The sequence below is a fragment of the Rhinatrema bivittatum genome, chromosome 11 (assembly GCF_901001135.1).
Source record: "Rhinatrema bivittatum chromosome 11, aRhiBiv1.1, whole genome shotgun sequence".
Taxonomy (NCBI): Eukaryota; Metazoa; Chordata; class Amphibia; order Gymnophiona; family Rhinatrematidae; genus Rhinatrema; species Rhinatrema bivittatum.
Window position 1 is genome coordinate 75386240 of NC_042625.1, and position 110022 is coordinate 75496261.

Consider the following 110022-nt stretch of genomic DNA (forward strand, 5'->3'; position numbering starts at 1 on the left):
CTATGGGTGTGTAGAGGATATGGGGTGAGGGATAATAGGAGGGGTAGGGTGATGGTTATTACTGTGGGTGTAGAGGGCATGGGGTGAGGGATAATAGGAGGGGTAGGGTGATGGTTATTACTGTGGGTGTAGAGGGCATGGGGTGAGGGATAATAGGAGGGGTAGGGTGATGGTTATTACTGTGGGTGTAGAGGATATGGGGTGAGGGATAATAGGAGGGGTAGGGTGATGGTTATTACTGTGGGTGTAGAGGGCATGGGGTGAGGGATAATAGGAGGGGCAGGGTGATGGTTATTACTGTGGGTGTAGAGGGCATGGGGTGAGGGATAATAGGAGGGGGCAGGGTGATGGTTATTACTGTGGGTGTAGAGGGCATGGGGTGAGGGATAATAGGAGGGGCAGGGTGATGGTTATTACTGTGGGTGTAGAGGGCATGGGGTGAGGGATGATAGGAGGGGCAGGGTGATGGTTACTACTGTGGGTATGCACAAAAAAGATTTAAAGAACCTCACAAAATTTTAAATCAAAACACAATAGTATAATATGGAGGAAAAAGACCTCAGTGCAGAATGTTTAATCTCGGAGCAGATACTCAATCCGAAGAGTACTGCATTATTGATCATCAGCCTAAAAAGCCTCCACCTTACCTATTATATCTTATTTTTGTATTTAATTCCATATTGTGATTGCAAAGTCTTTATACAATTTCTTCAAAACATTTTGATCTGAACGTTCCCAAAATGTATTCACAAAATACTCAAGCTTATTCATTGCTGTTGGAATCCCACCAAATCCCATCCCCAGATCCTGTACTTCATCTTCCTCCTTCAAATTCCCCCCTACCATGATACTATACTCTCATTCACTCTCACTCACTCACTCAATGCAACCCCCTCCCCACATGTTCCTCTCCCCCTAACCTTTCACTCAGCAGCAGACAACCTCAACTCTTTGTGGGCATCAATTACTTGAGTTTTCAGGATTATTTTTCTATGTCTGATTTGATTTATATTCTCCTTTTTCAGGCACTAATTAGATTGCATTCGGGGGGGGGGGGGGGGGTTCATCAATGATTGGGTAAGATGTAGGAAGACAGGAACCCTCAAGTGATCTTCTATAAGGAATTGGGCCTCTCGAGTCATCAAAAAATGTCTGTCCGGGCCATATTGAACTAACTCTGTGAACGTTTTTCGTAACTTAGGAGTAAGGTTGGCAGTAAGGGACCAGTAAAAATTTGAATAAAGCAATTGGCGTTCTATCTCGGCAACATATGTACCACGGTTCTGTACCACAATCCCCACACACACACACACACACCTTTGTCAAAGGGTTTGATAACGATCTCTGGATCCCTTGATGGCGCGTTAGCGGCTATTCTCTCCGCCTTAGTTAGATTATAAAAAGATAAGTGCCTTCTTGAACTAACCTGTGAAAGATCGTAGAGCACCAGAGGATAATTACCACGACCGCTCACCAATCAGAGCTCCCAACGCTCACATCGACTACTAATGCAGCTGCTTCCAGGAGCCATCTTCCCCCTCACACTTCAGCTCACTTCCTGTCTGCAGCTGCAGCTGCCACCGTGGACAGCACTCGTCACTCTGTCTCCACAGCTCCCTCTCTCATCACCAGTCGGCCTGGAGCATGCTTGCCATATTCCCCCCCCCCCCCCCCCCCCCCCCCCCCCCCCCCCCCCCCCCCAACTCAGCAAGAAATAGCTGCTGCCATTCCCACCAACTCCCAGCACTGACCACTTCAGCCTGGCACACATGGCTCTCGCCACCGCTGACCCGGCATTCCCCAAGCTACCCTGCTCTATTTAAGCCAGTACGGGGGGAGGGGCGGGGATCGCCTCCAGCAGCCAGCATTCCCACCGCTTTTGGGACTTCTGTGCTCGTCTGCTGCCGTCACTGCTTATGGCTCATTCTTGCCTCTCTTGCAACCAGCTGCAGCCACCATTCTCCCAGGCCACTTCCTGCCCATGGTAACCCCATAATAGCTGAGGCCTTCACTTAAAAGGTAGCACCCACAACAAAAGTCAGTTAATCCTACACCCTCAATTCCATATAAAACCCTTTTTTTTTTCTCCAGAATCACCTTCCAGCCCTAGGGCAGCTTTCCCAAGGTGGGAACACACAGTCTCTTGGGCCGTGAGCTGGGGGCATGTTATCCTGCAGGGCCAAATTGGGCCAGACATGTACTGGCTCACAAGAGGATCATGTAGTGGGGGGTGAGGAAACCGAGGAGAGTATCACACAGGCATGGGGGAGAGGAGCCAATGAATGAATATTACTGTGGGTGTAGAGGACATGGAGTGAAGAATGATAGGAGAGAGCAGATATATGATTCTTACATTCACAGACAAACCACTTGGTTGACGTCAGCTTTTTCTGAGGCCTTTATAACAGTACTGACAAGCAAAACTACAAGTCCCAGAATACATCACAGTGAGAATTTAAAGCAAAGCTGGGCAGACGCAGCTGTATTTTCTTTTTTTTAACTGGGCCCGGCTGATCTCCCTCCAGGGTGCCTGTTGAATGGGTTTGTTTTGTTTTGTTTTTTTTGTGAATGGATTTGGTTTTTTTTTTTGTAACCTTTCCCAGAAAAACTCCTTAAGGGAAAATGCTGCTGTGAGCACATCCGTTCCCAGCAGATGTGTAGGTGGATTTTGAGATTGTTCCCACTCTTGTTGGGACGCTCCATGCCTGGGCATCTTATGAAGAGTAATTCACTGGAATAAGAAGCCTTGATGGGAGGGATTTGTGGTCATCCTGCCTCATTTTCCATGTCCTTCTCGGTTAACTCCATGATGTGATCCTGCTCTCGCGGGGGTACCTACAACCACTGGGCCTCAGAGTCGGAGGAGTCTGGAGCCTGTCTGCTTTGTGCTTTGTAATCACCTGGAACATGAAGACATCCTACACCCCTGGATTATTTTTAAGCCTCATCTACAGTGGTTTCAGTAGGCTCGTGGCTTGGAAAAGGCAGAGCACTTTTGATTATGTCTGTGGAGCTGGTCCAGATTGACAGCTCTGACCTCATACCCATGTCCTGTTCCAGTTTCCACCTTCTCTCCAGTTATGATTATTATTATTAATAAAAAATATATAGCGCAAAACTTCCATACAATTTTGTTACATAAAACATACATGGGTACAAATAAAACATATAAAACTATTATCGCATATAACACAATATAAAATAAACTAAAATTCTGTTTTCACCCAAATGCCTCTTGGAAAAGCAGCACCTTTACACATTTCTTAAACACTTTTATGTCTGTCTCCTTTCTCAAATGCAGCGGTATATGAAGAGGCTCTACCCCGTATTCTTTGAGATTTATCATCTCTATTTGCAGGTACCTGCAATAAATGCATATTAGAGGAACGAAGAGCACGAGCTGGACTATACTTATCAGTTTGCTTTGAGGAATGTTAAGGCGTATCTTCATGTAACAACTTGCATGTTGTGACCAATAATCAAAGTTTTGCCCTGTACGTTACAGGCAACCAACGTAAAGTCTGCAATGCTGGGCTGATACGTTCATAATTTTCAAACCCAAGAAAAGGCGTGCAGCAGCGTGTTGAATTAACTGCAACACATTGATTAAGTTTGCAGGTGCTGCAATAGCCGATATGACCCAAGACAAGAGACTGAAGTACCGCAGGAAACATATCTATTGGTATTATGTATTTCAAAAGTCTAAGCATCTCCAGTTTGTAAAATGTTGTTTTCGCTATTGCTTTATAAGGGGTTTTATTCTAAGTTGTGAGTCCAAGTACACCCCTAAACTTTTTATTTCTGATGGTATTGCTAATTTGACTCTCTCAGGATTTATAATTGCTGTATCAGTAATCAAAGAGCTTTTTCCCACCCACAAAAGTTTTGTTTCTGAAACATCTAGGACCAACCCATTGCTCCACAGCCAAATCTTTACTTCACGCATACAAGTTTGGAACATATTTTCGGGAATATCGCCAGGGGCCTCACTTGGAATGTCGTCCGCATCCCCACAAATAATACTCCCAGTGTTTGGAGCAATGAACAGATTGGAGTTAAATTCAGATTTAAAAGAACCAAAGATAAAGCAGAACCTTAAGGACCACCCATTAGCAATTCACGCCAGGAAGACATTTTATTGCCAATTTGAATACACTGTTTTCTATCCTTAAGGAAAGACGCAAACCATTTCAACACAGTGCCTGTAATCCCAATAGCTTGTAAACAGGACAATAAAATATTATGATTCACTGTGTCAAAAGTGCTTGAGATATCTAGTTGTACCAAATAATATATCATAGAAACATAGAAATGACGGCAGAAAAGGACCAAAAGGTCCATCCAGTCTGCCCAGCAAGCTTATGGTAGCATCTGCCATGCCATACAGGTCACCCCATACTTAGTCTTTCAAACCATCAAAGTCAGGGTCCTTGTTGGTTGCTGTCTGAGTCCAATTCCCCATTACCTCTTGCCATTGAAGCAGAGAGCAATGTTGGAGTTGCATCAAAAGTATCAAGCTTATTGGTCAAGGGTAGTAACAGCCACGTCAGCAAGTTACCCCCATGCTTATTTGTTTTCCCAGACCGTAAAACCCAATGTCCTTGTTGGTTGCTCTCTGAATCTAATTCCCCTTTTCCTTTTCCTCTTTTATCATTCTCAGTGTTATGACTTTGTCTGAACCCAAACTGGTTCTCATCAAGAATATTGTCCATTAAAAATGAATTAACTGTAGTAACACACTGCATTCTAAAATTTTGAAATTGTCGGCAAATTTGAGCTGGGCCTATAGTTAGATATCAGACTGGCTGGCTGACTGGCTGACACTGTGTGATCTGCTTGACCGTTGCCTGCTTTAACACCCTAGGAACAGCACCCTCAGCCAAAGAACAAGTTACTATTTTTTGTATCATCTCAACAGAGGTATCCTGCAAATTCTTTATCAGATAAAATGGACCCGGATCCAAAGGTGACGTGGTACCCTTAAGGGAAGCTATTACAGAGGGAACAGTTCTCGCAATCAAGTCTCACTTGATGACAAATATTTGCCCTTACCAAAACAAGACGACTTGAATGCAAGAAGGGGATACTACACAATGGGGATGAAGGGGGGGTTGGAGTTGGGGGTTGGCTCAACCTGAGCCTCCTCTACTTTACCTATCTCAGGGCCTGAGCTGAAGTTCATCTCAACCTTTCTAACCTTTGGTGTTACCAAGCCTAGGCAGAAGAAGGCTAAGTGAAGGACTCATCCCAGCCTAATCCTTCAGAGGCAGTAGAAGAAATGTTAGGACAAGGTTAGGCAACTCAGGACCCCCAGTGTCACAGGCAGGTCAGATTTTCAAGATATCCACCCTGAGTAGTCATGAGATGCATTTGCATGCACATTCAATCATTACGGATATCCTAATAACCTGAAAAGTCTGCGGCACTGGAGGACTGAGTTGTCTACCCCTGTATTGCAGTTCCACCACCTCAGTTCTGTTTCATCCTATCAGACTGCTCGAACATTCACTTGCACATTCCAAGATTCTTGGTTGTTTTTTTGGGGGGAGGGGGGCTTAATGGGGGGGGGTTTCACTTTTTTTTTTTTAAATCAAAGGTGTGCACTTGTACGCCATGCCCCTTGACATTTTTAGGAAGTTAAATCCTAGTGACCCAAACTGTCACCTGTTTTACTGACAATTCACCGACCTGTGTCAGCCTGATGTCACCTTATCACCCTGTCTGACACAGTCAGGAAAGGGATTACTGCACCTTACACCACCCTTATCCAATCCTCTCCACCCCCACTGCAAACTCCTGTACCCACTCAGCCCCCTGCCTTTTCTCAGTCAGTAGACCCCAGCCCCTAGAGACTGAGCCTTTATCCAGAGACACACACACCCCCCCTCCTCCTTCCCCCAGCAGGGAATGGCTGTTATCTTAATCCCCCAGCAAGGTGGGGATCCCTTGGGTGTGAATGACAGTAAAACAATCTGGCAGCTGGAGCCAAGGCCCTCCAGGCAGCTGAGGGCCTGTCACTACACCCAGAGTAAAATCTGATCCACTGTTCACAGGCAACAGATTTTTTTTAATTAGTTTCTCCTGGTTAAAAGCAGGTTTCTTCAAAATAACCCATTTGTTTCTTGGTACTGTGGTCTTATTCCCGGGTCTCCTTTCTTTCCTATTCTAATGTGATTCATAAAGTCTTAGCACCTCTCTGGAATAAAAGATGTGGACCTTTTATTCGGTTTTCTGACTCCATTCCTGAGGCCCTCTGGCCCCCGACAACCCAGACTCCCACTTTCCTGTAGAACTGGGGTCACGGCAAGAGGCGGGAGGTCTCAGAGGTGGCCAGAAATGCGCTTGGCAAGTATTCTGGCCTCTTGATCTTAGTGAGATGCAGGATCCGAGGATGGAGTTGAGGTATAGAAGTATGGGTCCCTTTCCAAGGAGCTGGCTTCTGTGGCCATGCTGGGAGGTGCCAGCTTCCTGCCCGCGGTCGCTTTGCCTTGGTTACGGGAGCCTTACCGCACCCGGTCACCTGAGGCAGGAAAGGGAGTCTTTAGCGAGTCTCTGGCACTTTAAGAGCGCCCTTTGCTCTCCCCCCACCCCCCCATTCACTTAACCCTCTGGCAAGAATGAAGGAATTCGGACGAGGAGCCAGGAGGAAATTCCTACCCCAGGGTGAGTGTGTGAATGAATCAGAGAGAAGGGAGGAGAGGAGGAGCAGGCAAGGAGGCGGCCAGAGAGAGAGAGACAAGCGAAAAGGACTCAGCTCAGGTCTTGCACTGGCTGCTCCCCGCAGCCCAGGAAAGGAAAAGTTTCGCTTTTGCTGGGGACGGAAATTTAAAAAAAAAAAAAAAAAGTTCTTTTCTTTTTCTGGAAAGGGAGCGGGAACAAAAAAAAAAAAACCCAGCGAGAAGGAAAGGAAACCTCTACCCGGAGCAAAGGGAAGCCAAGAGAACAAAAGGGGAAGGGGACTTTGAGGAAGTTTTTGCAAATCTCGGCTAAAGTTTGCGGGATGCTTTCGGCCGGGGCAGAGGGGAGCGGAGACAGCTGAGTGTGGCGGAGGCGGAGGCTCAGTGTCGGAGAGAGCCGGGTGCGGGAAGAAACCTGGAAATTGCACTCCGGGCTCCAGGTTCAAGGTCGCAGCCCCTCGGTGCACCCTGGAACCAGAAAGGCGGCAGCGAGCCCTTTAACCCTCAAACACCCTTTCTTTTCAGGAGCTTTGACCTTTTTTTTTGTTTTGTTTCATTGTACATGCGGATTTAGCTCGGTGGAAGCGCTTCTTTTCTGGGGCGATACTTTTGCGCCCTGCAGGTTGTCTCCAGCTATGGGAAGGATCGCGGGAATGTTTCTCTTGCTGACTGCCCTCGATGTGCACCTCCTTGCCGCCCAGAATGGTAAGTGGATTTGGGAATGTTGTTGTTGTTGTTGGGTTTGGGGGGGAGTTTTTTTCCCTTTGATTTTTTTTTGTGTGTGTGTGTGTGTTTTCTTTCATTTGTAGATATACCTTGATACAGTGGGAACAGGTTAGTGTGCTCTCAGCAAGAGAAGGCAATGCCATCCCAGAGCCTGGCTGATGCCAGCTTTAAGTGGCGAGAGCTGCGTGCCAGGCCAGCTGCGGTGCTAGACACATCTCCGTTTGGCCCCCTAAGTCTCAGGGTGCGGAATGCTGAAGCTAAACAGACCTGTGGCTGGCTGCTGCCATTATGTAACCTGTTTTACTAGCCCGGTCTCACCGTGGGCGAGGTTCTCCTAGCCGGAGTGAATGGGGACTGAGGTGCGCCCCTGCCAGCTTTCACTGCCATCAGCGGTCCAGGACCACGGCGGGGCTAAGTGAGGACGCCCCTCCCGCAGAGGAAAAGAAGTCTATTTCCAAAACGTAGGCACCTGGCAAAACATTTTAAAAACCAAAGGAAAACGCGCCCTTAACGTTTTCCTTCTTTTGCTGTCGTTGCTATTTTGCGTTGTTGTTTCGTGTTTTTATTTTACTCTTTTTAAGTTTCGGGATGTTTGTGGGGGTTTTTTGTTTCGTTTTGGGGTTTTTTTTTAGTTCTTTTCTTTTTTTATTGTTTTGCTCGTCTGAATTTTAGGCACCCGGTGCTATATTTCAGGCCCCCGGGTGACCTGGCTCCTAGGATTTCATTTCCAGCCCTGCCCACTCTAATCTGTATCAGGAGAGCCCCTGCTGCTCTGGGACTGAACTTGCTGGAAAAGTCCAAAAGGTACATAGTGTATTGTGCACTTCTGGCTTTGAATCCCCCTGTCCCACAGAGACCTAAAGAACACGTCCTGGAACAGATGTGCATAGCCTTACCCCGCTGCTCCACTAAGGCGTGAGATCTCTGTAATGTTAGAATGGATCGCACGTGATGCTTTTGCAGTCCATGGACTGAGGGAAAGGAAGAGCAGAGATATTTAAGGATGTGATGCCATGGAAGTCTATGGATGTAAACAACTTGCTTAGGAGGATGACCTTCCTGCCAGGGAATTGGTAGATTATCAGAGATAGCTGAGGGGTGTACTCTGATATTCTGGGGAGGGGAGGTGGCTTCGGATTATCTTTTGTTTTGTTTGGGGTGGGGGCCTATAGGAAAAATGCCTTGGTCACTGGGAAGAGGGAGTGGGCAGTTTTTTTGTATGTTGGCTCCAAGTCTGTACAGAATTGCAGAGACTCCCTTTGAATGCCAGCCAAGGGTTTCATCATGGGGATGGGCTCTGGCTGAGCTGCTGGGTCCCTGGACTCTGAGGGATAGGTGTGTTGGTCAATGACACAGAAGCTGGTGGTACCTTACAGACTAACAGATGTTCTGGGACAGAAGCTTTTGAGGACAGACATTTTGTCAGAAGCATCTGATGACGAGGACTTTTGTTCTGGAAAGCTTCTGTCTCAATAAATTTATCAGCCAATAAGTTGCCACCGGCTTCTGTGTGGACTCTGAAGTCTGAACTGCTTTCCAAGGCACAGTGGGTATTACAAAGAACTGCTGAGGAGCAGCAGCCAATACTTCCCAAATTGTCACTCAGATAAATAACTGAATCACGATCCCCATCCCCCTTGACGCCATCTCTTGGTTTTCCCCCCTCCCACCTGCAATTCCTCCTCTCCTCTTCCTTTTTTCTTCTTTTAGATTTCCAGGAGCAACAGCCCTGGATAAACCCAGTGAAAACTCAGATGTGGAAGTGGATAGGGCAGCAGTTCTGCTTTAAAGGAGGAAGTGCCTGCAAGGTTCATCAGAATGCCAACATGCCCCCCCCCCCCCCACCCCTATCACTTCCTCTATTGCAGGACTTCCCAAGCTGTGGGATGGAACTCCAAATGGGGGTCACAGAATCTTCATTTGGGATCGCAAGTGACTCAAATGGGCTGCACTCTTTAGGTGCCATCAACAGCTGCGTTAGTAATGGAAGTCAGCATGAGGACCATGAGCCGGAACCCACGCACAGGCCCTGCAGCGGCACTGCCCTCTCGTGCGTGAGGAGAGACCGGGGCCACTGTGAGCTTGCAGTACCTCACAGGTCCTGTTCTGACTTTCATTACTAATGTTGTTGCCACTTGCAGATCACCGGCGGGCCTGGGACCAGCCATGAGGGAAGAGGAGGTCTAAGGGTGCACGAGCTGGTGGAGACTGCCGCTATTCGTCTCTCTCCACCCATCAATGAATCTACCCAAGAGAAAAATATTGCCACTGTCAGTAACCTGCCCTCATCCCACCAGCTGTCATCCACCTTTGGCCCAGGCTCCAAAGGATAATGTTGATGCTGACACCCCCCCCCCCCCCCCCCCCCCCCGTCCATGAGGTTGTTCGGAGGAAGGTCTGTTTGAAAGGAGGGATCAGATGCAGGAGGGACTTGAGAGTTGGAAAAAGTGGTTAAGGGTCTGGAGGGTGAGAGAGGGAGAATGACAGAAGGTTGACTGGAGGATGTAAGAAAGGATCTGGGGTGAGAAAGGATCAGCAGGGGGTGTGTGAGAGAAGGGCTTGGGGAGAAGATGAGACAGAGGGGATGGAGATGTGAGTGAAGAGGGAATGGGGGATGGGGTGAGAGGTGTGGAAGGACAAAGGATCAGTTGGGGGTTATAAGGAGAGCTTGGGATGAGGGAGGATCAGCTAGGAGGATTCAGCAAGGGGTTGCAGGGGGTGAGAGAGAGGAAATGGGCTGGGTATCAGCTGGAGTGCATGGAGGGCAAGAATGGTGTGATTGTTAGAGGAAGACCTCACCCCTGCTAATCTGTTTTGGTCTTCCTCTGGAGTCATGGAAATTTTTAAGTGCTAAAAGTTTGGGAAGCCCTGCTCCATTGGTTTTATGCCTGATTCTCCTTGCTTCTTTGTCCTGACCATGTTTATGTTTTTTAATATCTCTGTTTTTGTAGAGGGTAGAATGGGATGGGAAAATAAAGGGCATGGACCTGCCCCCAGACATTGGAAAGACCATGAAGATTCCTATGAGGCTGCTGCAATAAAAGTGCACCCAGCCTAGCACACGTGTTAACGAGTGGTTGGACACGTGTTTTGGATGTGCACTCATAATGCCTGATGCAATAAGGGGATCAGTGCCTGCAAAGCAAGCGTCCAAACAAAGGCGTAGCTAATAGTGCTCATCTCATGTAAATGCCATGCAGATGAGGCTATTAGCTATTACCCCACGATGCAGAAATTTGCCTTGCACCCAAGATGCACTTTTTAACCAGTCAAATTTTATGCCTGCCCTGGAGCAGGCGTAAAGTCTTGCCACACGTCAAGGGGTCTACTTAAAAACAAAAAATACTGCTTTTTCATCGGCCCTCCTACCTAGGTTCGTCATGATACAAGTAGAAGGATCCACAGAAAGCAGCATGAGGGAAAAAGACATTTCTTGGTACACAATACACATGAACAGTATACACGCTCCAGACGATGTATACAGTGCGCGTATATCGTGCCGGTAAATTCTCTTCTGCGGGTAAAACGGAAGCTCATAAATTGAGCATTCGTTTTGGTAACCTGCACACAGCCATGTCTCCTGGGCGCTCGATGCCAAGGATGTGCTAGGGTTGCACAATTTATCCCTAGCAAGTCCGTTTTAGCGTGGCAGCTCATTTACATATTGCATTGGGCGCCCAGGACAGGTGGATGTGCACACGTTCAAAAATAGGCACCCAGTTTGGACACACATTTTTTATTTGCAGTTTATTGCATCAGCCTGCCTATAAGCAGTGCTACAATTAATTTCCCCAGTCCACAGTCCTGCTTATCCTTGGTTTCCTTTAATCCAGAACAAGGAAAGGAGCTTAGGAGAAGTGCGAGGTGAAGGTGAAGGTGAAGGAAAAAGTGCAGTTTCTTGTAATAAGGAAACTGCCCTCTCATTATTAAATTCCCACCTCGATTTGCCCTGCCTGGGACATCCTGACCTCTGTTATGCTTTTGCATTTGATTGTTGCCTCTGCATGGATTTACCCAAGGGAAGTCTTGCCTCACAAATCTGTTTCATTTTTTTGAAGGGGTTAATAAACATGTGGATAAAGGTGAACCGGTAGATGTAGTGTATTTGGATTTTCAGAAAGTCCCTCATGAGATGCTACTAAGAAAACTAAAAAGTTATAGAATAGGAGACAATGTCCTTTCGTGGATTACAAACTGGTTAAAAGACAGGAAACAGAGAGAAGGATTAAATGGTCAATTTTCTCAATGGAAAAGGGTAAACAGTGGAGTGCCTCAGGGATCTGTACTTGGACCGGTGCTTTTCAATATATTTATAAATGATCTGGAAAGGAATATGACGAGTGAGGTAATCAAATTTGCAGATGATACAAAATTATTCAGAGTGGTTAAATCACAAGTGGATTGTGATAAATTGCAGGAGGACCTTGCGAGACTGGAAGTTTGGGCATCCAAATGGCAGATGAAATTTAATGTGGACAAGTGCAAGGTGAAGCATTTAGGGGAAAATAACCCTTGCTGTAGTTACACGATGTTAGGTTCTATATTAGGAGCTACCACCCAGGAAAAGATCTGGGTATCATAGTGGATAACACATTGAAATTGTTGGCTCAGTGTGCTGTGGCAGGGGATGGTGAATAAAATGGAAAATGTCATAATGCCTCTGTATCGCTCCATGGTGAGACTGCACCTTGAGTACTGTGTACACTTCTGGTTGCCGCATCTCAAAAAAGATAACAGTTGCGGAGAGAGCACTGGAGTCCATCTGTGAGGTGCCTTTTCATCCGGAGCCTTCACTGCTGCAATTACCAGAGTGGTCGGGAGAGGGAGATCCCTTTTGTGACGTCATCTCCCTGGGACTTAAAGCGCGGCGTGCAGCGGCGCCAAAGCTGCACACCAAGGGGGGGGGCGTCCTTTAACAAGCTTTTGCAGTTTGATCTCTAACGTATGTTTTTTATTGACTTCTTTCATTAAATGGGTAAAAAGAGGAAAGGCTCTGTTAGGACCCTCCCCTCTGGAACTTCCTTGCCTCCCTCAAGAACTCAGCCCACACTGGAAGTATTTCAGTTTACGAGCCAAGCCGTTTCGGGCAATGAACTTGGACCAGATGGTTCCGTTCCTTTGGCGGCGATGACCTCCCTCAGTCCCTATGGACCTGCCCCACCTCGGGTTAGGAGCCCTAACCAGATGGGTTTGCTGGACAATGCCTCAGCACATGAAGATACTGTCTCTATTGTCTAGAGCAGGGCTTCCCTTCCGGGGTCGCTGGGCTCCTCTCCACCTTCTAGTTCATCCAGTCAAGCCGCTCTTATAACGCTGGGGTGCCGCCACCGAGTTAGTAGCCACCCTGTCATCTAGGATTGCCTCTGAGCTGATGTCTGTTGGAAACATGTCAGTGGCTATGAGTGACCGCGCTCAGAAGATTCAAGGTCATGCTGAGAAAATGAATGCTTCAGAAAATAAGATTCTTTCTCTTTCTGAACGGAATACCAGTGTAACGAGCGATAATCTTATTTTACGCGGAAGATTAGAAAATCTTGGAAATTATGTTAGCAGATGTAATCTGAGATTTTTGAACTTTCCTAGGTGTTCTGCTGCACCCCTAATGGAGATGTTACCCCCCCCCCCCAATGGAGATGTTACCCCTAATGGAGATGTTACCCCCCCCCCCAATGGAGATGTTAGGGAGAATCTTCCAGGAACCCTTTGGTCCTTCCAAAGAATCGTTTCCCTCTGCTATTAGAGCTTTCTATTCTGTTTTCTTCCTCTAAGCTTATGGAGAGAGTTCAGAATGAGGAATCTCTTGGTTCGACAGGTTTCTTAGAAAACTCTGATTTCGTTATTAACGACAGAGCCACTCTTTTAGTGGAGATTTTGAAAGAATCTGATAAACAACTAATGTTGAAACTTTTTTTTTCAATTTAAAAGAATGTCCCTTCTTTGTGATGTTACAAGAGATACTAAACAGCGTAGTACATTATTTCTCACTAGGAAGCAGAGGGTTCTGCAATAGGTGGATCTTTTCCATTGAAATTCCCTTGTAAAGTTATTCTTAAACATCAAGGCAACAGATATGTTTTCTGTGAAGTAGCTCAGTTGGACAATTTCTTGATAACTAAGGTGGCTCTGTTAGTAGTGGTAGCTGTTAACGTAATAATTTAGGCCCTTAAGAAAGTAAAGGCTTTTTGTGTTGATATACATTTGAATTTTTTTTCTTTTTTCTCTCCCCATTTGTGGTCTGAAATAGTTCTTTAGTGGTATTATTTACGTGTAAAGTTATTTTTCCTTGTTAATGATGTAATTGTGACTAAAATGCTTTTTTTCTGTAACCAAGGATATTTACTTGGATAATTTGATTTAAAACTCAATAAAGAAAGGAAAAAGATATAGTTGCACTGGAGAAGGTACAGAGAAGGGCAAGCAAAATGGTAAAGGGGATGGAACAGCTCCCCTAGGAGGAAAGGCTGAAGAGGTTAGGGCTGTTCAGCTTGGAGAAGAGATGGCTGAGGGGGGATATGATAGAGGTCTTTAAAACAATAAGAGGTCTAGAACGGGTAAATGTGAATCCATTATTTACTCTTTCGGATAATAGAAGGACAAGGGGGCACTCCATGAAGTTAGCATGTAGCACATTTAAAAATAATTGGAGAAAATTCTTTTTCTTTCAACGCACAATTAAGCTCTGGAATTTGTTGCCAGAGGATGTGGTTAGTGCAGTTAGTGTAGCTGTGTTTTAAAAAGGTTTGGATAAGTTCTTGGAGGAGAAGTCCATTCACTGCTATTAATCAAGTTGACTTACAGGCACTGTTAACCCGCGTTTGGACACGCGTTTTTGACGCGCTAGCTTTACCCCTTATACAGTAAGGGGTAATAGCATGTCAAAAACGCGCATCCAACCCCCCCAAAACTAATAGCGCCCGCAACATGCAAATGCATGTTGATGGCCCTATTAGTTATTCCCGCGCGATTCACTTTCAGAAATTAGCGCCTACCCAAAGGTAGGCGTTAATTTCTGCCAGCACCAGAAAAGTGCACAGAAAAGTGCTTTTCTGTACACACTCCGGCTTAATATCATGGCGATATTAAGTCGGAGGTCCCAAAGTAAAATATAATTAAAAATTTAAAAAAAAAATTTAAATCGGCCCGCGGGTTGAAAACCGGACACTCAAACTCACTGACAGCCACTGCTCCTGTCAAAAAAGAGGCTCTAGGGACACGCTAGTGTCCCTAACACCTCTTTTTACCGCGGGCCCTCATTTAAATACTGAATCACGGGACTTTTACTGAATCGGCCTGTTAGAGAATAGCCACTGCTATTACTGGCATTAGTAGCATGGGATCTTCTTAGTGAGAACTTGCCAGGCTCTTGTGGCCTGGTTTGGCCACTGTTGGAAACAGGATGCTGGGCTTGATGGATCCTTGGTCTGACCCAGCATGGCAATTTCTTATGTTCTTATGTTCAGCAGTAACTAATGTCCCTGTTTTTCCCTTTACCTGCCCCCCCCCCCCCCAGTGGTTCCTGTAGCTCAGTTGAGTGCCTCTGCTTTTACCATACCTGCATCTCTCTATAGCCTCTGCTTCCTCTCCCCTCTCATTCCTCTGCTTATTACCCCTCCTTCCCCCCACCCCCTCCAGCAGCTCTTGTATCTCCCCTTGCTTTTCCCCCTCTCCCTCCTCAGCAGTTCCTGCCTGGCTCTCTCTCTCTTCTTTCCATCAGTTCCTCTATCTTTTTATTGCTTCAGCTTTTCTCTCCCTGCCTCTCCCCCCCCTCCTTTTGCCGTGCTGACTCGGGACAAGGACTAGGACAGCAGTTGCTCTGGGAGGTCTCTCTCTCTGTTATTTTACTGAGCTCGCTCTGAATCTTCACCTGAAGGAAAAGGTCAGGCAGGTTAACGGCAGGCCCAAGGAAAAAAACAAAGATTTTGCTTTAGCTGAGCTGTCCAGAGTACGTTAGAAGCCAGGATATCCCTACAAGGCCACGAACAGGAGGACAAGTATGAGTCGGAAATACCCACCGGTCATTCAGTGTAGCTATTTTGTTTGTTAAGAATTAGAAAGAAAAAAGATGTGTGTGTGTGGGAGGAGGGTGGTATTTGGGAAGGAGCCCTCGGAACAAGATGATCTGAGACAAGAAAGCTAGGATGATGAAGGACAGGCGAGGGGTGGTGAGCTTCCAGCCTATGAAACCATCCCTGGACAGGAGCCAGCTAGTGGGAAGTGCACTCCGGGCGCTCATTTCAGATGGAGGGGGGAGGGAACAAACCCCAAGGTCACCCAAACCATCCAGAATACTTCATGGTGCCACAGTTATGCTTATTTCTCACTCATTTCCATTGGCTGGATCTGGTGGGGGGGGGGGGGGGGGGAGAGGGGGGCACCCTGAAAATCCCATCCAATTAAACTCGCTTGAATTCAGCCTTTTTGGATTTTGACCTCGGGGATGGATTTAGGATTTTTTGCCGCCAGTATTGGTTCTCTTGCCGCTCTCCTCCTGCCCCGCGCGTGCACCCATGGGACAGTAAGGGAGGGAAGGTGCCGGATTAGGGAACGGGGAAGCTTTTCCTTTGCACCGCTGCGGCCTCAGCGCCTTTCCCCACCTGTTCCCTGCTGTTGCCAGGCCCGGGCTGAAAGCAGAGGGTGAGATTCAGAGCCCCTGAGAGAGGTGGCACCTCTTCAGCCCACCTGCCGTCCCAGGAATTTCACCACCCTGGGTGGGCACGGGCCTATTGGCAAATCCAGGCCTGCATGCAGGTATCTTCAGGCTGACTCTGACGGCCTCTGCCCAGTGGCCCCCGTTCCTCAGCTTGTCAGCTTACCTTAAAGAGAGCAGTCCTTATTCTTAAGTGTTTTTTATTTCCTCTCTGCCTCAGCTGGCGCTCCCAGGGTAGGGCCCTGATTATATCTCCCCTTCTGTTTCCTCCTCGGGAGACAGACAGATCTGTTGGGCAATGGGAAGATGGGTCTCCAGGCAACCCAGGGACCATCTCCACTACTTTCCCCCTGATGCTTTCCATATGGAGGGACCCGGGGGGGGGGGGGGGGGGGGGACGGGACGGATGGGGAGGACTGAAACAATTTTGGCAAAGTATCGGGACAGGAAAGTTTGCGTCTTGTGGTCGTCTTGTCTGGCTGTGCCTTTCACCTCCTGGTTTTCCTTAGCTTTGTTTCTCAGTTGTGGGATGGAGGTGGGGTTGGAAACATTTATAAATTCTTTCTCCGGCCGTGTTGTCCCGGGTCTCTGGGATTCTCAGCCGGGCCTGGCGTTTCTCTTCAGGGGCACGGAAAGGACATCTCTGCAGAGGGGCTGCACAATGCAAAAGTTGCACAGTTCCCAATCTGCCACATTCAGGGTCAGACCAAGGGTCCATCGAGCCCAGCATCCTGTTTCCACAGTGGCCAAGCCAGGTCACAAGTCCCTGGCAGGATCCCAAGGGGGAGAGAGATTCCAGGCTGCTTATCCCAGGGATAAGCGGTGGAGTTACCCAGACAGGAAAAAGGCCTGCATGCTGGACCTCATGTTTAAAAGAGGTTGGAGGGGGTGGTAGTTAAGGATGATTTTACAGTATCCTGCAGGGCAGAATTTGTTGAGCGGGTAGAGGAATGTCATCAGAGAAACCTTGGTAGGTTAAGAACATAAGAACATAACATAAGAACATGCCATACTGGGTCAGATCAAGGGTCCATCAAGCCCAGCATCCTGTTTCCAACAGTGGCCAATCCAGGCCATCATCCTTGCATGTTCCCCCCCCCATCCTCCTGCTAATGCAGTCCTGCTTTTGCACCAATGCATGCTGGGACCTGTTTCCCCTGGGGAAAAAAAAAAAGGCAAATCTTTCAAGTTGCTTTTAGTACTGTGGGGCTGAAACGAGGATCAGAAACAGTAAACACGGACACACTGGCAAAGGAAGGCCAAAGGCAGACTTTCCAGGCGCAAATTAAGTTTGATTCATTTCCCTGCCCGCCCCTCCCCACCCTTAATCCCCCTCCCACCCATCTCAACACAAGAAATATATGGTCAGTTGGTGACTTCCTTTCATACAATGACCATTAGTCTCTAACATCCTTAGAGTTTAGGAGAGAGCTAATTTCTGATCTCCATTCTTTTTTCTTTATTCAACCTCTACCCACAGGTTTAGATGACATTAGCTTGCTTTAACTCCCCGCACCTCTCATGAATTGAGGGTGGGTTTTCTTCTTGTCAGGGCTTTTCGATCACTCTCCTCCCAGCCATCAGCAATTTCTTAATGGCGCTCCATTCCTTCCCATCTCCTGCCTGTGCAGGCAGACGGTGAAATTGATACGCGCTAGAGTCCTCCTGTAAGCCTACACCAGTCAGAAGCTGAATGCGGGTTTTCATCCTACCCCCAGTAATCTTTGAGAGCTGGGCACGTTGAAAACATATATGTGCAAGACCTCCTTTCCTTGTAAGGCGTGTCTGGTTTAGACTTCTCCCCGGGCCGGGGCTCAGAGGCTATTTCCCCCCCCCTGATAAGGAGCACGTTCCACGTCGCAGCCATAATTTGGTCCCCATTCATCGGACTCGCTGCCCCTCCCCGGCTCTTTATCCCGCACCTTCCAAACCCTAAAGCACCTCCAGCTCTTCTCTCCATTGCATTGCTTTGCTTATCTCACTTCCCCGACCTTTTAAAGGTGAGTTTCCCCCGACCCGTTCCCGCCCAAGGCACTCCCGCAGTGAGAAAAATGCGTGGCACCCCGGCCTCCACTGCAGACACGGACAGGCCTCAAAACGGCCAAAGGAGGGGCTCGGGATGCACCGAAATCCCCACTGGTCTCCTGCAAAGTGCAGGCGAAAGCACGTGCTGGAGCCCATCCCGGCGGACTCTGTAGTAAAGGGCAGTGGAAGCTGGGGTTAGTTACCTCGGCTGCCGCGGTGCTGCTGCTCCCCACACTCAGAGTAAGTCGCGTGCATTGCTGCTCGGTGCCCGCTTCCCCTCATTTCATGCAACCTGGGGATAAGCCCGAGGCCCGGAAAGACCCAGAGACGGGGGCAGATGAGGGAGCGCGCTGCCCAAGCGGGCCCCAGCTATATTTGTGCCTCCCCCCACGTGATTCCCGCGCTCCGCTGCTCACGCCCTAGCTAAGGAGAAGAGGCTCGCAGGATTGCCCAGGCTCTCAGAAAGGAGGGCCCACCAGCTGAGCAGCCACCGCTGGTATCGTCTTGTTGCTGGGAGCAGACGCCAGGCGCCGGCCTGGATCCGAGCATCGGCAGCGGTGCCCTCACCGTGGCACGCCTGGTCAGGGCTGAAGGCGCACCGGTTGGGAAACACTGCTATGGAGGATGCCTACACAAATGTTTACTTTTCCAGCGGTGACGGAGGTTTCGATGCAAACCTGCCGAACCTTTGTGTTGTTAGCAATATCCCTTAATTGAAAAAAAAAAAAACCAAACAAACAAGGGAAACTCCCTTTAAATTAAATTTAATCTTGGAAATCAGTCCGTCTGCAAAGAAAAAACACCATTGTTCTCAGAAATGTTTGCCCTGTTTTCATACCCCCTCCCAACTCCCCTGGTCCAGTCACAGCGGTGACTGTCTTTAGCCCCAGGGGGGCCATGTACCAGGGCTCCTGGGACCCTGCAAGGGAGAGCCCTGAATCCAGCCGCTAGGTTTCACCATTGCGTGATGTCGAGGACTCTTTCCCCCCCCCCCCCCCCCCCGAGGCTGTGAGTGCCACCTCTGCAGCATCCCCAGACGTGGCCATCCTGGGGAGCAGAAGACCTGAGCCGGAAAGTGAATCACGGGGGTTAGCCTTTTATGCAGTACATTTAGTAGGTGCAGTAATGGAAAACAAACTCTGAGTGCAGAATGAGTTCACTCCCTTTCATCTGTAACACCTGGCCCAGCGTTCAGCCTTGCTGCCTCGGTGATGGAGGGAGACGCTACCGTTCGCTTTATTGATGGAGGGAGAGTATCTCCATGAGCCGGAGCAGTCAGCAGTTTCGTCTGAGAGCTTAGGCCGCAGTCAGCGGTTTGGCTGCTGGGACTGGAAAATCCCTGTTAGGGTTTCTCTGGGAACATGAGCTGGACAGGGAGTGTAGGACAAGGCTGCGGGAGGCCACCAAAGCCCATGGATTCCCTGGGTTCTCTGAGAGAGCAATTACTGCAAGGTAGTGATTAAGCAATAAAACAGGGAACCCCCTAACTCCCCTGAGAGCTTTTAACCCTCCTGTCTGACAGAATAATTAATTGCCAAGGTGCTGGGGGGCCGGTCTGAGGTGGAGGTTTGATAACACTGTCCTGTCCACAAGGAAACTAGTAGCCAGCAGCCATAAATTATCAGATTGTATGAGTCCTACCTCCGTTACTTCCTCTGTTGAGCGTAGTCCTTTGTTATCTTTTTTTTTTTTTTTTTACTTTTCTTGCACTTATTTTGCATGGTGATGCACCATTTTGAAATAAATGTGCATGTTTTCTTATGACCACACCACTTTTTCTTTTTATTAAATAGCCTGCTTTCTTGAGTTTAAGAACATAAGAACATAAGAAAATGCCATACTGGGTCAGACCAAGGGTCCATCAAGCCCAGCATCCTGTTTCCAACAGTGGCCAATCCAGGCCATAAGAACCTGGCAAGTACCCAAAAACTAAGTCTATTCCATGTAACCATTGCTAATGGCAGTGGCTATTCTCTAAGTGAACCTAATAGCAGGTAATGGACTTCTCCTCCAAGAACTTATCCAATCCTTTTTTAAACACAGCTATACTACCTGCACGAACCACATTCTCTGGCAACAAATTCCAGAGTTTAATTGTGCGTTGAGTAAAAAAGAACTTTCTCCGATTAGTTTTAAATGTGCCCCATGCTAACTTCATGGAGTGTCCCCTAGTCCTTCTACTATCTGAAAGAGTAAATAACCGATTCACATCTAAGAGTAAATAACCGCTCTTCAGCTCTTCAGCAGTCTGTGCTGTATTCATGCTTTACCTGTATTAGTGTGATGCCATCTTGGGGCTCTGGTGAAGATTCGCTCTTCAGCTTTCTGTGCTGTATTCACACTTTACATGCATCAGTGTGTGATGCCATCATGAGACTGGTGAAGATCCGCTGTTCAGCTGTCTGTGCTGTATTCACACTTTACCTGCATCAGTGTGTGATCCCTGCATGGGGCTCTGGCGAAAATCTGCTCTTTGGTTGTCCGTGCCATATATGTGCTTTCTGGGTCTCAGTGTGACATCTGCATGGTGTTCTGAAGATGATCCACTCGGTGAGGTGGACTTCTGAAGTGGATTAGAGATGACCAAAGAATTTTCAGAATATTGGACCCTGTATGTTGCTTATGTTTTGCATGGATTCGTGCTGACCTTACAGCCAGTCAAGTTATCAGGATATCCACAACGAATATACATGAAAAAAAATTTGCATATACTGGGTCTCCAATGGATGCAGCTCTCTCTTCCGCATATTCATTGTGGATATCCTGAAAACCCGGCTGGCTGTGGGGTCACCAGGATAGGTTTGGAAAACCATGGATTAATGGGTCTTACAGTTTCTCTAATCCTGCCGCCTCTCCCTCCTAATTCAGCTCACTCTCTTCCTGTGCCCAGATATTTTCTTCATCGAGGACCCTGCCAACATGACCTCCTCGTTGGGGAAGGACGTGAGGTTGCGCTGTGCTGTGCGCGTCAATGGCGAGCTCCCGGAGATCAACTGGCTGCACGACAGGGAACCCTTGGAGGTGGCGGATGTCAACCAGGTCCTGATGCCCCTAAGCGATGACGACTGGCTGGCCATCAGTGAACTCAGGTACGGAGGAATACCTGCATGGGTGTAGTGCCCTCCAAGCTTTCAGCGGGGGCTGCAAAACTCAGAGCGGCAACAGCACGCCGATGGAGATTTATGATTGGCTAAAGGCGCTTGTCCATCATGTCCCGCCTTCTTCCAGTTATCCTGGGTATCCATTCTGGACTCAGCTCTATCAGCCTTCCTCCACCATCCTAACACCACTCAGTGCCAGTAACTTTTAGGAATGGGCTGTTACCCTTACCCTGTGTTGGGGGGGAAAAAATCCCTACTTTGGTTGGGTATAATGAAAGTATGTTCCCGGGGTGCTGACCCATTGGGGGCCTTAAACGAGAAGAATATTTTATGGACTACCCTTCCTCCTCCTCCCACACAGAACACACATTAATTTCGAAAACATGATCAACAATGCATGTTAATTGCAATGAAGAATCCCCCTTTCCCATCGCTCCTCCCCTAGCCCTCACTCCCCATCCTCCTCACCTCAGTCCTCTTCCCCTCAACACTGTGTGATCCCAGGTCTCCCCCCAGGGCGGGATTTAAGATTTTGGCGCCCAGAGGCAGGACTGTAGGGTTCCCCCCTGGGAACTCAGACAGCAGGGGAGGATGGTCTGGCCAGAGTGCCACGGGGGGAGGGGGGGTTGCCTCTTTGAAGTGGCAGTGGTGCAGGGCTCTAGAGTAAGTGGGCCAGGTTTTTTCAGTCAAGGGACGGGGCTTCTCCCAATGCAATTAAAGTTTTGTTTTTTTGTAAATTTTGCAACTGGGGTCTGCCGTGCAAAAGCAGCTGTGGGGGTAGAGCAGAGGTCTAAGCAGACCCGCAGGGGTTTTACTACTTGGGAGGGACGTTCTTGGGGCAGAATGGTGGGAGCATCGTAATGTGCCTTCACATCCCCCCCCCTTGTCCAATTATGTGTTTTTACAGGATTGTTCTGGCAGGGGTGGTGGTGGGATCATCATGATTGCAAAATTTAATTATCCGATTCTTGGGGTGGGGGTGGCTTATGGGCCCAAAAGCTAATTTCTTTGAGAGGGTGGAGTGTGTAATGCCTGGGGTGCGCCTAATCCCTTTGCACCAGCCCTGCAGGGCCCCCAGCAACTACTAAGCCTGCTTAAGATCAATATTCAGAGGCATTTAGCTGGACAATTCACGTTATCCAGCTAAATGCTGATTGCTTTTTTCATATATATATATATATATATATATATATATTTATTTATTTATTTTGGGCACTTGTCTGGCTTAATTATAGATGGATAGCTCATTATCCATCTAAAATTTAGCCGGATAACATGCGGAGTGGAGATAAGTTAGCCAGATGACTCTGGTCCTGCCGTAGAGTAGTCCTAAAGTAAGCCAGATAAAGTTACCTGCTTAACTTTAAGACAGCTGGCTGTAATCAGAGGGGCGGCTGCACCACTGAATATCCCTCCAAAGTTAGCCTCGCACCAGCCCTGATTCTGGAGTCCTGTCACTCAAACAGCGAGCATTGTTCCTGATTTATAAAGACAATTAACCCTTGGTATAAAAGTATGTGGGCGTGCATGTGCAGCCCGGCAGACCTGAGCACCGTGGCCCTGTCTTGCCTGTGCTGCGCCCCAGCCTAACCGCCTAAGAGAAGGCAGGCAGCCAGCAAGGGGGGTCCGCCTCGCCTGCAGGGTTTATTCTGCCCACCAGTGACGTTATTCACCTGCGCTCTGGGGCCCTTGTTCTAACTAAAAAGGAGCTGGAAAAAGAAGGGGGGGGGAATGAGGGGCTCTGATCACGTGTTAGATTGTAAAAATCTGCCTGCAGCGGTGGATGGCGGGGAAGTGTCCGTTTCCGAGGCAGCGTGCTTACAAGGAGGCAGAGAGCAGAAAGGAGAGAGAGAGAAGGAAATGTTGGACATGCATGGGTCCATGGAAAGATTGTTCCCTACCACCCATCTAGCGGTCCCGGATGGCTGCAGGGTCACATAGGACAGGCCGAGCCGGTTCTGCTTGTACCCGCGCCTCCCCTCCCCCCCCCCCCCCCCCCCCACCTTGCACAGTTCTTAAGAGAAATCAGAACTACATTTCCCATGCATGCAGCGCGGCAAAACCACGGCTAACTCAGCCTGTCCTGGCTGATAGGAGTCCTTCGTTAACCCCAGGTTAGGGTCACACTGTGCGGGACATCCAGGCCAAATTAAATCTTCATTCCGGGCCCTTGCATCGCTCCTTCATGCATGCTTGTGCCCTGCTTGTTGCCCTCAGCCAGGGCGCTTCTCTCTCTCCAAGCCTCCAATGTGATGCCCGAGCAGAGCGGAGAGGGGGCATCTCAGAGACCTGATGCTCTAGTATTCCTTCCTTTTGTGTTTCCTCTCCCAGTATCGCGTCCGTGCAGCTCTCGGATTCAGGGGCTTACCAGTGCGCCATCTTCGTGGAGGGAGAGGAGATTGTGTCTGAGGAAGCCCACCTGGAGTTGGAAGGTAAGCGTTTAGCGATTTCAGGACGTGCCCAGCGTTGAGTCGTGGAGCCTGTATTGGAGGCACAGGCAATATAGAACCACACCTTGACTGGTTGATGCAGGTGATTATATTTTTGCTAAGTAAGTGAAGGGCATCTACAGATATTTTCCACTCTGACCAGTTTTTTTGGGGCAGGGGCTCCAGGAAAAGCAACCTCAGTTTAGGAAGGCGGGTCAGGAATAAGGGACACCCCCCCCCCAACCCCCAACTGATTCCAATGTCAAGTGAAAGAGGAAGAGCTAACCCTGGTTTCACCGCCACTACGTCTATGGGACTTGTAATTCCGTTTTTTTTTTTCTTGGAGAAACTGAAAAATCTCTCTCTCCGTGCCTCTAGGCCTCCCGATCTTTTTGGAAGAGCCCCAGGATCTGCATGTTTTGGCTGACCTGCCCTTTAATCTCAGCTGTAGCGCCTTGGGGCCCCCAGAGCCTGTGCAGCTGATCTGGCTCCAGGATGGGATGCCCCTCAACTCGCTGATGGATCCCTTGGCACAGACGCCTTCAGCACTCACAGTCAACGGTAAGTCACAAGGGAAGCATGGCGGGGCCAGGGAAGGAATAACGGAAGGGGGGGGAACGCCCCAGCAGGTTGGGGGGAAGTACGCAGCCCTCTCAGAACTAGCACACGCAAGCGTAACAAAAAATATTCCAGGAAACGCAACCGGACAAAGAAAAATAATAATAAAGCACTGCATATGATCTCTTGTCCTATCCGAATTTTGTTAAAGGAAAAAGTGCTCCCAAGAATGATTTTATTCCCCTACATGATTTTATTCAATGGATAAGAGTGGAAGAACAGCAGCCGGTGTTGTCAGGTCCACTAGTCCTTGGCTGATAACCCATTCCCTCTCTGCCCCAGACCCTTTCCCACTGCGAGTCCCAAAAGCCGTGTAAGCCGCCCGATGCTTTCCCTTCTCTGAATGGGGGCAGCCGGAGAGGGAAGCTGGTCTCCGTGTGGCCACCTTTGTTGGGGGGTTTTTTTTTCCCTATTAACAAGGCATTACTCATGCCTGGCAGCAAGGCATCCATTAGGGGAGGGTAAGGGGACGGCAGAAAGTGGCGCCTCCCAAACTCCTGCATTTAGAGGCCTGCCTTGCTCTGCGAGAGCGTGGGAAACTCCATAATAACAACAACAACAAGGAGCAGGGAACCCTTTCACTGCCAGCTGGAATGCTCCCTCGCTGGCTTCTCTTAGCAATAGCGTCTAAAGAAAAGCCAGTGAGCACCCAAATCTTAGGCTATCTGTAGGTTTCCAGCGTAGGACTGGTACATTTTCCTTCCTTTATATTTTTATGTCTCCTTTGTTTTATTGTATTTTATTTGTCTATGTGTTTTTGTTAGCCGCCTGGGGTCTTATGTGTTGGCGACATATAAATAAATAAACCATAACCATAACTGCTCTCTGTGCACTCACTAGAGCACAGAAATTGGCGTTCCAGATCCCAGTACTGCCACCAGTGCATCGCAACCCAGTCTGGCATTGCTCTCAAAGTTGTGAGGAGCATCACAATATATGAGCACTGTTAAAATGCGGCATTCGCAGTGGAAACATGTTCTAGAGGGAGGGGGTTAACTGCTTAACCGTCAAGGGCGCTCTCAGTCAAGACGCTTGGGTGGCAGAGGAGCCAGCTGGAGCACGGCAGGCAGGGAGGGCAGCCAACTAACTGCAAACCACAGGGAAGTACCTGGAGCTGGTCCTGGTGCTCTAATGCCCGTCCCTGAGCTTTTTAGGGCATGCGTGCGTGTCTTCTAGTGATGATCCCTTTGCGTGTCAGTGTATCATTGCCAGACTGGACGCTGCACTGGATTTGCATCTGAGACCTTGAGCTGCATGGAGGTGGGCCACAGGGTCATCAACGTGCCTCCTTCTCCTAGGGCGGCTTGGGGGATGGTGTGCCTGCAAACCACGTAATGAATCAATGGTGGCTCCATATCCAGAATCATGCTACAATACTCGATTGAAGACATAATAATAATCTTTTCTTTTCTTTTTTTTATTTGCTATCTGGCTTTTCTCTATCAGTGTCTTCCTTTTTTTTTTTTTTTGACAAAGAAAGCTTTCAAGCTTTTATTTATTTTTTTTTTTTTAACTGGGTGGAGTTTTCTTCTTTTCTTTTTTTGCTTGTTGAATCCTGCCCCTTGGCCCAGCGCGAGCTGACTGGGAACCACAGAACCTATAGCGAGGGGAGAAGGAAGAGACGGGAGGCGGGGGTGTTTCGAAGTTTCTTTGTTCTCTGGCGTTTTGTGCAAGTTATGAAAGGGCTTTTGTGAGCAAAGCAGAACGTGCGAGATAGAGGGAAGGGAGGGGGGGGGAAGAGAGGGGCAAGGTCATATCGCTTGTTGAAATGCAGGCACAGATGCGGGATTCGATCTGAAATGTGCTGTGGTTACAGGTACAGCCTGCGCCCATCCATTTGGGAGGGTATTTTCCAGATTAAATCCCCCCCCCCCCCCCGGCAGGGATTGAGCGTCAACGTTGGGAGAGATTCTCGGGCAAAAGTTTGTTGATGTGATGTGGATGGTTATTTTTGGGGATTAAAGCGCTTCACGAGGCCATGACGATAAGGTCCCAGTGTTATGTCTCTGCTGGATTAGCAATGAGCCCTGGCCTGGTTACCTTCCCTCCTTGGATTCCCCCCCCCCCCCCCGTCTTCCCACTCTGGATCCCTGGTTCACAGAGCTGGGGAGAGATCCTGGTTCCGATGTTCGTTGGGACGGACAATCCCACTGTTGACCTTGCAAACTTGGAATGACACTGAGGTTCTTAAAAGATTGAGCTGGGAGAACGGGGTTACCGGGTGACTCCACGGCAGGGCTTACCCTGGGCAAGTGCAGAGCCTGAAGTGAACCAGCTGGAGTAAAAGCCCCCTGTCTCCAAGAATGAAGGGGGGGAGGGGGGACCATCCTGAGATTGAGCAGCAATCATCTCTACCTGTTGGCGTGTAGCGTGGATTTCCTGGAACAGGAAGCAGTGTCGGGCTGCGCAACAGGCTCCGCTTGGCCCCCAGTTGAAGACTGCCCTGCTCTATGATCACCGTCGGGCAGGACCATCCAGTCCGATTACCCTCAGTATATGCATGGGACTCGTAGTCAGGGTCATCGCAAGGAGCGAGCTAGAAGAGGGACCGCCGTGCATGCCAAGCCGGTGGGGGAGTGCCATGCTATTTTTTTTCAGATAGTTTGCAAGTCTGTGAGCCTGAAAGAGAAGGGGAGGTGACACAAAAAAACAGCCCTTTCCCAGGGTATGTTTTTGTCCAGTAACTACCCTGTTTTGTAGATCCTGCTTTTCTTAGGGAAATGAGCACCACATTCCTACACAGGCACTGGCGGTAAAGTGGGACTGGTTTTGGCCTTTTCAACGTGATCATGGCGTCACCTGGTAATCCGAGGGAAGCTGTAGATGCGCAGTCCCTTTCCAAACACATGGAGGTCCAAATTCAGACACACTCCGGATAGCAAGGTATATTCAGTAGTGCAGCTGCTATTGAATATAGCCGGCTCAATTTAGGACAGCTCTATAGCCAGACCAGATTTACTTGGCTAACTCCACTCCTCCCCAGTTATGCCTTGGAACGCATCTAACTTATCCAGATAAATTCTAGCTGCCTAATTCATTAACCAACTAGAATTTATCTGGATATGTGCCTAAATATTAATTTAGCTGGCTAACTTTGGAGTTAGCCGGCTAAATGCTTTTCAATATGAACCTCATGCTGCTTAGTTCTGAAGCAATACTACGTGACAGACTAACACATGGGGGCTTCTGTGCTCCATGAATCGAGGCACTAGAATTTCCCATTGGGTTGAGATGGGAGTCACAAGACAGGAAAGATTCACAGCTTGAGTGCACTGCCTGTAATGTACCTACTTTCTGGTCATTTCATAGTTCACGGATAGATGCCAGTGAGGTCAAGGAAGGGGAAACGACAGATACTAAACAGGGTGAGGTGATTATAGAACTAATGAGAGGGGGAAACTACATTTGATCTAGCTCCCAGTGGAGCATAGGACCTGATGCAAGAGATAAAGGTGGTGGAACTACTTGGTACCAGTCATCATAATGTATTTAAATTTAGCATAATAACTGGAAGGTAAATACTAAAGGAAACTAGTGCAGAAGTATTTAACTATAAAAAGGGAGACTATGCCAAAATAAGGACATTTGTTAGGTGAAAAACAACTAAAAGGATCAATTCACAAGGTTAAAAGCTTGCAGGAGGTATGGGCATTGTTTAAAATTATCATCCTTGAAGCCCATAGAAAATGTATTCCCTGCTTTAAAAAAGGTCAAAAGAAAACTAAATGACTGCCAGCATGGTTTAATAGTGAGGTAAAAGAGGCAATTAAAGCCAAAAGGGCATCCTTCAAAAAATGGAAAGCCAACGCAAATGAGGAAAATAGGGAAAAGCTGAAGTTTAGCACTGGCAAGTTAGATATAAAAAAAATATTAAGCAGGCTAAGAGAGAATTTGAAAAGAAACATGGAATACAGGTAAAAATAAGTAATGAAACCTTTTTCAAGTACATTTGAAGCAAAATGCCTGTGATGGGGTCAGCTGGATTGCTAGATGACTGTGGGCTGAAAGGGTACTCGCAAAGGACAAGGAAATAGCAGAAAAACTAAATGAATTCTTTGCCTCTGTCTTTTTTTCTGAGGAGGATGTTGGTGCCATACCCACACCAAAAACATTTTTTGATGGTGAGGACTCTGAGTGACTGAACACAATCACTGTGAAACTGGAGGATGTAATAAATTAGATTGCCAGAACAAAGAATAACAAATCACTGGGACCAGATGGTATTCGCCTCAAAGATGAAAGTGCAGACTTGTTTCTGATGATCTGCAACCTATCATTTACAACAATCCCAGTACCTAAAGACAAGAAAATGGGCAGTGTGATGCCAATTTTTAAAAAGGGCTTCATGGACGATCCAGTAAACTATAGACTGGCAAGCCTGATATTGGCACTGGTCAAAATGGTAGAAGTTATCCTTAAAAAAAAATTATTGATCACAAAGACATGGTTTGATGGGGGAGAGTCAACATGGCTTTTGCAAAGCGAAGTCTTGCCTTCCCAATTCACTAGACCTTTTTCTGAAGGTGTTAATAAACATGCGGATAAAGGTGAGCCGGGTGATGGAGTGTATTTGGATTTCCAGAAGGCATTTGACAAGGTCCCTCATGAGAGACTCCTCAGGAAATCGGAAAGTCATGGGACTGGAGGCAGCGTCCTCTTGTGGATTGGGAACTGGATAAAAGGCAGGAAGCAGAGGCTAGGACTAAATGGTCAGTTTTCCAAATGGAAAAAGGTTATTAGTGGAGTGTCTCGGGGGTCTGCACGGAGACCTGATCTGGGAAAGGAATCAGCAAGTGAAATGATCAGATTTGCAGATGACACAAAATGTTTATGTCATTAAAAGAGCAACAGATTGTGAGGAACTGCAGAAGGAGGTTGAGAGGCTAGGAGACTGGGCTCCTAAATGGCAGATGCAATTTAATGTTAACAAGTGCAAAGTAATGCAAGTAGGGAAAAATAATCCCAGCTACGGCTGCACAATGCTGGGCCCTGTGTTAGGAGTCACCACCCAGAAGGTCCTCTTTGGCTCAGTTTGCAGCGGCAGTCAAAAAAGGGAAATAGTTTAGGAGTTACTTGGAAAGGAATTAGAGAACAAAACTGAGAACACCATAATGTGTTTGTATAGATCCGTGGTGCAACTGCACCTTGAGAATTGTATGCGGCTCTAGTTGCCTCATCTCAAAAAATACATAGTGGTCATAGAAAAGGTACAGAAAAGGACAACGAGAATGAGAAAGGGGATGGAAAAGCTCCCTTATGGAGAGAGGCTGAACAGATTAGGGCTCTTTAGCTTGGAGAAGAGAGGGGATATGATTGAGATTTATAAAACCATGAGTGGGGTGGAACGGGAAAATAGGGAAATGGGTTATTTACTCTTTCAAACATCACGAGGATTAGGGGGACACTCCTTGAAACTAGCAATCGGCAGATCTAATACAAATCGTAGGAAATATTTTTTTCACTCGGCGCACAATCAAGCTATAGAATCTGTTGCCAGAGGGCGTGGTTATTATTATTATAATGTATTATTTATTTAATCGCCATGTTTTACAAAGGTAAATCAAAGCGAAGTGGTCAAGGCAACCAACATAGTGGGGTTCAAAAGAAGGTTGGACACATTCCTGAAGGAAAAATCCATTAGCCAGGTAGACTTGGGAAAGCCGGCGCTTATCCCTGGAAGTGAAATAGATCGACTATTTGGGATCAGTAAAGGTACTTGTGACCCAGACTGGCCACTGTCGACGGAATGCTGGGCTCAGTGGACCTTGGTCTGACCCATCATGGCACTTGTTATGTTCTTATGGGTCTACTGTGGGGTAGAACTGAGATGCACTGATAGAGTTGTGTGTATGAGGACCTCAGTACTAGAATAGCAAGGGGTGCTATGGAGCAGGGTTGAGTTGCATTGGTACAGCTGTATGTGAAGGTCTCAGTTCTGGAATAGGGAGTGCTTCGGAGCCCGACTGAGGAGCATGGAGAGGAGGAGTAGCCTAGTGGTTAAGAGCAGCAGGCTGAGACCTAGGGAACCTAAAATAAATAAATAAATAAATCCAATCGGCAAAGCTGTGTGTGGGGGGAGGGGATCCTCAGTAGTGGAACAGTCCATATGAAAACATGTTTATGGCAATGGTCAGTCCTTACCTCCTGTATCCCCCACCTAAAGGAATCGCATACCAGACATTCCGGAGCTAACACTCAAGGGTCTGAAAATTAACTTATCTAGGGGTGGAGGTCATTAGCATCTTTGATGCCCTCTCCCTCCCCCCCCCCCCCATCTCAGCCCTAGAGGGTGGCAGCAGCATTTTCCGACACAATCAGAGCCCTGGGGAGGAGCATGAGGAACTTCTAGCACTGATCCAGGCCTGGGCAGTTGTAGCAGGGGTGAGGGAGAGAGAGGGGAGAGGTGGGGGCAAGGGAACAGAGAAAGAGTGAGAGGGAAGGGGGATGGGGGATGGGAAGAGATGAAGGTTGGCTGGGGGGGGGGGGAGGGGAATGGGAGAGAGGACTGGAGGAGAGAGAGAGAACTGCCCCAGGGCGGGGTAGAGTGAGGGAGCTGGGAATGGGGAATGGGGTAGGCGAGTACAAGAGCCCTCACCAGGGCAGGGTCTCGGTGTGTGCCACCCAGGGGAAAAAAAATGCACTCATCATGTACTCCCCTTTCCCTCCAAAATCACATTCATGAGGGAAAGTAAATGGCAAGTACATTTTGTCCATGGCGGGTAAGTCCAGGAGGAATCATCGTGCACACAGACCCTTCCCTGGAGCAGAACCAGAGGACTGGGTTTAATCTGGCTCTATGATTTCGAAGAGAGTGACTCAAAAAGAGAAGGTGGAGGGAGAGGGAGGCATGACCACAGAACAAATGCAAGGAGTGACTGGGCCCTGAGTCAGGCCGACGAGCACATCTGTGTGCAGCTGTTTATATCCCAGGACGTTGGCAGCAGCAACTGGCGTCTCCTTTCTGAGCACACGCACTGGCTAATGGCCGGGGGGAACGGGAAGGCCTCGTTTTTATATTACGCGCTCGCCGTGGTGACTGCCTGCGATACAGGGGCAGCTCTGGGGGTTGCTGCCCGGAGGGTTTAAGCCCCGCAGCCTTGCAGGGATTGCTGGGCTCTGAGCTCCCCGTCGATTTCCCCGAGGAGACTGGAACTGCTAATGCGCGCCTGCGGATTGCAGGGGCAAAAGGTAACGTTAAGCACATGGGGGTGCCCGGGGAGCAGGGTCCTGGATTTCTCGCTGGCATCGGTGAGAGCGCAGCAGGTCTCGGATGCACAAGCCCAAGGTGGCGCGTGAAGCTAACTCCTCTCCCCCCCTCCCTTCTCTCAGATCAGGAAACCTTTATTGGCACGGCGGCTTCTGCAGGTTTTGCTAGAGAAACACAGAACAGAAGAAGGGATGCCGTAATGATGGCAGTTCTGATCTTTCTGCACTTAATTTGCTGCATTTGAGTGTTGGCCACGCTGTGAGTCAGGCTCCAAAAACCAGATTTGGGCAGACTTTTCGGGACATTTTAAGGATCGGTTTTGTTTCCTTAGGGTCTACTTTCAGTATCACGTCAAAAACCTGTGAGGGATTCTGCCAGCATGTAGGTTGTGTGTAGGAATCAAAAACAGTCTAACGTCTTCTGTTCTCCCAATTGGAGGTGTATTAGCAGGTTCCATGGTTTCCCAAAATGTCAGGATGGGGGCTGCAGAACCAGAGCCAGTGCTTCCTCAATGCTCCCTTTGGCAGCATTCGCTCTGGCACAGAACCCCCTCTGGGCCTTGCGCTAGCAGGATTTGGCCGCCCTTAAAATTGTGGCGCTCCAGGCAACTGCCTGGTTTGCCTGATGGAAGCGCTGGCCCTTGCTGTGGAATTGCCCACTCCTGCGGAATTACAAGAAAGCAGTGGCAAGCAGCCACGCATTAGAGCATGGGGAGGCCTCCTTAGACATTTTCTCCATCTCTGGTACCAGTCTGGCCCAATCTACTTGTTCAGGGTCAGAACCGGATGTGTGCCGCGGCGACCTCCACGCCTGCAGGAGAAATGCTAACTGTTAAAGCAGAAATGGCTCAGAATTCCTCTGTGGTGGCATGCAAGGATTCTTTACGTGAGAAACAGGGATAAACATATTCCAGAAACATTATTTACATGGTCACATGGCTTTGTACACAGGGGCTAGGCTGGTGTGACCAGGCACAAAAGGCAGGGAAGCAGATAGAGACCGGCTAACTAGAGCAGGTTACATCCTATCTGGGTAACCTTTACAGTCCCAACCCCGCCCATTCAGGGTCAGGTGACACAGCCGGGTACTGTTAACCCCTTGCTGCCTGGGCTGGAGGATGACCTTCTGCTATCGGTCTTCCAACATCTCTGGCTGATCGCTGCCAGCCAGCCAGCTGGAGAAAGGAGGTAAGTGGTGGCTCCTCAGGCCTGTGTCCTACTCCTGCCGCCTGGAGTCAGTGGCAGTTTGAACTGCGTGGCACCGTGCCACTCCTTGTGGTTCAGTGTGTGTGTGTGAGTCACTCCTGGGCAGCACGGGAAAAGGATGCGGTCCGAGGTGCTGCTGCTGCTCCTCCTCCTGCCAGCCAGCTCAGGGCCAGGGAGAGTTTGGCTGGGGAGGAGAGAAGGGGGATCAACTAAGGAAAGGGGAGATCAGCACCAGGGGCAGAAGATTGACACTGAAGGGTGGTTGAGAGAAAGGTTGGGGGTGGGCGTGTAGGGGAAAGGAGAGGAGTTGTGAGTGTATGGAAGAGAAAGGAGAGGAAGGGTGGGCAGGCTGTGTGGTGGGTGATGGGGAGGAGGGGAGTGGTATCTGTGTGTATGAGAGAGAGAAGGTTGGAGCTGGGTGGGAAAGGGAGTCTTCCTCCCCCAGTCCTAGATCCCTCCTCTCCCAGATCCTCTCTCTCTCTCTCTCTCTTCCCAGTCTTGGGGTCCTTCCTCTTCTCTGGATCCTTCCTTCCCCATCTCTTTCTTCTCTATATCAGTAGCTAAGATCTCTTTTTCCTCATCTAGACAAATGCAAAAAAAAAGAACAAAAATTATCCAGAAAAACTCCATTTTTATAAAGTAAAATAAAATTTGGATTATTCAGTGTGTCACGGGATTACATCTAACCCTTCCCACAGAGTCTGGCCCGGAGCCATCGCAGGAAACTGGGGGCTGGGTGTATTGGTGTTGTAGGGCTCGTTATAATATTTGCAGTATTGCCTTTCCATAGTTAGAATTGTTGCTGTGCTGTTCCCGGAAGTTAGTGCCGTTTTGGTTTTGCAGGTTTGAGCGTGTTTTGTGTTACGTCAGAGCGCCTGCTAACGGAGGCAGTTTGTGCAGCGGCTGCCGAGGTGACCTCAGAATTTGAATATTCCTTTTTTTTTTTAATGTATTGCGGGTCATAAGGGGAAACATAAGAAATGCCATGTAGGGTCAGACCAATGGTTCATCGAACCCAGCATCCCGTCTCCGACTGTGGCCAGTCCTGGTCACTTGGAAGTACCTGGCAGATCCCAATAGGAAAACTCCTTTTCCCATATCCCTCACTCCCACAAGGCTGATAATTATTTCTGGACCTGTCCAAACCTTGCTTGCACTTAGGCTTAAGCAAAATCTGGACACATTCTCTCGCCACAAATTCCATCGTGCACTGACTGAAAAAAAAAGTTGTTAAATGAGTTGTGAATCTGCTACCAGTTAGTTTCATGGAGTGTCCCCCAGGGTAAATAAGCCATCCCCATTTACCTGGTCCGCTCCACTCATGATTGTATAAACCTCAGTCACATCCACTCTGCGCCAAGCTGAAGAGCTCTAACCTCTTTAGCCTTTCCTCTTAAAGGAGCCGTTCCATCCCCTTTATCATTTTCCTTGCCCTAGATCTGCTCTGCACCCTCTCTCCTTCTCCTCGCTCCCTTTTCCATCTTTCTCCCTCTGCTTCAGATCCAGGAAGCTTTATTGACCTGCCAGCTTGTAGGCGTTGTCACACTTACCCGCTCTGCCTCTCTCTCTCTCTCTCTCTGTCTTCCATTCTCTACCTCTGTCCAGGGCTCCTTATTCCATCCCATCGTTACTCTGGAAGGATTTTGCCGGGTGGGTTATTTTTCATTTTCTTCTCATGCCGGTGTTTCAGATTAGGAGGGGAAGCTTGGTATTTCCACAAACATCTGACACAGCTGTTCCCATCTCTCAAATCTTTCGCCAGGGGAGATGAGAGCGAGGGAGCCTTGGCCAGGATTTCACACAGGGCTGCTTGGAGGTTTCATATCTCTTCCTGTCTGCATTTTATTTTAAGATTTCACTGCCGCCAAGCTCCGTTCCGTTCTTCAGATCTGAAAGCTCACGTGCCTGAAACATCAGCCCGGCCTGATCTCTACACAACTGCTTTCCAGGCTTTCTTTAATAAATGTTCCCTTTCAATCAGGGAGCCCCTCTTTTCTTCCCCATCCACCACAATCGCCCCTAACCACTTATACAGCTGAAGAACAAAACCAGAGACCAGGTCAGCAAATGCAACCCCCCCCCACTACTGGTGTCTTTTCAAACCAGAGGTGACCAAGGATCTCGTGCCGGAATGGGCCCTCTCCTCTGTGTATTGGAAGGCAACAGCTTGTACAGAAATATTTCTACAATTATTTTCTTTTTTTTCCGTTTCCTGTCAGGCCGGGCTTGAATGAGCAGCTTCATGGACTCTGCACCGTGCCTTTTCTGTGTTTGTGTGTGGTTTGGTTTTTTTTTTCTTTTTCAATTCCTGAATAATGGGGCAGGAGATGAGTCAGGGAGTTGGGAATCATTCCGTGGTCAGGTGATACTGCATTTCAAGGTTACTTGTGCCCACATCAGAGGAGGTGCTGGGCCCCACTGCCAGAAATGTGAGTTAAGGCAGGGCTGCGCTATTCAGGTCTTGGAGATTATTAACTCTCTGTGGCTGGCCAGCCCGGAGAAGGGAGTTTTCCTCAAACAGCTGCAAGGATGATTGGCCCAGTGTCTTTCTTCTCCTGCCAGCTTCCATACCAGTTCTCTAAGCTACGCTGTCCCTTTCGATTTTCCTATGGCATCATTTGATGCTGTCATGAGTACCAGGTCCCTTCTCAAAAAGGCATATGCAGAAATTGCGGGAAGTCAACCCAGTTCACTAGTGTAGCTTGGTGGCAGTAGTGGGATTGCAAGGTTCCAGCTTTCGTGGTTCTGTTAAGCATTTCTGGGGAGAAAGAAGCAAATGGGAAAACCTCCCTTTACTCTTCCTTTGCCTGCCACATTGAAAGAATCCCAAGAGTCCTGGGAGTTGGTTTAGTAAATAAGTGAAAGGGGCCTGGCCCAGTAGTTGATCCAAATTTAGACTGGATCGCAGGATGGTAAAAAGAGAGGGGCCGTGGATAGTAAAAGTTCTGGACCAGACAGGATCCCGGCCTGAGAGGAGGTGCAATGGCTGGTAAGAGATGTTCTGGAAGTATTACTGAGGTGCTTTTTTGCACAGCTGCTCAGCTGATTTAAGAAGTTTTGCAGACAGTTTTAGATTTCACAGGTCTCAGCCTGCCAAACCCACAGATATATTAAAAAAAAAAAAAACCCCAACCATAAACAGATTTTTGCTTTGCTCTCGCCTTGACATCCGTTTGCAGTTTTGGAAGAAGGACCTTTTCCAAGGCATTGCTTACACAGCAAAACCTATTTCCCGCCTCTTCCCATTTTTCGACTTGGCCCTGATCTGGTAGATACTAGTACAGACCTTGGCATTTACATGGAAATGTCAGGAAGCCTAACCCATCACCCCTAATGAATTTAGCAGTAGCCTGCTGGTCGGGGCCCCAGAACCAGGAGCTGCACCTCCCTTTGGGACGGGGAATGTGATTGGAAATGGTGGGAGACATGGCGGTGGTGAATGGGGGAACTAGATGGACAAATGCTTGGGTTAAATGGCTCCCTTCCATCATGGGCATTTAGTAACAGGAAAATAACATTTGATAGCCTTAATCTGAATGTACTTGTGTTGTGGGGAAGGGGCAGCGGTGGGATAATTTATGTTATAAGATCACCTAAAAAACAAATTGGTAAAGATGTTAGACAGCGACTCTCTGTATTTATATAAGATAGCGGTGAATGTGGAACCTGTGAGGCTGTAGTGCTTGGGAGGGATAGGATAAGGGACAGTGAGACTCTGGAGGCAGTAATACTTGGCTGGGTCCAGCATGGTGCGAGTAAGTACAAGACTCATGGAGTACTTGGGAGGGCTCAGCTCGGTGGTACTAAGTGTGGAACCCATGGGACCTAGGGTTGCCAACTGTCCGGATTTTTTCCAGATTGCCAGGATTTATGCTTTTGTGTCCGGAAGCCAGAGACCCCACTGAAAAACCAGAACTGTCTGGATTTTCGTCCTCAAAGGTCCTGCTCTTTCTACAGACTGTAGCGTGCAAGTTACCCAATCCATGAGCAGTGGCGGGCCAATCTGTCAGTCGCCCAGGGCGCTAGCCAATAGGGTGCTGGTTGCCTCCCTCCAGATCCTATGGCAAAAGAGGGAGCAGCTGCAGGGCCGCTCAACAGAATCCAGCCCGCTAGCAGCTGAAGAAGATAGGAGGCTGCAGGCCACTGGCGGAGCCCAAATTGCTGGCGGCTGAAGATTTCAGGAGCTCGCAGGGCCTCCGGCAGAGCCCAAACCACCGGTGGTTGAAGATGGGAGGAGGCCGCAGGGCCACCACGCATGGCGCGGCTGAAGTGAATTAAATCAAGGATCATCTGGAGAAGCCAAGAAATGTGTGTGGGAGCGCATGTGAGAGCTTGTATGTTTGTGTGGAAGAGCATGTGAGAGCTTGTGTGTGTAGGAAAGCATATGAGAGCGAGAACTTGCATGTGTGTGTGTTTGCGTGTATGGGAGAGCATGTGAGTGAGCTTGTGTGTGTATGGGAGAACTTATGATAGTACAAGCTTATGTGTGTGGGAGAATATGAGTGAGTGAGAGCTTGTGTCTGTGTGTACGGGAGAGCATGTGAGAGTAAGAGATTGTGTGTGTGTATGGGAAAGCATATGAGAGTGAGAGCTTGTATATGTGTGTAGGAGAGCATGTGAGTTTGTGTGTGTGCAGGAGAGCATGTGAGAGCTTGTGTGTGTAAGAGCACAGTGAGAACTTGCTTGTATGAATAGGAGAATTTGTGAGAGTGCAAGCTTGTGTGGGAGAGCACAAGAGAGTGAGAGCTTGTATGTGTGTGTATGAGACAGCTTGTAAGATAGAGGTTGTGTGTGTGTGTGCGGGGGAAGGGAGGAAGGGAAGAATGAAGAAAAAGAAAGAGAAGAGAGACCCTGATAAAGGAATTAGAAGACCAACAAGGGGAAAAAAGAGACTGGGACCAATTGATTGGAAAAATACGATCAGACAACAAAGGTAAAAAAAAAAATGTTGAGTTTTTAGCAATTGTGATATGCCATCTTTGGGAATGTGAATTATTATATTTCTTGTATTTTGCTCTTTCTTTAAAGTTCCACTGTTCGCTCTGGTTTCTTAGGCTTTCTATTTCGGTTCTGTTTACACATTTCTGTTTCTAATTTGTATTGTATTGTATTTCTGTATTAGGTAAGGGTTACTCTGTGTTCTGCCTGTGTGTGACTTAGGTGTAGTTTTTCTGTAAAGATTTGTAGCAGTCCAGGTTGTTCTGTTTGGCCAATAGTTGGTATATTAGTGTTCCAGGGTAGGTGTAATATGTGTATTGCTGCCTTTTCCTAGATAAGGTTGCTGCTGTTTGAATCCAGAGAATTATTGCTGTGATTGTATGGTGTGGCAAGGTTCTAAGTATCTTTGTTTTTTGCAGGGATTTGTGTTACTTTATAAACATTTGGCAATGGAGGGAGTTTGTTTTACTGAAATGACACCAGAAGTTTTATATATATATATATATATATATTTTTTTTTTTTTTTTTTAATTTTTTTTTTTGCATGTTTGTTTGTAATATGAACTGTCCTATTTCTGCTCGGCACACATAAATACAAAAGACAGTCCCAGATCCGTGGACTGGTGGGCGTGGGACGTGAATGTGGGACCAATAAGGCTGCAGTACTGGGGAGGGGCCCGGCTTCAGATTAATAGGACAGGAATGGACTAAGGACTGCCTCAGAAATTATAAATGTATGTTAGAGAAAGTGAGAGTAGACTGAAATAGCAATGTTTTTAGCTATTGAACACCAGCAAGGGTTGAGACCTGGGCTCTCTGGAGTTTATGAATGAAGAAAAAAGCGCCGATCAGAAGGGAACAAGAAATGGAGGATTTGGGCCAATCAGGAAGCAGTGGTGTTCAGTCTTTCCGAGAGATACGGGATGGGCAGGCGGGCAGAATACTTTCTCCCCGCCTTCCCATATTGGCTGCAGCTGCTCCAGATGTTGGCCGAAGAACACGCAACGACGTGAAATGCATCTGATTTCTCTTTCCGAGGGAAATTTTTTTTTTTTTCCAGGGGGGGGGGAGATTCGGCCGTAGGATATTTCTAAATATAGGAAAGAGCTGACCCAGCATCGACGCCCACTCGCGATGGGAAAAAAAAAAAAAAGAAAGCTCGCTGACAAGCCGAACGAATTGTCTACCTCCACAATATTGTTTTGCGGGGCTGACGGCCAGAACGGTTACACGGTCAGGTTCATCAGGATCCCACAGAGCCATAGACCTGGAGATCTCCCCCCCATCACCAGCTGGCCTGTGCGAGCTCAGGCGCTGTCACTTAACCTTCCTGCTGTCCTATGTCAGCTCTTTGGGGGGGGGGGGGGGGGTGGCAGGCACATTGTGAGCACTCAACCCATTTTCATACCATGCTGGGGAGCACCGATGGCCCTGTCTGCGCTCTAAATAATGTGTAACCCTGTGGATCAGACGGGTTGGCGGCCCTGTAGCGTTCCAGCCACCGTGACGTTTGGATCCGGTGGGGCCCGAAATCCGTTCTTTTCCCAGCAAACAGCCCTGCAGTGGCCCACAGGAACATGACCACCCTGCAAGGGGAAGATGGCCCGGCCGGGGGAATATTATTTTAATCATATGTTTGGTTTTTGAAATGGAAAAGAGGAGATGCAGGGCTGAGAAAGGAGCAGCCCCCCCCCCCCCCCCCCCCTCGTTTTCCGATGATGTGTAGGAGCTAACCACAGTGCCAGCTGTGCCTTTTAACAGTGCGGCTGGGCCGCGTCTGGACGGTAAGCGGAGGGAGCTCCAGATGTGGATTCCGCCCCCCCCCCCTTTTTGGGAAAAGCGGAAGCATTCTCTGCCCTCTCCAAACCACGCGCCATCTGTCGGATTTCCATCATGAACAAGTGCTGCTGGGAATAAGTGGACCCCCTACCCAAAACCAGGGCCGTTGGTAGAGCTCCGGGCCACTGTGCATAAGCTATTCCGGTCCTGGATTTTATCTCCCAATCCGAGGCGAATCCCTGAGCTCCAGTCCTGGACGCTCCCATCGCCGGAGGATGTGCTGTGGGATTTGTAGCCCTGGTTATCTTATTCAGCACCTGGACTGCAGGCGCCCGGATCTTTAGAAATGGGCTCTGCAGTTGGTTCCCAGGGATGAAAGGGGATGTTTAGTGACTCCAAGGCCTTTCCTTTGCATGAGCTTCTCGTGGAGCCTATGTGGGGGTCTCAGCTCCTGCCATTAGCCCCGTTTGAATGTTCGCCTTTCCAAGACAGGCACCGGGATGAGTTAATCTGCTGGGAGTGGTGGGAAGGAGATAAACTGGTGCCAGGCGTCTGCTTCTCCTGCAAGAAAACAGATCCCTTTATCTGAATTGGCCTCTTTCTTTTCTTTTAGTTCTCTTCCTTCTCTCTGACTCCCTCCCTCCTTCCACAAATTCAGACATGACCTAGAACAGTGGATTAGTCTAAACAGCCCGCAGTCCTGCCAGGCGACCCCCCCCCCCCCCGCCTCCAATGCCAGGGGGGGGGGGGCGGCCTCTTAATCATCCCCAGCTTTTTATGCAATAGGAAAAATACGCACCAGAGCTACATTTAAACAGGAAACAGGAAGACAGTTTCTTGAAAAGATTTACTTTTAATCTGAATTTAAGTGACCGAGCAGGGGCGGATTTAGGCGCAGGCAAATCCAGGCAAGTGCCGAAGGGTGCCAGAGTCTGAAGGTACCCAAAATCTGGCCCTCTCCCTGCTGCTCTCGAATACCTTCACCCCAAGGCTTCTACTTATAGGCACCATAACCTTAAATCCGACCCTGGGACCAGAGGGGAAGAATTGGCTGAAAGCATCACACACGAGAATACACTGCACACACAGATTGCTAACTTTTTTTTTTTTTGTGTTCTTTTCTGAATTGTGGGAAGCCTTTTTGGTTTGAAATATTTTCCCATCCTCCAGATTCTCTGCAGGTTGTGTGCTGCCTGTTACTGAAACAACATACAAGAATTATGGGTTGGTGGGGGTGCAAACTCCCCATGTAGCATGGGTCAAAAACAGTTATCTGTACCCTCTTCCCCCAGTTATAAGAATTGTTCCAGCTCCCCTGGGTACAGATTATGCTGGATGCAAACTTCAGAGACTGCAGGGCTTTCCACCTGTAAACCTGGATTGGGAAGCTCGCATCCGCCATCGTCTGTGGATAATTCTTGTGTTGATCTAGTCAAAGATATTGTGGCCTGCGAAGGACCTGGTTCCCTCTGGGACTGGTTACTTGTTTGCTTTCTCCATTGTCCTCACCTTTTCGGAGTAACGGAGATATTAATTTTACAGATGAGGCGAATCCATGTAGACGGAGTCCTGTACAACAAATCTCGCAGATCCTCAAGCATGGGGTGAAGGAAGGAATGGGGCCTTTTTTCTTAATTCTCTGCTTAAAAACAGAGCTTCTGAACCAGAAGCAGAAGGGAGGTTAAGTGATTTGTTGGGGTGGGGAAGAGCATGCACAGTGGGATTTGTGGCGGCAGCGGTGGGATCAGAGCATTTAGTGCAGAAGGTGCTGCTGATGGTAGACCTATATTTCCACCCCACCACTTCAGGACAGTCTTATACATACACTGGAGGAAAGTTATTAATCTTGTACAATCGGGGCACATCTCCCCCTCTCCTGCTGTAGGCAGGTGTCTGATTTCTAGCTGACTTGGAGCAGGGCGGTTCCAGTGCCAGGCGTTTTTCCTTCGGAACAGCAGCTTTTTTGTGGAGTGTCTGTTCTGCTCCTTATCGTGTTGGCCTTCAGAGAAGAGGAGATGGTCAGGTATAGCGTCAGACGGCTTCCCGGGGGAGGGGAGGAATGGCCCTTGCTGAGATTAGCAGAGACAGGGGAGTGGGGAGATCATGGCATGTGTGTCTGCAGGGGATGGGGAGAATGGTGATATGATAAGGCTGTGGCTGCCAGGGCTGTAACTTGTTTTTGGGGAGTTTTTTTTGATACCGTCTCATGGTGTTATGGAAAGACAGATTGCGCACAAGTCAGTATTAGCAGGAGACCTTTCAGCTGCACCAGAGAAGGGGTGAAATGGAGCCTCTGCTGAACAGGAGGATTTCTTGTTATTTTGACTTCCATGTGTAAAAGAAAAGAGGCTAGTGACAGATCCACAAAAAAATACGCAATATACAGGAAAAAAGGGATCCATATCTAAAAGATCCAAACAGCCGTGTCACACACTAAATATATTGCAGAAAATATTCCTTAAGAAGTTATCAGATGTACAATAGCAGCGCACATGTAGAAAAAGGTCATGCATTGCTCACAGTTAGTCATATCATCCCAGTACATTTCCCTTTTCTTTAGCGGGAACAAAGGAAAATAATGTGAAAATTCTTTACAGTGCACGTATATCAGCCTCAACACAGCCTGTGCTTGGAGTGGTGCTGTTCCCAGGGGAATTCTTTTCACACTAAGCTGTTGCACTATTCAGAAACGCTGTGCTCCATTTGGACACCGGTACAAAAAAATAATTCTCTAAACTCAGCGCTCAGGAACATAACAAGTGTTGCTTTTTTGCCACACAGAGACACACGTGTCCTGATTCTGCTACGGACATTCGCGAGAGGATTAAGGAAATACCGGCCTTCCAGAGGGGCTCTCTTTTGTATTATTTGGGAATCTGTTGCAATTATGGAAGCTGTTTTGGCTGGGTAATAAAGACATGCAATTGCCACGTTAGTCCACATGTACCTGAATTCTTAGAAAGCTGTAAGCCACCTCATGCATTGTTTTGGAAAGGTGGGCTAAAAAGAATCCCAAATGATTATAATTCTGGGCCTGATATCCAAAGCCATTTATGTGCATAAAACCCCGTTTTAGGTGTATAAATAAGCTGTTCTAAAACTGATCCAGACTCAGGGGGCGGAGAAAGTACGACTGTAACTCGGTTTTATGTGCACTGATACATGAACTGGAGAGAGACGTTTGGGGGAGAAGGGCAGAGTTAGGGCAGGGTTGTGTCTTGGTTACGGGCACGAGTTAATCTGCACAAGTTGTGCCCTCAACAGAGCAGGTGTAATTTATGTTCAAGTGAGATTGTGCGTGAATGAAGGGAACTCAATGCGTGAAATTTCAGAGTGAACTTCGTGTAAGTTTTTCTTTGAAAATGACGTCGTCTTTGTGGCAAAGCAACTGGTAGAGCTAGTGCCTCTTAGGCAAGAGAAATCCCAAAAAAAGAGAGCACCATAAAGGGACAGCCATGCAGATCATTCAGTCTGTGCATCAAGGCGTCTAGGGGCCACAGTTCTCAGTTTTAAAAAAATCCGACTATCTACAGGTTGGAGTAGCTGAATGTGCTGTTCCTCACCTCTCGTATCTCAAGTCGCCTTATCTTGACCAAAGAATTTTGAGGGAAACTTTCAGTTTGTAGAGGTAAAACGCTTTGTACTGGTGGAAATCCCTTTTGAAATGTGTCCACCCTTGTATGCAAGTAAAATTACAGGCATATGTTCACAAGCTGCATCCTGCCGCCCGCATTGTAGAGGAGGTGTTCCTGGGATGGACGTAGACCTTGGAGAAAGCAACACACCTAGTTTTGGTTATGAAAAGTGTCCACAGGAAAAGCAGATGTGAATCTGTGTGGATACTTTTCCCTGGGGCAGTTTTCAAAGGGAAAGGACACACAGAGTCACTTTGCAGCAATGTAGGGAATTTGGAAATTGCCCTCTTTTGCAGTGCTAGCCATTTGTATGAAGATGAAGCACGTACAATGATAGAGGCTCTGTTGCCAGAGGACGTGGTTAAGGTGACTAGCACAGCAGAGTTTCCTAGAAGAAAAGTCCATAACACAGTATTAGCCAGGTAGACTAAGGAAAGCTATTGCTGTCCTTGGGAGTGAGTACAAGGAAACAAATCTGCTTCATGGGATCTGCCAAGTACTTGTGATCTAAATTGGCCAATGTTGAAGACAGGATGCTGGGCTCAATGGTCTTTGGTTTGACTCAACATGACATTTCTCATGTTATTATGAGCCCTGGTCTCTGTGGGCTCAATTCAACAAAAAAAATGGTCGAGCAGAAGTGTAGTGGATGTGGCCCAGAGGCAAGAGCTGTATTCCTCGTATTGGACAGGAAAGACAATACCAAAAATACTTCTTTCCTGAAATGGCATAGCTGGAGGTAGGATCCCAAGCCAAGAGCGAGTGGTGCCCACACAAGGCAAGTCTGGTGGGTTCTAACAAGAGCAGAGACAGACATCACCTGTCTGCATCAGCCTCCTTACTCTTGGGTTGAGCCCTTGGGTGCTGGTGGCCAGGATGGCGTGCAGGAAAACAGGAAGCATGAGGCACACACTAAGGCAATGAGGAACCCAGACCTGGTGATACAAAAGCAGAAAAGGACCACTCCAGGAAAACCTGAAGTCATCAAGACGCCCTTAGAAGCTGTGCAGGACCACTGCAGGAGGTCTGGACACACAAAGCAATATAGAACCAAATAGGAACACTACATACACACAGCAGTCTAAACAAGAACATGAAGTAAGACCAAGCTCTGGCAAAGTACAGACTGTGAGCCTGGAATATAACTGTGTACAAACAGGAACCAGATGGTTGCCAGCAGGAAGTGTGGGCCATAGAGCTGAGAGAACTGTACAGATAGTCCAAAGGGGCCTAATGAGCCCCTCTGCTAACAGAATTGCCCAACTGGGCCTCACATTTCACCCTCTGTGACCCATCCGACTGTACCCCAATAAATACAAGTCTCTACCCGACTCCTCCTTTGACTGATAGACTCTTCTCACAAACCCATGCCTTGGGATTACAAAAGATCTCACTCAAAAAGGTATTTTTTAGAAACTTTTTTATTTTCTGGTCTAAGATTCCAGCAGTCAAACAAAAATCTTAAAACACCTGTGGTACAGTTGGGCACACAGGTTCAACACAGCAGAGAATTATAAACAACAACAATAACAGCAACAGTCAATATATGCTTCCTATATTTCTTTCTGTTCCAAGATAGCATCACTTTCTTCTGCTTCTTTACCATACTGACAAAAAATTAAATCCTTCTTCCTGAAAAGGGATGATATTCAGTACTCACATCCCCCCCACAGAATTCTTCCTGGGTAAAGGATCTGAGCCAAACAGTCCTGAGAGGGAGTCTATAGAAACTCTCTCAGACTACCTTAATAGACCAGGCACAACTGTCTCACCCAGGCCTCCTTAAGATCCAGAACCACAGGGAGTCCTGGGTGAAGGGAAGAGCCCCATCACCAGAGTATAAGAACTCAGGGCCTAGAAGGGTTAAACATGCCCCAGGGAGCAGACAGAAACCCATTCTAGGCAAAGACCCATTATGTGTGATGTCTGTGTACTATCTGAACTTGAGGTGAGCTGCGTCTGTTTGTTTGACCTTTCTTTCACTGTAAATAAATGGCACATAAAGGAAATAGTCAGAGTCTGCCTCCTTATTCCTTCTGGCTGTTCACTAAGCTGCTATTGCCAAGTTACCATAAGTCCATTGAGAAACTGTTATTTATTGTTTCCCCTAGGTGGCTAGGCAGCAATGCTCAGGAGTCTAGTCAGGGCAAGCTGGAAACAAGGCCTTGTTGCGCCTCTGCCAGATTTCCCCATCCTTTCTCTGCTCCAGCTTACCGCCTGAAATATCTCCCAAACTCCTACTGAGCCCCTATTTAATTTATATTAAAGCAGGGCACACTCCCCCTAGTGGTTATCTGGCAAACACTCCCTTAAAGAGATACACAATTCAAATCCCCATGGTAAACCCTTGCAATGGCAAACATTTCCAGCAACTCCAAGTATAGAGGTTAAGTGATATCATTTAGAATTTCTTAAAGAGAAAATTCTAGTGGAAAGGACCTTTGATTTAGGGCCTGTGTCATAAACATATGAAGTAATTTTGAGTGGGAATGATTGATTCTAGTAAGCTAAAATTCAACAGGAAGGTAGTAGCTGAACCTGGACATGCATCCTGGACCCTGTCAAGTGCTGAACCCCCTGAATAACCTGTCCATGGGGAATGAGCTGCCCTGCATCCCACCAGCAGTGAGTGCTTCATTCTGTGCCGTGCATTGAAATGTGAGATTCATCTTTTGCCCTCTGCCCTTTGGCCCTTGCAGTGAACAGTCAGTGAGATGGCCCCTGACCCGGGCACCAGGATGCAGCCCGAGTTGGACATCCTGTGGCTGATTTTCTTCCCCTCTGTATCCCTGTATTGGATCCGACTGCATCGGTCTGTTGGTCTGTTTCAGAGAGGATTGTCAGTGGGTGGGTTTCAATCCCTATCCTGTTTATTGAGTCTCGGATACTTGAACTCTTTTCGCTGTAGGTTCAATGCAGGGTTTATTTATGTATAGCAGGATTAACATAAATGATAAACAGGTTCTCGTCACCTTGTTAACATAAACATGGCACCTAGGCTTTCTCTTAAGGTATGGATCATAGACAGTTTTCAGCCCTCCAGACCAATGCAACAAAGCAGGTCAGGGAAATCACCGTGCTCACAATAAACCTGGTCCCGGTGAGAATGCGAGGTGTCAACAAAGTTGCTAGATTCAAGACAAAGTTTCATACGAACATTTCCCTCAGATCAGTGGATTTAAGGTTCTCCCTCATTCAGGATCCACAGCACAGTTCCCAGTCCTCAAGATTTAAGTTACAGGGAACTATGTAAAAACAAACAAACAAACAAACAAAAAACGAGAAGCATCTGTGACCCCTATGTGTGCACATCCACATCCATTGGCCAACAGCAGTAGGCATGGGCTGGTCCAGGCAAGAAAGAAATATGCAAACCCGCTAATGGTATTTTTTCACACTGATCCAGCCTTAATCATTGCCCCATCTTGCCTTCCCGCTGTGGTGTGAAGGGTTGCTTACTGTTATGTTTGCACTTCTGGTGTCTTAGGTAAATATTGATACCCAGTAAGCATAAGTAGGAACAACAGATTGATGCATAAAAATTGATAATGTCAATAAACAAAAGTCAAAGAAACATATCCGTCTCAGTTATTTTTGGTGTGTCATATTGATCTAGAATCATGCAGTTGTAGCCCAACACAGATCCAAGATATTTAGCATCAGACACATATTCATCCGACACCTTGAGAGGATCATTTTGAAAGAGACTTTTGCATGTAAAACAGTGATAGAAGTGGCCTTTTACAATACTTTCCACCCGATATGCAGGTAAACCTATGTGCATAAATGTACCCAGGTTGAACGGAGGCATTCCCGGTGGGTAGGGTTGGGGTGGAATTTGGACTTCCATGCATAATTTTGGATTTTAAAGAGACTGGGCGTACATTTTCAGCAAAACATTGTTTTAGCAGGTGCAACTTGTGCAGATTGGTTTTGCTAGGTTAATTTCCGAAGCGGATTTAGGAATGGAAGTCCGTTTTGAAAATTGGTGTAATTTCATGTGGCGGATTTGCAGACTCTTTTATGTGCAGTGTTACCAAATTGCCCCCCTTAAATGGTACACTATAGGGGGAAAATAGCGATACCTAAATGTGTCTTAGTAACCGAAGCTGTGGAGTCCTGCTCAAGATGGGGAGAGAAGGTTAAACTCCTGGGCCCAACGCTCTGCTTTTGGGTAATCTGCATCACCCATTCTCCTTCCTGCTCCCCTCCATTCCCTCCCCTTTCCTGGTGTGAAGACTAGAACTGAGAAGAAAACCGCGCCAAGGTTGTCACCTCACCCAGGTCAATCCGAACAGCCACCATCCAGTCCTGGTTTTGCCCCATTGCAGGCATGGAAACAGGAACTCCAATGCATGCAAGGAGTCAAAACCAGGACTGGCTGTGCCAGTGGGGGGGGAGACTTGTTGCCTTGGAATTTTGCCCCAGGAAACACGACTGTCATTCTTATGTCTTCCAGGCCTCAATAAAACCTCCACGTTCTCCTGCGAGGCTCACAACGCCAAAGGCGTCACCACGTCCAGGACTGCCACGGTGAAAGGTGAGCGGGAGCGGGTTCTCTGCCCAGCCTTTAGGCTCCTTCCTATCTTTCCCCCCCCCTTTTGTGAGGAAACTTGCCACGGCCTAGCTGAGAGCCAGCAGCTCAACTGATCAACCGAAAGCGGAGCACCCCCTGCTGGTCTTAGCCCCAGAGAACCTCTTCCGTCACCACCGGGGGAGGCTGCCACCGTCTTGCTCCTTCTCCTTTGTTCTTCTCTCCTCCCTCCCTTGCCCTCTTGCCTTCCCGTTCTCCGCCACCTCTCTCCTTGTTTCGGACCTCATCTCCAGTTCGCTTCCTTCTTCTCTTCTGCCTCCTCCTCCTTTCCTACCGCGTCTTCTCTCTTTTGCTTCTCCTGCCCCTGGTGGCCTAAGGTACCCCACCCTTCCCTCTCCTCTTTCTTTCTAGGCCTGCTTTTTTCGATCCCCATTCACTTCCTTGGCCTTCCCGGTCCTCGGGGCTCATGGCAGGGGAGAGGGGGAATGGGAAGGGGAATAATATGCAGTTACACCAAGGCTCCAAGTTCAGGGGTGCTCCAAAATTGCACGTTACCACTTTTCTCTGCCCAGAGTCATACGCAGCGCAATGGGGGGGGTCCCCAACACAGTCCCAGCACAGAAAGCAAAGAGGGATTCCCGGGGGACCTTTATTGAATTAAACCAAGTCCCTGCAGCAGCCCCCCCCCCCCCCCCCCCCCCCCCCCCCGAAGAAAGGCAATAATACAATCTCTTAATTTGGTCTGCGCGGGAACGGCCTTGGCACACGGGGAGCAAAGTTACACTCAGCAGCGAGGAATGCCGCCCACTTGATGGAGAGGCTAATAATGGGCGAAATCTGTTTATATAAATCCAGTGAATTAACAGAGTGGAACCTGTCAGCCGGTGACTCAGACCCTCTCACTCCTCCGGCCCTCAGGCAGCGGAACGAACGCATGAAATGCTTTGGAAGTGCCAGGAAAAGCAGAGGAAGGCAGCAAAAAAAAAAACAAAAAAAAACCCAGCTCCAGGTGCTAAATGTGGGTACAGTGCCACAGTGAAAAAAACCGCAAAAAGCCCCCCTCCAAAAAAAAGGACATCAAGTTTGAGTTTTAAGAAACTGCAAAAATAATGCGCAGATTGTAAATCATCTCTGGCTTTTAGGGTTGGTTTGTTTTTTTTTAAAGAACTTTTGTTCCCTTCCGCATCAAGTACATTTTGAAACTTTTCAAGACAACATTCTTAGTCTTTTGAATTCTTTTTTTTTTTTTGTTATGCTTTGCATTCCAACTTCTCCTGAAGTGGGAGTCACGAGAGAGTGCCAAGTGGCAGAAAGTGTGCTGCTAGAGCTCTCTGACGTTGGACTGCTTGCTCGATCTTTCCCCGGTCACCTTCGTCTGACTATGAGTTTGGCATGAGGTCCACTGTCCCAAAATACTGCTGGCCCTGATTTTTTTTAAGGCTTGTCTCTCATTTAGTGCTCATGAATTAAAATTCCCTTTTACAAATCCTGATTCCCAGGTCAGCTCTTCTTTTACTAATAAATCTCACATTATATGGGCATTGTAGTCCCATTGGTAGGGTTGGTGATGATCACTCCTTGTTTTCCTTCTCTATGACATCATCAGAATTGGTTGTTTGCTGCCCTATGATGTCCTGAGCAGTGTTTCATTGCCATTTTACCTCCCCCTGATAAAATGAATTAAATAGGGAAGAGATATTTAAGTCCATGGAGGTGAATGATGTGAGGAAGAGATTTCAGAGGCTGTAAGTCATGCTGTTGAAGTCTGTGGAGGTGAATAACCCTTGGGAGGTGGTGCTTGGATTCTTATGCGGGCTTAGCTCAGGGCTGATGTTTCATTTAGGTGAACTCGGCAGTCACCTGGAGTGCCAACCCTTAGGAGGTGGCAGAATTGCCAGCTAAAGGTAGAGGCCCAGAGGGCCACTAACAGAGCCCATCCCACCCACAGCTGAAGATAGAGAGAAGCCCAGAGGGGCTGCTGCTAAAGCCCATCCTGTCTGCGATCAAAAACAAGGAGATTTGGATGGGGGTGGAGGGTAAGATTCACCTAGGGTTTGGACTGGCCCTGGTATCGTTCTGCTATACTGATGTGGTTTGTGAATTATGATTCCAGTGTTCCCTAGAAGGCCAAGGAACCTGCAGCTGGTCTCCCGCAGCTCAACTGCCCTGGAAATCTCCTGGGAACCTGGCTTCAGTGGGGACTACCCTATCTTTGTCTGCACGGTGCAGGTAATTGATATTCTTTTTTTAGCACAAGCCATGGGGGGTGAAGGGAGAGATGTTAGAGGGCTTTACCCCTATTTGTGATCTGCCTTATTCAGGTAAACTGTCACTCCTTGTATAGGCTATGATCAGTAGAGACGGAACCAGTCATGTCTGCACGGTGCAGATAAGCTGTCATTCTTTGTGTAGGCCGAGGGTCCTAGGGGGTCTGCCCGCCTCTACATCTTACCCACTGCGGATAAAGGCTGCGTCTCTCTCTGTCTGTCTGATTGTCTATGTCTTGCTCTTTGCATCAGAATTTCCATACCCTTCTTTCTGATATAGAAAGAGATTTAGATGGATCCCAGTGATAGAAGCTGGAAACAGTGATTACATGGAAGTGCCTGCAAAAAAAAAAAAAGAAAGTGTACAAGGCTTTGAGAATGGTGCAGATGAGAAGAAAGCAATGCATCTAAGACGCGCCTGAATCTCACCATTTTATTAAGCCTGGAAACTGATTTATTTGTAATGTGAGGAGGTGAGCTGTTGTTTTAAGCCGCAGCATGGCGAGGCTGGTCCCTGGTGCTTTGCAGGGTATGGCTGGGATGCCAAGAGCGAGCAGCACATGGGTGTTGTCTGCCCTGTGTCTTCAGGAGTTCCGATTTCTGTTTTTTTCTGGCTTAGGCTCTGTTCTTTAGTCTCTGGACATGCTTTCAGTGTTGCCCGCCCAACTGCTGATTTGTGCGAAACTCATAACCTAGTTGGGGGGGGGAGGGGTGAGGTTTTGAGCCTTTTACAGCTGCTGTCAGTTTGCGGTGTTGTGTTTTTGTGTTTTCATCGGCCATGTACACTGCTTTGGACAGTCGGATGCTGACTGGGGAGATGGCTTGAGCCTATTAAATAAATAAATAAATAACCTGCAAGCCACATGTTATAGGATTTAAGCTTGGTTTTACTTATAATGGTAATATAATATCAGCACCCTGGTGTATAGATTGCGGGTATAAGCAGAAACCTCAGTGCTTTTTGCTTCCAAGGACGTGTGCACAGCAGCAGCAGCAGCAGCAGCATCCATGTACAAGTCCACTTTGCAGCACTCACAAGCGGTTTCATTCCAGGATCAGGGCTGCCAGGCAATCAATCAAACGGGCAGCTTACTTCTCCCACTGGGTTCACCGCATTAGCTCAACGGCCCTCGAATTGCCGGGAGCCCAAACGCTTTTTCCCAGCCATCAGGACCAATCTGGCTCCTCCAGGATGGGATTACAAGCCTTGCCTCAGACATGCTGCAAGCCCCTTCTGGTTTGCTTTGCTTTCCTGTAGCGGTGGCTCGCAGAGGCAAAGCTGCAGCCTTCTATTCTAGCCATCGGCTGATTCAAGGCCAGCCAGAGCTTTTTTTTTTTTGCCCTTTATAGAGGGTCAGAGAATCAAGACCCCAAGCTGTCTGTCCCTGTTAAACACACAAACCTATGATGGGTATCCTGAAACCAGAAGTGGCCCAGGATCCTGAGGATCAGAGTTAACCAAGGGACTTAAGTCACCAGAGGGGACCTTTGCCATCATCCACCCTCCTTAGCGTCATTCACACCATAGGTTTTGTTTCTCTGTTGTCTGCTTACCTCAGTCCATTCATACCGAGAGTTCCAGGTTTGCAAAGCAGAAGTCCCTTGTCTGCCTCATTCAAAATATTACACTCAGCAAGTCTCAGTTCTCCTTTTCTTTAAATGCACTTCCATTTATTTTTATTAAGAATGAAATAGGAAATGTTTATTTATTTATTTAAACGTTTTTATATACCGACATTCACTGTGAGTATCACATCGGTTTACATTAAACATGAACTTAGCTTCTAAATGCTTTACAGAGAACTCTTGATATAGGCGAGTAATATAACTATTTATAAATGCGAACAAAACATGAACTTATCTTAGTTTATAAATGCGAAGGAACATAACCTTGATTTAGCTTGAAGCTCTTTATATAGAACTTTTTGTGAGTGCGAATAATTGTAAGGAGGGGCGTTAGGTAACTAAGAGCAAGGATGACAGAGTTTACGTGTTTTAAGTCCAGCGAATAGATATTTGAGTAACTGAATACTGCGTTAGAGGGGTAATTATCTGGAAAAATTTGATAGCATGGAGTGTAGGGAATTACAGAAGAGTAAAAACAGGGGAGATTGAACAGAAATTTGGAAGTGGGGGGGAGGGATTTACAGAAGAGTAAAAAATAATTTTTAAAGGAAGGTCTGGTGAAGGGAAGGGGGGGTGAGGGGGCAGTAATGTGCCAGGATCTCGTGTACTAGTTATTATCGAGAGCTGCAATATAAATTTCTGGGGCGGGCCTATATCTCACCACAGATGGCATTTCGTCACCTCGGCCTTCTGTGCACGATGCCCGGAGGTTTTGGGCACTCTGGCCCATGCTTTCTGGTCATGTCCGGCTATCAGGGGGTTTTGGGCTCAAATTGCGAAATATTTGGCCACTATTCTGAGGCTTTCCTTACCGATTGTTCCTTCCTGGTTTCTGTTTGGATATATACCGTCATTGAGGCTCCGGGATCCTGGTACCCGCCTTTTAGTTCAAAAGGCGTGTTAAGTTGGGAAACGAGTTATATTAACGGGATGGCGAGAGGTGGATCCGCCCTCCTTCTGGGTTTGGAGAAATCTCTTTTATTCCCTAATGCATATGGCATCCCTTTGCTCTCAAGGATCCCCTCGGAAACCGAAACAGTTCCTCGCCGTGTGGGAGCCCTGCATCCAATCGCTACCGCACAAAGCCCGGAGCCCACTACTGAATGCTTGAACTTTCCTTTGCACGCTGCAAACCCTGACGCAACCCGGATTACTCTTTTGTCATAGAGGAGTGGACTTGTACGTTATCATCAGGGACTCAGGGGAGGGAAACTAGAGGGTGGAGATGGGAGGGAGGGGAGGGACTCTGGGAGACGTATCGGTTGTTTGTTCTCTTCTGTATTGGTTAGGAGGGGTTGAAGAAACCACCGACTCCTAGATGTTTGCATATACCAAGAAAAATTGTTTAAACCATAAGACTAAATGGAAAGGAGGGGTTGGGGAGGCCTAAAAAGAGGATGGAGGGAGGGGGGGGGGACAATGTGAGAAGGAGATGTGAAGAGAGAGAGGCCTAGGGGGACCTGAATTGAGTGGGCAAGATGTAAGGGTATAAGAGTCTGCCTGTTTAAATAGCCAGGTCTTTAATTTCTGCTTGAATTTCTTTGGGCAGAGTTCTTGGCGTAGACTCGTTGGCATAGAGTTCCAAAGCGCAGGACCAGCTATGGACAGTGAGCGAGCTTTTGTGGATGCAAGGTTGTAGAGTTTGGGGATTGGCGGTGCGTAGGGTTGCCAGGTATTGATTTCTGGTTGGTCTTGTGGAGGTGTAGAAAATTAATGAATCCTTGAACCAATTCATGTCGGGGTTATGTAGGGCTTTGTGGATAAGGGATAGGGTTTTGTATTGGATACGGTGTACAATGGGGAGCCAGTATAATTCCTTGAGGACGGGTGATATGTGTTCATTTTTTCGAGTGTTAGTGCGGATGTGGGCGGTAGCATTTTGAAGGATTTGGAGTGGGTGGATGGTGTTTTTGGGAAGACCTAGGAGGATGGAGTTGCAATAGTCGATTTTCGAGAAAATGGTTGCTTGCAGTACTGTACGAAAATCAGTAAGATGAAGGAGGGGTTTTAATTTTTTCAAGGTATGTAATTTGAAAAAGCACTCTTTAAGAGTCGAATTGATGAATTTTTTGAAGTTCATGTGGTTGTCCAGGGTAACACCAAGGTCTCTAACATGTTTATGTAAGGGGAGTCTCTAACATGTTTATGAAAGGGGAGTCTGCCTCCTGCGGGGTTAGTAGATGGAATGAGGCTGAGGTGGTCCTGGTTTTATCCCCAGTGCATCTCTGGACTTGTAGACAAAAAAAAATGCAGGAACTTCATGTCCCAACATGCAGCGGGGAAGTTAAATAAAGACTGACTTAACCTTGCTGCGGCTGAATTTCAGCCAGCTGCTCACTTTCCTCTCTCGCCTGTTCTTCCTTTCCAAGCTTATTTTAATGCTTGCTGCTTTTTTCTTTTATTCTGAGGTAGGCTGCCCGCCCACATGCTGACCCCGGCACGATGGCACCCCATGACATTATCCACAACCAGAACCTCAGCGTGCCACCCTACAGTCATGTGATCAACGACCTGACTCCGTTCACTTCCTATGATGTGCGCTTGGCCTGCAGAAGCAGCGAGGGCACCTCGCGCTGGACAGATTGGGTCACTATAATGACTTTGGAAGGAGGTAGGAAAACAGAAGGAATCCTGGCCCCAGAGCTAGCATCCTTCATCGGCCAACTAGGGCAGACCTGGGTTTCAACGTTTAACTTGAGCAGTCCTTAATGATGACTGGGGATGTTCGTGAGGAAAGGGGGCAGCTATGAGCAATTTGGAGTGTTGGTTACAGTAAAGCAGTGTTTTATTTTGAAATAGGGCAACTTCCCTTTTCGTCTTTCTAACCTTCTCCATCCCCCTCCCCCCCCCCCCCCCCCCACTGATTTTTTTTCCCCTATCACATGTGGGTCAGGCCTGGTGAGTATGCAGGACCACACACACACACACACACAGAGGCTGATAGTGTCTCAGAATGTAGGGCCACACACACAGACACACATACACAGGGTGATATTGTCTCAATATGCATGGCCACCCCCTCACACACACACACACACACACACAGAAGCTGATAGTGTCTCAGAATGCAGGGCCACACACACAGACACACAGAGTGATATTGTCTCAATATGCAGGCCCCCCCCCCCCACACACACACACACACGCTAATACTGTCTCAGTAAGCAGGGGTGAATGGATGGAAGAAATATCAATGGAAAACAAAACAAGAAATTAACATAAGCAAGATAGTGGCTTCTGTGGTCACATCTGCTTTTTCGCTTCCTTTTTCCTGGCTGGAGGGGATTCCCATGTGCCGCCAACTGAGCCAGTCATCGTGCAACAGCAATGGGTCTTTTCCTGGTTACTCTTATCCTTAAATATGCATCATTGTATGATACCCACCCTGAACTTCGGGTGACAAATATTTTAAAATAAATAAATATATGTTTCGGTGTGATTCCTTTTGGAATCCCCTTAACCTGTATTCAAAACCGGGATGAGAAAATGATGTTAGCATTGGGAGAGCATGAAGCAGGATCACTTCATGTCCCACTGCCATGTCCCCATTCCCCTTATGCCACTCGGCAGCTGCGAACTATAGCACCGGGCTCAGAGCTGGCTGAGTGCAGTTGACCATGCCTTGACAGTGTGGCCATTTAGCCACAGATACAGTCAACCAACAGCATTCTCAAAATCAAACCGTTAACAATTGCTGTGAATGCCACTTAAGACCATTATGGCCAACGATGCTTCATCACCATCAAAGCATAAAACATGAAACCATCTCTGTTACCTCCCCAACCCCAGCACACCCTGTACCCTTTTCCTGCTCACAGGGATGGTTTAATCATTTGCTCTCCTTTTCTCTGCCCAGTCCCTCCCGCACCACCTGAAAACATCACTGCTTTCTGGAATGGCAGCTTGGCCATCATTCAATGGATGCAGCCGAGGGGCGCCCTCAATGGGATTCTACGGGGATACAAATTGGCCTATCAGAATGAGGACTCGGCTGAGGTAAGGGCGGCGGGAGACAATATTTAGATGAATATATCCTTCCTTAGGATAAAGTCAAATTCATTTGCTTGGCAAACAGTAATTAGTATGCGGCATAACTAGTGTTATATTCTTGGTAGACTGATGTTCTTAGAAATTCTTCCAGAAACTGACCTACAGTTGCCCTGCAACTTTGGGAGAAATCCATATTTAGAAAAATGCCAAAATTACATCATAAATACCAGAACTGATTGGCTCATACTTGTAACGATGGCATAGATGACCTCTTGCCTTCCCTTTTGAACTTGCTGATTGTTTGCAGGTGGTAATAGATGTTGGCTTGAAAAACGAGATGACCCTGGAGATGATGCACCCAGTAAGAAACCTGACTGTGCGGGTGGCTCCATACACCGAAGCCGGGGATGGCCCCTGGAGTAATGCCATTGGTGTCTCGTTAAGAAATTATGGTAAGAGCAGGTTAGGATACATGAAGACGGTGGTGGTCATAGAGCAGAAACTCGTGTCACAGGGCACACTTGAGCTTGGAGTTTCCAAGTATTGAACCATAAATTATGGGTTTGACAAGGGTGAGAATTGATAGCATTTCCGGTCAGGGCCAGATTTAAGATTTTGACATCTATAGGCATGACTGGAGAACCAGAGGGAGATGAGTTCAGACAGCGTGCCATAGCAGTGGCCTTTTGGCCTGGGCATGTGATGCTCTCGGCAGTTGTCTTTGTTGCCGATGCCTAAATCTAGGCCTGTGCTGATGATTGTTTACACGATTCTCACTGTCGCTGGTCTCGATTTAAAGAACATCATTTTTATCTACAGGCTGAATGTACTAGCTAACAAGCACCATGACTAGAATCCACATCTAAAGAACATTTAAACCATGGTCAACCCCATGGCTAAGTGTGGCTCCATAATTATCAACTCTTTTCTCCTCTCTTCTCCGAGTGTCATGATGCTCTGTGCAATTCTGTGTTTACTTGGATGTTGAAGTGAAACAAGTTGGCAGCTGATTAATGTACAGATTAGTGCTAACTGGAGTTACCATATTGGCCTGGCATTGGCAAGGGAGCCAGAGGAGATCAGGTTTCCTTCATAGTCTTCCCGATTTTGATCATACAATGGTTTACTGGCTGTTGGCACGCAAGAACGTATCACTAAATGCGCACTCTTATCTTTTTCTATAAACAGATGAAAACAGGCCCCATTCCCAACAGGGTAAGATCTGCCTCTCTTTTGCATTCTGTTCTACTGGAGGTGGGTAAGGGTCTGCATCAGAAGGCATACCTGGAGAAATCTCCTCTCAGTGTATGGTGTATTTATTTATTTTCACTTCTTACCCACCAAGCATTTAGAAAATGCTCCTGGTGGAATACAACAATTTAAAAATATCTCAAAATGAGGCAAAATTCACCATACATAGAGAGGGTAAATTTATAATAATCTCTGGAACTTTGTACATTGCCAAAGCCTATACATTAAGTCCATTTTCAAAGCAAATTTAGGCGTATATTTTTGCTTTGGAAATTCTCTCGAGTAACCCGGACAAAGTTATCTCCCTGCTCTTTGCAGGCTAAGTTACATGCACACTCTTTCAAATAAAAAGTATGTGCGTAAATCCTAATTCTGCCTCCCCCTCCCCACCAAGTACACCTGTCTTCCGTGCACGTAAATGTATGTACGAAATTGGAGCAATGTACGTGCATAAACCCGTGTTTTATGAGCATAAATGGCTTTGATGGTCACCCCCAAAATTCCCCAATTAATGTGAATACAATGATATAATTTATTTATTGAAAATAATGTGTTAATCGCCTGACATAATATCTTTAAGCGATGTACCATATATCCTCATAACAATCTTAGCAAAATGATATTTATTTATTCTGCTCTTTGGCACTTCAAAGTGGTAGTGGAGGTATTTCTCTCTCCCTAGAGGGCTCATAATCTTAAGTTTGTACCAGAGGGTACATTGATTTACCTAATGTTACATGGGGCAGCAGTGGGATTTGAACGCTGGTTTCACAGGGTTGTAGCCCACTGCGCTAACCTCTGTGCTGCTCTTCCACTCCATGACAAGTCATAAAATGTGGCAATTACAGCTGCAAAAATAAATAATCCACTATACTATTTAAAACCAGAAATCTAAAATACTATCTCTTAAAAAATGTGCATAACCAGTGCTGCCCTTTAATAGTTACCTAATACAATCAGATGTGTATTATTGAGCAGTCTGTCCGGGCTGTAAAAAGCACATTGGACAGCTGCACTGTGTCTACGCTGCAGATACACTGTTTAGTACTTAAGCACACTAATCTATTCAATACTGAGCAGTGTACCTGAAGTGATGAACACGTTTGAGAGCGCTCGGTGACCTTCTTTTGCAGACCTGATGACAAGTGGGCATAGTTTTCGAAAGCTATTTAAATGAATTAACGCAGCAGCCAGGTTTACTTCATGGCAGTGCGTTTTTAGTAGCTGTGATAGCAAAGTGCATCTTGAGTTTCGTTGAGCTGCCTACCCTGCCTCATGCTCCCCCTTCTGTACAGCAGTGGGAGAAAACCCCGCCCCAGTCTTCTCCTGGCACTGGTGGTACATCGTCATGGCTGTTGCTGTCGCTGCGTGCTTTGCCATCCTCGTCGCCATTTTTCTCGCCCGTCTACGGAAGAAGGAGACACGATATGGGTATGTTTAAATGTTGGGTGATGGCATAAAGAGGGTTTTGTAAGTTCCCTGAATTAGACCTGTTTTGTGTTAAAGGGGGAAAAAAAAAAAAATGTCTCCACCGTTTAGGGTTAATATCTCGTGTGTGACCTTGGGATGAGTCACTTTATCTCCCTGTGGTTCAACTTTCCTCTACAGCAAAATAATATCTTTACTCTTTTTCCTCTTTCGAAGCTCTTATGCAACCTGCATGGCCATCCATCCCAGCCCTGACTGCACCCTGGGCTTTTCTGCAGGTGGTGGGATAGTAAAGCACAGATTGCAAATGTACTGTAACGATGGTTTCTCCTGACTCCATAGGGAAGCTTTCGAACCCGCGCTGGAGCAGGGTGAGCTGGTCGTTAGGTATCGTGTAAAGAAATCCTACAGCCGAAGGACTACGGAGGCGACCTGTGAGTACCCCACGCTCTCACCAATCTAGGCCATGGGATTCCAGTGAATCGGTTGGATGCAGGAGGATCCCTTGTCATCTGAACCTATTAGTAGTCCCCTGAGCGTGTCCCCTCCCTAATCTCTGAGAATAGCATGTAGCGGAACTGTATATGTCTGGACGCGAGGTGGGGGGGGGGGGGAGTTTATTGAAGAGATGGGTAAGGTCTCATGCTGAGCATGCAGTGAAGAACTAAAGTGGTGTTATCTGTGCTGTGTACACCCCTTTAGTGAAACGATGCCTTTTTGGTTTCGGTGCAGTGAGCACGCTTCTTTGGAAATTGTCGCCTTTTCTCATGTTATTGCTGCCGTGTGCACTCCTTTCGTAATTCAGCACTTTTCTGTGTTATTGGTGTACTGTGTGCCCCTTTGATCTACAGATCGGCATATCAGATCTTCAGTGAGCAAATATAGCAGAAAAGATTATAAGAATGATACTTTGTTATATATATATAACTTATATGTTTTGTCCTACTGCCACCCTATGACCTGTTGCTGTATTGATTAACTCATTTATACTGTAAAAGCATGTAACATTGCATCCGATAGGTTATTAGTGTTGCATTATGAGAAATTCTCCCTCCTACCACTGGATGCACCCTGCTTTCCATTTCCTGACTCAGGGTATAAGCGTTATCCCAATTAGTCTCCCCTGAAAGCAGGGCACATTGGAGAAGTTGTGTACTTATGCATTTCGGACAAAGGATCTGGGCTGAGCTTGGAACTTCCACCTCTCTCTGGGAACCCCAAGGGAAGCACTGCCTTTTCACCCTGTGCTCAGCTGACGTTTTCTAAGAGAAACTCATCACGGCTGTAATTCTTCTTAATTCTCTTTCCAGGGTAACCCTTAAGCTCGTGTCAGCCAGCCACCCCCCCCCCCCTAACACCAGTAAGACCCTTGATCTAATGAGGGCGGGAGCGAGCTGACCAACCCTGCACATTATTCTTGTGAAAATAGATCTCAAGTTTTCCGTTACGTTATCACCTCCCTCCTCTTTCCTCTCTCCATCTCTGTGTAATGAAAAGCCCAGTATGATCCAGAGCAGGCTCAACATGGGCCTTCAGCAGAGCCCGAAGGCATCCTTGCCGTCTCTTATCCGGCTGGTGAGACGCATCCTCTCCAGCACTGCTGGGTTACAGTGGGAAGGGGCAGGCTCCGAATCTCCGGCCTTGACGGGTACCTTCCCACCCTCCTCCCACTTATCAGCCAGCATTCCAGCGCTTAGCTGACTCAGGTCGGGGAGGGGAAACCAGGGGGAATGCGGAGAGGTAAAGTGAGGGACAGTGAGTGAGGACGGGGAAGGGGAGAGCCCCACCCCCTCTCCACCAGGCCTCCAGGCTTGTCTTTCTTTTTTTGTTGTATTGACAGTATTGCAATCCAGCAACTCATTGGGTGAATGTTTTCTCCTTGGCTTCTGTTCAGGAAAGTTCAGCTCAGAGTTAGAAAGCTGGAATGGGAAATTGGTTTACATTTACACTGCCTTCCCCTCCCCGTGCTTCTCCCTCCCTCTCACTCTCTCTGTCTTCCTCTTTACTGGCATGACAGCTTGTACATGTGTTTCCCTTCCTTCCCTTTTGTTATCTTTTCTTCTCTTCCTTTCCCATCCGTGCTGCCTCCCTGCTTCTCTGCTCCCCTCATTTCCAGATGGTACCAGCTGTGCTAGCAAAACCCCGTGCCCTAATTGGCTATAGTTACCTTGTTTGCAAAAGCCATTTAGATTTTTCCTAAATGTGACTCTGCAAAGTGTTTTAAAGGGTCAGCACTGACTGGCTAGAGTCCCTGCGCCCTCTTCTTCCACCCATGCTGGTACACACACACACACACACACACGCGTGCTCGTGTACGCAGGATGCACATGCTAATCACTTTGCCTTCAGATTTCATTATTCATTTTGTATGTCCCTTACCCTGCACGGATTCTTGGTTGGGGGGGGAGGGGAACAATTTTCAAATCTATACAGAACGTTGCAAAGTCCATGGGTACTTTTATGCCTGGGCTTTGCACCGGTTTTCAAAATAAAAGTATGCGGGTGCTTTCCCTTTTGAAAATTGCCACAAAAAGCGCCCTGTGACATTTGCCCCCTCCTCTCCTCTGTGGGTGCTTTTTTTTTCCAGCCAGAGCTAGGCATGTTGTTTCCTCTCCCGAGTTAGGCCCGCCCCAGGAATACCTGAAAGGAATATGCAGGAGGAGCCGCACACCTCGGGGAACAACGCATGCACTGTAGCGTCACACAAGACGGTCAGTGGCTTTTCAGGATTGTCCTCTTGAGAAGAAACTTAACCTTTTCAAGAAGGCAATAGCAAATTCTTTATTGACTGAAAAGTCTGGGGTAGGAGGAGAAGGCAAAAGGTCATGAGGAGAGTTTTGGGAGGGTTGGGGTTGGAATTCATTTGAAAGGGGCAAGAGATTTCAGCGTCAGATTAGACAACTGGTGGCAAAATCCCAGCTTGGAGGGGGCAGTTGGAGAAAAGTGGGACCTCTCCTACAGGGGATTCTCTTGCTCAGTGAATCCAGGTTTTCCGTACCGCTGTTATGGTGAAAGATTTGGCCATGGGGTGCTAGGATATGAAGGTTATTGCTTCCTCTTATCATCTTACAGATAATATGAATGCAAGGCTGAACTCTGTGGCCGTGAGAAGATCCTGGAATCTCCCCGTACACTCTCTCTCTCTCTTGCTTCCTCTCTTGCCTCACTCTTACACTGCATCACTTAAGGTGACCTGGACCTCTAGAGCATGAAACATCTAAGCTCCATCCCCATTCTGTGGCAATTCACTGCTGTGTAAACTGCGAGTGACCAGACCCATGACTGTTGCCCTTCTGCTTCCCTCCCCAGTGAACAGCCTGGGCATCAGCGATGACCTGAAGGAGAAGCTGCGAGACGTAATGGTGGACCGCCATAAGGTGGCCCTGGGGAAGACCCTTGGAGAAGGTGGGACTCCTTTGCTAAGTATTTGCTTGCCTGGGATAGTGCCCCCCCTACCTGTAAGATAACCCAATGTCTGGTGCTCATTACCAGTCTTGGAGCAGGAAACACATTCTAGGTTGATTAGCAATGACATTAAAATAAATTGTGGTCAGTGCTGGCCAGTGCCAGCAACAAAATAAAATATTGGGGCCAGACACCTGAACACCCTTTCTAAGAGTAAGAGTGTGTAGCTCTTCATTTAACTCATCTATCATAGTTGAAACTCATAAAATTATGTTCACGTGAAGTGAAAATGTCATGTGCAATTCTGAACACCCCTTGACTCTCCAATTTTGTTTCTTCACCTGGTAGAGTCTTTCTGTTCTTTTGGGCCTCTGGCTCAGTTGGAAACAGGGCTGGGATCCTGGAACCATCAGCCTTTTATTCATCACCATTTGTAGATCAACAGGCATTGAAAACAATGCTTTATTCATTGGTGACTTCTCTGTTGGATTTCAGTATATGTGGGCTTACCCAGTGCTGGATTACTGTAATACGTTGTACTGTATGTGAGGCTTACTCACAGTCTGCAGCTGTTACAAAATATGGCAGCCCATTTAGTCTTGAGAAGGTCAAGAAGGGACAAAGTGACCCCTGACCCCTGTTTTACAGTTTTTAGATTGGTTGCCTGATGTAGAAAGGGCATAGTTTTTAAACTTCTCATGACAATTTTTCGAGTCATGAGGTATAATGGCCAATGCCATAGATATCTGCAGGAGAGAATGCCCTGGTATACTCTTGGAGGTACACATAGATCTCAGGAGTTTTTAATTGTTCTTGGTTTCTAGGGACATTGAGATCCAACACAACCCAATAATGACACAGTTCCTAGAAATGCAACTACAGACCGAGTACAAAAAATACTGGTCTCGTCAATCAGTTACAGGGCAAAGCTAACAAACTAAAATGTTTATATTAATAAATAGCAAGAATAGTGAAAAGAAAAAAAAAAGATTTAAGTCATAAACAGCAATAGGTAAATTAGGCCAATGTTTGCAGAGGTTCAGAAGAGGTTGTCCTTACAAGGATGTGTAGAGCTAGGACAGGTTCTTGGTACAGTTCTGGTTTCTCTGCACTCCAAGCCAGGAGGGAGATTTTCTGGCAGATTCTGGGCTGGGTCACTTTGGGGATGTTACGGCATGACCAATGAAAGACCCTGGCTTCCTAACCAATAGCATTACAGAATTTTGCCACATTGTGGAAACCGGGGAAGTATGCATGCCAAGCCTCACCTTGGGTTATGCAAGCAAGTTAACCTGTTTTAGTGGTAGCTGCCTAAAACTGCAGGGCACAGCAGGATTTAGGATGCCATCTGCCTGTCAGTTCCAGGACTGCAAGAGAAAGGATGTCTCTCTAAAAAAAAATAAGAAATCCCAAAAGGCACAAAAGATCCTTATGTCGCTACATATTTAAAGGTGAATTTTAAAAGCTCGCATGAGTTAGGGGATGCGCGAAGAAGTCAGGCTCGTGCGCAACGACAGTATTTTTAAAAGCGTTCAGCCTCGCGCATGAAACCTGCTGCGCACACATCGGAAACGTTTCCAAAAAGGGGCGGGGCATGAGTGTGATCTAGGTGAGGCATGGGCATTTCAAGGCCTGGGCAAGAGATGTGCGCATAAATACTTACAGGCCCCGACACGTGCAGAGGCGTGTAAATGCTTCCGCTATTGATGACTTATAAGTTATAAAACAAAAGGATGGAGCTATTTCTGAGGGATTTAAAGGGTCTGGGGTAACTGGAGGGAGTGTAGGCTATCAAATCAGGGGAGGTTTGGAGGACGTAGCTGTTAACTGGGTGAACTGGTGGATGAACTGGTAAACTGGTAATCTCGTGGGCGCACACCTCTTTTAAAATCCCACGACTTACGTGGTAGAAGCGGGATTTGCGCGCCCATGCGTGCGCCAGCTTAAAATTTGGCACACGTGTGCGCGCAGCCAGGCTGTTTTATAACTTGCACGCAAATACGCCTGCAAATTATAAAATGCCCATGGCCTTGGCCAGTGCGCACCCGTTTGAAAGTTACCGACAGAGTCTGCTCAATGCAGTCTTTTGGCCAAGGACCGGGCATCGGGGCTCCTTCCAGAACCCTACACTCATGGGCCCTGAATCAGGGCACTGGATGTTACCCTTGAGTGTTGCCCCTAACTCCTCGTCCCCAGGGTCTGTGAATGCTACCTGTGCAGCATTCCTAGCTCCTCCCAACCCAAGCAGCAGGAAGTCCTTACACAGGGATCAGACTTGGGACCTTCCGCATGGCGGTGTACAGCATTACCACAGAGCCAGTCCATGATATGCTAGTTTTGATTCACCGGACTTACATTTTCTGTAGGGACAGAGGGGGAAGAATAAATTCATTTACCAACAATACGAGCTTACCCTCCCTTCTCCCCTATGGCAGAGCAGCTGAGCGCCTCTGCATGTCTGTGTGCTTTCCATGAACATCAGGGAAGCACAATTGTTTCCAGCTCTTCCTGTTCTCTGTAGTTTTGGCTCTGAAAGGAGCGCTGAAGGTGACTGGAGATGGAATCTTTTCAGAGCCCTCTGGGGTAGCTCAGCTGTTGCGGGAAATCCTGTCGGAAAGTATTCAGAGCAATAATCGGTCCTGATGAGAGGGTGGGGAAGAGAGCATGGCTGTGCCCATGCCACCCATGCGGGGGGGGGGGGAAGCTAGTGATCAGGGAATTTATTTTTCACACCTAGTCAGGCCTCTGTTTCTTTTGGAGAGAAGAAAGAACAAGGGGCTGGTCTACAAGAAGTGGCTGAGGAGAGAGGAAACCCCAAGGAATGGAAAGCAGGTCTTTGGCTCTATGATGAGGTCAGCTTAGAAAGGAGAGCCAGCCTGGAAGAGAGGAATGAGGGGAAGATGAGCTGAGCACAGAGAGAAAGCAGGAGAAGAGAGAGAAAAAAAGGGAAGGAGATGCCGAAAGACAGACTGGGAATCAGAGAGAAAGAATAGTAAAAGGGAAGACAGAGAAACGCGTTGAGAAATTGCATCCTTGGAGTGTAGCACAAGGGTGCATTTCAGGCATGGGCCCCAGTCTGCTGTCACTATCTATCAGGCACTCTCTCCGTGGACGGATTTGAGTGAAATTTGGTAGGAGAGCCAGAACCCCAGGAAGAGACTTTCTTACAAAATGTCATCCAAATCCATCCACGAAGACAGGCCTGGCAGTCTCTAGTTTGCCATCATATATGGGCCAGGAACCTGAGTGATAGTGGAATGAAGACAGAGATTATTCAGTCCAACAATCTCTAGCTTAACTGGGAGAGGAGGGAACTAAAGAGGAAATATTAGCCTGTGGCTCAGTCTTCTCTAGCTGTGTTGATTTTCCTTTCTAGGAGAGTTTGGTTCGGTGATGGAAGGCCAATTGAATCAAGATGACTACATCCTTAAAGTGGCTGTCAAGACCATGAAAAGTAAGGACTCAAATTCTCTCCTCATTGCCTCAAAATGGCAGAGGGAAAGGAAAGGAGGAAAGAGCTGGTGATTGGTCCCAAGGCCTCTGAAGCGAGCAGGACTGTGGAAGTGTCCAACTCCTTCTTGTCCTTGCTTATTTCAGTACGGAGCTTGGATTTTGAATTGCCCTGTTGGTCTTCAGTTGCTCCACCTTGTGATCTGCTGATGTGGCAGTTTTTAGCCTTCAGCTGTAGCATTGGATAGGAACATGAACATCGCTCCTTTACTCCAGGACTGGGAGCTGGGTCATGCTCCATTGTAATCTTCCTTTCCTGGGACTTTCATTGTTTGTTTGGGGTTTGTTTTTTTTTTAATTTTCTTAATTTTGTATAATCCTTTTTTTTTCTGTCCCTGTTTCCATAGTAGCCATCTGCACCCGGAGCGAGATGGAGGACTTCCTCAGCGAAGCCGTCTGCATGAAGGAATTCGACCATCCCAATGTGATGCGCTTAATTGGTAAGAGGGTGTTTCACTAAACTCAGAGGCAGAAGGCACTCGAGCAAGCCATGGCTGCCGTATAGAGGCCAGTCCGGATCTGGAGGAGGACCCAGGGACACCGAGGCCGACCCTGATCAATCATCCCTGCCATCAAATTCTCATTCAGTGCCCAGTGCGCAGGGAAGAGATGGCTCTTGGAGTTGGCAATCCCTTCAACCTTTGGCCAGCAGGGGAGCTTGGTTCGCACCAAAGGGTCATGCGCAACAGAAGAAGAGCAGGGATAAGTTAAAATGTACTTGTCGGCGGTTTCCTTGCCTGGGGATCAAAGCCCTGCAAGATTGGGATTGAAAGGGAGGCATATCAGCTCACCAGAGCCTCCTCTCGTTCACTCGGTTGAACAAGATAGATTCTGTAAACCTTATCCCTTCCTACTTATGGCAACACAAAGTCACCCTCTGTTATAAACATCTGTGATCTATAACGAGGCACGGGCAGATAATTGATTGAGCGTGTGTAATGGAAGAAGGCTGAAGCCAACAGAGCGATGATGTCTTTCAGCGTAGCTCTGTATGTGGCTGGAGCGATGACACCCTGCACTGCATCAGCCGCACAGCTGTATGGGTTTTTCTGGGGCGTGCATTCCACAGGAATGTGGTCTACGCTTGGGATGCGCACAGCGCTCGGAGAGTGCAAGTCATCCCTGTCCAAAGAAAATGCATTTTGTTTTTGCAGAAAAGAGCCTCGCCTCACCGGACTGTTAAGTTCTCAGAGCTCAGGGGGCATGACCTGCATTGGTCGGTTTCTGACGTAGTGATGTCCTGTCCTGTTAGTTAGCCAGCGCTCCCTGCAGATGGGTCTTGTCGGCCTTACAGAGCCCACCCCCCGGTCTGGGCGGAGTCCCCTTCTCTGCTCTACAATGGGTACAAAATGTGCTTTGCAGTGAATGGGTGGAAGGATTAGTCAGGCTGTTTGGTCAGGCTGAAGTAAATGCTGAGAGGTTAAGGTGGCAGATTTGCTGTGAATCTGTCTCTCTCCAAATTTAAACATCAAGGCTTGCCTATGTTTGGACTCTGGTAAATAACAAGGGTTGAGGAATGGTCGTGACACCACGGTCACCCATCACAAGCCACAATCATCAATCACAGTGCCAGTGTTGTCGCACTGTGGTCCGCCATTGTCAACCATGGATGCGTGTGGTGCGGCGACCCACCGCTCACTACGAGATTGGCTGCAGACCCTGCACCAGCCTGTGGTCCACGGGAACACAGCAGAAAAGGCCATGGAAAGGATGACAAACTTTTCCAGGCAGCACAGCTTCAGCCTGGAGGCAAGGAATGAAGCCTCGCGCTCTCTTATTTATTTATTTCCCCCCCCCTGGAGCTGTTGTGTAGAGGGAAAAGAAAACCCTTTCCATCAGGTGGGCTCCTCTGCGAACACTTCCAGAAGTTTTGGTTCCCTGGAAAAGCCGCTCTTCCTCTCCCTTTCCCTTATTTTTTCCAGCTTCTTGGCAGGAGCCCCTTCCACCCACGGCTGCAACGGTGACCTCAGTCCCTGGCTGTTGCTCAGATTAAAAAAAAAAAAAAAAAAAAGTAAGAAAACAGGTCCAGTTTAGGATGCAGGCTCCACAGAGCTCCGAAGCGAGCCGCCCCGCCCAGCCTCGCAGCGAGTGATATCATGTACGTCAGGGATCAGGGCCCAGCAGCCACTTAAAGGCACAGAACCAAGCAGGGTTTGGCTGCAACTGAAGAAAGTCGCAGAAAATCCATTGCCCCCTTCCCCCTTGAAGTTACATTCGACTCTCCTGGAGAAGGATTAGCCGAGGTTTCGGCAGCTCTCTGGCAGTGCTGGCTGCCCCCAAAGATAACCCACGGCGCGCTCTGACCGTCCTTGCTCTGAAAGCTCGCCCTGGAGCTGGCACCGTTTCTGCACGAATGACTTCTTCCCCTCGGGAGGAGCCTTCCAGCTCATGCTCACCTGCAGCTTTCCCTCGAAAGCCTTTGGTTTTTTTGTATAACCTTAGGACATTCGAGTCCTGCAGGAGTGAGATTTTTCTAAACTTTTTAAGAGAGCGAGAGGAAGGAAGAAAGAGGGCCGCAGAGCACATCAAAGACTGCAAAAAAAAAAAAAGGAACATCCCTGGGGTTGGGGAAAAGACAGGAACAGAGAAGGGATTTGAGGAAAGGAGGCTCTCATATAATCCTCACTGTTTATGAATGGGCCGCGCCGGCTAATGACGGCTGGAGAGCCCAGTCCTAGAGCGGTGCTGATCCAGCACCCTTCAGCTTCCCGTCCATTGCTCTTCACCAATGTGAGTCTCGGTCAGTGGCTGGCGTTAGAGACATTGCCTGGTCGCCCGCTATGAAAAGCCCGATGCCGCTCTCGTATTGCGGACTTCCTTCATCCTACCTCCCCCCCCCCGGCTGTCCGCTATGCCAAAAACTAAAAGGCATTTTCTTTTTCTCCTGCTTTCCACGGTCCTCCACCCCTGCCCCCGACCTCCTCCCCCCCCCCTAGCAAAGAAATGTTTGCGACATGAACAGTTTGGCCCCAATCTGAAATTCCTTGGAGAAATATGTTACTACTTAGCGTCTGATAGCACACACGAGTCCTGGAAAATTGCAACAGAACCTTGGCACCCCCACACCCACTCCACCATGTGTTCTGCCTGCAAACAATCCTGTGCTGTACTCCCCTCTGTCCCTGTTCATCCTCCAATCCCCCCACTCCCAGCCCCTTGTGCGCTGTTCTTCCCTTGCTAACGTCATCCTCCCTGTCCTGTTGCTAACGTTTGCTCATCGTTCCTAGAAACCTTGTCCAGGCTGCTTCAGGCCCGGCCCTCCCTTTGGCAGAGTCAACCCTGCACCCTTGCGTAAACAACTCGACAATCTGCCCTAGCAGTGATTTGTTTTAAAAGCAGAGCGTGCATTCGATTTCCACCAGAGCACAGTTAGTGTGAGATCTCGCCACTTGCTTTAACCAGATCTAGAAAGCCTGGAAGCAATAGGGATGTAATGTTTGTGGGCTTCTTCGAGGGGGAGGATCCGCTGGCGAAGTCTGCCCTTCCTTTCTGAATGACCTTTGCAAAGCATTTTGGCATCGTGTACGCCTGCTGTTGCCCGTTAAGAGCATAGGTGTCCCAGCCAACTGCTTAGAAAACACAGCTGGGAGTCTTATGGGCCCGTGTAATAAAACTTGCACTAAAAACAGTTTAGCATGCAATTAAAAAAACAAAAAATTCATGTGCACATTAAAATACAGCTTAATGAATCTGCACGGTAAAAAAAATGTCCCCGACAGCAGCATGGTCACATTATTATCATCCATAGAAACCCAAAAATGCACCGGCTAAGTAGCTTGATCAAATTTTTATTATATTTGCTGTAGGTTGATATGTTATGGGATTTTCTTATTTAATTTGGGTTGTATTTATTTGTTATGTATTTAATTGTAGTTCTAAGTGATGTACTTGAGTTATTATTGAACTACTTTTTGAGTTCTTTGCTTGTAAGCATATAACAAATTTGTAAGCTTGTTAAACTTAGCAAGGAGAAGCTAAATAGTGTGATCACACTAAATTGAGCATGTTCAGTTCTTTTTTTTTCCTTTTGGCTCCGCCGGCTAGTTTCCAAAGGGTATACAAGTAAATCTGGAACATGAGTGGGGGCGGAAGATTGTCACTGGTAGAGGGAAGAAATGGGTGAGCTACCAAACACCAGGAAAGGATGCAAAAAAGGAGAGTAGAAAAGTGTGTGTGTGCCTGTATAGAGCATTCTGCCTTCTGTCCCAGTAAGGGTGGTGTGAGAGGATGTATTTGAGGAGAGAGGGGGAAGCCCCAGGTAGGAATCTGATCACCCTGACTCAGAAGGGCACTGGCATCTGACCACACACCCCCCACCACCCATCTGCGACCTCTATGTAGTACAAGCTCCACAATGACTCGCCTGTACCATACATACTGCTAGGGCTGAAAAGCTCACAGAAATGAGTTCTGTACTCATAGTAAATCAATTGGTCAGCTCGTAGAAGCTTTTGAGGTGCAGACTGCTATTCCGTCCCAAGCTTCTGATTGCCTACAGTGGTCTTTGACCACATTAACAAAGACCTTTGTCTTCTGGTAACCTATTGCTTCAAAGCACATTTGCCTTGTGTAAATAAAGGCAGATTCATTTTTGATGAGCTCGGAGGTGTGTCACTGCATCTGCTTTGCTGTCTCCTTTTCTTTCTCTGTCATATTCTCCTCCTCCTAAATTCCATCTTTCCCTTGGCCTGCTGGTGCCTTGTGAAAACTTTCTTTTCATATTGGAGAGAAGGAGGGTTAACCTGGAAGGTAACCTAGGGGGTAACCTCCCTTGGAAGGAGACAGCCTGATTTTGTGACTAATTAAGAAGTGGGGATGCCCCCCCCCCCCTCCCACACACACACACACATAGCACACACAAAAATGCTGTTCGGTGTCATCCTCTATATGCCAGCAATGCTCAGTGGCCAGACTAAACACAGCAATGACAGCAAGGATCCTGACAATCCTGCCTGCACTGTGGAGGCTCTCTGGTTACCTGCCAGAATGAAATCTCTGTGCCTTGTGCATTGTGAGCTGTGGAGCAATGCTTGAAGAGCCTCTGTGATGTGTCGCTTGTTGGAGAAGACATATTTGTGGTGTGAATATTTGCATGTGTGTAAGAATTTCTGGAAACAAAGTGTGTGTTGGCTGTGTTTTGGTTTGTCAAAGAGAAGCATGGTCAAATGCATTCATCCTCAAGGGCCTGTGATTACAGCTTTACAGTGTCATTTTCTGCATGTGGCCTTCATTTTTCAGGCCCTCTAACTGTACTTTGCTCAGCCTTCTCAATAGCGTGTACATATGGTAAGCAAGATATCCCCTGCCCCAAGGCAAGTATTAATTAGCAGACCATTAGCAAACTCTCAATAAATAGAGTGGAGGGTCAACATACCATATTATTTACTTTGCACACACTAAAACCCTCACTTCATTTATATGTGCAGATATGCTAATTTTAGCATTCTCACATTAATATCTTTCCAAGCAACTTTAATGTGCACGATAAAACAGGGGCCGCCAACTCCGGTCCTCAAGAGCCACAAACAGGCCAGGTTTTCAAGATGTCCATAACGAATATGCATGAGATAAGATTTGCGTGCACTGCCTCCATTGTATGCAGATCCATCTCCTGCACATTCATCGTGGATATCCTGGAAACCCGGCCTGCTTGTGGCTGTCCAGGACTGGAGGTGGCCACCCCTGCCCTATTGCTTAGCGTGATATTTTTAACATGCAAAAGAAGGCCCTCGTGTGCTTGTTGAGGACTCCTGGATTTAAATCCCAGCTTTTCCACTGACTCCCTGAAACCTTTCCCTCCTGGCCTAGCAGTTTACTCAAGCAAAACCCTAACAGATGCCAGCTCAGATGAGCACCCCAGTATTAAGTGAACTCCTTCACCATGTCCAGTGCTTTCTTTCTGCAAAATAAAAGGTACTGGTGCTCACATGCAGGTGGAGGAAAAGGTGCTGGTACTCAGAGCTGGCGAGTACCCCCTGAAATAAAAGCCCTGGAAGAACGTGTCTGTCGAATTGTCCTTTCCACACCGAAGAACCCAAGGATCCTGGGAAGATCCTCCTTCCACAAATATTAAATTGAAAGGCTCTGGACATTTCTAGGGAATTTCTTTTCCTTTTCCACCATGAGGACCCCCTGGCAGCGAGCGTGCTTGACTTATAAACACGGACCTTGGGAAATGAGACAGGAAGTTTGGGAGGGAGGAGAGGGAGAGAGAGGAGAAGGAACTGAAACAGAGAGTGGTGCTCGCTATGGTCTTTGGATCCCTGGTTCCCACGTTCTGCCATTCTTGAGAAAACAGATGTCAGGGGAGAGTAACAGCAAAAAGGATCTGACTGTGGCCTGAACTTAACTGATCTCCCACATTCCCGACCCAGGCTAATTCAGAACATTTCTCTAGTGCCTATTTATTTCCTTTCACTGTGGAGGAGTTGGGAAGCGGGGGTTGGTCGGGGGCTGTCCTTGAGGTGTTAGATAAACCTTGGCCTAACTCTTCAGATACTGTAGAAGGGTTGAGGCAGGTCATTGCCCCTTTGACCCCTGGATTCCTTGTCTGATCTGGGATAAAGACTACCAACTGTCTGAGGCCCCACTGCATGCACGGAGTTGTAATTCCATATTTTCTTAAGGAAACCAACGCTGCAAGCCCATATATGTAACAGGGCCCAAACAAGAACAGGATTCACTGGTCCTTTATGACACAGAGCTAGTTGACAACCCTACATGAGGGACAAGCAGGGAAAATACTAAAGGGGATAGGTGAGGAATCCCATGCTAGGAAGGTCAGATTCAGATCACTTTATTGGCATGACCATTTTACTTATGTTGCCAAGGTGTTCCTATAATGATTCATGCTTTGTTTCTTGGCGAAATTGTTACTAGCAGGGTTGTCAACCTCTGCAGATGGGATTACTTTTTTCTGGGGAACCAGAATACTTAATTTAACCCTGATCTTGACCTGCTGTGCAAATAAATCTAATCAATATTCATAGATGCCCAATATAGTTGTCAACCCTGGGCGGTCTGCCATTCCTGATTTGTGGTTTAGCGGTAGGATTGCACCTCATTCGGGTCAACCCAGAGTTGCTGCTCCAGACCCCTTGCGTGCATGGAGTTACAGTGCTGATTCCTCTAAGTAAAGAAGGAACTATTTCCATGCATGCAGGGGGACAAAACCAGGAGAGGATCGGCTTTTCTGGATCAAGGTGGCAATCCTCAGCTGAAGAGTGAGATCTGTAATAAAGGTTTCCCCCTTCCAGTCACTCAGTACTCGCTCGTGCCCAGAAAGCCCCCAGGCTGCCGCAAGACTATTGATTGTGGGGTTCCTTTGCGGTTAATGTGGTCCACCTCTCTTTTCCTTCACAGGCGTCTGCTTGCAGAACACGGAGAATGAAGGCTACCCTTCCCCCGTAGTCATCCTCCCCTTCATGAAACATGGAGATCTGCACAGCTTCTTGCTCTTCTCGCGGCTGGGGGACAACCCCGTGGTAAGGGAAAAGCTCCTGACCCTTTCTTTTTTTTTTTTTTTTTTAATTTGACAACTTTTATTAAAGACAGAATATCAATAACAGTGCTGCAGACTTGGTCCATGAGTATGAATATATACGACAGACTTAAAACAATATACGTGAACCCGTGATCCCTCAACACATAATTTGTCTTTAGTGTTTATCCCAATGAAATGTGCTTGATCTCCCCCCAGCCACCACCACCAAAATCAGCAATGCCTGTTATTAAAATCACCAAAGCTCCTGACCCTTCCTAATGCAAGTGGAGAGGGATAGCAATTCTCCCAGGCACGGGAGGGGGCGCTGCGGACAAAGGGCCGATGGCACAGATTTGGGGACGATATCAATTAATGTTCACACCTAGCTGGTTTCCTTCTTTTAAGGAATTTGACACCTTCCTTTTCTCTTTCAGATTAGAGACGCTGTTAGGGTTTGAAAAATGCATTGTTATGTCTTTAAATTATTATCATGCAACTTTTAGGAAACTTATGAAGGCTTGGGTCTTTCAGCTTGAACCCTGGGCTGGTTTGCTGGAGGATTCTGCCTCCTTGCGGACCTTCCTGCAGTGGGCCTGGTACAAAATACTGATTTTTAAGAACATAAATACCTAAGAATTGCCACATTGGGTCAGGCGGCTGGTCCATCAAGCTCAGTATCCAACAGTGGCCAGTCCAGGTCACAAGTATTGGCATCATCTTCTGTTCTTTTTGCTTAGGGCTGTTTTAAATGTGGTCTGTTTACGCTTTGCTTTTCTGATGTTTATTTCTGTACATCTGCTCTGAGCATATTACTTGGAAAAAAAATGGCTTATAAATTGAATTAATTAAATAATTATTTTTTTGGGGGGGGGGGGGGGGGGCAGAGTGGACTTGGCAGTTTCCTCCTGCTCTTTTTGAGTTGTCATCTTAATTGAGACCAGCTTCAGTGGGCTATGGACTAGCCGGGATGTGCAAATAAGCAAGACAGGACGGAAAAAGAGGGGGAGGGTCATTTCAGTTGCTGCTGTTTGCGTGTCTTGGCTGTTGTGGCAGAAAAACTGAAGCAAGATTTACAGCCCTGGTCTTGACACCCCAACGAGGCCTTGAATATTGCTACCATTTGAAGTCCGTAATCATCTCTTGTCCACTGGCGCCCTCTAGTGGACAGCAGCCCCCCCTGTTCTTTTATGTCTGGGAAAGATCCCTGGTCCCGAGAGGTTTGGGCATTATTTCATTGCCGAATGCACGGGTGCTCTTTTCCAAGGGAATTTGCCTTCATTTGTGTCCGTAGATGAAAGAGACAAAATAAGTTGCATCAGTAGCGGTTGGGCATTCCAAGCTTCAAGGTCCAGAGTTCCACCTGGGCAGTTTTCCCTGGAGCCGGCAAGCTCCTGTATCAGGATGGCAGCATTCCAGCCTAATGTAAGGAAACTAGGAAGGGGCAACTGGGTACACTTGTGTCACTCACAGTGTTTGCAAGTCAGATAAGGTGATCTGGAGCCTCCTGTTGAGAGAAGTCCCTTTTGATCTGTTGTAGAATTTCCGTGGCCAGGTTCTGTAAGAGCTGTGCCCTGCACCCCCCCCCCCCCCCCCCATTTTCTGGGTAGCCAATATTCTCCAGTTGCTCTTTTGTAGTGTTGCCACCTCACCCAGGTCAACCTAAAGAAGCTGATCCAGTCTTGGTTTTGCCTCACTGTGTGCATGGAAATATAGTCGTGCTTTTCTTTGGGAAATCAGATGTATGAGTCCTGTTTGCAACAGAGCAAAAGCCAGGGCTGGATCAGCATGTTCAGGATGACTTGGGCGAGGTGGCAACCCTATGGTAATGCTACTTCCCAATAGCACCAGGCTAGGAATACCCCAGAACCAACCACCACCACCCTTCTCTCCCTCCCCAACCCCCTGAATGCTCATGGTGCTTTGCCAGTGTTCTTCAGAAAGATTTCTTACATGCACCATCCGTACAAATCCCAGCCCAGAGTGTCTGTTTCTTTTGCTAGTTTGGCAGCATTGGAAAGCTTATTGGCATTGTTCTTCTTACAGTACTTGCCAACCAGGACGCTGGTTAAGTTCATGACAGACATTGCAAGCGGGATGGAGTACCTGAGTGCCAAAAATTTCATCCACCGTGACCTGGCAGCTCGGAACTGCATGTGAGTGTTCCCCACCACAGCCATCCACTCCAGAGTGAGAAATTATTAAAGTCTGTTTAGAGACATGTTTTGCCGGTTGACCAGAGTTACAGTTCATTCTGGTTTTCACTCAACTCTATCTCAGATGAAGTGCGTTTCTCAGTGCCCCTTTCAAACGCAGATGCCCTTAACATTCCAAAGGCATTTTGGTTTCCTCTTTGAGAGAATTAGATGAGGAAGACTCTGCTCGGCATCCTTTCAGTTATGCTGTCCGGCCTTCCATCTGCACTCTTCACTTTGTCTGCTTTTTCCTGAACTTTCCGGCACCAGCCCCCCCCCCCACCCACTCCCAGTGACCATGTTGGCCTCTTGCCCACTGGCAGGTTGAACGAGAACATGAATGTCTGTGTAGCTGACTTTGGCCTCTCCAAGAAGATCTACAATGGGGACTATTACCGGCAAGGCCGCATCTCCAAGATGCCAGTGAAGTGGATCGCCATGGAGAGCTTGGCTGACCGAGTGTACACCAGCAAAAGTGATGTGGTGAGAACCCTCATGGCCCCTCCCCCCCCCCGATCCCCGATTAATTGCATTCCATTCTACCCTAATTTTTTTGATGATGCTTCTGAGTCCAACCCCCTGAAGCCCCTACAAGAGGTCACAGTATGAGTCTCCAAGGGGATAGATTCAGGAGCAACCTCAGAAAATATTTCTTCACAGAAAGAATGGAAGATGTATATTACAGCCTCCCGATGCACGTGGAGACACAAAGCCTCCGTACCATGTGTCGATAAGAAAGTTTTGTTTAAGTAGAAGGCGGTGATATCTTAGTAAAAACAAAAATCAGTTTTTGAGTACTGTAACTATTATTAAGAATCTGCATGATTTGCCTATTATTATTAATCAACTTTCCTGGGTCTCTGAATGTAAAGGGTCAAATCATACATCATTTCAGCAGCTGAGGGCAAATTGTGATTTACCAAGCTTGCATTGCAAATGAGTGCTTTCAGGGGCTTAATAACGTACTGCACAAGCGATGAGGGACAAACCGAATTTGGTCTCTGCCCCTCCCCCGTTGCACTTGTTTGAAATAGTAGAGGGTGTGACCGGTGCATGCAAGGTGGGGATGCGCCTTAATGCCATCTCATGCTTTTAATTCTAGTGGTCATTTGGGGTCACCATGTGGGAGATTGCCACCCGCGGACAGACGCCCTATCCAGGGGTGGAGAACAGTGAGATCTATGACTACCTGAGGCAGGGGAATAGGCTGAAGCAGCCACCAGATTGCCTGGATGGATTGTAAGTTCTGCTGTCATCTCTTCTGCGGGTTCTTCCTCTCACTGGCAAAGACCCAGTTAGTTATTTATCTGGATTTATATTCTGCCTTTTAGCCACTTCAAAGCAGATTACATTCGGGTGCTATAGGTATTTCCCTGTCCCCAGAGGGCTCACAGTCTTAAGTTTTGTAGCTGAGGCCGTGGAGGGTGAAATGGAGAGTAAGAACTCATGCAACACTTGTGAGCGCTGTAGGGGATTTATCTGGGCCTATTTCTTATAGACTTTCTTTTGCTGTAGGGCTGGAAGTGGTATCCTCTTCCTTTTGGGGATGGGTGTCCCAGTAGCTCTGCTTCAGGGAAGATAAGTGGTCTGGTGCCTGATCCAGTTCCCTCCAGTACGAAGCATATACTGGAGGGGAATGGCAGCAAAGATACAATTCTAGGGGAAAATTGGGCAGAAGAAAAGAGCAGTGTCTGGGGTGGGAGAGCTAGAGGAGGGCAACATCAAGAGAAGTTTACAGTATGTGTGCGGTGATAAAAGATTTCCTGATTGGCCGATGGAGGGTTTGGTAAGGGCTTTGTGCCTTGTGTCTCGGCTGCAGGTACAAGCTCATGTACAGCTGCTGGCTGGTGAATGCCAAGGACCGCCCATCCTTCGAGACGCTGCACGGGGAACTGGAGAAGATCCTGAAGGGCCTGCCCCCTGTTAAAGAGCCAGAGGAGATCCTCTACGTTAACATGGAGGACACATGTGCCTCGTCCTCAGATGTGGAGGGAGACGTGGGCGCTGTGGGGGGCTTGGAGCTGGAGGACTTGGTAAAGGAGTCCTGCCTGAAGGGCAGTCCCATCACAGCGGAGGTCCACCAACCACTGGTTGCCAACCGCTATGTCCTATGCCCGGCACACGACAACAGGCACGTCCTTTGCGAGTCATGGGCCAGTGACAGTGCAGCACCTTGTGCCACATTAGAAGAAGCCATATTGGAAGAGATCCATTTCCAAGGACTGAAGCAATAATATAAACTTTTTGATAGTAAGCTTAATAACTTTGAATGCCAATCAGAATATTCCAATAAAGCCATGGACCCTGAGCTAAGGCGTTAACTGTTCCTGCCAAGAGGTGAAGGCAATGGCCAACAGCAGAATAAGGGAAAAGTAAAGGGCACGCACACTGCAAACTCTGATACGAAGAGCTTCTCCTCTCATTCCTCTGTAGCCACTTCTCCCATACTTTCCCAAGTAGTAGCAATGGCAGTAGATAAAAGTGATAGATTTTAGACATCCCCCAACCTTAAATCACCAGGAGCATGCTGGCTTCAGGCTTGACCTGTAGTCATGTAATGGGCATTCGTTTTCAGAGTGGGCAGGAAACACGAGAAGCACTGTCTCTCGGGATCCAGGAGGTCTCATTTCCTATTGATGTAGCTCTTTCAAGGACCATCTTGTTCATACTAAGCTTCACGAGCCAATAAAAGGCTTTGCCCAGGCGTGCTAAATACCTGTAGATGTGTATTAATATCCAAGGCATTGCACAGGCACTTGGAAGTTACCAGAACCCATCTATTAAAATTGAGGGTAGAGCGCCTTTCTGAAATGTGGCCAGTAAGTAAATTCCATCTTTGCACTGCATGTACATTATTTAATAGCTTCTAAACTCTCCTCTATGTAAGTCATAGCCCTTAAAAATCTAAGCAGTGTCACATGATTGCGCCTGGAGCCCACTTCACCATAGTGGTATTTGGAGGTGCAGGTGTGTGTGTGGGAAGTGAACAACATTACGCTGGAATATTTACTCCAACTCCCACCTACATCCTCTGGATCCGAGTCGTAGCTAGCTGGGAAGGCTGGGTGGACCTTTCTATGTTTGCTGCAAGAAAGTGCCTAGGACAGATTCCCTTGTGGTAAGGTTGAGATACCACAGGGCAGCGCTGGGAGGTGACCAGAGGGAAAGGGGGACAGTTTGCTTTGGTCAACCAGTGGCACTCAGCCTGCATATTAGTCCCTTGCAAAAGTGCTAGCTCCAGCAGTGGTGGAGCATCTCTATGCCATCAGGATATCCAGATGTGCCCACCCAACAGCTCATTGTTTTATAGCAACTTTAACATCTGCCAGGCTCAGGATATGGCACCGAGTCGAGCAGTATCAGTTCCTTTCTACATAACTTTGAAACTACGAGTGGAAAACATGGTATTATCTGGACTTACACTTTTATAGTACTGCTTTATATATACTTTGGACTCTTACCAGCATTTCTTTGAGCTTAAAACAAAACTGAATCTGCACGCAGACATTTTGAAAGGGTCTCATCTGAGATTCTTCCTGTATGCCCACTGCATTCCCACCTACTGCCCAGGAAGCAACCACGCTTAGTCACTGCAGATGTGGCAGACTGCTTCTGGTAGCGTGACGCGATGACAGGCATGGCGTGGCGTGGTGTAACATGATGGTAGGCATGGACCAATCACATCTGGAGTCAATGAGAGTATGACACTTCTCGAAAATGGCTGCTCCGAGAAGAATTGAACTATTTCAGAGCGAGTGACCTAGCAGTAAATGTTTTAATTAACGATCGGATGAATATCTTCACATGAACAGGTGATGCATTGCTAAGGGATGTGCAGGGAAAATGCTTTCATTTTGGCTTTTTTTTTTTTTTTCATTTTTGTTTCATTCGTGTAATGTTTTATTTTGGTTAAATTTGTTTACTGAATCACAATAAACATGAAAAAAAAAACCCCCATATACTGTATCCCTTCCCGCCTCCCAGCACCAAAACAGCTAATTTAAGCCCCACCACCACCCCTTCACGTGTCTCTTATGTTACCCCATCCTGGGGTCTACGAAATACAAAGGGAAAGGCGCAATCCCCAATACAACATACGGCTGTAGAACAAAATGTAGCCAGCCAGATGTTCCCATAGAAAGTTTCAGAATCAGCGTCTTGCAGAGGTTGGGTGACATAGAGCCGTGGTTCTCAACCTGTCCCTGGAGCTTTTCCAGACGATCTGCCTCCACTGTATGTACGTGCATCTCATGCATATTCATTTGGGATAACCTAATCAGTGGTCCCCGAGGACTGGGATGAGAATGAAGCACTGATTCCACAGCATTAAGACAGCCTGGGTTATGTTCTGCCTGAATGTTATGTTTCATAATGGGTAACATCTGGCCCCAGATCATCTGGACAGGCTGAGCCAGCCCTAGTTTCTCCCGTTATTGCATCTCTGGGACTTGTGCTCCCTGCTTTTAGAGAGATTGGAGCTACAAGTCCCAGCATTTAGTTGGACGAGAGGCGTAAAACCTGGCCGTGGTTGGCGCGGCCCTCATGATACTAATCATGCAGTTGGGCCATGTGGCCTTTGGGCCTGGGCCTCCATTTCATGTTTAGAGGGCGTTTTGAGTCAGGTGCTTCTGGAGCATCTTTCTAAACAGCTGTGCTCACATCTGGCAGTATTCCAGAAGAATTACTGGCTTTTCTAGGTAAAGAGTCGAAAGGGAAAAAAGTAAAATACCCGTAGCCATGCCAAAAAGGGAACTGGGTATAAAGGCTCCAGCATTCCCAACATTTTACATGGCCAGAAAATTATTAATTGCCTTTCCAAAAAAATTCCACAAAATGAACAAAAAGAAATCTTTGCCGGATCATTGCTGTGTTTGAAGGCCATATTTTTTATAGAGACATTAATGAAATGTTTTATAAATGTGTGTGTGTATGTATATATACTTTTTTACACTGTACATAAATTATGATTTGTGTACCTAGCTTGTATGCTGAGAACATAAGCTCTGCAATATTTTTATTTGCTGGAGGGAAAAAAAAAAAAGCGATTAAAAGCTTCCTTTAAAACTTTGGTGTGTGTCTGCGCTGCTGTTGGTTTCCTCTCTAAGCAATGCAGTTGTCCCTTTTCTGCACTGTCATCGCTTATTCTGGCAAAGGGATTTAACTAGGGCTTCTGTCTTTAGGTTTTAACCAATAAAACACCGCCCGGTGGGAAAAACAAAAAAAAAAGGAAATCTGTGTTTATCGAATAAACACCAGAAAAACATTGCCCCCAGGACTCTCTCAACCTGCATCCCTGCACCCCCCACACACCCACACCCATTCTCTTGTCTGACTTGCATGCACCACTCTGTCTTTGCACCTTTTCTACACTGATGGCTCCTCAGCTGCACAAGTTCTTTTCAGCTCTCGGGTCTTTAGTCTCCTCCTCCTCCCGCCCACTCCAGAAAACTCTGAAAAACACCAATTTTATATATCTACATAATAAGAGGTCTAGTTACTAAGCTGTAAAAAGATGAGAATGCGCAAAATTGGCAAATAACACAAATTATTTGTTGATTTAGTGTATTATTTGCTGGTTTCAATGTACCCAATGATTACTGGAAAAATCTACCATATAAATGGGCTCTGACCGACGGCCCGCAGATGCGCAGTAGAGAGAGAGCACGTCGGTCAGAGGGGAGCAACATGGCGCTGGAAGGAAATGGAGCAGTGGAGGGCTGCCTTGGAAGCGGCGGGGAGGAGCGGCGGCGGCACAGACACAGAGATGGGAGGTCTCCTGGGGTCTCTCTCTCTCGCGCGCCTGCCTCACCAACGAGCATCGGGCGGGCCAGCAACAAGCCCGGTGGTGAGGCACCCGAGAGAGCGAACCCCCGGAGACCTCCCGTCTCCGTGTCTGTGCCGTCCAGTGGCCGCGCTTAACGGGACCCTGGGTTGGCGGGCGAGCGGCCGACGTCTTGTAGCAACAATGAGGGATCCGAGCTGCTGCCGCCGTTGGTGCGAAAACATCGGGAGAGGGAAGGGGTTCTAGATGAGGTGAGAGAGGAAGGAAAGGGAAGATGAGAGGGGATGGAAGGAAAATGGAAGAGGATATGAGTGACGTTCTGGAGAACATAAAAAGGGGGAGTGGAGGAGGGCTGAGGGAGAGGGAAGGGGTTGAGGAGGAGGTGAGGGGATGGAAGGAAAATGGAAGAGGATATGAGTGACGTTCTGGAGAACAATGTGATGGATGTATATGTGTGAATGGGAGGCTTCTTGGAATGGGTGTGTATGTATGAAAGAGGCTGCTTGGGATGGATGTACGTGTATGAATGGGAGTCTGCCTGTGATGGGTGTGTGTATGTGTGAATGAGAAGCTGCTTGGGATGGGGGTGTGTATGTATGAATGAGAGGCTGCTTGGGATGGATGGATGTGTATGAATGGGAGTCTGCCTGTGATGGGTGTGTGTATGTGTGAATGGGAGGCTGCTTGGGATGGATGTATATGTATGAATGGGCATCTGCCTGTGATGGGTGTGTGTATGTGTGAATGGGAGGCTGCTTGGGATGGATGTATATGTATGAATGGGAGGCTGCCTGTGATGGATGTGTGTATGTGTGAATGGGAGGCTGCTTGGGATGGGGGGTGTATGTGTGAATGAGAGGCTGCTTGGGATGGATGTATGTGTATGAATGGGCGTCTGCCTGTGATGGGTGTGTGTATGTGTGAATGGGAGGCTGCTTGGGATGGGGGGTGTATGTGTGAATGAGAGGCTGCTTGGGATGGATGTGTGAATGGGAGTCTGCCTGTGATGGGTGTGTGTATGTGTGAATGGGAGGCTGCTGGGGATGGGGGGTGTATGTATGAATGAGAGGCTGCTTGGGATGGATGTATGTGTATGAATGGGCGTCTGCCTGTGATGGGTGTGTGTATGTGTGAATGAGAAGCTGCTTGGGATGGATGTATGTGTGAATGGGAGGCTGCCTGTCATGTTTTATGTATTATTACTTTTATAAGTAATATTTATTTGATTAAACTATTTAATAGTTTCATATGGTTTTAGTCTCCCTGTGTATATATTTGACTCATATGCTTTTATTTTAAATATGTATTTATACTTTGGTGTACCACTCTTTTCCACTGGGTTCCTCAGGGAATACTATATGTTTACTGTGGCTAAATGTATGTGCATTGAAAAACTATGAAAATCCTCTTAGCTGGATCAAGCTAAGAGGATTCTAGCTGCATAAACCCCATTTTTTACCACTGTAGTTCTCAACTAGACATTTGAAAATGTATCCCAAAATGTCTTATTTCATATAAAACAAGGAATTTTTTAATGAGAGATTAAGTAAACTCACAAATTATAGTTAGGGCTTCTATTTTTAGGTGCTTATAAATTGTAAATTTAGCTTTGTGTTTTCCAATTAATTGTTTTTGGGGGTTTTTAAGGTACTAAAACTTTGTTTATTGATATTAGGACATAGGTACTATTGCTGGGTACCTTTTCTGGTTGAATTAAATCCATAATTTCTGCAGCTGAGGAGTCGTAAGCATGAAAGTATACAAAAGCATAGTGGAAGGTCCTAGACAGATAAAAGGAGGGCTGAGAGAGTACTAGGATACACTGTTTTTTGGTTTTTATCCAATAAATGCTTTTTTTTTTTTTTTTTTACATCAGGGATTATTTTATTGGTGTTGGTTAAAATCTAAAATTAGAAGCTTGAATCATCATGAAGTTTCAATTACACCTTTAATAGATTTGAATGCACAAGAAAACAAAAGCAGATGAATGTACATAGCAGGTACCAGCTAACTCAGGGCTGCTTTTTCCCCATTGCATCTCTGGAGATGTAGTTTCTGCTTTTCTTAGATAACTTAGAACTATACCTTCGTAGATGCAATGAGGGTGGTGAATCCAGGACTGGCTCAGCTTGTCCCTGATGAGCCGGATCCATCTGCCATCGCTAGCCTACAGACCAGGCCAAGTGCTGGATCTCAGCAGGGAGCCCGGGGCTCCTCACTGTGGCTCTGGGGATGGCCTGAAAGCAACATCATAAGTGACCAAGTAGCCGTCATTGTACATGTAGAGCTTGTGATCGTTGGTGTTGTAATGTAGGTTCTGCACTGTCTCCATCATCTTATCCATCATGATGCTCAGCTTTCCTTCTTCCCCTGTATTGGTGTCATACATGTAGAAGATCTCCTCCCTGCGTGTGTTTACGGGCCTGGTAGCGTACAGCACCCCACAGATCATGAAGGCGTTGGTAACACCAGGCTTGTACTGTGTGGTGGTCCAGGTGCGCTCCACAGTGAAGGAGGAGACGTTCAGTTTCCCAATCACGATATTGCCAGCATTCTTCTCTGTGGAGTAGAGCACCCACAGTCCATTTTCGTCAGCAGCAAAGTCCATGTCCTGGTAGGTGACAGCGGCATAAGAGAAACGGTTGTTGTAGACTGCATCAAGCAGGGTCTGACGCTGTACTCCATTGGTGTCCACGTTCATCCGGCACATATACTGGGAATTGTAGCAATTGTAGTAGAGGGAGTTGTTGTAAAGGATCATCCCGCTACCCTGCCCATAGTAGGAGAGGCTCTTATCAGTGGGGTTCTTATAGAGCAGGAGGTCATCATAGAGAGAGTGGAAGCGGACGAGCTGCATTACCCGGGCATCGGTGTTCAGAGGTGCCACCCAGAACAAATCTTTCTTGTTGGTGTCCGGAAACGAGTCCTTCCCCCACCCGCCATACTTGTAATAGAAGCCCCTCCAGTTCAGGTGTACCACAAATGGCTTAGTTATGTTTATCAGACCCCCATGGTCACAGGACCCTGTGTGAAGAAACAGAGTATGGATTAGCTCATCTTGTCAAATCATGAATGGGCTTTGCGCTACTGTGCTTGTGCCCTGCTCCCTACACAGCTTAAAAGGACTGCATTTTAAAAGTTTTTATTTTATAATATTTCTGACATCTGAGCCTGTGCTATAGCTCTGTTTTCCTGTGATCATTTCACCAGTTATTCCATCCTAAAGGTAATAGACTCTATATCTTCCTTCTTGATCCTAGAGGTGACAGTTGCTATATATTTGTGCCCATCACTGGGCCCATCAGTCCTAAAGGTGACAGGCTCTCTGTCCCTATGACCATCCCTCAAGTCATCCAATCTCAAATAGTTCAACTATTTTACTATCAAAATTAAGTGTTGACTGGTGGTCTTGAGGTTTTCTAGGTGTTGATTAGAATCGGTGCTTTCTTTCCGGGGAAAAAAGATGCCAGACGGATGCTTTTTTATTTTTTTTGCAGGTCCACAGGGCAAATCAAGCAGGTGGAGGAAGAGGTAACGGTGTCCATTACTGACACGTACCCTCTGAAAAAAAAGCCCTGATTATAATTCCTGCAAAAAAGGTACTGTTATATTTTACCATGCGAAAATGATAAATACATTTAGAAGTACTACATGTAAAAATCAAGTCACAACACAATCTTTTGTTGAGGTGAGGTGAACTGGGAGAGTCTGAGAATGAATCCTATACTGACCATATTGCACAGGAGGTGGCCTGGGCACTGACTGGTTTTTCTCGCAGTCTTGAAGACGTTTCCGCAGGGAGGTGATTTCCCGTCGCACTGCCAGCACGTTGTTTTTATCATAAGATTCCAGCTGATTGACCATCACCGAAATGTTCCGGATCTGACATTTCATGGGGGAAGGGGAGAGAAGTGGTGGGAGGAAATGAGATTCAAATTTTGTTATACAAAAACAATTTCAGCGTCAGAACAAAGGAAGAGATGAAATCCATGCTAAAGCAGGCATTTCCTAGCACTTTTCAGCTTTACTATACTGAGACTTTCCCTAGTCTGATAAGGGTGGGGTCACTTCCATTAGATTCAAATGCTAAACCCATAATTAACCTTCACCTCAAACAGGCCGATTCAGTACGGTGCCTTCAGGCTGAGCACACCGTTAGCCCCCGTCTGGATGAGCGTTTTCGACAGTAAGGGGTAACAGCGCGAGGAAAACTCGTGTCCAACCTCCCAAAAACTAATAGCGCCCGCAACATGCAAATGCATGTTGATGAGCCTATTACTTAGTCCCATGCAATACAGAAAATAAAATGTGCAGCCAAGACGCACATTTTACTCTCAGAAATTAACGCCTGCCCAAAGGCTGGCGTTAATTTCAGCCAGCACTGGAAAAGTGTACAGAAAGCAGGAAAAAATGTTTTTCTGTACACTCTCCGACTTAATATCATAGAGATATTAAGTCAGAGGCCTCAAAAAAAAAATCATCCTGTGGCTTGCAGGTTGGAAGACGGATGCTCAATTTTGCCGGCGTCCATTTTCTGGACCAGTGGCTGTCAACGGGTTCGACAACCGATGCTGGTAAAATTAAGCGTCGGCTGTCAAACCCGCTGATAGCCGCCGCTTCTGCCAATAAGGAGGTGCTAGGGACCCGCTAGTGTCCCTAACATCTCCTTATTACCGCGGGCCCTCATTTGCATACTCGATCGCACGTCCAGGAGAGTGACCTGGGCGTGCGTTGGGAGAGTGGGCGCTCGCCTTGGAGCGCCGCTCTCCCGCTCAATTTACTGAATCAGCCCGAAAGTTTGATTCAATTAGGTAATAGATTGGTCACTGTTATGGTACTTTCAGCACTGGTATGGTACTTTCAGCACTGGTTGAAAAGCACTAAAAATGAGCAGGGATTATATTCAGGTAAAATAGTTCCTTCTTAGTATAAATATGATAGACTTAATAGAAGCTGGGTCTGTCTGACAGGCTGTGAGTACAGTAATGGCTAGTACAAAAGAACATAAGAAGTTGCCATTCTAGGTCAGACCAAGGGTCCATCAAGCCCAGTATCCTGTTTCCAAAAGTGGCCAATCCAGGTCACAAGTACCTGGCAAGCAAGTACCCAAACATTAAATAAATCCCATTCTACCAGTGGACATGCAAGCACTCATTTGGCTGGGTCAGTTTGGGAGGCTATACATGGGACCAAGGAGGCCGGATGCTTTAGAAAGCACTAGGCTAGTATTGATGGCTATTTAGATTATTCCAGAGCTTTGTGGTTAGACATAGGGAGGGATGATGGTTGTTATCTAAAAAGAGATGTCTCTCAAGCTCTACGGCTGGAAGTAGAGATATATCCTTGCAGGATGAGCAAGCATAACTGGGCAGAGTGGATGGGTCAATGTTCTTTCTGCCATCATCAGCCTTGTTCCTCTGACCTCATAATTGTCTGTGGCTGAGACATATAAATCAGTGTCAGTCATGGTCACAGATTCTCATTCAAAAAGACCACAGTTTTTAAAGAATCTCATAGGTTAACTACGAGCTTTACCAGACTCGGCATAGAGAATGGGCTGAGCCAGTCCTAAGATTAAACTCCCATTTTATTATAGATTGGCTATTTTTAGGAAAACCGAACTAAATCTCTCAATGCAATGGGGCAAAATCAGATATTGTTCAGCCTATTCCTATTGGTGTAGAACAGGGTTGCCCATATTCAGTCCTCAAGAGCCGCAAACAAGCCTGATTTTCAGGATATCCACAATGAGTATGCATAAGAGAGATCTGCATACAATAGAGGCAGTGCATGCATATCTATGCCATGCATTTTCATTGTGGATATCCTGAAAACCAGACCTGCTTGTGGCTCTTGAGGCCTGGAGCTGGCCACTCCTCGATTAGAGGATCAGGTAACTTTACTAGCGAGCATGGTTAGTTCGGTAATTGGGTGCCAAAATCTGACCCTTACTAGCATTGGTTGTCCTTTGCTTTTATCTCATTAGAGGCCTCATCTGGCCTTCTGTGCCAGTAATGTGACTCAGAGGTCTCATTAGATGAGTGGCATTCACTTCTATTTACTTCCGGTTCGCGAGGGCCACAAACTAGACCAGATTTTCAGGATATCCCTAACGAAATATGCATTTGATAGATTTGATACAACTGAGACATTGCACAGGCAAACCTTTTATGCATATTCGTTAGGGATATCCTGAAAATCTGACCCTCGAGCCCTGGATTAGACCCTGCCCATTTCAGCGATGTATGCTATTCTGTCCCTGCTGCACGTTCCATGTGCAACTATACAGCTAGCTTAACTCGTCTTTATTTCAGACGGAGGAAGCTGCATCTTCAAATTTTATTAAAAGATGAAACAGGTAAACCGGACAAAAGAGCAAACTTAAAACAATCTGGATCACAGAAATAAAGGCAGGTAAAAAAAAAAAAGAAAATGACTCTTCTGCAGATCTAGGGAGAGTCAGCTACTGAAACACACAGGCTGAACGAGTCGACTGGACATGGGGAAAATCTCCCAGGTTTCCCCACTTTCAGATCAGAGATGAATCCTTCCGAGCCAGATTATAATACCACTGAATTAAAGCAGCAGCCCTGAACATGCAGGCCGGCCACCAGTTGGCAGTATAACAGCAAACAAAAAAAACTTTATACAGAAAAAAAAGCAGCATTAGCAACAGAAATAGAAAAGGCTGCTATGGAAGCAGGACAACAGTCGACTGAAAAACACCCATGGAGACAGGAGAGTGTACCACTCCCCCCCCCCCCCCCCCCCCAGTTAGGAGGGGTAATTTCAGTTAACAAACCTCCTGTGCCCATGTGAGACAGGTCGGGTGGAGGGGGGGGGGGACTGTCCCGGAGTGAGCTATCTAGGGGTGCCTGGAGAGGGGAAGAAATTCAGGAGTCCAGGAAGGATGAATACCCGGGCCTCCAGTAAGTTCTGAAGAAAACTGCAGCTGCGTTTGAAGGCTCACTGAGGAAGCAGAAACAGGGAGAGGACTGTACTTTGGGAGCAGAGAAGCTGCTTGCCAGAGGAAGATCAGAAAGGAGCTCCCCATGTTGTAGCCGACAAGAGAAGATAGCCTGCAACCAAAAACGTAGTGGGAGGCAAGGCTTCCTGTCCAGAAGGGATATTATTTTGGCGGACTTTGTGATGGGTTCTGAAAGAAGATTGAGTCTGTTTTGTGAGCTGTTCTTTTTTTCTTTCTTTTTTTTTTTTTTACACTGTCCGTAGTTACAATAAAGGACTTTAATTCTTGAATAACAAATCCAAGTGTCAGTCTGGCGATTTCTACTGAAGCGACTGGTGTGCAAAAAGATCCCTATGTGAAGAAGAAAACTATAAGGGCCTTGAAAAGACAGGAGGTCATGGGGCCTTGTGTGGTCTGTGATCCTTCCCATGTGCCCCTATGCCCAAGAGCTGACAGGGGCTACATTTTTATGGAGGGCAATTTTCAAATGATCTTACCTGAGTAACAGCAAGTAAAATGGGAGGGTGGAGGGGACTGAAAATCTTGCCCGTCCTCCGTGGACATGAGTACCTGCAGTACACAGGGGCTGGGCCAGCAAGGAATGTTCAGGGGATTAATTTTGAAATCGCAGCACAGGATCTATGGTGCAACACCTGCAGGTACTGAAGTCCCAACTGTGCCGCCAATCCATGGGGAGTTTCCCTCTGAAAATTTTCTTACAGGCCCGAAAGCCTTCTATAAATTAAAAAAATTGCCCCAAAGTGACCACTGCTAACGATTAGCTCTGAGCGCTAACCATGGTTTACACCCTGGACAGCATCCAAAGTATTTTCAAATCAGACGAGCCCAGAAAGACTTAATATTCATTCTAAAGGGCACAGAACCGGTCGCAGTATGTACCTCCGTAAAGAGCATCTCAACGATGGTGTTGGATCCGTTCAGAGAGGCCTTCAGCTGCACGGCGAGTGACTCCATCTCCTTGATTTCTAGCTTCAATAGCGCAAAGTCCAGCTCCGTGTAGGACACAACTCCTAGCTCTACTTTCTCTACCCGGAGGGTCAGGTTGGACAGCCTTTCCAAGTACACTTCCAGGTTTCTCTGATAGCTCTGAATCTGGGGAAAAAAATAAATAAATAAAGGCGTCACCTTCATTAACGTGAAACGAAGAAGAAAAGGAAAAGATTTTCACTCGTAAAAAAGTAAGCCAGTTGTTTCCCAGGCCAGAACACTTATTTATTTATTTGTTTTTATATACCGGTGTTCGATTTACATATCACATCGGTTTACAAATAATTTGAAAGGTGCGGGAAGGAAGTCCTTTCCTTTTGACAGGTACAGTAAATGATTAGAGAAATGTCATAAAATGTTATAGCAGCAACATGGGTAAAAACAGTGCCAATAATGGAAACCATCGGCATCAATGGAGGAATAGATAGCATAAATAATAATATAATAACAATAATTAGCATTAGGTATATTTTGTATCAAAGACAGTAATAGGGGGCTTATCTTGAGGGAGCTTGGTGGGGAGGAGAAATGTATTAAGGGGAGCAGGTGTCTATTGAGTGGAGGGTTGAATTTATTGGTGTGGTGGGGGGCGGTGATTGCTCTGAGTGCAGGGTTAGGGTCTGGTTTAGGGTTGGTTCGTGTGTGATGTTGGGAAAGCTTTGCGGAATAACCATGTTTTAAGATTTTTCTTGAATGATTGGGTGGATGGATCTGTTCTTAGTTCTGTGGGGAGTTTGTTCCATAAGATGGGGCCGGCCAGAGAGAATGTTCGTTCCTTTGTTGATATCCATTGAGTGGCTTTAGGGGGTGGCATTTATAGGAGGCCAGAATTTGAGGAACGAAGATTCCGGGTGGGAGTGTGGAGGAGAAGGGGGGTGGGCAGCTGGTTTTGTCGTTGTGGAGGATTTTGTGAATGATGGTTAGAGTTTTGTACTATATTCTCTGAGGGATTGGAAGCCAGTCTACACTGGCTTCCAATCCCTCAGAGGATGGGTGTGATATGGTCTGATCTCTTGCTATTTGTGAGTGCTCTGGCCGCAACGTTTTGGAGTAGTTGAATGGGTTTGAGAGTGGAGGCTGGGAGACCTAATAGTAGGGCATTGTAGTAGTCAAGTTTAGAGAAGAGAAGAGCCTGTAGAACTGTTCAGAAGTCTTGAGGGTATAGCAGTGGCTTGAGCTTTCTTAGGATTTGGAGTTTGTAAAATCCATCTTTTAGTAGGTTGTTGATGTATTTCTTAAAGTTCAGTTGATTGTCAAGCATGATGCCAAGGTTTTTGACTGTAGAGAGTGTTTGGTTTGTAAGATATTGTGTGGAGGGGTCGGTGGAGGGTGGTGGTTGGGGGGTTTGCTGGATATTATAAGATTTCAGTTTTTTTGTGATTGAGAGTAAGGGATAGTTGTGATAGTAGGTGCTTTATTGATGAGTTCCATCACTTTAGGGTGTGTTCGATGGAGCCTTTGATTGGGAGTAAGATTTGTACATCATCGGCGTATACATAATGCAACAGACCTACAGCTGGGGATGCTGTGGAGGCAGCATTCAAAGCTCTTGGGGAGAATGAATTCCAGGCATTACAAAATGTCAATATCTAGGGCTTGAACTTAGGGTTCCAGAAGGAGCTATGGGGTGCGGCCCCTGGTCAAGGCCGTTGTAGTAGTAAAGTGATGAGGTCAGAGAAAGCAGGAGTGTACGGTGCTCCCCAACGCTCCCTAATGGGAGATATCTTGTCAAGGAGTGTGATTTAGAAATAACTCGGGATTCCACTTTGACTCGTGGTCTTCTGCCCGGTGTGGGACAGGAGTGTGTTGAGGCTCGAGGCAGAAGCCAGAAGGGGAGAAGCCTCCTGCGGTCTAAGGAGATCTTAAGACTGAGAAGATGCTCAGCTTAGAGATGGTGAATGAGGTGCCTCAAAAGTAATTTTCAAAACCACTCACATGCATAAAACCCGGTTTTATGAGTGTAAGTACCTCTTTAACAGCAGTCCTGGTGACTATGTGTGTAAAAGTATGCCCGTAATCCAATTAGGCGTGTACTTTTATGCGCACTTGTGATAGAGGTTTCAGGGGTAGAGTTGAGTTGGGGATAGGACTTAGTTACGGTCTTTAGGTACAATTTACGTATTAACTTATTTTAACAATGTATGGACCACTTAGACAAAGTTCAACGAAGTTTACAGCACTACATACATAAAGGGTTTCACAAATGTATTTAATATAACATAAAAGCAAACTGAAAAATCATTAATCATAAAGCATGCAGAGGTTGTGCACTGCTAGGTGCAGGTGTACCTTCCTGCGTGTAAGCTGTGTGCATGCAAGGGACTTTCCCCAGCATTGTCAAAGCGATTTTTATGCACATAAAATCACCTTGAAAATCTGCAATAAAGTCTAATAGGTACGTACAGAGATAACCACAATGCATAGTGTTTTTAAAGTCCCCCCCCCCCCCACCCCCGTGTCTAACACGTGGATTTTTTTCGGTTGAGAGTCAGAGGGAGGAGTGTCCTTCAAAGAGATAATCTATTGAAAGGATCACCAACAGGATCAAAGGATAGTGCAGCTCCTGGAATCAAATGGATCAGAAGATTCGAGGCAGCATGGCTTTACCAGAGATAGATTTGGTCAGCTAAACAGGTACCTTGAAGGGTAGGGAGAGTGCTGGTTGTAGTACTCGGGAGGGAAAAGAGTGCTGGCTGTGGTGAAGTCTGGGACAAGGAGGGGAGGAAAGGGGGAGAATGGTGGTCAGGCCTAGAGGGGAAAAGAAAGATTTTACACCCCTCCTCCCCATGTAGTTTTGGGGAGGAGTGAAAGAGCGCAGTGGTGTCAGATGACCCAGATAGTACTGTGCACCTCACCCCCCCCCCCCAGCTCTTCAATCTTAGGGGAAATGTCCCCCAACCCATCCACCCCTGCTCTTCAGTCTCAGGAGGGCCACACCCCTACGATCAGCTCTGCAGGTAAATTTATCCGGGATACCTGGATAATTCTGCCCTGTTGGGGTTCCTTACAAAAGAGTGTAGCCTAGCACAGTAATGCGTCACACAGAGTAGATTAAAGAAATGCACTGAACATTAGGGTTGCTGTAATGGTTTATTCTTGTCTACACAAAAACAAGTGACCTCTAGTGTCTGTGTGGATTTTTAAGTGTAGCCGAGGTCTAAATTTGGAGGCTATAAATATACCTTTACTTGTACTTCACCTCTATAGCTCAACGTACACTATTTGTCTCAGTGAGTGTATAGTTCTGCAGTATGGGTAGGATAACTTATTCTTTTACGCAAGTGCCTGGGGAGAGATGACCTCTAGAGGGGCTGTGGCTCTGTGTATATTTAAGATGCCTGGAATGCCTTTCCGGAAGAGATGGTGAAGACAAAAACAGTAAAGGATTTCAAAGGGGCATGGGATAAATCCTGTGAATCCCGAAAGGCTAGAGGATGGGAATGAGGAAAAGAGCACATGGGAGTCTTGCTGGGTGGCAGTTACTACCCTTAACCAATAAGTCTTCATACTCTTGGTGCAACTCTATTATTGCTCTCTGCTTTAATGGCAGGGGGAAAAGAGGAAAAGTGGAATTAGATTTAGACAGCAACCAATAAGGACATTGGGTTTTACGGTCTGGGAAAACAAATATGCATAGGGGTAACTTGCTGAAATGATGGTTACTACCCTTAACCAATAAGTCTTTATGCTGTTCTTGCAACTCCAACATTGCTTTCTGCTTTAATGGCAAGAGGTAACAGGGAATTGGACTCAAACAGCAACCAATGAGGGCTCTGACTTTGCCAGTCTGGGAAACTGATAATTATAAAGTTGGCTTTTATGGCCAGCAGTTACTACCATAAGCTTGCTAGGCAGACTGGATGGACCATTTGGTCCTTTTCTGCCATCATTTCTATGTTTCTATATGTTTCTATGTTTCTATAAGTCTGAGTTTCTGAGAGTGGGAGGAGGGAGTCGGAGAACTTGATGAGATTCTGGAAATAAGAAGTTTGGAGTCCAAAGGAGCGGGACTCATCTCTGGGAGCTGGTTGGATCCCTTAAGACAGGGCTTCCCAAAAACTGCCCTGGGGACCCCACAGCCAGTCAGGTTTTCAGGATATCCACGATGAATATGCATGAGATAACTTTGCCTATCACGAAGATTTGTTATACGCAAATGTATCTCATGCATATTCATCGTGGATATCCTGAAAACCCGACTGGCTGTGGGGTCTCCAGGACAATTTTTGGGAAGCCCTGCCCTAAGCTCTTCTGGAGTCCGTTCCAAAAGTGGTCGCTTTTTTCCGCTTTGGAGACTGGCATGGCGCAGATGGCTGCCTCTCCAGCAGTGACACTCTGGGGCATGGGCTGGAGACCTTTCTTTACCTGGGTGATTTCTCGCTGGACGCTGATGCTCAGGTTGAGAGAGGTGATCTCCAGGGACTCCATCCTGTGCATTGGGAAGGTGTTATCGGGCAAGATCACGGTGCACAGGCACTGGCCGTCCTCACCCACCGATCCGGTGACATTTTGAATGTCCTGGAAACATCAAGAAGGAACGGTAAGCCAAAGGTTATAAACGGCATAGACTTTTACCAGCATTGTTAAAATTCCTTCACAGAAAGTATCTGGATACAGTTATAAATATGCAAAAACCTAAAGTCTATGGGCAAGTGTTGAAAGAAGACAATGTTCAAACTGTCCACATAAGGAGAAAGATCATGCATACTTCTTACCTGCAAGCTCTTGTTGAAAAATTATGCTAGATCTGAGATTGATGCCAAATTGTTTTATAGCCATAACACAACCTGGGTGCTGGTCTTATTTACTTATTGAAAATTTCTTATTTGTAGCCTTAAGCGGCGAACAGACTGAAACATTCACGATAAAAATATATACTAAAACAAAAATGGTCACAAGACATCAAACAAACTTAAAATAAATGGGGCTAAAATAATCAGGGCCACCAAAAGGCAGCAGAATAGCAGCGATCAGACAGGTCTTAAACATTAAACGCTAGCGTAAATAAATGAGTTTTTAGCAGCTTTTTAAAGTCTTTCGTACAATTTGACAGTCGTATGGCCACAGGCAGAGAATTCCATGCTGTTGGTCTGGCAACGAAACGTCTTTGAGCTCTGGGCTCCTGAGACCCCTTCCCCACCTGTCCATAATAGAACGGCTGGTACTGCAGACCCCCTGAGACCGAAGATGTCCCAGATGGGAGAAGTGTTCGAGGGAGGAACAGCCGTTATAAAGAATGGACAGATTCAAGGCGACAAAGTTTTGTCTGCCTTGAAAGAAGTCAACATTGGGACATTATCTGGAATTGGCAGTTCGTTGCCATTATCCAGAGAAGGGGAAAGTTTAACAGAAATGGGTAGTTTAGCTAATCTTTCTCAGAGATCTCCAGTAAGCATACCAGAGATTACATTGTTAGAAAAACCTGAAGTAGTTACTTATGGAATGCTGTGTCTGGTTTTGAAAAAACAATTATTTCTTTAACTAAAGCATTTCAAGGTTTTCAAGATCAGTCTATAATTGGAAATCCAGTAGTATTATCTAATTCTATGAAAATACAAAAATTGGATACTCATGTAGATCAGATGAAAGAAATTCAAGCAAATTTGATCCAAGGGGAGACTAGATCAGATAAAAGAATAGAAAAATTGGAGAATAGTCTCAGATATAACAATGTGAGAATGATAAATTTCCCTAAATGCAAACTTATTTCTCCTAATGAACAAGTAAATAAATACTTACGGGAAGTGTTGTCCTACTCCTCCACCTATTTACCTAATATAATTAAAAGTTTACTTTTTACCTGATTTGTTGAAAAAAGGAGAAGGAAAAAAAGGTACTCCCAAGGAAAAGGCAATGACAATGTTTCCTTTAGAAGATCTTTCTGGGTTTTTAGAAACTTCTCAAGTAGACCAGATAGAAAGAAGGGGAACATTATTGTGACATTTGCTACTGCAATTGATAGAGACAATGTATTAAGACATTTTCTTAGGTGTAGGAATAAATTGTATTTAGGAGAAAGGATATGGGTATAACTGCACGTAGTCAAAGCGACACAAATTCGTAGGAAAAGATTTTTGAGCCTATGTTCTAGAGCACGTGCTTTAGGAGCACGTATACTGATCAAATTCCCATGCAAATGTGTTCTAACAATAGATAATACATGGTATGTATTTATGGAGCCTGAGCAATTAGAAAAATTGTTGACTTCTAAAGAGATATCTGCTTAATTTTCTGTTTTAAATCCAGGAGATAAGATTGATATCTCCACTACTTTCTAGTTTTCTTTTATTAGAATGTATGTTCAAGATGCTCCATTTAAATACTAGATGGATCTCTCAGATTTCATGGTAAAATAAGGTAATAGCATAATAATTAAAATAATGTGAAATTATATAAGGCTTATTTTTTTATGTCTGTATTTGTAGTTGCTATACCTTATGGTAAGGTAAATCCTTATTTGTATTGTTATGAAAAAAATTAATAAAGAGATAATAAAATAAAATAAATAAAATAAATTTCTCTCCCCCCCCCCCCCCCCACATCAAAGCAAAAAGCAATGTTGCAGTTGTGTCAAAAACATCAAGGCTTATGGGTTAAAGGTAGTAACCGCCACCCAGCAAGTTACTCCCATTCGCTCTTTTCTTCATTTCCATCCTTTGGCCTTTAGGGATCCTCAGTATTTATCCCATGCCCCTTTGAATTCTCTCACTGTTTTTATCTTCACCACATCCTCTGGAAGGGCATTCCAGGCATCCACCACCCTCTCCATGAAGAAATATTTCCTGACGTTGGTTTTTAATTGTCCCCCCTGGAGTTACATTTTGTGACACCCTAGTGCTACTGATTTCTTTCCAACGGAAAAGGTTCGAAGTTTGTACATCATTACAGCCTTTCAGGATTCTGAAGATCTGTATCATATCTCCCCTGCACCTCCTCCCTTACAGGGAATACATATTTAAATCCTTCAGCCTCTTCCCATAAGTTTTCCAATAAGACCCCACACCATTGTGGTCACCCTTCTGTGGATCGCCTCCATCCTTTTTGAGATTATGGGCTGCAGAGAGATTAGTGAATAGAGGTTGGGATTTGAGCTCCCATGTGTGCCTGAGCCTTTATAAACCTTCCCTGCCACCATCTTAGGGTGTGGATTCTTGGTTCAGATGTGTTAATTTTATTTATTTATTTATTTATTTGGTGCTTTTCTATACCGGCATTCATGATACAACCATATCATGTCGGTTTACATGGAACGGGGGTACAATAACCTTAGATATTAATAAAGCGAAGAGAAGCAGAAGTTACAATAAAACAGGGGTGCTGGAACTGGGGGAAGAGAAAGACAAAGCATAAGTAACTCAACGGTAAGAAGAGCAATTATTTACATTGTGCTGAATGTACAGTAATGATTGCTATGTTGATTCAGTGAGTTTCTGGAAAGGCTTGTTTAAATAACCAAGTCTTAAGCCTTTTTCTAAAAGTCACCAGGCAGGGTTCTTGTCTGAGTTCGGGGGGAATAGCATTCCATATGGTTGGTCCCGCTGTAGAGAAAGCCCGTTCTCTGGATGCTAGATGGTGTGTGGATTTGGTTGAGGGGGCATGCAGGGATCCTCTATAGGCTTCTCTGATAGGTCTGGATGAGGAGTGTAATCTGAGTGGGAATTGAAGGTTGAGAGGGGCTTGGTTGTGGATGGTTTTGTGGATGATGGTGAGGGACTTGTGTCGAATTCTGAAACGTATTGGTAGCCAGTGTAGATTTTTGAGAATGGGAGAGATGTGGTCTCTTCTGCAGGAGTTTGTCAGGATTTTGGCCGCCGCGTTTTGAAGCATCTGAAGAGGCTTGATGGAAGAGGTGGGGCGACCTAGCAAAATGGAGTAGTCTATCTTGGAGAATATTACGGCTTGGAGGGAGGACAGTTCTGAAGTCTTGAAAGTGAAGAATTGTTTAATTCTTTTTAGTACCTGCAATTTATAGAAGCAGTCCTTGGTTGTGTGGTTGACGAATGTTTTTAAATTCAGACGGTTGTCGATTAATACTCCCAGGTCTCTTGCTTGGGTGACAAAGGTATTGGTGAGTGACCTTTGAGGAGTATCACTGTCGTCCGGGGAAATGAGGAGGAATTCAGTCTTAGCTGAATTGAGTATCAGGTTTAGGTTCATGAGTTGCCCTTCTGAAGGACAGCCCTGCTAGTGCAGTCTCTCTTTTGACTATTTGACCTGGGGAAGAGCGCTGAGGATTCTCCTGAGAGACCTGGGTAAAGCGAATGGAAACAGAACATCTGAGCACTATTTTTGGACCAGAGTTTCAGAGAGTTATTGTTTGGAAAGGGACATTTTTTTTCCACTCTTCCTTTCCCTCATTTGGTCACCCTCTGAATAAGACTTTTTTTTTCTCTAATTTTATTATCTTGGGATTGAGTGCCTTTTGGTACTCAGGGCTCAGTTTTCCAAACATCTAGAGGAGGAGGGTATCTTTTTCTTGAAAGAACCTGAGGAGCAGCGGTATCATCCAGAGGAATGGATTTCCCATCCAGTGCAAAAGAGAAAGAGCTATCAAGGAACTTTTCAAGAGAGTTTCCACTGTTGACCTGAGTGTGCTATACTTGAGAGGTGAGTGCTCATTTTGTGCTACCAGAAGGGGCTCCTTGAGAACAGAGAATCCCTCAGAAACAGTATGAGAATTGAGACTTTGCTCTTGGCTAAGTAGTCGGGAATAAATTCTAATCATTCTCCAGTGGGGTGAAGAGTAAGATAAATTGGGAGTTGGAAGAAGGACTACACTTTCTTCAATGTGAGTATTTGAAAAGGAGATATTGTAAAGGAATTGGATTTCTCAGACTTTTACTGAAAAAAAAAAAGTCACAATGTATTATTTTCTTCCAGTCTGTAAAATTAATTAGGCTCATCAAAAGAGCTGTAAACGATATTTTTCCGTCCATTTGATCAACTATCACAGGGGAATCACAGCTTCAGATGTTAGCTGCTATCCTGGAAAGTTGTAGCAAATAGAGTTTATTTTATTTTTGTGTGCCTTTGGGGGACAGTTATCCGGATCATCCCACACAAGAGTTACGTAATAATAATAATAATAATAATCATCATAATACTTACAGAAGGGGTTGCAGGGCAATGGTGAAGGGTCAGCGCCAGAATCAGGATAAGCAAGATCTTCTCCATGGCTTCAGACTGTGCTACTGCCCCAGCAAGCTGCAGCTTTTTTATTTCATGAGACTGGGAAATGGGGTGGGGGCTCATTTTATAGGATTTTCGCAGGGACCTGATAAAGTTAGGCCTCTGGAAACTATTTGCACAAGTCAAGAAAAGCACTTGATAGGTTGATGGGCCTTCACCCTCCCAGCTATCTAATGAGATTAAAGTCAACAAACTTTGAAACCAACTGTGGAATATGAAATGGCCTGTTTTTCCCCAGTTCTTCATTATCCCCTGGCCCCTTCAGAATCTGGCTTATCAAAGGCATAGCCCACGGTGCAGTTTGCATATGGTTCATGCCAGCTTTCAACCACCAGCTGTGGGGCTGTAAAACCTCTTTGTTTTCTGTAATTGCACTGGCTGGGATTTAAATTGGCTCTTTTAGGATCCTCAAAGCAGGAATTAGCCCGTTGAGCAGGCCCGGATTTAGGCACAAGCAACCTAGGCAATTGTCTAAGGTGCCAAATTTTGTAGGCACCAAATATTCAGGCCAAAGAAAAGCCAGCTTCTGCTTGCTATAGCACCATGTGCCAGGTCAGCTTCAAAGGTACTGCCATGGTACTGCCTATGGGCGCCACAGTCTTATATCTGGCCCTGCCATTGAGCCATTGAGTTGATGGAGCGGCAGCAGCTCCAACCCAGTTGTGCAGGTTAGGGCAGGGCCCTGATTGAATGCTAGAAATAACTCTGTACCTGCAAGGGCCTTGCACTGAGACATTGCTCAGCTTCCTGAGAGTTTTTCCTGAACCTTTGCCTGTTTCTCAGTCTCTTTTCCCCTGAACCTTGTAATTGGACTTCTTGCATAACTCTCTTCTAGAACCTTGCGCATCTTGGACCTTTGCCTGTGATTTTGTATCTATTCCCTGGACTTTTTATCTGAGGGTTTTCCTGAATCTCCAACTAGCATATTCTACTTAGGACTTCCCGTGGATTCGTAGGCCTTGCTCTTATCAGCAGCTCCTGGAGAATTACTTAGTCCCTGGGCTTAAGGTTCTTATTCATTATGTTCTTGGCCACCCACATCCTGGCTAGGTGTCTAGCAGCAATAAAACAAGTGAAACTGCAAGTGCCAGAGGACTTTGGAAGGCCCCAAAGTTTTTATTTCAGTGGGGTAAGAACCGGGGAACCCACTAACAATTTGCCCCCATAACCCGTATATCATCCGAGGGCAGGTTAGAGGAAACAAAGTTACAGGGCACTGTGAATAAAGAAGTTTCTCCCTTGGCTGCAACCTGAAAAACTGCATAAGTTCAAATATGGGCAAGTGCCAGCATAGAACCTACTGTTCCCAGTAATACCAGCAGAGTGCCCAGAGCCATGTCTCCTATTACTCAAGCAGAGCCAAAGAGTCTAGGGCCAACTGGGACTCTGGAGTAGATGCCCATGAAACTGAGGTCCATGATAACATTCGAAGATTAAAGTGGAAGCCATGGGGAGACAAAAGCCACCTCTGTCCAGCTTCAGCCACTGATCAAAGCCTAGTTTTGATGTGCCTTAAATGCTGGATGGGAAGAGGAAGAGGTGGAATGCCCCACCTCGCTACACCGCAACATAATATTCTTCCCTTGCTGGGACTGGAGTTATCTTGGAAGGAAGTCGAGTAGTACCTGCAACTCTACTACCAGTCTGGTGAGTTGGAGCTCAGATTTGGAAGACCCACCTGACACGTTGAAGAACAAATTCACATCCGTAGAGAGAGTGAGGTGAAGGGAAAAAGAGTTGCAAAACTGTGAGAGCAGATGATCCATGAGAACTTCATACATTTCAACAAAGTTGCAAAGGAGTTGTGGGAAAGATCATGGGCGGAGCTGGGATTTCCAGGAAGGTTTACAGTGCATTTGAACAGAGCCCATCTTATAGTACAGTGGAGGGTCTATAAAGAGGGGCGATGCTATTATCTTAACATATCTAAATGGATAATGAACCATGTGGAAGTCCTTCAAGTCTCTTGGGAGCAAGAGGCCATCATCAACCAGCTCAAAAGGATCCCACATGCATATTTATAGAATAGATGATGAGAATCCTAATTTTCAGCAGGTCTGGATTTCCCATGAGGCAAAGTAGACAGCTGCCTAGGGGCAATGGATTTGAAAGGGGCTTCTTTTTTTATCTTGGCAGCACTTTCTCACAAACACCGCTCAGCAATAGTGGCATCTCCCCATCAGGTCCACTCCCTTAAAGCAGGGGCCTGTGGACTGGCAGCATTTGCAGCCCTGTAAACCTAGAACCACTGCCAGTCTGCCTCTGTACCTTTAAATGGGTGGGTATGATGGGGTACTACCAGTACGGCTGGGTGATTGTGAGGAAAGGTCACCACAAAAGAGGAGACACCCCTTTCAGTGTGGTGCATGTTCAGAGGAAGACATCCCCAGCTGCTCTTCCACTCATGAAGGACCCATGCCAAGTTCCTGCATTCTTGGAGGGGGATTCCTCTACTACATGCTAAGATGAAAAGTATGGTCAAGAGGGGACATCCTTTCCTAATCCCTTTGTTCAGGTAGAAGTCATCAGAAAGAACAGCATTCGCCATTATCACTGCTTTATGATGTGTTATAAATTATTCTTATGTAAAATGTAAGGGTGTCCATTAAACTCTGTCAAAGTCTTTCTTGGCACTGAGCCTAATTATTAAGGCTTTGTGATCTTTTCTACTGGACTATGTGACAGCTATTATTTTCCTCATGCTTACAAAAGCATTTCTGCCTGGAACGGAACCCATCTGTTAAAGAGAGATGAATGCAGGCAAGATAATTATAAAATGTTTTGCTATCAACTTAGCATATCTTCACATCCTGGTTCTGGAGCAAGATGAAACTATAAAAGCCGGATCCTCTAAACAGCTATCTTTATTTTTTTCATAAATACGTTATTTGTTGCCTTGTTTGATGAGATGGGGAGGAGAGATAATTTACTGATCCTCTTTGAACATAATGCACAATGGAACTCCTATTTGGTCAATCAATAACTTATAGAACTCAGAACTTAGGCCATCTGGTCCAGGGGACTTTAATGACGTGAGCTCTGAAACAACAGTGGATTTCCTGAACTATAAAGAGAGAGTTTAGTTTTTCTACAGCACTCTTAGAAAATCTAGACAAAATAATGTTTTATTAAAAGGCTTGTCTTGCTTCTGGGTAGCCTTGGTCTAGTGTGTGATGTGGAGTACAATATTCAGTAATTATATAGTAACATAGTAAATGATAGCAGATAATGGTCCATCCAGTCTGTCCCACAAGCTGCTTATGTTTGCAACTGCTTGAGGCACTGTGAGTGGTCAGTGGCTGGCCAGAGAACAGACTCAGGCTGGACTCTGGCTACTTTCTCAAAAACTTTGTATTAATCACAGGAAATGTGTAACAAAAGCAGCTCTGCTTACCTTAGGCCAATACTGCTAAGGTAAGCTCTGCTTACCTTAGCAGTATTGGCCTTTTCCAGGCTCCTTCTCTTCCCTGAGGCCCCCGTGTTCTCCCTGGGCCTAGCTTCTTATCTCCTTCTGCCTTCAGAGTGGAGCTTCCTTCCCATCTGGGACTTAAAGTAGACCAGGCTAAGGCCTGATCATGGGTTTTTAAGGAGGGTAAGATACACTCCTTCACATACTCTCCCCCTCAGCTTGACCTTGTCAGGTCGAGCGTCTGCCACTACCTGGGTTGACTCCCAGGAAAATAAATCATATTTCCTATATTCTTTTCCTATCCTAAATTGGGACATCATTTCTCTTCACCTTGGAGGTTAGGATCAATATGGGGTCCTCTAGGCCAGAGGGCATATTTCCCTCCTCTGTCTGTATACACCTCCAGCCCAACTCAAAGGAATTACCTTCGTGTGGAGCTTGCTTAAGTATCTAGGGTTATCATCCCCCTCACCACCACCACCCTTTTTGGGGAATCAGCTAAGATTTCTTAGAGCACCCCTGGTTTCCTCTGATACATGTTTCCACGCAAAGTTAAAACAGCAAAATCCCTGGCAGTCTTTAGACACTGAGATCTCTCAGATTTTCCTCTTGGGTACTGCCTCCATGGTCTGGATGTTTTTGACACAGTGCGGTATACTTTTGCAAAGTCCCATGGAGACACTTGTAGAGGAAATGTTTCTGTGCCATCTGGACTGGCCCGGCTGGGCCATGAACTGGCCCCATAGAGTCTCAAACTGGGGATAATCTCATCCCAGGGCATGAAAGCTCAGGAAGTATACCTAATCTACAAAGGCTTGCCCTGCCAGAGTCATTGGTAAAATCTGGGTACTGTTACTGGTCGCCTTCTTCCTGTAATTGATATACCGCTCTGGACTAGCTCCTTCCAGATAAGTCTTCCCACATCCTAAATCTACCAGAGCTTGGGTAAGGATCTCATCCAGCTCAACTGGGATCAAAAAGTCCTTAAGTCCTTCACAAGGGATATCCATGAAGTTAAAACTATGAAGCTTCGCTATATTGTGCCCCCAGTCTCGAAACTGCTCTCCCAGTCTTTATCTTCAAGCCAGGGACAGTCTTTGACAATGGGCTCTTTCACTCCGTAATAGAGTCTGTCCACTTTTACTTCCATGCTTCCTACAAAGGGTTCTTCGTTCTCTTCCTTACTATAAGTGCAGCACTCTTCCTTATGCCTCTGCCCAGCACAAAGAGCAAAAGAGGAAAATGTCAATAATCTTGCTACTTGTTTGTGAGGTATCTCAGGTATTCTTCCTCCCTTCCGGGCTGGTGGTTGCCTTCCTCTAAGAGGTTTTCCTTTGCTAGTGGGTACTTTAAACTTCAGTGGTGGCTGTGTCACTAGTCTGACCTCTCTTTCCACAGTTGAAGCAAACTGTGACCTCAGAACCAGAGCTGTCCTGCTCTGAGGAGCATTGCTGGGGCCTTGCATTCTCACTTCCATGCGAGGAAACCTGTGCAGGTTGTCTTTCTGGTTTCCACACTAATTCTGGTATCATTTGAGACAAATGGAAGGCATCTGCCACTTTGAGCCCTAGGTGCCGATCCAGCCCGTCCAAGAACTGCTGCAGGAGGACATGATTGGCTACCTCAAGGCCTGTCTTTGCCTCTGGTTGTTGCCAGAATTGCTTCTCCAGAATTGTTGCTGGTATGTTTCCATTGTATAGCCCACTCTTTCCAGGATGGCGGTTTAGACATCTGAACAGCTGGCTGTCCCATCTGTACAGATTTAGATTTTTTTTTATATTCCACTTTTTGCACTTTATTCAGGTACTGTAGGTATTTCCCTATCCCCAGAGGGCTTACAATCTAAGTTTGCACCTGAGGCAATGGAGGGTAAAGAGACTTGCCCAAGGTCACAAGGAGCAACAGTGGAACTCGTAGCCTGCTGCTTTAACCTCTAGGCTACTCCTCCATTCCACTCCACTCCACTCCAACATACAGGCAGCTTGGTTCTTGCCAGGTAGATGGTCCAGGGGCAGATTGGCCTATCGGGGGATTTGGCATCCCCCGGTGGGCCGATCGCTCATGTGGTCTGCTGAGCGCGGCTGTGACAGAGTCGCACTCGGCAGACCACGTGGTATCTCCGGGGCAGGACGGGGCGGCGAATCCCCGGGCCGGTCCATCATCGGGAATCCGCCCCTGCTTCCGTCCAACCAGACATGTGAGCAGTTCTTTCAAAGTTCTTTAAGAAAACATCCGGGTCTTCCCCAACTTCATTTTAAATAACACTGGAGATACTACTGAAGTTGTCTCTGTTGTGGCAGCTTGCATTGCTTGGCCCATTTTTGTCAGCACCCCCTGCTGCTGGTTTAACAATCCCAGCCACTGGTTATACTGTTCGCATAGGGTTTCAACCTATTTCTGGAGTTGCTGCTACTTTTCTGTGAGAGCCTGTAGTAATCGGAAAAAACTAAAGACATGGTTGTTTAGCGAAGCCTATGCACAACTCGGATGACCTTTTGGAACATTTCAGGCAGTGTTGTTAGCTGAACCCCTTCACTAGCAAGCCGCTCTGAGGTCAGTCGAGCCATGAAATGTTTTTCCTGCAATACTCTAGCCCAGTTATCTCCTTTTTATCCCCATTTCGTTGGATCCAAGTTTTGCTCTCCCTGTTCAATGTAATGCATCCTTCTGCAAAGGTTATTGTTAGAATGTAAACCGAGGTGATTTGTAACTTGTTACATGAATATCGGTATATAAAAGTGTCAAATAAATAAATAAATAAATAAATAATGTGACGTGTCATCGGTCTCGGTGCTCACCCTGTGACTGGCACCTCTTACCGCCGCAATCCTGGGTCTCTTAGGCCACAGACTCTATTGGTGCAGCTGGCCCACGCGCCTCTCATCTTCGTTTAAAGCCCAGTGGCGGGAAAGGATGCCATGGCGCTCCTTGATGACATCATCCACCTGCCACATTTAAACACCGACACCGCACCCGATCAGCACCTCAGCAACAGGTCACCTGGCATCCCAGCACTGGTGTAAGTTGCCTTGTTCCCATGTTCCTGTCTTGCCTTTCCATTTTCCTGTCTGGCCCTGCTGTGTTCCAATGTTCCTGTCTTCTTTATTGTTTTCCCTCGCTCCCTTCTTGCATGTCCTCCTGTCCTTGTCGGTCTTCTTGTCCTCTCATGCTTGTCTGACTCCATCGCTGACCACCATAGCCTGAACTTCAACTCTGCTCACCGCCTCCGGCCCTGATCATAGCCTGGACCTCGACTCCGCTTACTGTCGCCTGCCCAACCTTAGCTTGGACCTCGACCCTGCTGTCTGCCTGTTTGCTCCAATCTGGGCCCGGAACTCGATTCTGCTGCTTGTAGGCAGCCTGACCTTTGCCCGGACCTCATTCCACTGTGATCTGTTCGTCTCAAGTCCCGTCGACCCCCAGAACCCAAGGGCTCGACCTGTGCGGGAGGTGGTTGGTCCAGGTGAAGACCCGGCATTTCAAGGCCTTTGTCAGTGGGTGTGCCTGATACCACCTTTTGGGCGGTGCTGTATGAGGACAGAAGAAAGGTGGTGACCCAGTGCCAGGATCTTCTGGTGTTCTACCTCCGTTTTGGGGAAGAAGAGATTGTTTTAAGAAGACCTGGGAAGAAGTGTTTGGCTGCCCCTCTTCCTCCCCAGAGCTGCTATTCCAGAGAGGATCCCTCCCGTCAGGGTTTGGTCCAAGAGAAAAAAGGAAGCTCTACTAACTGTGAGATCACTGAGGATGCCCATCAGAAGTCTTCTCCCCTGGGGGAGTGGGGGGCGGGGAGAGGTTTGTGATTCTCTGTGCCAAAGACTGTGATTTGCAAGGGGTTTTCCTGCCCAACTAAAGGGTACCCTGCCTGGCTAGAAACTCCACTTAGCCAAGCCCTGGGGAGTGGATGTTCCCCTTGTCCTGATACCTGAGACACCTGCACAGATAGAGGGGAAAATCAACTGTAACAAAAGAGAAATTCTGCGGTGCTGAGGAGGACTAAAGTTTATTGTGCCATATTTTCATCTGACCATTTTTTGGCAATAGTAAAAACTTTAACTTTGGACACTAAGGCAGTGGCTCCAATCTATTTCTTTGGCACACACAGTGAGGACAAGTAACCCCTCTCCCAGAGACAAGAAAGTAACAAAAGAGTCTCCCCTGTCACTCCAGGTCTTTGCATTTAAGTGTTTATCCCCCACCATCAAAGGATACCGACCCTGGAGGAAAGAGACTGTGTAACAGCGAGCCTGAGTGATTCAGACCCAAATTGTTTTATGACCCCATCGGAGTGCAGTAAGCTCCCCAGGACGGGGGTGACATACATATTTAGGACCTCAGCCTCTCCTTAGAAGTCTTCGGATAGAGACAGCACACCATTTTGGTTGCCTTTCTCTAGTCTGCTTCCAATCTGTCCTTATCCTTTTTTTGAAATATGGTCTCTAGAACTGGACATAATACTCTAGGTGAGTTCTCACTAACTACATCATCGCTTCCTTTTCCTGCTGGTCAATCCTCTGTCAGTGCAACCCGGCATCCCTCTGGCTTCAGCCACTGCCTTATCAGATTGCTTCGTTGTGTTCAGGTCTCCAGACACTATTACTCCAAGGTCCTTTTTTTTTCTAAAAAAAGAAAACTTTTTATTTTAAAAAGAACAGCATGACCAGAAGCCAAGAACAGCGATAAGCCATTACATATGACAAGTCATAGACCTTAATAACCTCTCTCCCAAGGCCCTCCAGATCTTATGCATGTGAGAAGTAAGAGAGCATGCTCAGCCTGCCCACCTAGCAGGGGGTGATGTATTCGGTTCAAGCAACAGACACAAAAGATCTATCCTGTCAGCCAAATGCAATTCCAGCGTGTACCAGGGCATATCCCTATCTCTGTGCAACCACACCAAAGCCCTCTGAAGTTAGGAGGCCCAATAATACCCCTGCATGTTAGGGAAATCCATCCCACCCCTCTTCTTTGGCATCCCCAGCATACACAATTTAATACGTGATTGTCTATGATGCCAGATGAATCTAGAAAACATAACATTAAGACTGGTAAAGAAACTATCAGATAGGTAACAAGGGACATGTTGAAAAATACATGGGCTGGGAGAGAACATTCAGTTTCAGAATGTTTACCTTGCCAGTCCTTCCTACAAAATGATCACCCCAATCTTGTAGGTTCTTCTGTATTTGACCAATCACTGATACAAAATTGAGTCTATAACGAGCTGCCCTATCTCTAAGCACACAGATGCCCTACAGGTGAATTTAAAAGCCTCAAGTATGCCAAAACTGGGAGACACGCACACATAAAATTTTCAGAAAAAAGGGACGGGACGTAGTCTGGGCGGAGCATGGGCATTCTGGATTTCTCAATGGAACCAGCGCGTAGAACCTTAAGTGCACTAGCGCTCGCCGGGGTCCTCTACTGTGTAACTTTACTTCTGCTACAGATGGCGTGTAAGTCCTACAACAAAAAAAAGCAAAGAGGTGAGCAGGGTTAACAGGGTAAAAGGGAGGCTATTTAAGTAGGGGGGTTAGGAAGTCCTATCCCTTAACTGGCCGAACTGGGAATGAACTGGGAAGATGGCCAATTGCGTCGGCGCGCAGCCCTTATAAAATTCTCCCACTTATGCGCTAGAGGCGGCATTTGCACATACACGTGCACATCCGTTACAAACCTGTGCGCACACGTACGCGCGTTCATCCTGTTTTATAATATGCGTGCATATACGCGAGCATGCTATAAAATGTCAGTGTCCTCTTGTGCGAGCCAGCATACATGCATACGTGTGCGCCCACGCGCTGCTTTTAATATTTTACCTTCAAGTAAGTAATGCTATCTTTAGCTTTCTTAAAGGAGGAGAAACATCGTGGAATATCCGCCTCTGTTACCACCCCTGTAGGGAAAACCTCAGACTTATTAAAATTCACATTCTACCCCAACATCCTCCCATATTCCTGAAGCATCACCAAGAGACGAGGGCTCGAATTTAGGGGGTTTGGAAGGAATAAAAGGACATCATCTGCATATTTCATATGCATGGAAACTAGATCTAGCCAGACGGGTCCGAATCTTTTAGGCCAGTACCTCTATTACCAACTCAAAAAGCAAGGGAGAGAGCGGTCGGCCCTGTCGTGTGCCACTAGAAATGAGAAATGGACTCTATCTCGGCATCCTAGCCGTGGGGTGGTAGAACCAAGCTCTTACCCCTGTACAAAACTGAGCAGGTATGCCAAATTTCTCCAGTACTGAAAAAAGGAAAGGCCATCTCAGCCTTTTCCACATGCAGCATGACCAGCACCCTGGCAATCGTTTCCTCTTTGGCCAGGAATATAATATTAAACAATCTGCCTTTTACAAACCTTGTCTGATCAGAGCACCAAACATTCCATAGCAGTCTCCGTACCTTTGCTAAAATGTTGACATCAGTGTTCAATAATAAAATTGGTCCATGAGATCCGGGGTCTGCTGGATCACGGCCCTTTTGATATATACAGAATAAATTAGCATCCAATAGATACTGTCTGTCTCAGGAGACTGCTGCAAAAAAAGTAAACACATCCAGCATAAAAGAGGCTAGTTCTTGCGAAAATCTTTTATAAAATTCAAGGGCAAATCCATCAGGACTCGGGCACTTCCCATCTGGGAGCCCTGCCACAGCCTTTAAAAGTTCTACAGAGATTGGGGCAGCCAGTTTAGCAACCTGCTTCTCTGATAGTCCAGGAAGAAGAATTTCCCACAAGTAATTGTTTAGTTCTTCTAAACTGCATTCCTACTGTCTTGAATCAAGATTCTCAAAATTTGTTTTTAAAAATCCCATTAATTTCAGATAACTGATGCATCACCACCCCCAGCTGTCCCCAGATCCCATGTGTAAGTGACTGTGGCGCCCTGTTCCTCAATGCTCTTGCTAATAGAGCTCCTGTTTTGTTGCCATGGTCATATAACCTTTGCCTAGCAAATTCAAATGATCTTTCCACACCAGAAACCTTGAGGCACTAAAGCTCCTCCCTACATTTCTATAATGCTGCATAATCCCTAGAAGAACAAGCAGCTTTGTGTCTGGCATCTGACGTAAGCAGCTTTCCAAAGATTTTTCTGTTTTTGTTCTGATATTTAAGTAACCAGCAAAACCAAAAATCTGTGCTCTCATTACAGCCTTGGGTATCTCCCATAACACAAGAGGAGGTTCTTCCACACCCTCTTGCACTTTCTTAAAATCTGTAATAAACTGAGAACTGGTTGTTATCCAAAAGTCAAGTATTAAAGTGCCATACCTTGTCTGATTCAAGCACTTTACATTGAAAACACTGGATGATCAGAAATATAAGAAGTCATTATATCCTATTGTCCTGCCAGCTTCATCAAATCCAGGCGATGCATTAGAAATTACAGACCTACACCTGCCTCTATCCAAACTAGATTGGGGAGAACGGTCCAATGCAGAGTTCAAATAAATATTCCAGTCCCTTCCAACAATGAAGGAAAGAGATGGGTGTCCTGGAGGGTTTTTCATCAGCCATCTATAATATGCCTGCTGGCCCTTACCAGTGCAAATTGCTGACTGTATATAGAACATGCCAAAGCAATAAAGCAACCTAGGGTCTGCTAGGGATTTGCTGACATCAAGGGAAAAGCTTTGTGAATGAGGACATATACCCCTCTACTCTACTTTGCATGCGCCACCTCTGACAGGTGTGTCTCATGCAGTAATGCAATCGCGGCTCTTTTAGTTTTCAAAATGTTTAATATTCTTTTCCGTTCGACTGGGGGGGGGGGGGGCCTATTCTCCTGACTTTAAGGGAGATGAAATTAGCTGCCCTACTAGTTATGTCTAATCATAAAAAACATTAACACCCATATCTTCCAGTGCATTGTCGTCCTCTTTTAAAACATATAATTCCACCCCAATCCATCCACCCACAACAGCAACCTAAAAGCTGCCAAACAGTACAGAGATTCTCTCTCATCCAAACCTTAGTTCTCCCACTACTCCCACAACCAAGAGTTAAACACTGCTTCTAATTTACAGAGATTGTCCAAGTTTTAAAGATCAGGCCAGTGAAATAGATGAGCGCGGGTGTGGAAACTTTAGTTAGAGATACATGACGCTTGATTAGATAGAATCAACCAAGGTAAGAGATACTCTTTAAGTGTGAGGGAGATGAGGTTAAAATAATACTAATGAGCAGCATTGCGGGAAAATTAACAATGGAAGCTGCTCCGGTTAGCAGCAGTGGAGAGTGAGTGAATCAGAGGTGGTATATATTCTTTACTGATGCCAGTTTTAAAATGAGTACCTCTGAATGTGTCTGTAACAACACCCCCCCAACCCAACCCACCTCCCAAAAACTCACCCCGAATCAAAGTGCCCCCTTACCAGTGGCATAGCGAGGGGTGGGTAGGGTGGGCGGCCGACCCGGGCGCTGGGTCTAAGGGGGCGCCAAAACGCCTGATAAAATAAAATGTGCCCAATAAGCGGCATCGCGCGTGGTGGCGAAGTGAGAGCGATTCAAGCAGTTTGATGACGTCAAACTGCTGTTTGATGGAGGGAGGGGGTGCCGAAGAAGTCTCTTGCCCCGGGCGCCAAATTGTCTAGCTACGCCACTGCCCCTTACAATGGTCCATATATAGAGTATCAGTCTGAACCTTATAATGAGTCTCTCTCTCTTTCACTCACTCACTCAAGGACTGGATTTTAAAAAGGTTACGCGCGCGCCTGGCCTATTTTAAAAAGGCCAGGCAACGCTGCGTAAAGTCCTGGGATGCGTGTAAGTCCCAGGGCTTGCAAAAAGGGGCAGGGAGTGGGCGGTCCAGGGGCAGGGCCAGAGCCAGAGGCTCCAAGCACAGTGGCCATTTGCCCCAGGGCTGAAGTAAGTTTAGAAACAAAAAAAAGAAGAAAAAAAAGGGAGGGGGGAAAGGGTAGGGGAAGGGAAGGTGGGGTGGGGGGTAGGGAAGTTCCCTCCCAGGCAGCTCTGATTTCGGAGCAGCCTGGGA

At 46.7% G+C, this 110022-nt stretch overlaps 2 protein-coding genes across 4 annotated transcripts; one reads left to right on the forward strand and one right to left on the reverse strand.

Moving 5' to 3' along the window:
* Positions 1-6697: 6697 nt before the first annotated feature.
* Positions 6698-79741, forward strand: AXL (AXL receptor tyrosine kinase). Of its 3 annotated transcripts, none has more exons than XM_029619103.1 (20): positions 6698-7382; positions 20966-21164; positions 23508-23608; positions 23984-24166; positions 47447-47527; positions 49635-49750; positions 53827-54025; positions 55271-55410; positions 55712-55856; positions 56593-56619; positions 57954-58086; positions 58426-58517; positions 61393-61488; positions 64865-64942; positions 65346-65438; positions 72361-72482; positions 74525-74634; positions 74997-75156; positions 75776-75912; positions 76493-79741. In XM_029619103.1, the coding sequence occupies exons 1-20, from the start codon at positions 7313-7315 to the stop codon at positions 76905-76907; spliced, it is 2697 nt and encodes an 898-aa protein (XP_029474963.1). In that variant the 5' UTR covers positions 6698-7312; the 3' UTR covers positions 76908-79741. The 3 variants fall into 3 exon arrangements, with proteins under 3 accessions (XP_029474963.1, XP_029474962.1, XP_029474964.1); XM_029619102.1 differs by having other exon boundaries at positions 6699-7382; positions 57951-58086; XM_029619104.1 differs by lacking the exon at positions 6698-7382 and adding an exon at positions 19949-19989 and having other exon boundaries at positions 57951-58086.
* A 2748-nt stretch (positions 79742-82489) lies between these two features.
* LOC115073084 (olfactomedin-4-like) lies at positions 82490-92986 on the reverse strand. The gene is made up of 4 exons (XM_029571242.1): positions 92796-92986; positions 88323-88535; positions 84187-84337; positions 82490-83479 (listed from the first exon to the last, which is right to left on the reverse strand). Exons 1-4 carry the CDS (start codon positions 92865-92867, stop codon positions 82671-82673), a joined length of 1245 nt encoding a protein of 414 aa, XP_029427102.1. The 5' UTR covers positions 92868-92986; the 3' UTR covers positions 82490-82670.
* Between the last annotated feature and the right edge of the window lie 17036 nt (positions 92987-110022).

Bases quoted from the DNA above. Each gene is read 5' to 3' on its own strand.
- AXL (XM_029619102.1), top strand. From the start codon at position 7,313: ATGGGAAGGATCGCGGGAATGTTTCTCTTGCTGACTGCCCTCGATGTG. The intron at 47,528-49,634 runs GTGAGCGGGAGC...TTATGATTCCAG, and splicing joins CAGGACTGCCACGGTGAAAG to TGTTCCCTAGAAGGCCAAGG. The intron at 61,489-64,864 runs GTGGGACTCCTT...TTTCCTTTCTAG, and splicing joins GGGGAAGACCCTTGGAGAAG to GAGAGTTTGGTTCGGTGATG.
- LOC115073084 (XM_029571242.1), bottom strand. From the start codon at position 92,867: ATGCACAGGATGGAGTCCCTGGAGATCACCTCTCTCAACCTGAGCATC. The intron at 88,536-92,795 runs GTAAAGAAAGGT...TTTTTTCCCCAG, and splicing joins TCCAGCGAGAAATCACCCAG to ATTCAGAGCTATCAGAGAAA. The intron at 84,338-88,322 runs GTACATACTGCG...ATGAAATGTCAG, and splicing joins TTGAGATGCTCTTTACGGAG to ATCCGGAACATTTCGGTGAT.